Raw genomic sequence first — 130,151 nt, forward strand, 5'->3', positions numbered from 1 at the left:
TTTGGATTGAAGTACTTGGATTTTATTTATGTGGGTTGAAGCACACTGAACCCAGACAGGGACAGCGTATAGTAATAGAGGACGAATGATTTGTTATCGTATAGTAGTAATGAACACTTCTAGCTCAATAATGTTTGTCGATTTATTAATGGGTATAAGCTTTTTAATCGTTGGTATCCTTGTTGTATTTTGAAGGCTATATGTGGGTTCAAGGCAAGTTTTTTGTCCAAAATAACTTCAATATATTTTATGTTATGAGACCATGGTATATTTTGTCCGTTGATTTTTAAGGAATTAAAATTTATGGGTTTACGAAGTGTGAAAATAACCACTGTGCTTTTAGTCGGATTGAGAAATGATTTTCCATTTTTGCGCCCATTTTTTACTTCATTTATAATTTTAATAAATTATTTGTGTTGTTTTTTATTTCGAATAATAGATATTCCAACTATAATATAATATTATTATAGACGTAAGATCGTAGATACCTATTGGATATTTCCTAATTCTTTCAATACAGTAAATTATATTTTACGTTACTTTTTCAATAGTTTTTAATTTGAACTCATATTATGTTGACGAATGTCCATATTTTTGTAATTTATTAAGTTTTCAATGTACTGACTACTTATTGTATACATTACAAACGTTTATGAAATATAATGAATAATATTATGTTAAGTCATTATGCTTTAGTTTATGTAATATATTTTGTAAATAGAGTTCAATATAAAATTAATTTAATACTTTATCATTAAACGCAGTTCAGCTCAGTTAATTTATTCTTTTATAAAATGTATATAGTTTTAAGTTTTAACCAAACATTTTTTTTGACTCGATAGCTATATGAATTATTAATAATAGTTAATTATTTTGATAATATTTCAACGGACATTAATCATTTAAGTTTTTTTTTTGTTAATTTTATCTCCGAATATTCTGAAGAAAAAAACGTTTCATTAACATATTAATGCAACAATAACTGAACAACAAAACATAAAATAAAAACTATAAATCGTCATTACGCAATATTTTTTCTCAGAAAATTTCCTTTAAAAACTTTGTTTATTATTATATAAAAGTCGATGTGTTTTGTTGTTACGACTAACAAAATTGAATTTTTCTTTGCTTTTTCGTGGCACATCAAAACCTACTATTTCATAGTATTGTGTGGAACGGACAATGTTTAGTATATTTAAACAGATTTAAAAACAAATGTGATGGCAGTCGGCAGTTAAAGAAAACAACACCCATTATACCAAGTAGCAAGCACGGAAAAGCATTCGACGGTGTTATATATCCATTATTTTATTCGTGTAACGCGGGAGCGATGTCGTTTCTGGCGCTGTTGTGTCCGAAATTCGCAGACGCACTATGATCTATGATTTGTGAAACGAGGCGAGAAAAAATACGCGCTTGCTGCTAACGAATATTAAAAATTATTATATTTCGCGTCTTAATTAGATTTTAGAGCCATTCCGCCACCGGGTGTCCGTAATTCCGGCAAAAAAGTGCAACAAACAACACCGGGACATAATAAATCCGAGTTGTGAAACGGCATAACTTTTTATTTAGAGCCAACACAAATTCACGGGGGTCTTGAAAACTTAAAGCATGATATATTGAACCAGGTTTTGTATATTTTCGCCGGTTTTTTATGTTACGGGGTGATGGCAGAAAAAAATTAAATATATATTTATATATACATAGCTATATATGCATACCAAGCGTTCAGTGGACGCCTCCCAGGCTCTAATTATTATTAACTTATTAACGCCCTTAATTAATATAAACTACCTTTCTTAATTACTTGAAATTACCCGGGGCCCACATACTTTCCGAATGTCTCCTCGAAATGTTTTCCCGCCCCCAACAAACCCTTCCACCATCCAGACTACCGGTGTTGTATAGTAATAATATATGTATGAGTATCATCTTTTCGTGCCCATTATACCCCCTCGACTGCACGGTGCAGTATATCGTGACACCGCCGTCGACGCGACCACCGCCTGGAAAACTTTTCGGGGGTTTTGATACATGTGCTCGGGAATTTCCAGCCATTTCTCTCCAAAGGTCTTCTGGATCCCGTGGGGCTACGAAATTATCTCCCGTTTAATATATCCCAGGTATCCTTTTGACCGCCACATCGGAATGTCACACAGAGACTTTTTCGACAAGGTTTTTATATTTTACTCTTCATTCTCGTTTTGTTTATTTTTTTCTAAACGGGTTTTTTTTTTTTTTGACTTACCGACCCGCTGGTAAACCTCAAGTTACATTTCATTTCAAATCTCTGTTTCACGTACTAGATTTGCGATGATATACTACGAACGACTTTTTACTACTTTTTTTGTTTGTTTGTTGAACGTCTAAAATGAACAATAATTCTCATTTAACGAGTTTAATGAAAATTAAAACTAAAATAAAACATAAGCTTAAAACTTAGATAATTTATTAGACCAAAATAATACGTAGAAACATCTAGTTGGGTTCGCACATTATCTGTGGGTATAATTTTAGCATAGGTAGTTACTATAATACATATAGGTAATACCATTATTCAATTCCAAAGAAAATGATGTCACTCTTCACGAATAAAGAACTTAGAAAAAAAATATCTAATTTATACTGTTATAGCGTTTACCCAAAATTGATAGCTAACAACTGTCCAATTCTATACAAAACAACTAAAAACAGTTATTTATGTTATTCAAACGTTTAGAAATCGTGCTAACTGTATAAAACAATAATTTATACCATTTTATTCGATTAATATTGCATGATAAAAATTGATAGGTGGATATTAGATGCTATAGTTGACAAATCATCGATACTATGTGTGTATGCTGTACTTGTGTGTTTACTATCGAACATATAGGTGAGAGAGAAAGAGAGAAAGTTTTGCGGATTGAGAGCAGTCAGAAGCGCATGGCGATATGTAATTATACACACTGACCCCGGAAACGGCCGAAGCATACCAATGAGATGGAGAAACAGGAAGGCACGGAACGGGAGGATGAGAAAAAAAATTCATAAATAATATCCGGATGACCCGTCCGGTATTTATAGACGGATGAAATATCATCCCTTTATAAATGCGTGTGTATGCGTGTATATTTCTCTTTTTTTAATATGAAAAGTTGAAACAAAAAAAAAAAAATTTAAAAAAGGCACAGATGAAAGAAACGCGTATGTGGGCAAAAAAAAAACGACGATATACGGGCGAAGGGGTGAGAAATAAGTATAATTACCCCTCTTTTGTCCCGATGGCTAAAAATGTTTTGATATATTCAGCACCGAAAAATATCTCTACCCCGTCTTTACAGTCGGCCGATTCCGACCTTTTTTTACCCTACCACCCACCACCCACACCCTTCTAAGGGATCGGCTTCATAAAAAGGGTTACACAATGAAACAAAGATAACGGATATGACGTATGGATTAGTCCCTTTTATTTTTAACCCACTACTCTGCGTGTCCAGCGACCACCGCCGCCTCCGCCGACTACAAATATAATATTATATAATATGTATATATATATATATACGTGCATATAACTCCCTTCGCCGCTTTCTATATGCGAACCGCGCACACTCGCACACCCGAACTACACGTTATATCGCATATATAATAATATGTATAGTATACGCACACACGTACACGGCCGCCGCCGACGAAGGGATTCAGTTTACCATAAGGGACGCGCGCTGTCCGAGCCAGGATTAAACGTCCCCCTAAGACAAAAGGTGTTATTATAGGGAATATTTTATAATATTTTCCGTACGCATATAAATATACATTATAATATATGATATGATATAACGTACATGACGGTCCGGTGGACTCGCGCCGCAACGCAATTACAGCTCCCCGGTGATGCAATCATTTATAACGATCTGTAAACCGAAAAAGTCGACCGAAAGTAGTGCGGCGGCGTCCGGTCCCATTACAAGGGTAGCGGTATATACCTATAGTGCGGTACCGAAAATATATATTATTTTTTCACCGATTTAAGATACCGCGCGCATAATGTTTGATATTATTATGATGCGCAGTGCAGCCAAATAATATAATAATATCGTACGATAATGTTTAATCCCTAGTGGACGACTTCGCCGTGTTCACTGGTACGCACAATCGCAATGGGCGCAGACATTTTAGTTGACGTATTGAATTTATGTGTTTCATTTTATTTTACATATTATTATACTTATTGCACAGTCGTATATGACACGCAAAATCATTCGTTTGGCCGTTTGGCGTACTATATTGGCTGGTAAGTCATAATAATTAAAATACAAATAATATATTACTATATTTTCGTACACGGACATCGTTCAATGATTAAAAAATATACGTCATCGTTTTTAATTAACGGTAAATTACGTTTGAAATGATTCCCTTCTGGTTAGGAGGCCATTGCGCGTATGGGCTATTTCGGTTTGACATTATTTGAATTTATTTGAAATTCAAGATGGCTGGATCTGCTCCAAAGACTCTGAAAAAATAAAATAAAACTAATACTCTCGTGATGTCCATTAACACGGCTGCGTGCAATGTATAGGTACACTTGGCCTACAATGTTATGCCAGGAGATGTATTATATAATTTTAGTAGTTAGGTACGTTGAATGTTTATTGCGTATCATTTCTAGTTACAAGACACATTATTACGGCGAAGATATAATATTATGCTCATCATAACTAAAATAGTAATCGTCTGTATGACCTATGTTTTACCAGAATAAAGGTACATTATAGGAAACGGTGGTTATCTAAAGTATTAATCTGCGTTCATAAACATATTTCAAATATGTAAAGGGGTAAAGATGTAATGTATCACACAAAGACCTTCGCCATTATAGGAATATTTAGTATGTTGTCTATAAGCACCCATCGTACACAACTACATTTAAAAAGAAATTGTTTTATTCATTTATCTTGCCAAACCAAAATTCTGCAATGTCGTGAATTTGAAAGTCACGTACCTATTATGTTAGATATATTAATATTTTCCAAAGACTTATCAATCACTATGAAATTGAGCTATTTAGGCCGTGCCATATGGCATGCATGAGTGACACGGTCCAACGGATTATGATATTTTCTTCATATCAGTTGAAATAATCCAAATTTGATCAATTAATAATCATAGTTGTATTCTAATGATTTACAACTAATTTACAGTAAATATTACGAGTATTAGATATGTTTTTAACACTTTATAATATTTAATAACTGTATTGTTTATTTCTGGCTAAATGATTTTAAGCGAAGGTTTTGACATGATAATGAGAGCTGTGTAGGACGTGTGTCACTTCGTTTACCTCGGTGAAATTTCTTTATTATATTATTAATTTGAATTAAAAAGCGCAATGATAAATCATCACATACGTGTAACAATAAAAGTCTTAGCGATCATTGGTGCTTATAAAATTGATTTTAATAAGATATTGTTTATTACAATTGTAGAGCTATCATAGTTTCTAGAGGGTAATAATAATAATAATAATAAAAAGATATGTATTGTTTAAAACCGAAATGTGAATTTTCAAATAATCAAATGTTTTCAAATTACTTTTAGAATAAATGTATCTGTACAACTGTTACATCTGTATATTTATTATATCCATGTTTTTTTTTTTTTTTTGATATAACTACCTTTAATTAACACCGTTACTTCATAATTTGTATTCAAGTAATAAAACAAGTTAAAAATTTAAGATTTTAGTCCGTTTGATAATAATAATTTTTTTATTATTTCAGAAGGCGGAAGTGAACAAATTAAAAGACAATATCACTATATTGTATAATAATTACATACTTATTTGTTGAAGATAATAAACGCTAGATAAAACTTTAAAAAGGTAATATTTGTTTACATAAGTAGAACTTTAAAAATGTTAATCACTGATGAGTACCTTTTTTAGAAATCTTAAAAAATGTGATATTCTAATTTCTAATATTAAACCATAAAACATTTCTTATATTACACTTATTTTTAAACCATATATTAACTGTTTCAAAACCACCATTTTATAATTTAATTTCTCAATCTGAAGCCAAATAATTGTATAAGTAGATATATTGATCATTAAACGAATATTATAATTTTAATTTTATAATTATAAGTATTTCAAATTTAGATTTGCAAAGTAATGCGTCATGTGTTTCATGGGTTTCTGTTTCTCATAAATCGTGTAAATTGTGAATACTTATACATTTACGTATCGAATCAGATTCTCGTGTATATTATTATTATTTGCACATTGTAGATTATACCTCCTTCTAATGCAAAATATTGAATAAAAAGCTGCAATTATTCAATTTGACCTAACTTACGGGTTTGAAATTTTAAATAATTACTAAATAATATCAATAATAATAAGTTCTGTGACATACAGTATTGCGTATTATCATCACTATACGAGATTACCCATAATTATATAATTTAAAATTTTAGTGAATCAGAAGAAAAATGTTTTTAATAACATATAAAATTATAACATTGTATTATGCATTTTAAATAGTTAAATATTAGTGGATAATAATATATTCGTATTTGGACCTTTTATTGTTGTCGGAAGTCGCCTTTATATACTCGTACTATCGCTTTTGATCTCTTGAAGTTTGTCAACAATTTAACGTCCGGTGTGGCATGTACTAAACTATGCAATTTTGTCTTGCGTTTATCGTGTATTATACAAAATAATAATTCCTCCATGACTCATGTGTAGGTACGTCTTAAAATATTACTATATTATGATGTTGTTATACGTCGTAATAATATTACATACCTACACGAAAACATATACTTTTAAATGTTTAGGTATATAACAATATATATATATAATAACAAGTATTTATTTTTGTTCATATTATGATATTATATTATCCACCATATATAACGTGTTTATTTATCTCTACTCGAATCGAATAATGGTTGGAATAAATAAAATCTTGAGCAACTCGGTGAATTTAAACGTATTAACGAAAATACTGTTCTATAATTCCTTCGAAATTTTTATAATTTTATTTTTAATATTATACGGGTGTAATATTAAAATAGTATAATATGCATACACACAATTTGCATATACCTATATAAGCAGCATAAAGTATATCAAATAATTATTTAAAACCATTGTATTGTAACTTACATTTCTGTAGGTTAAAAAACATTTTTCCTCGAATGACTGAGTGTACACATAAATAAAACAAAACCATTATTTCGATTTAAAAATTTAATTTTGAGTTTTTTGTTCTGCAGTGAATAATTTGTCCAGACTAATGTATACACTTTTTTCTTCACGTTTTAGCTTTTCGTAGAAATATTATTTTCCTGAAAACTCAAATTGCAAATTATACATAATTTTGCTTGTATTGCACCAAACATTTATACTTTTGATTTATCTGTTGGTTAACAATAAATGTTAGGGAAATATTTTTATTATTTTGATAAAAATAAATTTCACAAAAATAAAATGTATATAAAAAATGCTTTAGATCTTTCGTGATCAACTATAAAATCATTAGTAATTAAACACCTTCTATGGTTGTTAAAAACGATTTTGAAGGGAATGATTTATTAATTCTTTCAATATATTTATTATTTATTTTCTGTTGTTTCTGACACTCGGAATAATTATTTGACAATTGCACTTAGATAAATCTGTATAGAGTTTCCTTTTTAAACACATAATTTGTAGTAACACACACAGCGTGACATTAAAAAGTGATACCAAGGAAAACGACGCTTCCCATTTCTCGTATATACCCACTATACTAATATTATTATTATAATAATGTTTGTTGTATTTTTGCCTATCGAGGTTATATTTTATGGACGCCAGCGCCAGATCGGTTTAAGATGAAAAGCAAACATTAAATCTTCTGTGACCGCGGAATGATTTTTTTTAAATATATATACATCATTTTTTTTTCTTGTGGTTTCACGAGCGATAAAGCTCGTGAGTAAATTAAATTTTAGGAAAAGGCAAAATAAAAATAAATAAATAAAAATATAAGAAGTAAAACCCATAAATAAAACGGAATCGAGGGAGAACGCCGAACATCAGTATTAAATTATATTTTGAGATGAGAAAGAGAAAAAAAAATACAACGAAAATGTAGTTTCGTTCTCATATTTGCTCTTCTGGCAATAATTAAAAAATATACATTGCAAAAACGACCGTTGAGATCATCAGCCCGGAAACTAATAAATCTTTCTTTTTTAATTACGCTTGTTCTTATCAAATAAACCACCGGTTTCCCGGTCATTGCAATCTGCATCTTATAATAAGTTCATTTTGTTGTTTTTTCCCCCCTTGAGTTTAAAACTACCAAAACACGTGAGTTATTGCTCTGGTCCGGATGTTAACGATTTTGCATAATATTCAGCCTGAACGGTCATATGTTAGCGGCTATTTATTTTGAAAATTGCAGTTCATTTCAATCGTATAATAATATATAGCGTATTGTAATAACGATTTAGAGTTCAAATAATAATATTTTAATAGGTACTTATAATTTTCGTATTAAATGATGTCCCATTATTTTTACCTTAAATGTTGGTAATTCAGTTAATCGTGGGAATGCAGAAAACGATTTTATACGGTACTCATCGGTGGCCTCATTAAGTTCAAAGTTGTATATACTTACATCATGGTGTTGTGTTGTTAAAAAAATTAATGTTTGCCATAGTCGCCAATACTACGAGCGAATAGCTGATAAATTCATTATTGGTTACTTTAACTGGTATTTACTAGTAGGTAGTTTAAGTACTTAACTATAGTAACTATACAATATTCTGTGTACGATAATATCTCACTTTACTTATTTTTGATCACTTATAATATATTATCATAGATTGATATGTCTTATCTAACTATACCTATACACGACATTTAACACTTTCTAATGTAATGTATACTATGTAGCCCAGCTACAAAGCGGCTCCTTAACTATAAATATTATTGAAAATTAATTATTCGTGTTACATATTTTTATTATTATGATACCGAAAAAATTAACCTACAAAAGTGATATAGGTATTAAACTAATTGGCTATCTTATATGTCGTGTCATCACGATTTCACGGGCTCAATGATTGCAATATTGAGTATAGGTCATAGGTGGGTTTTTATACTTAGTTTAATTAATCATTGTATAGGTACAACAGTTTAATATGATAATATAGGTACATATAGTACCTAGAAGCTTTCCATCAGCTTAGAATGGTATTTTTTATATCTTATACAAAATAGCTATTATTCAATGGAAATGAAAAACAATACATTCATGAAATTGAAAGATTTAATTTGTTTTATTTAATTACTTAATTTAGTGATTAAATTATTTTCTATCACTACTATATTATAAGTTATGAGTAATGATTAGCTATACATTATGTATGACTGATTACTATAAATGTATACTTGAAAAAGTAATCATCGCAATCGATATCATTGCTATCATATTGGTCTATATTCTATAAACAATTTTTTTTCTACAGCCTTAAAATTACTAGGGTTTTTTTCTTAGAAACTGTTCCATAATTGAGTATGGATCTGTAATTTGGTGCTCAATCACTATTAGAAACAGTTACCAACTCAACATGACTATAGAATGAGTTTCTGAAGTGTTCATCTTCTAACTTAACCTTGTGATTATAATCCAGTATTTTTCACCTTGGCTACGCTGGTTGATCGGTGAGCTTAAATTCACCGTTTTTGTCAAAATCCATTGAGATCAAATCGACTCCCTGTGTCCAATTAAGCAAACTTTGTTTCAGAATTAGAGCTTTTAATTGTTGAAGTAGTATCACTGGGCACCCTCTTCACTCACGGGTTCAAGCCTTGTAAAAAAAAAAAAAAACCATAAAAATTACTTATTGTATATATATTTACAGATTGTATATTTTTTTTTCTAATAAAAAGAAAAAAAGCTTTTAATTAGCGTAGTATCTTACCCTTCCATATTCATTTTTGGTTTGTGAATTATTTACAAAATACTACGGAACATTCCAATTTTACAGACGATGAGAATAGCAGTTGAGCATCCGTCGTTACTGTCGGGTGACTAAACCATTCACAATTTATGAAATGTACCTTCGATCTTCATAGTTTCTACATTGATGTTTTTATAATTTATATTATTTCATACTTAAGCTATAAGATGACTATCTAAAATTTGTATTGGATTTGTAAGATCTCATGTTAATAATAGATAAATGATACGCTTATATTATTGTATTATATTCGAAACGTGTTGTACTAGCACCACTCCATAAATCCGAAAAACCGTTTAAATCCCCGCTGATTCTCTCTCCCACATCAGACTCATAATTTCTGGTAAAGAACTTACTATATCAGGTATCATTATACAGCGTACTCTTATCGTATATAATATTATATAAATATATATATATATATATAACGAGAGTATCCGGCCGACGGGTAAGCGACGACATGAGAGTAGTTACAGTTGTATTATAACAGTAGTGGTATAGTAGATATTGTATCCAATTAGAAGTAGCACGCGCATTGTGTTAACACGACTTCGGCGGCAGTGAGATCGTTGTTCTCGATTTTTCCGCAGCTTCACCCCCACGCAGCTCTCACTCCTTTTATAACGATGGCGGACCAAACATCAACGCCACGTATACGGGCACACTACACGTAGGTACTGACGAAGTGCTCTCGTATATATATCCATATAATATATATTTATACATGTAATGTATATATATTGCACCTGCGGACTGCCGATGAAGAGCGTAGGACATAAACACGAGAATCGGAGCTAAAAATTTCCAAGCCACACCGCCGTCAAGATGATATTTAATTAAAACACACGCACACAACGGGCGAAGAGCCACTGCAGGAAGAATTACACGCAGAAAAGAGGTATCTCTCTCTCTCGTGTATCACTCCCATGACAATAATATGATAACCCCTTCACCACCACTGCCATCAACACCGCGGCCAACGAGTCTGGGGCACGTTGTATTTCGAGAACTTTTCAACGGCAGAGGGGCAACACTACACTGTACACACGGATAAATACTACGACTATAGTGTTGTGTACGCACACGTACACATAAATATATATATATATATGCGTGTATTTACTGCGTGTTATAGGCAACGATGCCACCATCACCCTCACCCTGTGCACTCCGACACTGCGTATACGCGTGTACAACACACAGATACACGCCAGTAACATTTTACCCCTTTCCTATATATACATGTATATACATAATATGGGGCGAAATGAAGAAATGTGACGTAACGCTAACGATTCTTTAGAAGGTGTTAAGAATACACCGGGCAAAGTTTTCGGAAAGGTAATAAAACGTTATTAGACTCTTATAACAAAAGACAGAAGGCCCCACACCACCCTTACGTCCACCCACAACAGCCATCTCTTCGCCGTCTACGATCTTTGTTGCAGCGCGCTCGATCCCCTTTAATTTTAATGTTACTATAAGAGCTCTCGTCGTGTTATTAACGGCAACGACGGCGTCGCAATACCGCGGATGATACCAAATACACACATACATACACCGACACACACATACACACTTACACATTTATAATATATACGCGCGTATATAACACACTGCAACGAAGAACAACTACGCATATCATATAGCTATTCTCTCGACTTCTATATTATACTAATGATAATAACTGTACCTCGTGTACATGAGTATATGTTTATGCCAAGGGTAATATACCTTATACAATATATTATAGGCTCGCTGTTTTGAATATAGCGTCTGTTTATCCTATCGACGGTAAGTAATATTAATTGAATTAACTAAATGATTTTATTTTTTTACTGAAATCATGATAAAAATAAGGGTGTTTAATATTATAAACATTTGCAAAAATTTCCATAATATTAGCAGTCACGTAAAATATCTCTATTTGTATCAAAGTTGATCCCTCATAAACGATACAACCATATTATAGCCATACAGGACCTATGTTATATAAGTGGGTAGGTAATGAAAGTAGAGATATAATGCGTGTGTACCTATTAATAATACTTCAACACAGTATAAAACCATAAGTAACACGTGTTCAAAAACAAAAAAAAAACACAGTTACGCGACATTATAATATGGATAATTAAACTATACTTTGGTCGGATGGCAAATATGTATAGGTATGGAGTATTATAGTAACTGGTATATTTTATGCATTAGCCCATAGAGCCTTATAAATAGTTTATAATGAATAATAACTTATAATAAATTATGTTTACGGGCTTTCAAGCTTCGTATTTATATATAATTTATAACTATATGGTTTTTAGATTAAGTTTATAATATCAGCAAGTATACTAATTCGAATATACAACCCAACAATGAGTAATTTTTAACATATTGTTATAATATGAGAACGAACATGTTTTTAGGTAACTAAGTACCTTCAGACTTAGTTATATTCTACCCTAGTTTATTACAAAACCAGAGGCAGGTCTGTTGTTATGCCATGGTACAAACAGCAGTGCTGTAGATACGTAGAGTACAAAGTGCATTTTTCACAAATGTACTCAGCCATTCTTCATACAACTTGATAATAGCACAATAGGTAGTCTATAATGAGTGTAAAAATAGCGTTCATAACTTTAACTATAATATTATTGTTAATCAAAGTATACACAACGAAAGACATTTTTTTATGGCCACCTTTGTATATTGAGATAATTTTATATTTTCATTTCAAAATATATGGCGATTTCAATAATTCTCAAGGTAATATACAGTTAGAGACGTATTATTCATTTATCACGATCAATGGATTATCAATGATTTGTCTTATGTGCCTGCAAGGCTGCAACCCATAATGTCAACAATAATATTTGAAAACTGCTAAACACATCTGATCTTAACAGTCTACCGTTTATGTAAAAGGCACATGAGATATGTCTAAGCAGTACAGTGCGTATAATAGTAAAATAAATTAATAATCATTTTAATTCTTTCGTACTTTATGTATATTTTAGAATAAAATATTTGATATTATGCTCTGTCATTTGACGTTATGATATCAGTAGTTAATTCTCAATTTATAATGTATTTTGATATTATTACAAAAGGTAAACATTTTAATGATAAGCATAAAATTACATAAATAAAAGTATTTTATATCAATATTATTATTGTTTTCATTTATTTATTTTTTATTTTTCAGATGTAGTATCCTATTATAGCAAGAATAATTGCTTGATATTTCTGTATATATTGCTGTAATTTTAAAGACGGAACACATATACGTAAAATTAGAGGTAAGAAACCAGCATCACTTAATTCAATATGGTAGTGACCATAACACACCCTCTATTGCAATCGGAACTTTGAAAGAGTTGTTTTACCACTCTACTAACCTTATGAATTATCAAACAATGAGTTTAGTTACTCTCCCCTCTATATACTAGGTTGTGAATGGGTAACATTTTGATCTAAACATTAAAGGGAAAAATACAAACACAAACAATCAACATTTAAGCTCATGATTCCATGACGGAATTTTTTTTGAACGATTATTTAATACGAAATAATAGTGAATTTGCAGTATCACGGCAATAGGGGGTAATCGATAGTGGGCAAGTGCAGATAAGAAATAATTAAGTACTTACTTATCTGACCAGTATTTTTGAAATTTAATTTGTCAAGAAGTTAAAAATATGATAGTAAATAGGTATCATTATCAATACACTACTCTGAAAAATATCAAGTTCACCACGCCACCAATAGTGAGCAAGTGTGCCTAATATAAAAATAATAAAACCAAAATTTTTATTGAAAAAATGTTTCTTATTTCCACCATATTCAATGACATATATAATGTGAAGGAGTTATTACTGTTAAAAAAAAACATATTCTTTTATTTAAGATCGAGATAGAGGTAAAATATAAAAAAGATATTATATTTGTTTAGGGATCATACCAATGTATTTACAATCATTGACATATTCTTTGAGGTTATTCAGGTTAGTATCAAATAAATAGTGGCTCTGGGTAGGTTATCTTCTTTTGGTTTATTACTCTGTTGAAAATGCATTTAATATGCACATTATTTCAAGTGTAACAGCTAGCAGTCGTATACCACGCGATGTAAATATATATTTCGTCTATTCGATAAATATACATATAGTATATACATTATTGAAACGTAGGTATAAAGTTATCGGGTAGAACACGATTGAGAACGGTCCTTATCGGCAGTACCTTTTTTAATAACACGATTGAGAACGTTTTTACCTGATAACTTTTATGCAACGTTGCCACATTTCCTAGTTAAAAATACAAAATAGAAATAAAATATACAATATATGTATATAAAAGATATCAATTACTATATTACTTTGAGTTTTTGGTTACAGAATAAATTAAATTAATTTGATAAATAAAAGTAAACAAACGGATCATTGTAAAATCAATACATTTATCACTTATTTTTCAGCTTAAGGCATTTTTTCAAGATTAAAATTTTAACGGTCTTGTCGATGTGTTTTCTTCAGCTTTTCGTTTACAATTTTCCCTCAAAATCTGTCTTTCAATTTTTTGATTGTTATTACTTGCATGATTTACATGTTCGCCATTTGACGAATGAAAAGTTTTATCTATTTCCGTTAATAAACGGCACTACAACTGTTATTGGAACATTTCCATTTCATTAATCCGTCTTTGCGTGTTCTTGCGAATAAATATTTATCATTATTTAATAATATAAGATCTTTTCCGCGTTCAGACGTTATGATTTTAAAGTTTTCCATTATACGACACTATACCATACCTACACTATAACACTACCTATAATGCGTTGTTACCGCGCTCACTGTCCACCAAACAACTGAATTTGGCAATATTTTGGTTTTACGCAGATACGTAAACCGCGTTATCGTATTTACTATCTTTATTACTAAATAAGTATATTAAGTTTTATATTTTATAGTATTGTTACTTGTTTAGTTCTGGACGTACTAATTGGTTACTAATTCAGTAATACTTGTCGAGGCCTAGCTGTTGTTATCGACGATAACTTGTACCTATGTATGTATGTATGGTTTATATGTTTATAACGGTTGTAATTTGAGCGTAAAGGCCTGGCTATGATAAAATGGTTATCGATGATACCTTGTCGTGCTATATAATAATTTATTATTAACCGTTGACAGTTTTCTGAAAGTGTTTTGTTAATCACAAGAATTTTCGTTCATTTTATAAACAAATTGTGAAAAATGCATTTAAGGTGAATTTTGTCAAAGAAATGCAAAAAATGAAACGCATCAAAATCACAGTTAAGATAAATGGCAACGTTGCTCAAAAAATCGTTCTCAATCGTTTGATTTTAAGGTACGAAATACTGTTTCTTTGATCTGCCGACAATCGTTCTCAATCGCGTTGCTAAAAAGGTAAAACGTTCTCAATCGTATACTACCGAAGTTATCTATAATAATATATAATATTGTATTGCCACGCTCAAATATCGGTCATATTGCCCCGTGGGCTAAAAATTATTATACCTATTATTATAGCTACCCTTATAATATTATATGCTATTATATCGACGTCTTTATTGAAATTTCTGCAGTGTACCGCGTAAGTTATAGCGTCCCATTAAAGGTTTGCCGGCAAGTTATTATTAATCAACGAGGGTTTTCTTATCATCGCGGTCCCCCGGGGTAGTGAGCTGCAAAGTCTTGTTAATACCGGGTGTTGATTACGTTCAATAAACCCGCTCCCTCTCTGTCAAACTTATCACTTTCCGATCGCATCTTAAAACTACTCATAACCATAAATTACACCGTGAAATATTTAGCAAGGTGGTGCAATACCGGAGTGGTCTGTTTGTGTTAGGCTGAATGGGGGTGGAGGGAGGTAGTGCAGAATAACGTTATCTTTTATGGCCTAATATGATATCAAACGCGCAACGGTTGTTATTCGCGTGCAGTACACGGATGCTGATCAGCCTTTCAACCCACGGTCGTATAAATCCGATTACGGTATCGATACAATTATTACATTTTCATCGTCAGCGGTAATACAATAAAATTATTAACGCGCAGCTATAGTCGACGTTTTCGTTTCGAGATTACGTACGGGCCCGGACGAGAAAACGTTTTCAATAATATTATTATTATTACTTCACTACCGATCATATTTGTAGATACGAGTATCTTGATAATATAAAGTATAGACAGATCGTTCGAGATGATGTAATTGTTATAATATACGCATTACTGTACTCTGCCGTTGCAAATGGACGAATGATTAGATTAAATGAGAACTATTAAAGTATTAACTCACTGAATGTGCAGCGAAAATCGTATCGAATGTCATTTTTTCGTCTTAAGTCTTGTAATTCCCTGATCATACACAACATATATCACATATATATGACTGTAAAAATATGTCTATGTATACATACATATTACATACACGTGTTTGAAAATATTATAATATCTAATGTTTTTAGTGTTTTTACAACGTTTTTAAAATGTTTTGTTGTATTGCTGGGTCATGTATATAAAAATGGTTTTTTTTAGTATTCAATTCGTAGATTGGTCTACGATAAATGTTCTCTCCATGCTTTTCTGTCTTAAGCTTTATTTTTGAGTTGTTTTTACGAATCGAACCTTGCATTTTTGATTTATTTTTATATATTATATTACTTATTTATATGTTACTTGACTTATACAACACGTCTTGTGGCCTACCTCTTGGCTCTTCCGCCCGCGTTTCCCTTCAATCATACCTTCTAGTATGATGCTATGGAGTTCTTCGTTATGTCTTAGTGTATGACCTATCATAAAAATATTAATATTTACCAATAATTGCTGTGTGGAATATAGTATGTCTACTGAGTACTAGGACTATATAGGTGTATTGATATATACAGCTAGCATACATTATTACGACTACTGCAACTGGTGATAAACGACATTGGAACCAATAGCGTTCTGTCATAAAAAAAATATGTACAATGTAATGTAATATCATTATCCCGATCACGGGTAGTTTATTATGTATTAAACGACGAATAATATGTGTACATACCTAATTGATTCGTGATTATTGAAAGCGATTATTTTCGAATTTTAATTGGCCGTAAAAAGTGTCCCCTTAACATGTTGTTTCGGTCGTGTCTTCGGGTATAAAATAGTAGGTGTATATAAATATATATATCGGAAAAGCTCGTTTTCACGTAAATAAACATTGGCGAGGGTTGGATGCTGTCCCGTCAACAGGTGGGTTCGCCGATCAGCAATTGAACGGCCGCCCGACCGTTTTACGTCCCTTCGAAAAGTATAAAAAAAAAAATCGAAAATAAAATAAATGCACCGAAAGAGGGAAAAAAAGGCCATCGAGCTTGTTTATAGGCTTAACCCTCCTCGATTCACTATATTTATATATATACGTTGTTAACCTCTGTTATTTTTTTCCTCTTTTTTTTTCATTTTTTATCGCACCCGATTTTACACGGTCGAATTATTTCAATCGGCAATCGGGTGGCGGCGTGCCACGCGTATTATACAACGTAATCGTTTTATTTTGTTTCATGACGGTGGTGTCAGCGGGTCCGACGCGTGGGTTATGCAAACACTTCTACTTTTGCGCCACATTGTGTGCGTACCACAGTCGATTACAAGGTGTGATCCGCTCCTCCGGTTATTTTGTTAGGTTTGTTATTTTATTTTTTTCTATATGTTTGTACGTTTTACGAAATCCTTTTCGGTCGTCATAACCACATGATTGGCTGAGATTTCAGGGGATAATATAATCATGAAATACATCACTTTGAATTGTTATCACCTATATAATTTATTATTGTAGATAGGTATTGTAATATAACATGAATTCTTTATGCATCAGATTGTACTTATCACTTAATAAAATCGTGTTTAAAATGCAAAACATGCTATACTGAAACTCCTATATATTGGGCTATAGGAAAGTTTTTCAATCCAAAACAGATTTCTATTTGCAGTTTAATAATTTTTTTTTTACAAAACCTAAACGTAATTTAATTAATATTACATATGATAAAATTCGTCACCAACACACAACAGTCATCTAAATCACTGCTTTATCTAAATTATAGATATTATCACATTTTTAATTACTTAACTAATTCAATATTATTACTCGTGCAAATGTTCACAAATACGTAGTATTTATATTTATACGTTTTCCGAGTTAAATTAAGCAATTACGCAAACGTCTACAGAGGAATAGTGTATATATTTTTATAATGTACTTTTCTATATTAGCAATTTGGAATTCTGTTATAAAAGTTTTTAAACAACTTTTAATGTGATACGTGTAAGCGTGTTTTCTCACTTCAATGCTATATTATTAACTTATATACGTTTTAAAGAATTCTATAGTCAGTCAAACGATAATAATAATACTTATTTTTCTTTATCCTATGAAAATAATTTTGTTGTTGAGATGAGGAAGTTCAAAATTTAAAACTGTGAATCAAACAAATTTTTGTTTATATTAAAATATATTTGTTTACTTACTTTTTATTATCATTTTTTATTTTATTTTTTGTGATAAAAACGCCTTTGTGAACATGTCGAAGATATATAGTTGTCGGGGTGTGTGTTTGACGGCCTATATGAATTTCCGTCTATATAATATATTTCATCTGTCTCCTCAGTTAAATATAAAATTCGAATCTGTTAAATTTCGTCTCGTTGTCGTAAATCTTTTTTTTAAAATTAATTTATATTTAATATTTAAATTTATTAGAATCAGATTTAATATAAACAACATTAAGATTAGTTACAGCGTGTATCTTTCAAAAAATATATGTTTTAACATTTGTTCAACAATTACTTCAAAATGATATTCAGTTGATTCACTTATACTAAAAATGGTGATTCATTTTTATTACGTCAACGTAAGAAAATTATATTATTTTTTGCGTACGAAAATATTTTAGATTGTGCTGTATTTTTAACTATAACAATAATAATAATAGGTACTATAATAATCTAATAATACCGTCGATATCACAGACTTTGGAAAATTCCAATACTACGGTTATTTTTACCTTTGAACTAAGGTAAAAAAAGAAAAAGAAATGTTTCTTTGTAGTTCGGTGTATGTGAGCAATAATTGCAGTGTTCAATTTGAAATCAGTCGTACATAAACCGTCGTACACTAACAACTGTAGCCGTAGGTCGGTCGTCATTCCAATGATGAGTCTATAGTCTAGTCAATCTAGTTGGTCCATACAAATAAAAGTAATAAAATGGTAGTATTATGATAATGTGTTCATAATATAATACATTAGGTAGATATAGTTACCAAAACGTCTAGATTGGGCTGAAAAAGCAGATACCGTATTATATATTTATATAAAAAATATTATACTACAACAAAAAAAGGTTTCCAATATTCGGATGCAGACAATGCGTTACCATCGTAATGGATTTTACTTTTTATGCATATATCATTATTTTTAATTATTTTTACAGGCGCAGGCGTATAATAATAACGTACAGTGTGAATAAAAGTGTTATGTTATTTCGCATCGGTGGTGGTGGTAGATGAAGGAAACATTTTAGACGTCTATCTATCTCGTACGCAACTACGATATTATTATTATATAATATCGAAATAAAGCCACGCGGCGTATAATATAATAATATAAATCGCCGGTCGTTGATAAGTCTGATAGGGTTTACCCCTCCACACGCTGCCGCCGATACCTGAAGTCGTTTAGACTCAGGAAAGAGGAATCGGCAAGGGGTTTGTCGGGGGATGGGAGTGGGCAAGGCGGTACGTGAGGGGTGCGATATAATATAATAATAATATTATATATGTGTATTGCGATTTCTCGGTGGCGGTGGTGGAGAAAATAGGGATGTGAGGAAGAGACGCGCCCTCATGCGCGTGACGGGGTAGCGCTCATATTTCGTTCGGTACTTTGTGTCGGCCGGGCCATCAATTTTACTTTTGCCACGAGTATATATCATACGATTGTTATTCAGGGGATATATGGCCGACGAATCTATTATGTACAAGCGTACCTCATGTGCGTTGCGGTTTATTTTATATTTTTTTCTTCCTTCCCTGGGCGCACCAATTTGAAAAAAATGTATATACCTACCAATTGTACGGCGGAAAACGCACACGACCACCACCGCCGCCGCAATGTCAGTGTGAGGGGTGGTAAAGTGGAAGTGCGTAATAAAAAAAAAAAATCCTTAGAGTAATATCCACAGACATTTGTCTCGGTCAGAGAACCGATTTTTTTTCTTCTCACTCAAATTCTATACCTACTCACAATTGAATTGCCTGAACTCCCGTAGTACAGTGTGCCTGTAGACTTTTCCAAAATTTCCCCCTTTTCCCATATTTTATTCGTTACGATGTATTGTTTTTTTCCCGTATACTTTTATTGTGTACCCGTGACTTGTAAGTAGGTAAGAATATTTTTTTATATTTTGAAGTGAATCACATGAAACTCATCTGTACGGACGAAGATATCACGTTTTGCTAGGCGCACGGGCACGGGCACATAATAATATTATAATACAGCTACGCACGACTTCGATGTTTTACTGATATTATAATATTCGTGACTCCAGCCTATGCTATAATACTACATAATAATATTGTACACAATATTATAACACTCCTCTGACCGCCTACCGACGCGCGACGCCGCATGGTCAGACTGGTCAGAGCCCTCAGAGGCATATTTATTATAGGTGATAAGTCATTATTACGATTACAAATAATAATAAAAATAACAGTTTCACAGGAATATGAATGTTGCCGTCCAGCCATATGTAGTGCTAAATTTTATAACACAATCAGTAACCACCATTTCTTTGATCTAAAATTAGGATGTTATATTTTGTATGGAGTTTAAATATTTTATTATTTTATATGCAATAAAATAAATGTATCATATTGACATCCACTTCTTAGTCCATATTATGTTTCATCTTGGAAATTATATTACACCAGTTGGTATACTATAAACAAAATTACGACTAGACCTATTATATAGGTTTTTGTTTCAATAATTGACAAAATTATTTAATTTCATTAATCGTATTTTTGGTTGAACTTTATTTTTTTTTTTAAATAAATAGATTGGCAATATTATAAAATAAGAAAATTCGATTTTTCTCGTCAGTTGTTGTTGCATATTATTTATTATATTAAACTATATTGTAAATTTTTTATGAGAATAATTGATAACTTGTGAAATATATTATATATCTATCAAGAAATCATAATTTATTTCTAATAAGATCAATCTTTGAGTTGTAACCAAAACTGTACCTAAGTCGTATTTTATTAGAGTATTAAACTGAATCAGGAGTATAAATTGAAGAAAAATATTAACTTATTATTTCCATTGTCTAAAAAAATTGATCTTAGTTTAAAAAAAACATTATAGTATTTTTATATTTTTTTTTATTGAATTTAAAGTTTATGTTGTATATCAGATGTTTAATTTTAAAACTTAAATGTTATTTAAGTTTAAAACCAAAATTATTTTTAATCATTGTGAAAAATAATGAAATAAAATGAAAATATTTATTATAAAATACTATTTTTTTATCCACATTATACAGTAATTAAATAATATGCATTTAAATAATAAGTAATAAATTAAACGTTTGTTTTCTGATATATTTGAAATAAAATTATATAATATAATGCATTATATTATACTTATATAAATAAATGTAGTTAAGTCAAAATAGAACTATGAAATTATTAATCAACTACGATAAATATAATTATATTTGTTCAACATTTAATTTCACTTATACAATTTAATAAAAATAGCATCGATTTTTTTCGAATTAAAATCATTTTTTTTTACCAGCTTGACTATTTTAGATTCTGGGTTAAGCGAATAATTTTAATTGTTTTAGAATAATGAGTGTGTTCTCTTTGTCTAGACATTATTTTCACTGTAGAAAAAACTTAAATTTAAAACTGTGATGTCAAATTAAATTTAATCAGCTTTTTAGGAGGTTTTTTTATAATCAATCAATGTTCATACATAAAAATCAAGACAATTAAAAACAAAACATATATTTAAAAATGCGTAAAATGTTCAATTGTATTAGATCAGACTAGAATATTTAATACAAAATTTTTCATGAGTTTTCTTACAGAAATTTAAAATGATTGAAAATGCAATATATTATTTTTTTATTAACATTTTAAGCATAAATGTATACAAACTTGGATAGATATTTAAATGAAAAATTTGCAAAAATCACTAAATTGAGTTATTCTATAAATAAACACGTTTTCGATTGGCAAAGGAAAAAACAAAATGTTCATATTAATGATTGCACGTCAATAAGGATTTTGATGGATAATCAAAGCAAGACTGTTGACTTTTGTAACTATTACGATTTACCATCATACTAAGTTCATAGTTTACATTTGTTTCTCCAGAGCTCAAAAATATAACCGATGAATATATATATATCAACTTTTCCATATCCACGTTTGAGTAATAACAGAGAGATACTTGAAACAAAATAAAAAAATACATAAAATATGTATAATACTGTTATGAAAAAATACTATTACCCCCTTCACCCCCCTCCTCCCCACCACATAAGACACTATAAAAATTATTTATTATATTAAAATAACATGCCGAATCGCTATAAGAATATTATAGCCATCATATTGCCGTTGTGGGTGCGTGCGCCGAGCCGACGACGGACCAACGACTACTGCATCAATGTTGTGAAACTTTTGGCGCTTCTTGCGCCGGTCTACATATGTTCTTGATACGATATCCACCGGGGTCCCCAGACGGTTTATATTATTATATACTGCAATTCAATAATATTTCACCCTATTTGTCTCCGCAGAAGGGGTCCGAGATATCCCGCGGTTATACTGGTCGCACGTATGTGTTTTTTCCTACGTCGGCATCGGCGGCGACTTGTTAAAAAATATTTATGTTTTTTTCCGACCAACTTGGCGCGGCCAAGCTGCGGGAAAAATATACACGTTATCCGTTCGTTCTGCAGCACTCCCCTCTAGCCATGCATCGAAAAAACCTATATAATATATATATATATATGTGAAAATATGAAAAAAGGCCGTTTATAATATATTATACTTTTTTTTTTTGGTTTTCGTTCGGTTTTTATTTTTTATACATTTTATTGTTATATTTTTCCGATTATAATATTCCCGGTCTCTGCCAAATCTCTTGGAAATTATCGACCGGCCGCGCCACTGCTGCAGCTCTTTTGCATAAGCAATAAATTGACGTCCTGGGGATTAGGCTATCGGGAAGCGTCCATAAATATCGTACACTCGAGATGAGGCCGCAGCGCAATGGTTTTTCTGCGCTTCGCCGTTCGGGAAACCTTATGAGAATTTTTTCAACAAAGCTATGCGAATAGTGCTGTATCATATAATGATAATAATAATAATAATCATATTATGTATCGCTGCTCGCAATCACTATATAGGTACATGTAACGGCTGTACTGGTAAACCGAATTTGAATTTGCAACGGACAAGGATGATACAAGACATTTTGGCGGGGGTTAGAGGTAATAGGCCAAAACAAAATCTTATAAAAAATTCTCCTCCCAGCATTTATCTGTCCTCTTTGTTATTGACATAACGTTTTTAATTGTTCTTACGCATTACTTACTTATATTGCATTACATAATAGACAATAGTGATATAATATGTAATCAAAAAAAAATAAACAAACTAATGATGAATAACATTATATACATACAGTTGATGTATCGGTAGCGTATTATTATTTGGTTTGTAATATTATATCAGGTACTTAAGTTTATTATAGCTAAATATTATTGTGTAATAATAATGCCGGTATTTGTGAATTATTATCGTTATTAACGAGATAAAAAATTTGCAAAATCGGTTTCCTCTCCGTTAAATCTGCAATTTGGTTTCTATAATAAAAAAAAAAAAATACGGGACAATAATATTATTATATCATTGCAGAGATTATATCGTTTTGATATTGTTGTGAGCAAGTTTTGAAGTATATTTACGTTTCAGACATTATATTATAATATGAATCTCAGTCAATATAAATAACACAGCATTAAGTAAAGTTTTATTCGTTTCAGCCGTTTCGGGACGTATCCAATTATTTTTTTATGCGTTTAATCGCGCCAATAAAGTTTGATTTTTTCCATAAAAACTCGGACGACTGATTTTTTTCACTAAGTGCAAACGAATCATTATATTTGAATTTTTTTCATAAAATTATACAAGGATATTATGTGTATAGATTTAAATAAGTATAAATTTAGGATAAATTACTATAGGTAACTAGTAACTACATATCATATGAACAAAGACAACAGTACTATTTACTTGTTTATTTTTATCAAAATATCTATTTGGTTTACTGGTTAGACACCGGAAATTAATGAAATCAATTTTGCACCAAGACTTTTAGAGAAATTAAAACTTTTATTTTAAATAAGCAACTGTTTCGTTATGAGTGTTATTTTATGGGAATTTCGTAATAGCACATTAACAAATTATTTATAATGACTTTTATAGAAGATCAAATAATCTATAAAAAAAGGATCGATATAATACTTTATATGATATTTAAAATGTTTATGCTATTGATTAAAATTACATCAATTCAGTGATTTAAAAACTTTCAATTAAATTTCTTTAAAAATATTGTTGATGTTACTTTAAGTTTTCATGAAAGAAAAATACTAAATTAAATTATTTATGACATAAATTATTGTTACTCGAGAAATGGATAATTAACTATAATGACCCCGAAAACAAATAAACAGAACAGTAATATATAATATTAAAAATAGTTTACTTACGACTTGAAACTATAATAATTATTAACGAGCTAAATATAAATACTTTTGAAATGGTTAATATATTTTATAATCAATGTCTTAGTTGTAATTGTAAATACTGTTTTTTTTTTCATCACGACTTTCGTGTGATGCATTTCTGATTTAATTGCGGTGCCAAATTTAGTTACGAGTATTAACGGCATTTACAGCCCGAATTCCTTCAATAAACCTACGCACAATCTTAAAGGTTCAATTATCGTTAAATATAGACAATTACGTAGTACGAGATCAGTGAAAAGATTTATCATATACTTTGTCAACCTTTGATAGAACCATTCTCATTACATCTACTGATTTTTGACATCACGTAAAAATCCATTCGTTGGTTTTGTTTATTTTTTTTTATAAATTCAATTCTTTATGAATACAAGACACGCTTCTTGTGAGATTTCGATATGTTTTTGGTCAGAACTGCATATGTCTTGCTCATCTATATCCTCGCCGTTGGGTGCACGCGCGTTGTGTTGTCGTCATCGTTACGATTTTACGAGATGTACGCGAGTACACGTTTATTATTATTTTTTCCCCTCCCGTTTTTAATAGGACGTACACGGGAAATAAATCAGTTATGGGCAATGAGTTTCGGGAATAGTTCCAGAAACCATCGAAACCGTGACCGGACAAACGGGCTGGTCTTAAAATAAAGGACGGCGGAATATACGTATAGAGCCGTGGTATGGTGTTGTTAAAAAAATATCCGCAGTTATATTTATATAATATTTGATATTTATGTATATCACGAAATACAACGTTTACCTATGTACATTGTATATTATTGTATATATATTTTACACACAAGTGTATCGCACAGACTATAACATATACAATACAAGTACACATATGTGTTTGTGTGGACTTAATAGAGAGGACTGGGAACGATTTTATTTATTTTTTATTTTTTCCTCGTCTGTTATTTCTAAACAAATATCAACCGTGACAATAACCGATCGTTTCTCATTAACAACATACGTCGTCGCGACTCCTTTATGGCGGTGCCAAAAATCAAGACACTCTCTTTACAGACGATTTTAATATTTCTTTACGTCCGATTCCGTCACCACTCGTCCGCCCTCTTTCCACTCCTTTGCGGACGGTGTATCCGCCTTATACGTCATTGTATGTGATGATGACGATAATAATGATACTACTACTACTACTACTAATAATAATAATAGATGTTAAGATTATTTCACGCATTCACTCTATCTATGTCTCATAGATTTGTTTCATCGGGATTGTTTTTCTCTCATCTCCTCTGGCGGGCGTCGCGATCACGCATAACTTATTACCATGCTTTATTTTTTAGTTTTCGATTTAATATATTATTATTATGATCAGTCTGCGATGGTCTTCTGGGACGTAAAATGCAAACAGTGACACTGCAGCGACCGATTTGTACGCGTCAGTTGACGATACACTGCGCAGCGTGGGTGGCTGCTCAATCCAAATCCACTGTCGCTTCGGTCAGATAAAAATACATGCCACCGATGGTGACGGATAATTGCAAGTCCAGACGCTTTTCATTTAAACATAATTGGTTCCCAACGGGTGTCGGGTAATCGTACAAATAACAATTTTAATGTCGCTTCAAACGAGCTCATGTATTTGTAAAAAAAACGAATTCGTTAAAAAAATAAAACGCGATCAGATCGATTTTTAGGTTATCAGAATCTATTTTCTTCATCATTCAAATTTCTTTTTAGTTTTGTTTTAAATAAATTTCATGTTGTCAATATAAAAATATTTTTAAAAAAAACTTGGAAACAAAATCACTGTCGTCGACATTGAAAAAAAACTTGCATGTGTAACTATTACAATTATTACAATTTGTAGTGACGACTAAACCCACGTGACTTATCATCTATGTATTATGTAATATAAAATCGTGTATTATAATATATTTTTTATTGTTCAATACTACAATTGTCACTACACGACTAAACCGCTTCTTATTATCGGTATGCAAACGTGTGCAGTCAAAAAAATTATAATGTTATCCGACTTGACCGAATGTACGACTTTATGCATATAGAGGCGTATTTCATAAAACTAAAATAGTGTACGTTCATCTATTTGGTTGGGTTTACTATTTATTTAAATTACATGTTCTGGTCAGGTATTAAAAAAAACAAAGTGCAATTCTCTTATTTTTCACCGAAACGTGGGATAGTCATTAAATACATATTATACGTGTTTCATATTCTTTTAAATGTATATATATATTTACGCCCAGGCCCAGCCTATTATATTATATAATAAAAGGTGTTTAAATATCAATAAAATAACAACTATAATATTATGTTTCCAAATATTTATTAGGTACAACTTGAATTAAATTACCCGTCATGAAACTATTTACGTTGCAATGTTAAAACTTCATAAAATATTCAAATGCAATAACGAAACTGTATACGTTACATATATTATAATAAACGTCTATAAAACCATAAATCGTACAGAAAATTTTAGTTTACGCATGGGTAATATAATATTATAAAATAATGTAGCATAAAATGTGTATTTGTAAGTATAAATCTATATCGTCATTACCGTACACATACAGTTGAAATATATTATTGCATTTATAACATGAAATAATATATAAATATATTGCATTTTATAATAATATGAACTTAAGTATTTCAAGTGTATTGTCTGTATCATTTTGAAACAATATTATACGTTAAAATAGATGGATAAATATTAATATTTATCATTGTGCTCTCGTATACCTAATATTGTTAAACGAATGATATCTTGAAAAATATTATTTGAACATAAAATGTATACTTCATAAGTATTATGATCTGTGTTGTTTGATTATAATTTTTAATTCAAGTCATAAACATTGACTAATTTTTTCGTATGTTTATTATAATGTGGCACACGATTTTAACCAGATGGCTCTATATAGTATAAACACATATCCAGTTGAAATATATTACTATTAAACAGAAATATTGTAGACAACAATTTTGTTTGAAAATTAAAATACAGTATCTTACAAATCTCTGACGACATAAATTGAACGCATGTCCGACAAAAACGTGATTGTTTTATTATTTATTATACGAACGTAGATTCTTCGGTTTCGGTCTTAATAAGTTTTCTTGAATTTCTTAGCGCCGGCCAAAGGTCCTTCAATCATACGTTTAATCATATATAATTTATTTCAAGACATAATTGGCACATATTTTAACGTATAATATATTGTATTACCGGTCTTGGCAACACCGGTGAAGTACCGCTAATGACAAGAAAAATTGTGGGTCTCCTTTGATCTTCCTTAAATCCGTCGTCTTCTGGTTTTTTGTATTTGTTTTTTGTTTTTGTTTTTTTTTTTTATCTTCTAGATGTTAATATTTAGATTAAAAAACACACACGAACCGTTGGATTCTGCCATGAATAATCGTTTGTCTAGGGAAATAATATATAATTACGAAAATCGCCGATGTCTATTTCGGTATCGGTACACGGTCTAGTGGTCGTGCACAAAGACCTCTGTGACGATATATTATATAGATGCGTATAAAATACATCACTCGTGTAGAATATTATGTTATAATAATAATAATAATAATAATGTGTGCATGTGTTGTTGTAGTTCACAGTGGAGCGCTCACGTGTGGTTTACGTTCGATTCCTATAGGACTAAAAAGAGCGTGTACTTGCAGTCGTATGGAGTAATAATAATAATAATATAAATATTATAATAAAATAAAACGGAGCATTTTAAATATAACAATAAATCTGGTTGGAATATTACTATAATATTATGCGTTATATTGTTACCATCATCATAAACAATGATGTGCGTGTTTGTATTTGATCGTCCGTTCCGCACGTCTAATGTCAATACGAAATATATACCTAATACCATTATAATAATATTATATTGTTTAAAGTGGCGCATTGCGAAACGGTCATAGAATATAATATTAATATAGGTGTCATAATATTATTATTATATCGTGCAAAGAAGACGTCGTCGTCAGTGATCTATATATATTACGAAATTCTCCTCTTCGTGGCAGAGGGTATAGACATGAAATAATCGGCGCGTATCAACGGTAAAATAAGTCGACTGAGAACAATATCCAAGTACGTCATTTTATTTGTTTTACCCGTCCATTGAGTTTATACGTTGAACCGTGTTAAGAAAAAAAAAAAAAAACAAATGGAGAAAAAATGCATGCAACACGCGAACGGTATTACCATTACAAAAAACATTTTACAGATAACGTGATTTCGATGAAAACAATATATAATAAAATAATAGGCGTAACTCATATTTAGGTAATATAATAATATCATATACAATATAATAAGATAATATATTATAATATATATGATATTACAATTTTGTTTTCTATTATTATTATTTTTATTGAACTCACAATGGTACATGCACAGTATACCTACGTCGTAATTGCAGTTTTTCCGACTCCAATAAAATCGTATATTAGAGCTCCTACACACATCCGTAATATGGTACACCTAATATATATACATTGTATAATATACCTGGCTTACTATATACGTGTATATACATTTTTATAATATGCAATATTCGCTGCAACGGCCGGAATAGCAATAAAATAAATTATGTTTTTTTTTTAACTTATTCAATTTATTATTGTTTTGTTAATTGTATTCGGTTTATTTTATTCGGAAAAAAATTTATTGTCTTAGTATTTAAACTTGATCTTGTAATATATTGTGTTTTCACTAAGGTAAATTAAAAAATGTATATGTAGGAATATATTATAATAATAGTATAAACTGAATAATATACAAATCAGAAATACTTTTTAACTAAATATGATTCTTAAAGTTTAAAACTTTAATGCAAATATCATGTCAATTTTTACTATACATTTTTAATTGCTTAAATAGATTAAATAAAACATTTCAAAACTGTTACAAAAAGAAGCATCTAGTTTTGTAGCACAAATGATATTATATACAATAATATTATTGTATAGAATTGAAATATAATTTCATTTATATTCTGTTGTGTATAAAATATTCTTTAAGAATACCCCGCCACCCATTGCTTTGTATGGGACGCCTTAAGTAATAATTTGTTAATAAAATATTTTATCTAAATAAGTTTTAATTCAGCGTCCTCTGGAGTTCAAAGGAATTAAAAGTTTGTTCGGGTATTTCCATTTGGTATAGGTATGATCGCTAATTTATGTGTGCGAAAAAGTCCATGTAATATTATGATATTATATATAGGAACGTAAAGACAAGTGTTCACGTCATATACAGCATTGTGTGCGTAGAATTTCAAAACGGCTACAATGTTGAGTGCTGGTAAAATGAGAGTGTTCCGGACGAAAATCTGAAAAACTATCACTCGGGAGACGCTAAACAAAGGGTGTCTTAACGGCGGAGAAATGTGAAACTGATGAGATCAGATTTAAAAATATCGGTTTACAAGCAAGCGACTGGAACGACGAATCATTACCACCGAGGATAACGTACAAATTAAAAGAACACAAATATATATATATTATTTTATTCATTCAATACGGTGTTTTTATACGCAGTGAGATTCATTTGGATTCGATAAAGTGTGAAGAAAAGACAAAGAAAAGATTATCCTGCAGTTTATTTTCGAGAAAACAGTCGTTTTGTTATCTTGTTATTATTATTATTTTTTTTTTTTTTTAATTTCGACGTAATACGAGTATTTTTGCCAATAAAACTGTTGTGTGGAATAAACAACATAACAAATCTAAAATTAAATCATGTTCGTGAATAATTCGTTTGATTTGTGAATAACCGCAGTGACAACACATTAAACGTGCGTAATTTATTTATTTTATACGAATGTAAGAAATAAAAATATAGACATAATTTTGAAATATTGTTTTGTACTCGTTATTTATCGTTTACGACATTGCAGAGAATGTGGTTATTAACTCAATATTATAATTAACTTGATTTAAGATTTATACTCAATATTGGCATCCATATTCTATTGTATTTATAAAATATATTAGCGTAGCTATAAGATTGATAAAATTCAAATTTATTATTTGCTTTTAACGTGTATAATATAGTATTTTAGACGAAATAATATTAACTAGACTAAGAATAGGCCATACTCACTACACACACGGCTACCTAATGAACCGAGAAGAACAAACAGAATGCGCATCATGTGGAGTCCCGGCCCTAACAATCAACACACATTTTTGTCGAATGCAGACAAACTGAAGCCGTCAGAAATAGGCATAACATCCCAGAACATCTATACGGATCACTAGGCCCGAACATAGAAACCATCACAAATACTCTAAGTTTCATCAAAGATATACAAATCGAAAATTTATTGTAAAAAATTAACCTTAATATGTAATGTAGGTACTAACAAAATCACTGTAATGACTAATCTTATATCATTGTTAAATGTTAATAATTGTCAAACGTCAGCCAGTGGCCTTCGCTGCCGAGGCTTATTCTAATAAAAAAAATAATATATATATAGTATTTTAGTTGTGCGTTAAGAAAAAATCAGTTATGATAATATTTAAATTAGGTCGCCGACAAAAATCTAACCAATAATTTTGTGTTGTGAATGAATTCAACAAATTCAACGAATTTATTGTTCAGATTATAATTTATTATATTGTATTTGGTACTTAAATTGTTTAATTCTAATATTTTGATCCTGTAAAATCAACAAAAGGTAACTTCATTACTTTAAAATTGATTTTATTTAATTAATGTTTGTGATCAACCACGGTATTTTTTTCTGCAAACAAATTTACACACAGATTTTTGACGGCGATGATTAATTGATGATACATTTTCCAATGAATTTTCTAATCCACGATCGAGCTGTAATATATTATTATTATTATTTTTTTTTTTTATTAAAGAAATAACCCTCGGCAACTTGGCCATTGGGATAAGATACATTTTTTATAATATATTATTATTTCACTTTATAGAGAGGTCGGACATAAATCTTGATATGGAACGTGGTATGAAACTATATAAGACACAGGTATACAACGCGCCTTTTCAACTCCATATAATTAATCAAGAATTTCCGTACTAATTCCAAATATGTTTTTACTTTACAATTGCAGGGCACGTAAAATGAATTTTTACAAAGACGCTGAAAAATGTGTACAATATAATAAAATTATACATTTACGTGGTAAGTATAATAATTATAGGCTATATAGTAAATTTATTATAATATACATACACACACATATAATACTAATTGAAAATTAATTGAGATTCGCTAATTCGCACAACAATTGTTTTGCTGTGGAATATTAATAGTTCAATTAATCTATTTAATATATTATATAGTATTTTTGAGTAAACGTCACTGAAAATCACACAAATTGGAACTCAATTACAGTTTTATAGTTTCCTGTTACGGCTTAGTGATGCAAATTTTTTTAAGACTTAAAATAGTATACAGCATGACTGGCATACAATTGAGTAAAGACCAATAAGATTATATATTATCCTCTAAGTTTAAATCTTATCGCTTATCATTCCATACGTCTTAAATGTATTTTTTTTTTATATTTGTTCTTACAAATACGATTTGATAGCGAATTCTCTAACCAATTATATTATTATCGCCTTCGTTAGTCATACTTGTCTTATGCTTTTATTGTGTAAAACTATTTACAATATATTATATCTGTATAGTGTTACAATTGAAAACCAATTTGAAAAAAAAGTGGAATTAAATTGTTTTGTTTTGTATTCTGAACATCAGATATTTGAATTGAAACCGTGTAGATTGTCGTTGAACATTAATTCCATAACAAGAAGCGGCTGAAAAAAAATGCAATTATGGTGTTTATCAAAAAACATGTAAGAACCGGTTCTACTACTATAATATGTTTTTAGTTGGTTTGAAGATGACTAATAACCAAATTGCAAAGGTGGTTGCGTACGGCTGTCAAATATTATTACTTATTATTATCATTATTATTATTAATAGAATGTGATGATAAATTAAGAATAACGAATCCAAGACAGTGGTGTACCTGAATTGCCTATCCTGAACGCCGGCTGATCAAACATTTGATATTGTAGTGTATTATATAGAGAAGACAATCATCACACTACTAATTTGACAACGTACATTACTTCTCCCCCCCCCCTTCCTAAGGAAAAATAGATTTTCCGAGAAATCTATCAGAGCAGGAATTATAAATAACTGCTCAGAAATTCACAGGAATTGAATAATTTATTGTTGGCAAAAATTTAAAAATTAATAATTTGTGAGGGAGTTGAGGGGAGGGATAATGTTAGTAATTTTAAATACTTTACGTTGATGTAATTGCATATCCCAATAAAATAGAAATATAATAATAATAGTATTATTATATAATTATAATAGAAAATATTCTATCAACTTATTTTTTTTTTCTTTATTTATATATACACAATCTGCTCCTAAAAGGTACAATAAGAGTATTTCTATAAGTTAAATTAGTAACATGAGAATTTGATAAAAGAAATCAACTTATTTAAAAAATAAATTATCGCAATGGTTACTACTCGAATTTAGGATTATTATATATAACGATAAAATTAACATGTATGTTTTATGATACCATTTTTCGAAACCGGGTAAAAGTGTTTACTTGGCATCGTATAAAAATAAAAATAATATACCAATGAAAACGTCGTTTACACAATATTGTATTAATAATATCGGAGCGCTTTGTATTTATATATTGTTGTAGTAATAAGTAATATAGTATATAATTAGGTATAGGTAACATAATATATCAGGAATAGTATTATGTAGATATTTATAATTCCGTTAGTGAAAATAAACGTTTAATAACCGATTGTGCTTTACTAGATAATAATATTTTAAAATAACATGGAATTTTCTCCTTTTTGTTTTTGTTTGTTTACATTTCCACGCATTCCTTTTTTATATGTATAAATAGCGTATGTCTATTATACGCGTGTAGCTCCGCAAGTGACTCGTGTTTATTCATAGTTTTGCAAACGCAATAGACATGACGCGCCGCCGTCTCGTTCTTAAAATGTAAATATATTTATATATAAATTATATATATCCACCCAACTACAGAGCTTCTGTACTTCTCGGCAAACGGTAAAACCAACAAAAAACTTTGTGCGTACCACAGTATTTATGTTGATTTACCATAAAATACATACGATGTTTGCAACACGAAGTTCTTTCTCCGAATCTCGCCAATTTATGTGCCCGCGTTTATGGGTTTAACGATTTATCGTCTTCATACACATTTAATGATGTAATCATTGCACGCAAAACATAAATACATAACATTAACCTATTATGTACTATATTTTATACATTTGTGTATTACTTTCTACGGTCCAGTTTACCAGTAGCTAGTGCGATTATAATAACCATTGAAATTCGTCCTGAGATATTATCTTTCTATTACTTATAATATCTATAAGACTTTTCAATATATTATTGTATTAAGAAGTTATAAGATGATTAGATGAACTTATATAATATTGTCTAGTTTGCTTATTTTGGATTTGTCCCATAAAAAAAAACAAATAATAATCAGGTTTTTTCACATAAATATAATCAAACAATGCTTTACATTACTAAGCTTTTCAAATTAATGATTTAAGCATAAAAATGACCTAGATGGATATTATTTCAGACAGACAATTTTATTGTAAAATTTAAAAATTAATTTCATTCTTTGGTTTTATAAATGCATGTCATAATTATTTGTATAATAGTATGTATAACAGTAATAAAATTTCCTTAAACGGAAAGTTAATGATGAAAACTTCGAAAGCTACTTATTGTATTGATAAATTGTTTTAAATTTATAGTTATTTGAGACATGCGAAAGAGGTATAGCAGCCAGTATTGCCTGATTGCCAATCGTTAGAAACTGTAATTCCATTTAATTGGTTAGGACCCTATTCTTTCTTTCTAATTAAATAACGTTTATTTAGATACGAATTTATAAAAAATTAGGTTATTATATTATTATTATTATTCAAAAAATATTATTGAGAGATAATCATATCCTATCACAGTTTTGTTCTTCTGTTATTTTAGGAACATTAAAAAATGTATTGTAACGGACACTCGCTAATTATTAGTGACTCTATTAGTGACTAATAGGTAGTGGAAGAAAGAATAACTCAAACTCTCGATCAGAGACTTAATCAAGTGAACAGACATTATCATTAGCCTTTACCTGACAACACGTCTAGACTACCAATATCTAATAAAGAGAAAAAATACTCCTATAATATGCATACCTACTTCAGTGGTATTCCTCGGTGGTCAAAAATATCTTATATGAATGTAGAACGCACCAGAATTATTATTGGAGATGAACGAATCGGTAATCTCCAACCAACACCTTTCTGAAACTCAAAAGTGTCTTCAGACAGAACCAAGCGACATCATCAAACTACTTGCATTCTTATCGGTAAATAATATAAATATAATAAGATTATTTAATATACCCGCTTAATATAATTGAATATTTTTGTCCTATCTAATATCTTACATAATACAACAAATATGACTTGATCTTAATCGTATCAAAAACCCATAATATGACGACGTCCAATGGGCCTAAACGACGCCGCGGATTTAATTTCTAATAAATAGTAATAATATTTCGATAACGCGTTGTAGTGGTGCCTACAACGGCGCCCTAAGTCAGGTATCTTATAATATATATACGACGCTTATGTATCATATTATCATACCAGTATTGTGTATATGAGTGAACAAACACGCAGCAGACACACGCGGCTACGCACGAGTGAGGTTCGCGCGGTGCCATAAATCGTCCAATTTGTCGGTTACACCGCGCCGCAGTGCGGATAACGTGTTTCGTTCACATATATTATACGTATTATATAGGTAGGTATATACATTATTTTGTCGCGGTCGCCGTATATAATGGTATTATAATAACGCGTTTTTAATAAACGCCCGCGACAAAACTGTGAGACAGGGTGAGGAGGAGCGAGCGAGTGAGAGTGAGAGAGAGGTATCGCCCGGCTGTGTTTTTTTTTTCCATTTGCAGCCCGGGTCTTCGACGAGAGCGAGCGGGGAAACCGGTGGAAAGACGCCGGGCGCGTGCTCGAACCTCACACGAAGACTTACAATACGCACACGTTTCGTGTTCGTATTATTATTATTATTATATAATATTCACTTTGGCCACATAGCAACCAGCTTAACCTATGCGCACTATCGGATTCCGAGTGTATAATTTATCGGCTAATTTGCCCGTCACAACGACCGCATAAACCGTAAATCGTCCTCGCGTCCTCCGGTTTTTATTTGCTGAACGCGAAATCGATGGATTTATGGCCCGTGTTCTCGTTTCACATTCAACGTTCGGTTTCTCGTATATTATAATAATAATAATATATAATGTGCGCTTTAAAAATATGTCCTCTCTGTTGCCCTCGGACGTCTCCGGACCTCCGACGCGCATAATATTATTATATATTTTACGCCATAGTTGATATTATGTAGCACTTTTTTTCAAATATAATATATTACATTATTGCGGCTGTTCGTCCGTACGTCTTCTCGCCTGCCTGCACCACAGTCGGTCGACGTCTTATATTACGTCCGTTTTTTTTTTTTACCACAACATCTTACAATCGAAAAATATTCGGTATAGACACACGACTGTCATGTGAATATGGATCGATCAGCGTCAGTATTAGCGTTGTATAATATGATGTGAAGATTAGTTATAAGGACTTTAATAGATATTAAAGGAATGTAGGTAGGGATATATATATATATATATATACGTTGCAAGAGTGTAATGTTCCATCGAACACTTCGACTTTTTAGAACATATGCACTGATGTACTGCAGTCGCAATCCTATTACAACAATGATTGTTTTAAAATCGAATCGTATTGAAGTGTCTGGACTAATATTTCTTTTTGCAATATTTGATTTCACAAATGATAGGTTATCATTTTTTGACAAAGTTATATTTATTATCGTTAAACGCTTCGAAGTCTTACTTTATTTACGACAACATTTATAATTTCATATTATTCTCAAGTAGAATATATTTTTTTTAAATGTTTATGTACACACATTTTCAACAGTTAATTTATTTGCTGAAACTATAATAATAACCTAGGTATTTATAGTTTTGAAGGAGTGATTACCCTATACGTTTTCCGAGTTTTCTCTGTGCCACTTCACTATTTCCATATGAAATTTAAATACCTTAACTCAATTACCAACTCGTTTGAATTCAATTTTTATTCATAAAATTTCTCAGGAAACTACTTAGATTTAAATTTAGAATACACGCCGTCGTTCAAAATAGTTAAAAAATTATTAATGGTAACAAATATAATCCTTTTTTAAAACAATTATGTGTTTTAGTGAACTTAAATAATGCGAATAAAAATATTTTTGTAAACGTTAATTCTAATATCGATAATCATTGTTTATTGTAAAAAGAACCACCTATTTTAACAAAGTGTCAAGTGATGTTAGAAAAAATCTCAAAACCGTTTTGAACATTATCAAATAGAGTCGTCCGTTCTGTTCAAATATATTATAATAAACATTATATTATATCGACTCAAAATAAATAACTAGTATTTTCAGATCGATTAAAATTTAAATCAATTGATTGCTGTTATTATATTAATGTATCACGAATCATGAATATGTATTCCAGTTTTTAATATTTCCAAGGTTTTGATTTCAATTTTCGGTCGTGTATAAGTACATGTACATAGAATTTAAAAATATTGCACCTATCATTGGAATTTGGTAGCAAAAGGCGTCAGCAGTTTTATTATTGCGCACTTTTATCTTGAATTCGGATGACTGTTATTTTCGAAGCTTGCAAAAATTGCAAAAAAAAAAAAAATCCCTATAGTAAAATCTTCAATGAAATTTGAACTTTAAATGTATATTTTATTCAGATGTTATTTAACCATGAAATCGATTCGCAGATAAACGTAATGATGAATCAAATTGACAATAGTCACAATGGTTTATTATAAAAATTGTGTAGAATACTATGTCGTACCTGTAGTCGACCGGGAATAATTTTAAAAAAACATGTCTTTGACAAATAATTTAACTGAGAATTGATTTTAGACAGTCAAATAGTTCACTCATTTGCAAACGTATCGTTTTAAGTAGAATTAGGAACACTCTTCGTGTCTGAAGGTTGTTCTTATCGACGGCGACGAGTACGTCTATGTTGCGTATTATTCTAATAATAATAATATGATAATACGAGTATCACGATAATACGAATAATGTTTATAAATGAATTATACGTATACATATAATACGGCCAACCCGAATAAAAGTCATCGATGTGCACGTTTTATTGTCGGTGTTTTCGTCGTGCTGCGCCATTTGAGGGGGTCGTGTATATAATATTATATTCATATATACAATGTTATAAAAATCGTTCGGCATTTATGACGTCATTAAAATAAGGTTAAAAGCTTGTAACGAGTAAACCATAAACGACGTTTAGTTTATCGTTTGCATGACTGACGGGGCCACCAGCATATTTTTACTATTATTTTTACAACCTTAAACGAAAAATCGCGGTTCGTATTAAAAAATAATAACAATAAATTTCTCGGTATCGGGAGGACTGTAGGTACAGCAATATAATACCCAAACATGTATAATAATAATAACATTAACAACCCGAACACTGCTCGCACAATACATAACAATACGATGACCGTAGGCCGTCGTGCATATAATATAGGTAGATTCCTACGCTAAATATGCATCGAAAGCAATAATAATAATAATAATAATAATAATAATATAGAAACGACAAAAAAAAAAAAAATTAAAAATAACTCTGTTTTTCAATAATAACAGTTCACCCTCCATATATATTTGAATATCATACGCACCGCATTAAACTCGCATACCATAATATATACCATCGTGTATTCGTATACGCCGCGCGTGTCATCGTGTATTATACGTATTGATGACATATTCCAACTAACGGTCCTTTAATTTACATACATGAACGGTGTACGTGAATTCGTGCGTGCGTGTGCATGTATGTTTTTGTTGGTACCTGATATGTTGGAGTTTTTTTTTTGTTTTTGTTGAGCAGAGGTATCCGTCACGAATATTTGCGCAATGGCCGAACGAAACAAAACGGTGTTTGTGGCTGTAGCGGCTGCAGTGTGATGGAGGTGGTGGTGGTGGTGGCGGTGAAGAACGATTGCCCAGGGTTTGCGGATAGCGGCGATAGATAGGAGGGAAGTGCACCGGGGCGGTGAACGGCAGGAAAATTGAAAAAATCCCTTTCCGCAGAGGACATTTGACTCCTGAACGTAGAGTCGAGCAAAGTTCAACCACAATATATACCGGTAAACATAAATCATTCGGGCTTAACGTCAGATTTCGGATTACCGAAATGAAACGATTTATAAATGTGATGTATATAATATATAATATTATATATATATACGCGGAGGTTATGCATTATATTTCCTTTTTTCGTCCTCCTCCAGCGGGTCTCTTTAAATAATAATAATAACAACACACATACATTCATACACACACTGTACGATACAGCTTGGTAACTGGATAAAAAATAACCAAAAACACACACACACATTATACATACCTATATATATATATATATATAATGAAATGTTTGCGCATTGATTCGGTCGGGTTTGACCCCAAACTGTGTATGGTGATTTGACTATATAGAAACACTTTTTTATCGTGTATATAAAAAACACATAAATAACAAGTGCGGTCGTACACCGATACGCGACTTGGTGAACGACAAGACAACAAATTATTTTGGATACTTTGGTTGTGAATATCACAGTTCACCAATATTTAGTCAATTTTTTACCATCGGTTAACACTCATTAAATCGAAATTCAATACAATTTTGATGATCATGTTGGTGTCAATTTTGGCAAAAAAAAAATGTCTGCTATGAACTGTTTTTCAAAATCGTTCTAGTGGTCAAGATTAAGTCGTATAGTACTCGTATGTGTATAACATTTTTCTATCATAATATTATTGTTTCGTACATTTTCGATCAGATTCAAGCGTTAAAAAATCCCTATAAATTTTGTTTGATTACATTTTTAGAATATATGTTGTGTACGAAAAATGTAATAGTCTATATCCCGCTTATATAAATTTAACATCTCACACCTATGATTTCTAGGTAACTGAGAATTGATGTAAATATTAGAAACGTAATGTTTATACGATTATGAACATATATTAGGCATTAAATTATTCATTTAATCGGCATATATCGTATGTTCGTATTTTATGTTTTAATAATATCTATCGACCATTGCACATATTTTCACCTGAGCTTTTTCAGTTTTCAAATTCAAAAAATTACGTTTAAAAAAGATTTAAAAATAATACTTTCACTATAAAAAATCAATTCATCAATCATTAATGATTTTCAATTATTTTTTGATTATTATATTATTCTATTATAGTTAGTCACCGGTTGATAAATATTTAGTTATAGTTATATTATGCCATGCCGCATAAAATGTGTTGTAATAATTTAGAACATTTTCAAAAGTGAAACATTTTTAATTGTATTTCTTTATTTATCACATTATTTGTGTAATGACACAATTTGTATTCGACACCAGTATATACATATTATAATACCGAAATAGTGAATTATTTACTAGATACATATTAAGGTCACTCCATATGATTTCATTTAAATATTCAAAAGTTTGTGTTTTCGCCAAACATAAAGTACTACAGTTTTATGCTGTATTTTAGGTGATTCAGGACCCTAATTACTAAATAAAACCTATTGGATTAAAATGTCCAAAAACACTGAATATACATCCAACGTAGTACCAAGGCATCTGAAATCCCTAGGTATCAAGTTTTGAGTTAATCAAATTGTTTCACTTAAACACATTCTTCATCTCCTTAAATTCCAAAAAGTTTAATTTAACGTGGAATAAAATGGTATACCTAATTTGAAATGTCCTTATTTGATAGTCATTCATATCATATTATACGTGTATTAAAATTTGTTGAATACAAAATGAAGGTTTGACGTGATATATGTACCTATTGCATTTGATTCTGATTTTATTTCTGTGGAACAAATTTAATTTAAATAAAAAATGTACCTACTCAATCGTTTCATAGTAATAATAAATCGAAGAGAAAGTTATAATTTTTTAGCATTGAAATTACATATAATTTAAGTACTAATACATGAGTTATAATTTTTCGATCAGAAATATTTTCTTTTATAGCTGCGGGCTGCGCTAATATTTTCAGTTTTATATTCAGATGATCTGCGAGAGGAAAATCATATCGGTTTTGCAATATTTCTGTGTGTTTTTTTTTTCTATTCGTAAAATACATTATGGGGGCTGTTAAGTGGTATTAAAAACGATCAAGATTGGAAATTATAATTGCTATTACCTACTTCTCTGAAAGAGTATGATTTTGTTCAGTGACTTAAAAAATGAATATTATTGCTTTTGCAAAGATGTTGAAATGTACGTGATATACGGTCGCTTAACGTTTTTTTTAATAAAACTATTACACATCGGGGTTTTTCGCGGGAAAAAATCGATTGGCTCACAAAATCCATGAATTGCGTAATTAGTGTAAAATAAAGTGTTATAAATAAATATAGTTTTATCGTGGAAATTATGAATAAATACATTACCCATTTATAGTTATATATCACGTTTAATATATGAAGTGGATGCTGGCCTTATTATTCATTGTTGTCAACTCAAAGCACCTGCCAGTCGGTATTTACTTATTTTTTCCTTTAAGTATATTATAAACACCTTTCGTCAAACTTTGAAATTGTTGTTTTCTTCCACCATACGCTGGAGTATACACACGAACATTATGCGTAAAATAGACATATGGAGCGATAGGGTGTGTAGAGCGATCTGATGTTCGCTGGACCTACTCACTCGATTAATTTTGTCGTTAAATTCTTAACGAGGTTTGCCCGCCGATTTCAGAGAATATTTTAACCGTTTTAGTACTTATAGTGTTATGTTATACAATATTATTATGACGTATTCCCTTGGCGGGATTGAAACGATATAATCATAATAATAATATAGGTAGTTTATATTAGTATGTATAATATATGACCATATCGGTAGGTGCCTACATTTATAATATATTATACGCGTATGCGGAAACTTTAATAGTTCCGCACGCAATATTGCTTTTTTTACCACCCACACACCGATTTTTTTCCCCTACTATATACAGCGTATATGGTGAGTGAGCGCATAAAAAGACACTGTACGGATGCAATTCTGTTTTTTACAATCTTATTCTGTGGTTCATTATAATGTCGATAAATATTATGATACGCGCGTGTTGCTGCAGTGCCACCGCTGCGATATCGATTTTTTTTTCTGTTTATGTCTGTCCGTGCCTGTCCTCTGTCCCACTCGTTTTCCTCGTGTGCACATCCTTTTCGACGACCGTCTATCGTCGATAGTTTACGACGACAATAAAATAATGAAGTGCGGACGTTAGATCGTAGCACGTAAATCATAATGCCTAATATTATAACACGATAACCCGCGAGGGCGACTTCCATGGTATGCTGCGTATACGCGAAGACACGCAGCAGTCGACGTTTTTATGCGTTCGGTCGTGGTAGAACATTAATATGAATATTATAATCTTCCTACCTACTCACTACCTGATATTGTAAATACCGACTTGGCCATGTATCGATTGTGGTAATAGAAAAATTCCTTAGCAGCTGTAGTCAATAATCACTTTATAAATAATTTAATTTGTAACATATTGTATAATGTATATAAATATATAACATATTTGTACCTGTTTAGTTGTCTTTTTTTTTCGAGAAACAAACTTTTTAAGATAATATTATAAAGATACTAAAACCACAGACTGTACTTAAATTCGTATGTATAGTGACTTTTTTAAATGCCAAGTATATGAGTAATATTATCAACGTTTTGTATTTGTATTTCGTTTGCTAAAATGCATGTGATTTATAATTATTTCAAGACATGAATCGAATAAAGATTATTAGTGCGTAATTATCCAATCATAGTTTTTAATTTTGTTTTTGTTAATAATTATTCGAGCTTGAATTTGTTCACCTCTTACTTTTAAACGATTACAACTGTAGCTATATATTAATTACAGTTAATGACTACTTTTGACATTACGCATTTATAATATATATTATGTTGTTTCCTTGCAAATAAACAATTGGTTCTAAATGTTCCGTATACTCATTAATCGTAAATTGTACATAGGTTCGAGTAATCGAGTTTAATAAAATTATGCACGTGTGCATTATAATATTATATAGGTACCTACCTATCTACTGTAAAAAAAAAAAATATATCAAAGTGATACGTACGCAACAAACGTAAATGTTTCCTATAGTGCGAACTTATAGGGAACTCAAACATATAATCCGACCGTAATTTATACACATATAGGTATATACCGTACTACACGACATACAGTGTAAACAACTTAGCATTCTCGTAAATTATAAGACATAAAATATAATATTAAATATACTCGTGGAATGATTTTTATTTTATTTTTTGTGCACAGGCCCTGTAAATGTCGTCGTAAATAAATATGTATTTACTTTGCATACTTGCAACTTACATAGTTACAGCGATACTGCACACATTATGTATGTATTATTGTTGTACAAGTACGACACTGTACACATATTATTATATTATATTTTTTCCACGCGCAAACTGTATTGAAAATTTACACCATATTATTACGGGAACCAATGTGTAAAATAATAACAATTATGGTTCCTGTAATTAGTTACGTCACGAATATCTGAGCGGTTAATAACTGTGAATTAAATGTCTGATAGTCAATGGCAATGGAAAAAAGAAACTAGTTTTACCACACCAATTCATTACATATTTTGTATAATAGGTACATGATACATACATACACTCTGCTGCTGCTGTTAATGATAATGATGATTTGATGGTGGTGATGACGAATGACGATGATGATGTGGTCGATGATTATGTACAAGTCTATAATCCTTGAAAATCTGAATGACATGTCGTCCATAACCGTTTCAAATAATGGCCACTACAGAGTTGATTTGATAAACGTTTGTGGAGAGTTTAACACCGCTTTATGACGATCGTTTAAGATTCCAACCCGTCCGCAGGTACATAATATAGAACATGCATGGTACATAGTAGTATAATATATATAATGAATATCGTTCGCACGATGAGTCTGGGCTGAGAACTGTTCTAACTTTTGTATCCCATGTACCTATAATCTCGATCTCACGTGGTGCCGAACAACATTATATTTGCAAGCTATTTTTTTATTCGTCCTGAAAACACTTAAATTATGACATAGCATCACACACCGGCCGTAGCGTATACGAGTAAAATATATTAAAATTCTAAAAAAATAATCATTTGAAACATTGTCAATGGATAACCCTTACACTCCTGAACTTATCGTATCTTTATTTTATATTATATATTACTGTCTTATATTTTCTTTTTTTCGTGTTGGTCTTCAACGTCCCTTCTCGATAAGCAGCGATTTCTATCACGTTGTTTGTGCAGATTTCAGTTGTCACCATAAAGTCTTCATTTCTACACTTCGTCGATAAAAGTGGACATACAAACACAAATTATCTGCTGCTCAGTTCTCACCACATTTGAGTTCCTTCCGTTCTTTGATATCGTATGTATTTTATAAAAACTGTAAGTAGGTATTTAAAAAAAAGTTGAAGTAAAGTTCAATATCTTTATATAATATAATTATGTTTATACTCTCAACCAGAAATCAAGATACAAGAGACCCCGTCATCGAAATTTAGATCGAGTGAATATGGATTTGTAAAATTTGGTGATATGATGACAGAATTAAAATATGCTGATCGATTTACAAAGAAAATTATTGATAGATGTGGCAAAAGGACTTCGTGCCTGTAATGAAAAAAAAAACTTTAGACGTAATGTATGTTTGTACGATAATTTTATGTTCATAGAACATTTTTAAATACTTACACAGTTTTCAGTAAATAATAAGTTTATATAATATATATATAAGTAAATAAATCAACGATTAGGAAACAGGAATAGGTATTCATATAATTTTATACATAAACGTATTCATGAATTCAAAGTTCGTAGGAAATCATAAAAATATTATAATTCAGTCGGTACCGAATCATAGACTCTTATGGAATTCGGCCATCCTGTTATAGCATTAGACGATTATATTATTATAATTATTATTTCACACATTATATAATACTTTATACATACATACGTAACGTTTATATTCTGCTATTAATTTAATACAAAGTTTCTTCGTAAATTCAAATCGAATAGTCTCCGGTGCTGTTTATTCAGATAGTATATTATTATTTATTATTATAATATACGCATTATAGAGTCCGTTTTGAACATTTGTACTATTTCACATCGTATATCTATAATAATACATTATTATTCAGCGTTTTTGCGTTCAAATCATTTGTTCGTTAAGTGTTTTGGATCATAATTGTATAATGATACACGTTCGCGGGTAATACGTTTTTTTCACCTGATAAACGATCGCAATTGACGATTGATTATAATTTTTATTTTATTTTTTCGCAAAATGTTGTATACAGTCTCATATTATCGAGAAAAATAATATTATCGTCGATAGAGCGATACCCTGCAGTGTCGTTCAGACTGGGCTGAAGAGAAATTTTTTGTTCTCTTAGAATTTTTGAACGCTTATACCTATTTCCCAGCAGATTTTTAATATTTATTGACGAAGAATTTAAAACTTAATAATAAAAAATATATCATAAGCTTAGTAGGTAGGTAAATTTTTCTTAGTGAAGCTCGAGTCGACTTTTCTCATATTATACAATAATTATGAATGCCAACTATAACAATTTAGAAAGTTAACTTTTTAAAATTTTTTTTTATTGTTTCTAATATTAAAAATTAAAATAGAATAAATCGATACAGACTGTACAAAAACCGTTCATAATAATGCGCTTGTATTAAATCTACGTTACGATTTTCTTCTACGATAAATTACATAGTACATACATAATATTCATGCAATGTTCATATCCGACACTCTCATAACATATAATACATAATCACCTACCACCGCTATGGGTCTCGGTAGTCACAGTAATAAACAGATACCCAGTATCTATACATACACAATACACATACAATATTATTACATACATGATACATAAGTGTTATTATGTAGCGACATTTACATTATAGGCCCCATTGTCTAAACGCCGCACTATAAAAACACATATTATTACTATTATTGTTGTTAGGTCTCTCTTCCTTATCTTCACTTCTCAATTTGTCCGCCGCCGACAAAGTTATCGTCCGAATCGGAAGGTAATTTCAAATACACACATTATGCACGTGTGACTCGCGTTCTCCCGCAGTCACATCATATATAGTATCACAATAATAATAATAATAATAATAATAATAACAATAATATATTATATGCGTTTACACGTAATATAATGTGTACACATAAATACGGTATGCACATAAATATAATAATTATATGGTGGTTGGCATAGTATTTTTTTTTTTTTAATTTTTTTTGTTTCACGTTTTGATGCTCTATTCCCGCTTATATATTATATTATTCTAGGTATACACGGTGTGGTGGCAGCGCGGAGAGTCTACCTCCCCCCACGGCTATTCATCCAGTGCCCCCGTCAAACACGTCAAAAATTTATGTGACCGACCTTATTAGTAAATCCGTGTTTCACAACATAATTATTATACGGTGTACATGATATACACACATGCCGGCGTTTCGTTATTATTTTTTAATAATAAATTATTATTATTACGTGTGGCTACGGATGAAAACATCTCACGTCCGAATCTCTGGGGACGACGGCGGCGGCGGAGGAGTCGCCTTTTAAATTATGTCCACCGTCCTTTTCGTGCATTATTTATACACGTTCGATTTTTATCTCAGCAACCGGTGCGCCTCCGCCGCCGCACCACGCCAGGCCACGCCATCGTATTGGATTTCAGTAAAAACATTTAAAAAATATATTATAATAAAATAAACAAATAAATACAAAGGTGGAAAATTATTGCTATGACGTTATTATTATTTCCATCCACCAGACTATTATTATTATTGCCTACATGATATTATTATATTATGTGCAGCTCCTCGACATCATCTCGAAAACGCCGAGGCGACCGATCGCCTCTCCTCCTCGTCTCGACACAATACTAAATAAGGTGTCGCCGCCGAAATCCTCGTTCGGGCCACATATAGGTATATACATGTAATGCACAATAAAATATTCTAGCATAATATATTATATAGGCGTATAATATAATGGTCATGTACATGTGCAACAGTATAGTATTATATTATATTTTCCATTTTTCACGTCCATAAATCGTTTTTGCACTTACACTTTCTGTCAATTTATTATTATTACTATAATTATTATTACGAAACTACGAATTGCTACGATATGATAGATGTTATAATAATAAAGTACACCTAAATGTATATTGTTATACGTTCGGCATCAGAAAAGTAACAACATTAACGCCAAAAATTAGGTTATTTTATAGACGGTTAGGGGTTTATAATTTAGTATATTACCTATATAGCCACTTATATACCTACGCAATCATACGGTTTGCATGGGTAAACTATAAAACTTAATAGTTTCAGTGGTTAAAGTCCTAGGCCTTTCGTCGTTAAAAAATCACTATCAAAAATCAAATCTAAACAATAAAATAAGAACCTGGATATTTTTTATTTTTTAGCACATTTTATAATAATCCTATAAACCTACATTTCGAAACGAATACCTACTTATAATATACATTCCAATTAAGTATTAAATATTGAACCTATTTTTTTACTAAATTATGTTTAGTGAATATTATAATATTTTGTGATATCTTCTTTTATTATGTAACTATGTTTTAATTATACTTATAAGATATATATAATATAGGATCATTTCATATTGTATATTGTCATAAATTGCTACAATTGTTTCAGCTAAAGCTAGAATAACCAATCAATATACTCATATTATATCATATTAGTATAAACAATAAAAATAATACAAATGTAATAAAAGTATAAAATGTCATGTTACACAAATATTATGGTTTACATAATTCATACAATTAATAATTATACCTAAGAACGGATAGTAAAATTATTTCTTTGCGAGGACTACATTTAAATGACGAAAGAGGAAAGCTCAAACGTCTATTGCTGGTTTAACTTAAATTACACATTATTAGGTACGACGATGGTCGTTAATCTGATAGTCTGAAGCCCAAAGTTTATATATTATTATCATCCCTATTTACAATACTATTATAAATTATATTATGCTTTAATATTGTATCTATGCGTTTTATAATATAAGATGTATCAATCAACAATTGATTAGATGAATATTATATAACTATAAATTTAATCTCCCAATATTACACAGCTTTACTTTATCTAAAATTCAAACTTCTTTTAAATTTCCATTCACCTCTCGTGGTCTCGTTGCATAATTGTTTATCGTTCCATTTAAAAATTTTTCTACTTTAAATTTCCTCATTATGCATATAGTAAATTTTCAGTGAATAAAATAAATTTTTATCACTCTGTGATAATTATATCCATCATATTATAAAAACATACTACTTTTAGAATAAACCTATGAAATCGTGAATTTTTATAGTAATCTTGCATAATTGTAATTTATATAAATAGTTCTGATTTAAATTTAATTTAGCAACACTTTTAAAAAATTGCTCAGGTGTTATGTGATGTAATATAATATTATTAATCTATGAATTTTGTTCAGAAATTTCCAGGATTCAAAACCAATAATTACTTTTATGATAAATTTAACATAACATATAAAACACATAACGCATGGAAATTAAAAGACATATTTTCAGGTTGGAAATATAATTCAGCTGAGTACGTCTATACTATAAACAATGTATGTATTCAATACACTTAAATTTATAAACATTTTTTGAAATCTCATTGGTTGTTACAGATGTAGCCGTTAAAGTCAATGAGGCAAGCCAATTTACTGTTCGATTATACGTGCGAATCCCCTATGAATACTTTGAATAAGAACCAATGCTTTTGATGTTTAAAAATGTATAACCGAAAAGGAACGAAACCCATTATATCCATCGCTAACTATTACGGTTGAGCTGTTCGGTAAGTACGAATGATGTACATTACCATCAGCTTTCACATAAAAACTACGGATCTGATGAAAAATAAATTTTCTGATGAAAAAAAGCCATTCGTTATTATATTATTATAATTATATTATATTATATTCGTTAAAATATTGTGGATAAATCCACGTGTTATTACTTAATTTTATATTACACCATTAAGATTAAAGTAATATACAATTTTATATGTATTCGTTGCTATGTAGGTACTTATAGCATAGAACTGTTTTGTCTGTGATTGAGTGCTAAGATACACAATTCCAGAGCCTTTTACTAAAACAGTAATATTTTAAAATTACATATTTTTTGGCCGATAAAAGAAATATGCTTCAAAAGTGACACGCAATTTTAGGTATCGTTATTAGCATAATATTTAGATGTAAGATATCGAAAAAATCATAATTCTGTATTTATATTCTTTTGAATAATGTTATTTTTGAAAAGCTGAATTCATCGTTTTAGACTTGATATAATTTATATTTTGATACAACAATATTTTTCATATCATTAAATTATTTTTAATATAAACTATAAAAAATATAACTTAACTAGGTATTTAAGTATAATTTTTTTTATTAATTCAGTGGTGATTGGGTTTAGTACATTTGGCCACATAACGGATCCTCTACAGTCTATGCAAACCTAAGCCGCCACTTGACTGTAAAGTATAATATTAAATTTATAGAAACTACTAGAAAGTAATTGTTCTACCGTCCGAATCGTTCTCGAACTCGTTCGACATAACGTATTATTATTGCACTTCTGCAGATATTCCAATATATTTATTTATACGGTCGTAATAATAATAGCCTTGGGTATAATATCGAAGAATGCCATCCACCGGGACATAAAAATATTTACCGTTTCGGAAATTTTTTATTATTATTATTATTAAATTATAGAGAACAATAGGGTCGTCGTCGGGCGATATAATATAGTCGTAGTAGTAGTCGTATCGAATGGAGACGCTCGCGCGATATGCAAATACGGTCGAGGGTTTTTACGATGTCAATAAAACGGGACCCGAAAACCGTACGCCTACGCTCACACACACACACACACACACACACACACACACACACACACACACGCACACACACACACACACACACACTCACATATAATATTATATACATTATACATCTGATATTACTGATACGCGTTGTATTAAAATATCTGATATATATGTTCTCCGGTATTTATTATTGTCATCATTATTATCGCTGTTTTATATTATAAAATAATAATATATTAAAACCGTTTACAAGCAGCGAGGCGCCCCTGAGTCGTCGGCAGCCCTTTTCGGTCGCGCGTGTAGTAATATTGGTTCGCCGCCACCGAACGCGTTTTACATTCCGTCAAATACCATTGACGACTACTGATATTATTATTATTATTATTATTATTATTATATTATTATTATTATCCGTTGTACAATGTCATGTCATACAGGGTTCGATTCCAAAAGCTGCGTAGTGTGAGTCCGACATTCTTCGTTGTCGTATTTTTACGCTTTACATATTAATATTTCCATAGAATGTAATGTATTACTTATATATAATGTTGTCGTTCTGCAAACCTGTCTTGCACGCGTCCCTCGAATTGTATTCTACATATATATATAACGCACTCTAAATCGCATTTATATAGTCAATACGAATTACGTTTATGTGTAGGTAAAATCTCAAAGGAATCGAAAATGGAATCACAAAAAAAAATGTTTAATTTACAATATTCCAATCATCGATGTCATTCATTCTATAGCAAATATTAGGTATATTCTATTCATCGTAGGTATACTTAAACAACTGATTATCGAATAATATTGTGAAAATTTCGGTAGTTAAAACAATAATTGGAGTTATAATTTATCGATTTATACCTCATAGTTCAAATATTTATAATTTATAGAAAAATATATTGATTTCATGATACGTAATTCATCATTTTTCATCGATTTTTTTATGATGCCACATAATCGTAAACTTACTTATAAATAGGTATTATAAACAGTAGAAAAATCCTTAAATAATTTTACAATAGTAAGTAATGGATAAAAAATCTATGTCCATAACTCTGGCACAAAGGAAGCGCGTGTAGAGCTTATAACTAATCATATGTAGTAGAATTAAGAAAGAACCGTTGTCATCCAAATCGACAAATAAATAAGTGCAACATCTTTGTGATCGAATAATAACACAACAAATTTAAATTCTATGATTGGTTAACAACGAGCTTCAGACAGAGAGAAAAATTAATTATTGTCAATAACAATTGGTAAATTATTTTATCCATACACATTCTAACATTTATAAACCGAATAAATGTTTATTTTGATTTATCCCTCTGATAGTAACATAAATGTTGAATCGACATATAAAATTTTAATTCTATAATAGTATAAATATTTTAATTATTAATAGAAATAGCATAAGATAAACGGGGTGAGGGAGAGTCATGAACATTATGATCATACATATTTTAGCGTCACTGCAGCAGAATGAAAATACAGTTGGATATGCACTTATATACATCCTACAAATACCCATTTACGGGCTGCTGGTATAATAAACAACGATATATTTTTAAACAATTTTTATAATGCGATACCTATATGTTGTTAATACCTACGTATAACATTCGATTTTTTTATTCCAATACCGATTAAATCAGAAATGTTCGTCCGACAATCGTTGTAGGAACCTACCTACAGCAACTTTACTCGTGCAATAAAAAAATATATACACATATCTGGTACACGCGTGTAATAGTCACTAAATTACCTATATCGATTACGCGGTGGGTTCGGCGTCTACGTATAAGCCCATTAATCCATTGTCGCGTTGACGTTTTTATTTCGTTTTAAGTATAATTTACGTCAATGATTTGACTCTATGGTCTATAATAAAATATTATTTAAAACGCATTTAAAATCTTTAAAAAAAACACGAAAAATAATTTACATACATATATAAATACAAAATAAAGATGATACTATATTATACGCATAGGTACTGGGAATTGTGCTTAAAAACCCGAAACGATTAATTCAGTTGTTCAATAATTACCTATAATATGGCTATATACCTATATTATACAGCTGGTAGTATAATATGATTTGTACGATTCCGTAACGATTAACAATATGATTAATATGTTTTAATTTAAATCAGCGTTCATCGTAAAGCGTATTGCAGGTGGGTTATGATGAAAAACGAAAATAAAAATGTTTATGTTTATACGGATATGTTGGTAAAATTGTATTGCGTTGAAGTTATAAAAAAAGAATACAAAATGAATACAAAAATGCGATTCGGTTTGTCTTTTTTGAGGACAAAAGAATATAAATTTATAGCAGATATTATCATTTTTCATATATTTATTTTATTTATCGTATATACAGTGTAGATACATATAGCAATAAAATGGTGTTAAAATATCAATGTGCACTACTAATTTTATAAAAAACAGTTCAAATATGTGGTAATAGTCTATAGTTAAGATAATACATTTAGTCTGAATATTTTTGGAAAAAATCACTGCATAAATAATCATATTCTAGTAATTTGCAATTTTTTTTTATTCAAAAGTTTCTATTTTCGGCATCAATTTATTCTCAAACAGTTTTTTTTTTTTAATGAACGCCATATATAATCATTGCTGTTACTAGGTATTATTATTATTGAATATCAACCTTCTAAATCCTATAAATTACTTTTAAAAATTTAAAATACCAGTTTTAATCGCATTGACGTTCGTAAATCGAGAAATGTTGTTTTATTCAAATTAAATTAATACACCGACCCGGAGTTTACGATCGAATATAGAAAACTATACATTAATTTGGCGTGCGTGTGCGTGTGTTCGTTACACGCACATATAACTGAACTTATTTTCGAAACTAAAAGCCAAGACGCACTTAACCCGTCATTGTGAAAAACTCGACACATTAGACAACTTTTTCATCCTGTAACAACACTGTATATATATATATATATATATATATATATATATATTATATATAGGGTGGTTGTGTTTGAAGCCCTTTTAAACAACGATAATAAATCAAAAAAGTATCAAATCCATCGCCGCCATTGCTGCGGCGGATAGCTATATACGTACAGAAACGGCTTCTGATCTATATAGCAATAACGATACGACGACTGACTGCAAAAGTGTAGCTTCGCGCAACTCGCGGTTTTTGTATATTATATTAATATTATCATGACATAATATTATATATTATACGCTCAATAGTAGTAAGCGACTTTCAGCGCGTCGTCTATACACACACGCATACATTATTGTTATATATTTGGCCATAATCGTTTAGGTTGCCGAGCTGAATTAGTAAAATATAACTTATAAACCGCTATTATATTATATACCTATACGTATGCAGCGGTGCAGTTAAAATCGAAACGACGTACCGCGTTTTTGGACCCTTTACAGTGCGCCGCATACTATCTATATGTATTATATAACCGAATCGTTCTCGCAAACTTTCATTTGAACTATGCAAACACACTCAGACACACATACATTTACTAGCACAATTCGCTAATATAAACCATATACCTACGTATATTATTATATTAAAGTGTCGTCGTCGATTAATTTACATAAATATACGTTACGCACCACCACAATATAGGTGTACCTACCTCTACGCATAGCGTAGTAACTTTGGCTTGTACCAAAATATACGCACTCGTGTGTATGTGCAGCATAATAATAGTAATATTCGCCCTAATTGTTTTTTTTCTCCCGTCCGTAAACGTGCAGGCGGCGACAAACGCCCAATTAGATACAATTTGCATGTGTACACACAAGCGTGTTCAAAAACTGCTCCACGCATATGATGCATATATATATATAATATGTAAGTACATATTTATTTATACTACACGTGGTTTCAATCACGCACGCTCGTGTGTGTGTGTGTGTGTGTGTGTGTGTGCGCGCGCGCGAAGTTTAATCATTGCAAGTCAATCGTGCGAGTATATACTGCAAATAAGACGCGACCGTTTTGTCGTCGACACACTATGTACATACTACTACTTATATATGTATATACAAATATACATATATATATGTGTGTGTGTATACAATACACGTTCGACTGATTTACGAGCAAGGTATATGTAACATATTATATAGGTACCTACACGACGGTGATGATTTAGGAAATACTTATATACACACACACGCGTGCAGCACGAGCGGAAACGCTCTCAGATCTCGAGCTCGCTCACCCTCCAACTGTCTCCCTCACTCTCAATAATATCTCACCTTGTGCGATGTGACTGCAGCTCGTGTGCGTCTCGCTTGTATTCGCGCGTATATACAAGTAGTAGAAGAAACGCATTTAAATACCACCCTAGGGAATCGAATATCATATATATATATATATATATTATATGTGCGCGCGAGTGTACTTACAGGGTGTGTATCGAACGTTAGATAGAGGGTGCATGTGGCTTGGGGGTGGTGTATGTGTGTGTGACATTTGTTTTTTCGAAACATGGGTGTATACTGTATAGGTATGTGCTTTATATCGGTGCACTGGCAGTATCTGCCATGCACGCACTTATTTCCGTACGGAAATACAATATCATCAATTATTAATCAAAAACGCGACAGTGATGGAAACGAAACGAACACCTACATGCGTGAATATAACTGAAATATGTATTATTATTATTATTATAAGATTGCATATTTAATAATGTAATGAGGTCATTGCTGCTGGTTGTTTATTGTTATATATTATGTAGATTAATGTAACGAAAGTTCGAACGTATAGACTCGGATTCATATCATTATGAATAATTAAACTTGTGATTTTCAAGAAATTCAATATAATTGTGTATGCTCAACCGATTAAATAATAATGTTTTGTTTTTTTTGTCACTGCTGTGTGTCAATATGATTATTTTTGTTTCGTTTATGATTTTTTTTTCTTTTTTTTTAATCTTGCAACCAACTTTTATTTTACGTTTTCAAATAAATCTTACATTCAAAATGTACTTTTTCAATTTGTTTTAATGAATTATTTATTGAGTTATACGGGCTTAAATTTTTCATTAGACTAATCATTTCCGCTATGAAATATTAAAAGTCTTTCGAGATCCGTACTTCCTATAATAAATATCAGTTTTCATATTTTATTTTATTCGATTTTATCGTTTTCTTAAAAATACAACCAATGTAAATAATATAACAAGTAATTTATTGACTTAAAATGTACATTTAAATCCTTAGATAATATTAAATATTTGAATACGGCTTGTACCGGAAAATTGGCTTAGCGTTGAACACAAACAATAAACGGTGTTTCAGTAACAATAATTATTCCGTTCCACGCGCGTATAATTATAAGTCGGTAGAAACAAATTTAAACTTCGCAGTCACCTAAGTAACACTTGTGCATGCTTATAGGTAATATACTAATATTATATATATATAATATATAATATATATATATTAATTACAGTGACTACTGACTTAATTATTAATAGTTAATGTTTTTGGATTTAAATAATTTTTTTCGATTTCATTCGATTTATAATTTTATAATTTTAATCTTATACTTTGTAGTTTGTACCGTAGGTAGGTATCTATAATGTTATAAGTATTGTGCGTGCAGTCAACTATTTTTTAAATAAAATTATCCACGAACCCTTCCACGAGAATCCAAAGAATGCTTTACAGCGACGGATGCTAACTAGGTTCTAAGAGGGTGTGATTTCCCTTCGAGGAGTGATTCCCCTATATTATATACACTAAGATGTCTATACATAACAAATTAGGAACAAGTCAATCTCCGTCCATCGGGATTAAATGTTTAGTAATCTCCAAAACACTGTTGGGGTAGTTTCACTTGACAACTAATTTATAATGATGTATAACCAAGAAAGAAAACCTCAGACTAATGTATTCAAACTTTGTCTATTAAAACATTTACAAAAAATTAAACTACATTATAGCAATAAATAACGATAAATTACAATTCAATAAAACTTGGATGGATAGGCAAAATTTAATGATTAGAAATTAAATCAGTCATACTCGACACATCGATACAATCAATGGAATAAAGTTGTAAATTAATAAAAATTATATCTATAATACCTATAAATATTGGATATAATAATATTTGGATATAAAAAAATAATATTCTTTATATTAATATTTATATAATCAAACGTTTAAGATATGAAAAACGTAAATGCTTTTCGAGCTCCTATCTTTTAAATGATGAATGATATGAGTAATATGATGAAATACATTTAACAATTTTAAGTTTGCACTAACTTTTTGATGGATACCATTTTCTTGCTTCTTACAGAATATTTAAATATTTTTAAGATGGTTATGAATTATAGATAACCATTTGATAAAGCTATGCATTCATGATTTAGATTGAAATGATTAATCAATCTATTTATGAATTTAAAACGAATTAAAAATGTATATCTTAAAAACATTATTTAACACTTTTCAATTTAAATTGAATATAATGCAATATAAGTATTTTAGTGATTTTAAATCAAAACCTAATGTTTTTAACGACATTATATTTACATTAAGTTTCATGAATATAATATTATAGGTATAGGCACCATAGTTTTGTAAACGGTTGAATTTAACAACAAAATCGTAGAATTTATAGTTCGTTGTAAATTAATAATCTTGACATAGGTATTTTGGATAACATTTACACTAACATTTTAATATTAACCTTCGAATGATGAACAATGGTTTTCAAATTCCATTATTAATCAGAGGTCAAATCCATTGAATAGGTACCTAAAGTTTGTAATCTATTAAATATTTATTTTATTACGCTGATGATATTCTCGTAGGTTATGGCTTAATTTGCGAGTGAATTGTATTATTCATCCGAAGCTCGACCCCTCTTCTTAATTTACAAATGTCTGAAACATATTATGTATACGATATATTAGGAGGTTACACACAACAATATATATATATATATTATAGCCTATAATTCATAGGTATATAGCGTTAGCGTTTATGACAATATAAGATGTGTTCAATAATTTGTAAATTTTTAGTCGTTATTTGGTTATAATAATATTCACAAGTTATATTACAGTGTCTATAGACTATAACAGTCTAGAGCAGTATAGTAGGTATTATCACGCGCGTATAAACTAGCAGTCTTTAATATAATATGATATTATGTATTATAGTAGAAAATAGAATTAAAATAGATTCGTCGTGAAGACGAAGGACCGTACCAAAGAAAACACGACCCAGAACACCACCGGATTGAAACCGGAATAACCTATGACCGGAACCGATATTCGAATAACTTTAGAAGTATTAGGTCGTGCTTATGAATCTATATGAATCTATACGTGTAGAATGTAGATCGTTGTATTTATTATAGGTATATATTATATTATATTATATTATATTATATTTTATTATATTTATTATATATATATATATATATTACTTTATGTACACGAATTTGATTTATTGAGATTTCATGTTAAAATTGATATAGATACTAATCGAACAACTACAGCCTCGTTCAAAATGTCACCGAAGTACCGGAAGAATAATTAGTAATTTTCGTCATTTGCCTCATGTCAACATTCTTCCGTACCATTAAGAACCATGGAGGTGAAACCGAAAAAAATGATTCAAGTTCGGAATGCAGTGCCCACCGTGTGCGTCACCGGCTTTTCGGCCCAAATACCAGAAGGTTACCGCGGTATACTCCATTAAATAAATATCTATACGTACATCATCGTATACAGCGTGCACATAAGTACGGTCGTATTGTATGATATACTTTATAATAGTAATAATAATTATAATAATAATATCATATTATGGCGCATTGTATACACAACTGCAGTGTTTGAGTGTGGATACCGTTGAAACGCACACACAAACAAACGGGTTTCGCCACAGCGGCAGTACCATCACCACCATCACTACCTCCACCAACAACTAGAAATGTCCGCATAGGCAGAGGCGTCGCGCTTTCTTGATTTATTGTTATTATTATTTTAGGCAGCTCCGACAGCCCGTGTTAAAAGTGTACACGCTTGTTTTGCGAACTTACACCCCTGAATGGGTGCGTGTGTGTGCGTGTGTGAGCGTGCGTGTACATCCGTGTTGAAAACTTTTCGTCATTAGACCTCCGCCAGGTCCACTTTTGTGTGCAGCGTGTATATATTATGATCACAGTAATAATAATAATAATAATAATAATAATGATGATGATAATAAAAGCCCGGACAAATAAACATTGTTATGGCGCACAGCAGTGCTACTTATATAATATAACACGCGTACCTACACACACACACACACATACACATACGCACATATATGCATGTAGGCGTAAATAAACGGTCTAAAGAGTGGTCGGTGGATAGGATGGGTGTGTACCTCTCTACGTATAGGTACATATACATATTATGTGTGGTGATGTACATGTTGTATACCTTGTGACTTGTCAGGGATTAAACGGGCTCGCGATATTTTCGAGTAAAATCTACCCGAAATAAATTATTCTCGTCGGCTACAAAACTCACGCGCACCAACAACAGACACTCGGCCCGCGCGAACTCGCGCCTGTAGTATATGTATAATGTATATAGAGAGGTTAGGTACCTATAATAATAATAATAATAATAATAATAGTATTATGTACATGCGACGGTCGTATAACCTGCTGCAGTTACACATCATACACGATATACATGCACCATGATGATGTGTGTGTAGCGCCGCGAAACGAGTGTGTATAATATTAACACCGTGTAAAACCAGAAATTACGACAAAACGCCACCAACACGCATATTCTATATATATAATAGTAATATAATTAATGATATTATTATGCGTGAGTATAATATATTATACAATATGACATATATCTTGATATTTACGTGGCAAGAGGCGCGTGCAGGGATGAGGGTGAGGCGCTGTGCGTTTACGCGATGTAGCTGGTGCAATATGTCGCAACAAACATTGTAGTGTCCTATGAAATAAGGTTTTTTGGGGAGGGTGCAATTTGATTTTATATCGTAACTCGCCAAATTCGAAACTCCAAACTCGATTTACCACGACAATCGTATGTATTCGCAGAGTGTCGTGGTAATAAGTAGAATTAACAGCGGTGAAGAGATGTCGAACAAACATACTGACTAGGACTCAACTACATCACCGACCGACTCGCGAGCTGTTTAAAAAGAAGCAAAAATATATACTTAACAATATATTGACAATAATTAGACAATATAGTCTATAGTAAGTTACGAAATGGTATTGACTTAACCATAATATATATAGTGTAGAACGTGTTATTTTTTTTTTTTTGAAACACATTATACCTACTTTATCGACCAGAACTCAATTTCAGTCGGGCTGTACAGGGTTTTGTATTTTAAAAACAATTCTCGCCAAGCAATTGTGATTGAGGTTCTCGAGTAAAAATCAAAATAGAATGTACGTCTTTCCAATATATTGTTATGAGCACATTATAGTGTGCTCAGTCATAAATAAATTTAATCACAACACAAATCTTAAGAAAGTTAGTCTAACTTTAATGAATGTCTAAAACGTGGCAAATGCTCATCAGTTAATATAATTAATATAAAAGGTTCGGTGATGTTCTGACAATCATAATTCATAAGTGTTGTATACTCTCGATGGTACACAAAATAATCGATGAACAATTAATACTATTTTGAAATCACTTTATTATACATAAAACAAACACACAAAAATACGGGTCTCTATGAATCGCTTACAAACATATATCGTCTCTCACTCGAAACCCGCACTGTCCCTCTACTGTGGTGCTTACGTCCTTAAATATTATTTTACAAAGTGCTGCCTCAGCTCATTTGCTTCGTTGGCCTAAAATTACGCAATTTAAACATTTAGCTAAAAGAAGTAATATTTATCTATTATCATTAATTGGCACATGCCACATACAACATAAGGCTCTGACTATCAACCAAGACTGACTCGCATGTGCTATTACACAGCGAGTCCTTGCACCGTTCGAGCCAAAAGGGGTTTGCTCGCACATTCCGTTTAGGCAAATTAGTGGTATAAAATGAATACTGCTTATAATAATACACATGAAACACGTATAGCGTATAATAAGTAATCAGTGGTTCTTAACATTCATTTAACAATATTCAATGTCTGAAATTTCATTAAAAAAATGATGCCACCCTGTCGTTTTACCTAAACGTATATTTTAGTTTTTTTTTTTAATTATCGAATTGTATGTGGTGGTGTGACCTCACCCCCCCCCTCCCCCTAAAGCTGTATCCTATATAATTGCGATAACTTTTTGAGGCACTGGTGCAGCTAACTGCATAATATTATAACGCGTGATAGTTTAGTCTTATGCCGTTACCTGTGTACGCGATTATACGACGGTATAGAATTATTAATACCAAAGTAGTTTGTCATTTTCCGCTTATTTTTTTTACACCCGGCACCTTACCGCAGCGATTCGAACCATATCCGGCATCCGTGTCGAGTTTATAAACACTAATTACCTGTAACATCATTATGATGACGTTTCACGCCACCGGCGCGGTGAATTATATAATATAATATCAGAACGCCGCGAGAAATCGATCAAATTGTTTGACAGGTTATTTATAAACAAATGTCACCGAACGTTTCACGTTCGCATAATCGATCATTTAATGGCTTGATTCGAGACCTTGGACGTAAAACCATCAAATCTCGACGTCGCGTCGTCGTTTTATGTTTATAGCCGTCTAGTTATAACAATAGGCCAGTGTCTATCGCAGTTAACAAACAATGTTAATCGATTTTCACCAACATATTTTCGACAGTACCTAAAGTTATAGTCGTTTTAAAAGAGTTCTTTGGCCTTGAAACATTTACTTTTGTTTCCGAGTGATGGATATACATTTTTGTTTAATCGGTTTGTCCGATACAACATGGCGGACGCGTGCGCAGTTAAAATCGTGTCTTTTTATCGGATAGGTACTCAGCAGTCAGGTTTTATAGCAAAGCACGTCACATATTGCAAAACTGTTTGAGCATAAACAACATCTCACGAAAAGTCATTAATTATATCCAACAAGTGTGTGTTAAAATGTATACAGGTATTGTAGATTAAAAAAGGAAAACGCGTTGGCGCGGCATAATGGCAATATATAAGCTCGTGTTACATACATTATTTCGTTTGAAATACAATAATAAAACACACTTGAAGTTAGACTTGACTTTTTATCATAAATAAAGTTCAAAATGCATAGTAATAAATAATAACATTAATTATTATTTTAACGATGGGTTACGTCGCATCAAATATATTATTTTTTAATGTCTAGCATTATTGGTGCTAATAATTATTTATTCAATATTAATTGTGATAATAATCACAATATTCACTCAAAGTGACTCATTAATTGTGTAATGAGATATTATTATAATAATTATTCTTTGCTTATAGTAAAATTATTTTAATAGAATTAAATAATAATTTAATCTCTTATTATTATTAATGATACACGTTGCTAATAGAGTACACGTAAATCGCATTATTTTATCATATTCATTGCGTTTAAATAATAACTCATATATAAAGCCCGGAACTTGATGCATTTGCATTTTGTTCTTATTTTATCTAATAGGTACGTGGATGTTATCTACAGAAATTAGGTTTATGGAACATAATATAGAATTTAATGGACAACTTGTTATTTAAAATTATCAGGAAACGTTTTGAAATTTTATTGATATTATTATATGGTCGTTTAATGTATTTTTATACTTTCCAATGAAATATTGTTATATTAAATTTTCGTTGTTTTCTTAGAAAATACGTAAATTGTATTTACTAAATGTATAATTTAAATTAATACGGACCAGTCGCGTGCAGCACGATCTTTATAAAATCAAAATGACGAAATTGCTTACCCTGGAATAATCGTTGAATATGCCCTTATCTCGAATATTGGTCGTAAAAACACTAAAAACGTAGACAGACACACACGCATAGGTAGGTACCTACTAAATTATTTTACCTGTTCCATTGCAAAAGATAAATTCATTATCTAGATTTTATTTTTTAGTTAGATAATCGATCATTTCATATTAATATATAGTCAGTTTTATTATCATTTTTCTAGTACTGCAGTGATGAGTAATTGATGTGAATAATAATACATCATGTTCAAATCTTAAAATTTCAAATCAACTTCAAAATTTCTGAAATTAAATATTCAGTCAACTTAATGGTTGACCAAGTTTAAGAGTAGATACTTGGATTAAGATTTTAACCTTAAAAATTTATTTCAATAATTTTTACAATAAATAACAATTCTTAACGTATATTTTTTTTTACATTTGTAAGTAATTTTTTTGACGTTCGTATCATTTTTTAATTATTTTTAGATCACCAAGTTCTGAGTTAAATGGTTCAATAATTAATATTTGTATAAAATAATAACGGTCTTCAACTATGTTGATTTTAAGTAGGTACATTATAGAAAATTCCATAGACTATAAACAGATGGTAGGCAGATAATAATATTACAATTTACAACCACCGATCATCTGAAATCGTTTCGTGTCGATTTTCTTTTCATCATTAATACAGATATATAAATATTATTATGAACAAATTATGGTAATAATGTTGTTTAGTTATTTTAATACGTAACTCTTTGTTTAGCCAAAAATAAATTAGATAAGAGTATATGACTTTACTGTTTTACATAAATATAATATTTAGTTAAATAATAATTGATTAAACTTGTTTGAACATTTTCGATTTTCTCGATATTTATTAAATGTGTTCACATGATTACTATATTGCAAAATAATAGATAATAACTATTAATAATTCAATTAAATTATAAATTATTTTTGTTCCAAATGAAAACTTTGGAATATATTTTACAAAATTAATTTATTTGAAACATTTCACTGGGTCTCTTTCGAAATATATTCATTATCTTGTCTATAATAATAATTTATTCGAAATATATCATGTTAAATAATATAATGTCTATTATACAGAGACATATATGTGATTATTGTGTTTTATTTTCGTTTACAAGATGAGTTGACACTATATTGAAAAATTAAAAAAAAAAAATCACCTACCTATGTATATATATTTAGGCTACCTACATGTAAATACTTACTTTTGTGGATACTCAGTTTCAGTCAAATTTCTCTTCTGTCGATATTTTCTAGTTCTTTAAAGTGTAATAAATTATATTGAATTGTATAACATGCATCTGATTATTTATATGAACATATTTTAATATTAAAGAAAGATATGACTGGTTAGGTTAGATTATTTTCACATGTAACGTTGTACGACATGTTTTCTGGTTTCGCTGAGTTGTCTCTGAAGTTATTGGACCTACTTTAATTTTGAGTTAACAAGTAGGTACATGACATTTTTCGATGGGAAAATGAAAACTACTATAAAACGTCATCATAAAAAAAAACTAAAAAACCGCTAATAATTGCAGTACGGTTCAACCAGTTTGTTATCAAATTGTATCTACTTCTAGCAGTTCACGAATTCGTCTTGCACTAAATAGGCTAAACTACCTATATGAGTACATAAAATCCTATCGTCTTACCGATGCCACTGCACTGTATTCTGATAACAGACGTGAAAAATGAGTTTAATGTAATGAGAAATCGTGCACGGCTGGTTTTAAATAAAATAAAAACTTGTCTATTCGTGTGTAAATCTAATTGGATTTTAATCGAAGAACATTTTTGTCCGAGAAATGTATAAATGAAGTTTTTAAATTTTGATTTTTACAAAGTTCAAATTTCTTAGTTGGCGACGGTCAAATAACATTGTTTCATTCATAAACTGAAGGTCTCGTTGGTTTATAACTCTGCATCGAATAAATACATTTTTAATGTCGGAAGAGTTCATTTACAATTTTTTTTTTTTTTATTAGGAAAAACAATTTACAATCTGTACATAATAATTACAATAAGATTTACAAATACTATAAGCACAATAATAACGCATATTTTATAAAAAATAAAAACATTTTTTCATTTTTATACATTATTATGAAAAAAAGATGTTGCACACCCAAATCTTATCCACTCTTTTGTGTATGCACCACTTTTACAATTATGTATTTACTATTTACTATCCAAATTGTTTTAATTCATTACAACATCTTTTTTTATTTATAATCGCAAAATAATAGGTACTCGCTATATACTTACCTACCTTCTTATTTTTTAATTTAAATTTTGATTGAATTACCTATGAGCGTTATTATACAACTAGTAGATATTAATAATAGAGATTTTTCCAATTACTCGGTTCCTATTTTCGTCAATACGTTTACACGAATAATTTTAAGTAAGTAATTATGCATACAATATTACAATAACACAATTTAAGCTCTATTACATCGCCTTTTGTGACATTTTCAATCAAAGTTACTTTTGTTAACATAATATTACAATCCCGAATGTTGTTTTATCATTATTTAATAAACATAATATCGTGCATATAATGCAGGCGTGTATAATAGTATATAATATGTGTGTGTGTTTTTTTCTATTCTACTTATTTGACACATAAAATCTAATAATTTCATTATCTACGACCCGCGGGGTCCTATGTCCTATATGCTTGTCCGTCCGTATATATCATAATATATCAAACCTCATTATTTTCGCAAGACCATTCCAAACATATATTACCTACGCGTAGGTACAAATGCTGAAAATGGATTCAATGCTGAGCTAATATTTATTTTACTCTCGTTCCTATCGATCGGTTTATTCGGCCATACGCGTATAATAATATCATAATATGCTCAACCCACGCGTTGTGTATATTTTGTATACAAACGACGAGGCAGATGTCTATATAATACTGTTATATTATTATGTGCCGACATTAAACTGTATAATATTATATTGTATAATTTACAAGATACTCGCGTATCGCCGCGAAACGCTGTAGAAGATATCGGTTAACAACAAATCGTGTTATGCTATTAATTCGCATTATTACCAATATTTGAACAATATTGCGGCGATGTCATAGATCAACGTTTTCCGACCGTTTTCCCTCGCGGCACACTAGCCCTAACCGATATTTCGCCGCAGCACATTGATTAACACTGGCTTCATAATATGTTTAATAAACATATTATCTTTTAAACACTATAAGGACATTAGCCTTTCATCATGTTAACGCAACAAAAGTTACACATCAATAAATTACTAACAAATAACTCAAAATCGTGTTCGTTTCGGTCAGAAAAACGCGTCTACGAAATTATATCATTTTAGTCTATTAAAAATATTAAATTTATTGGTGTGGAAAAATAAAGACATGGCATTACGATTGTGTTTTGTTTACGTTAGATATAAAAATCTAGTTTCAGATTCACAAACAGTGGACGGTCTCCGCCTCTTGACCTCCTATATAATATTGTCATGTCGCAGTCATTTGGTTCTGTCATACGGATTCCATATCGAATGCGTTTGTGTATATTAATATGGTTTTAAATTGTACGAAAAGAAAGACTGCGGCTAGCAGCGGAGACCAGGTCCAACGCTCTAAAAAATTGCACCACGACCATGATGGGACAATAGCATCATGCTCATAGTGATATTCTATTATCACACTGCCGCGGCTAAGACGACAGCTAGCAAGATCCATAATAATAATATTATCGTTATTATACGATGATGATAAAATTATTTACAGGTAGGTAATGGGACCGTCACCAGCAAAGGTAGTCAAATATATATATATATATATATTATATTATAACAGGCTAATAAACATAATGACAATAATATTTTGAGCCCGCGTAAAACATCGTCGCCAACAGAACACACTATTCAAACGCCGAAACGCCCGCGCTATTAAGATCGAGCGGTGGTGATATAATAATAATAATAATAATATATACATCAGAGAGTTTATCGAACATAACATTTACATAACGCGCGGAGATTTTTTGACATCGTTTTTGTTTATCTGACGTAGTGAATCTCGGTGTAGACGAGAGAAAAAACGGTGTAATCGATTTTTTTTTTTTATGTAAGTACGGAATACCGGACTGCGGCTGGTAACACGCTCTCATAATATATATTACAATATGATTATCTTTGTATTGTGTAGACCTATAATAATACCGCACAACCGTGTAGTGGCGCTGCAGGTAATAATAATATTATTATATTTTATGGTCCTCGGCGATCGAGTTCGGTACCTACACATATATGATATATACCCAGATATACGTATATATGTACCCACGTGATACCGGTGGGTGGAGGTAGTCTGCGTGGCGCGCGCTAAGAGTGTACCTATGGAATTTTCAAACGGATTCACGTGCGAGGTTGCAGCCGACTCGTATTGTTTCCCAGCTGCACTGCAAATGCGACCGCGACATATATATCGTTCAGGATCCCGCTGCAGTTAATCAACTGCAATTTTATTTTTCGTATGCTATATTATCATCAGTCTTGGTTGAATTGGTAAGAAAAATAAAGGTGAACTCTAAATGAATCTGAACAATTTATTAGCGTTCCAGAGCAAATTAATCTGATATAGTAACTCTATTCCTAGATGAATATAATAAAGAGGTTTGCCATACAATATGGAGACAAATGAAGAGTAGCTCAATCCTACCGTGCCCTCTCTTAATTCATCCACTGATTATTATTATTATTATTATTATTATTATTATTATGCTATGCGTGTCATACTCTGACTACATTTTTATACCGTCGTGCGTTTTATACAAACGATGACAATCGAGAGTTCATCACTAAATCAAGTCAAACCGCTGCTGATTCCATTTCGTAATTACAATAATAATAATAATAATATCTAATAACTAAGGCTCGAGACATAATAATATCATGTACCTAGTATAGGTACATCGTATGTTCTATATAGTATAATAATGTATCTTGACAGATATATATGATGGCTGAAAAAAATAAAATATGTTATATATGTTTAGTTTTCGCTTTCGTTTTATTTTTTTCACTTTGATATTTTTCCATGCAAATTCTCTGCTTGCAGCTGCACTCCTTTAGCCACTGTGCTGCTCGAAGTGATGGTGGCTGAGATATTGATGTGCCGAGATTATGAACTATACGAAACCGTCCCGGCTGCCCTCCGCCGCCGCGCCGTTCGCCACTCTTTATACATGCATATTGATGAGATGCCATCCATATTTTTCTTTATATATACGCGAGTCCCATACCGAGAATTATTCATGACGCCCCGCACTTTCCATCACATAACAGTATATAATATGGTCTACCCAACCCCCAACCCCCGCGTCCACGTATACTTATGATATACGTATATTATGTAGCTGCAGTCGTCGTCACGATCACCCCCATCCCTTCCATCACCGCACCCCCGCGAACATCACGGGACACCGACGCCGAACGGAAATTCATTTCGGGTCTCGTATACCGTCGACGGGTCTTCGTATAACGACTACATAACATGTCATTATAATTTTATACGAATACAATGTCTGCTACAGCCGCAAGATATACATATATATTATATAGGTACGTTGACCATTGATGCTCTTATAATGTCCATAGTATATTGATAATCATACGGTAATAAGATAGGTAAATACCTACTATACCAGTGGAATAATATTTTGCTCGTAGAAGAAAATTCAAAGAAACAAATTATAAACATTTTAGAATATGTAATATTTCTATATTTTAAATCGATTATGTTTCTATAGGTTATTTATTATGCATTCAATTTAGTATTTACAAAACTTTGGACACGTAAAAAAACGTCAAACCTTTGACTGCAAAAATTTGTCACTAGACCCAAAATAGATTCGCCACCCCTGTCCTATACGGGCTATATTACGGATGGACTCGGCCCGGAGCCATTACACAATATTATTTTGCCCGCAAAACGCGTCTATTATATCCATACAATTGTACGGATAGATACCTAATAATAATATTAATGGATGTCTACGAGGGCGACGAGTCGCACCGGTAAGTCATTGATTGCTCGAACCTGATAGCGATGATATTATCAAATTATTTTTCGTGTTGAAATATTAATGACGCATGCGCAGCTGCGGAACAATAATAGTTGGTATCACAACATTGTGTTGTGCCGCTGCATGATGGTCTCACGCAAGCACGCCATGTCGGACGCACGATTTGTAACGGACGTGGACCACTGGAAAACGATGTGCGCGCACAACCAATATATTGTACGATGTTATCATCGATTCCGGAGAGAACGAGGTGAAGTAAATAAAAAAAAATAAGTAAAAAAAAAAAATAAACAAAAGACGCGTGCGTAGGAGGAGCGGAAGGAAGTCGGGCGACCAACCGGATCGGACGGCAACGCCTATCGCCGTGTAATTACGTGAACCGATCGAATCCACGTCCAAACCTATAACAATAATAATAATATATAGGTAGGTATTATAATAATATTGTTGCCATGAAGTATCGATGGTTCGAAAACGATTCGTCCGATAGCCCGTTGCCATAGTCGAGACCCGCGCCGTCGCCACCGGTGTGGAAGACGAGTATTATAGCCGTACAACGGGTTTATAACTATATGCAAGTCCTAGTAAATCATTGTTACAATTCATAACGGATAGCTCAGTATCAATAACCAAATTTGTCCGCCATAAAAGAGTTTACGTCACGCAGAGTGAGTAAAATTAACGGGCTATATATAGATTATTCGGGTCTCGGGATTGTTGTTATTTTATTCAGTTTAATCAAAATCAATATTCTAATGAGTAGTTTTTGAGTTATTTAACTTTCCATAGTTTCATGCTATTATATCGGAATGTTTAATAACAATAATTTGATATCAATAATTTTTTTCGTGATATCAATTAAAATATTTTTGAAAGTTGTTCTTTTTTTCCATGTTTTTTTTTTGGTTGTACTTATTTTCCTTGGTCTTTTTTACCAATTATCATTTAGAAAGTATGACGTTTCATAAAAATTCTAAAATAATTCTGATTTTTTATTTTTTTGAACACAATAGAATTAGAAAATTTAAATTTAAAATGTTGATATATATAAGATGTTTTAGAGTAAAGCATGAATCACTTTGTGCCCACAACATGTTACGACCAGCTGGTGGTTTAAAATTGCGTTATAAAATCTTTGAGAAATTAACAACATCTCGTAAACAAATTTTCAAATATACTAAAGTGATCATTGGTCACAAAATTAAATGTTACGAATTGAAAAATATTGGTATGAAAAACATAATATACCTCACCGAGCCGTGCATTATTGTGTATTCATATAAATTATATTATGATAATATGAAATAAATTTTAAGGTTTATATTTTTATAATATTCTGAAATCGCGTAATAATAATGTATACATTTATAATGAACTGAGTCAAAGAAGAAATTGTATTTTATGTATGTCGCGCAACGTTATCATGCAAATTTAGGAGAAAGTTCATCATGATGATCATTATTGTGATCTTATACATTTATAACCATATACCACGACAGTAATAATATCAGCCAAAAATAATTTTATAAAACTGTTCAATCGACTTTGTTAGTGTACACATTCGGGCATTCATCTGCTGCGAACATCAACAATTATTTTTTTGAATAGTATTAAAAACACATCAGTGATAATATTTATATCGGGAATCGTCGTGTAGCTGCACGTGGACATTTCATCCATCGATGATTTCGTCGTTCTACACCGGTGACCGTTGTACCGAGTGACGATTTACAGCGCCGCGGATAATCGACCGATGAAAGGTTCACCTATAATAAACACAATATTTCATAACAACATTATATCACGCGATCGTAAAACAATATAGGCGATTTTTCCGTTTCGAATGCACAACATATATCGTTTTACGCACGATAAACCCATTCGCAGTGGGCACGTGTGCCGTTTGTGTTAACGCGCAGTCGACGACACAATCGGACACGTCGCGACTTGTCGGTATCATATATTATCATCACACATATAATATGATATAATTTATTACAGCGGCGATGGCAATTTGTTTCGTTCGCCGGTTCGGGACACTGATTTGTGTATGCGCCTTTGCGATACTAAGTAATCGCAATCGATTTGTCCGCAGCCCACACGATATAAATCCGCGCAATACCTCCGAGACCCGATCCGATGTGTGCACTGTCACTATACCCACCCACGGTGGTGAGGGTCGATCGAAAAGGTAGGGGGGAGGGGGTGTAAACGATAATTAGACACAGCCCTGATGCGATATGTATATGTATATTATACACGTACAACGATCGGAGGATAGTGGATGGGGCATGACAGTTTGCAGGCAGCGGCAATCCGAAGGTTAGGTTTGGTTAAGTTAGGTTGTCACTATATATATATAATATATATATATAGCGAGATCACTAATTACACTTTGTATGCAACGAATTATTGTTGTTTCGGTTTAATTATACGTCGCGGACTGCAGTCGATTTCTTGACGTTTTTTATTCTTCTGGTGACTGTATATATATATACCTGAATGTATATATATATATCGTATGGTAGGTATAGATATGAACCGTCTACGTAATTCATCAGATATAGGTATCGTTTTTTATTCCTCCAGTTTTAATAAGAAGGAAATAATAATAATAAAAAATAATCCGAGAAAATAAACGCTATTATGTTCACCGACGATCGGAATCGTATATGATCGCTGACAGTTAATTACGGCGTGCGTCAAGTCCGTGTCTCGAAGCTCCTGTAGGCAGAGACGGCCGGCGGCGGGGTGGATATTATTATTATTATTATTGTTGTTGTTGTTGTTGTTGTTGTTGTTGTTGTTGATGTTGTTGTTGTTATTAAATACCGCGGCTAACCGTATAGTGCGCGATAGACGACTGGCAGATCGATTCGGTTCATCGGGACGATGGAAGTTCTAATAATAAGGCACGAAATTATACATTCAAATCCATTGGCCGATCGTAATTATTGTCCACCGCCCTCCAGCCACCCGACCTCACACCCATCACCCCACCGCCCACCCACATGACGCGTATATACCGACCTCGGCGTTTCACTGACACGCGTTCGGCGGTCTCCGGGACGGACCGATACACCGTCGGACGGACAGACGGACAGATATGTGCACGAGAGCGGCGATCTCTTACCCAATCAACCTGCAACCATTATGTAGGTATATAAATATAATATAAGATACGTCTCGTCGTGTTTTCTTCTTTTTTTTTTTGTTATTATTATTATTTTCTCAGACCTCATGTGGACGACGTGTCAGTCGCTCGCGAGACGTGCGCAGGGTGGTGTAAAAGAGTATTCATAATGTGTATGTGTGTGTGTGTGTGTGGGTAAGGACGACGATCGACAGCCGCATACGCCCACGGCCGGTCCTTGGCTTGCCGCGGCGCGCGTTTTCCGAACGAGTTGATTCGCGCCCGTCGAAATCGTTGTTGTTCGGCGGCGCCGCCCGTCTCGACCGATTAATCGACGACCACGACGAATAAAAAAAAAAAAATAATTACAATAATAATTGATAATTGTTTTTTTTTTTATATATCATCAGTTTCCAGTAAAACTGGTTCGCGTCAAAGACGTCCAAACAGATATCGTATAATAGGCAATACGAAAACGTATTACATTATAGAAAAAAAAATACAATTATTCCTTCTAGCTTAGCATATTGCATAGTATATTGTGGGAATTCTGATCGTCGAGAATAAAATTAATTCCATTATAGAGTCGTCGATACGACGCAGCACGAATTCCAAATATCGTTACAAAGAACTAAAAAACTATTTTTATTTATTAAATATTCCATTAGATGTTCGCATGCAATAGCTGTTGTACATCATTGATTAAACCGAACCAAATATAGAGAACAATTTATGCAATTAAGTACAAAATATAACACATTCCTATACGTATCTAATATTACAGTTAGTTATATATAATAATATTTAAAACTATGAATTTTGTACTACGATTGATTATAAGATATAAACTATAAAGAACATAAATATCATCTTTGTTCGAGGAAACTTGAATTTTTATTGTTTGGGAATATATTATACAATATGTAATTCGTTGGCAAATATCGGGTACATTAGAGTTGTAGGCACAAAATGGATAATTTTCTATTTAATTATTATTATTTTCTATTCGCTTCGATTTAACTGAGTTAATTATTATCTGTTACAACTTGTGTAGTTATATTTAAAAAATTAAATAGGTATAAGGCAATCGTAGGTGTATAAAAAATACTAACATAAATATTTAATAAAGTAGTTAGGTTAATTGGTAAGAAAGTTAAGTCTTGAGAATCAACGTGATTATATTAATATAAAAGAGGATCATCATGTGAACAATAATTATTAGAGTATTGTGTGATCAAAAATAATCGTGTCAATTTTCGATACCAGCTAATGAGCTAAGTTGACCTCCTTAATCAGGACTTTGGCGCGGTGTTTACGAATTAGGCCAACACGCAGAACGATTGATTTACTGTAAATCTTTTCCAAGGATCGGTAAATCATTTTTTTCGTGTATTTTCTTATAGTTTTTCTTTATTGTCAAAGTTCAACTCGTTCGTCGATCAACTAACACATTGCTCATAGAAAATATATTACACTCTGAATCACCAGTTTTTAAAATATAACTTCTTGTTTGGAAAAACGGTCTCACTTTCGATTCTTTAGATTCAGTTTTTAATCAATTTTCCTAAAATAAATCCCGATAAATTGTCCTCTTTATAAACTGTCCACAAACCGTCATAAAATGTCAAATTAAACCCATGGGAAGGGGCTTAATGTCCATCGCCAATATCGACTCCCAACCTTTACCTTTATTAAACTATTTACACCTATATTTAATGTTTATATCACACGCGTTTTAGCATATACCGCTGCAGTATTAGAACCATTTAATTATTTTTTTATCTTTTCATTGTTTTTTGTAAATTTTTATGCACATTGCCCAAACAATAATATCAAAATAAATATAGGAATCGATCTAAAACGAAACACTATGATAACTCTCAATAATAATAATAATAATAATAATCGTGAGAATTCGGGTTGGCAACATTCGGTTGCAGGATAATCGCCGTCATCGCCTATTTACGGATCTACGAATGCCCATGTCATATATATATATATATATATATATATATATATATATATATATATACGATCCATACAGTCTAATATTATTGTGTATACATCATAATAATATATTCTTAACATATTTCAGGCGGTTCTTGTTCAATAATATAACAACCGTCGACATCACGTCGTCTCGACATCGCGAAAACATCTTCGTGCAATCTCGCGGGCCATATCATATATAAGTCGGTCGTGTAATAAGTATAAAATAACAATAATGATATCTGGACGACGACGTTCCGGATGAATTTTTTTCAAATCACGTGCAGTACACGTCGTGTTGTTATAATGACATAGGTACAGTATATCATACTAGAACGATACGACAGTGTACGGCGGCGTACGTATATTATATACAATAATATATTATTATTATTATTATATATATTATGTAGGTACGCGATATGCAAAGTTGGCGGTGGCGGCAGATCTCTTTGGTCAACGCGTCACGTCGTTACGATATTGTTGTGTAAATACGTCGTCGTACGCTCACACACGCACACACATGTCCATATAATATACAACAAAATACGATATACGCGTTCAGACATTATTATTATATACCTATACAGAATATTGTTATATTATTTTATTCGCCGACGTTTCACTGGGTTTTTGTGAGAGAAAAAAAAAATAATAATATTAAAATAATAATAATAAAAACGCGGCGATCGCGGTCCTTTGCAGATAACGATCGTCATCGTTGTTATTATACCACTGCAGCGTAGGTATATGTATAGGTACCGTAGTTAAGTATTATAGGAAGTCGCGAGAGGTTCAAGTCGATCCGCTTCTCGACTCATAACTCATAAACCTATTGCAACTCGCGAGAGAGGTAAATGAATCATAAACGCGCATAATAATATACATTACACGTATTATACGATAATAATAATATTTACTACTCATCGTAATAATGTGTACCTACCTATATATATATATATAATAATATCATAATACAGCCAGTTTTCGTGTATAAATCAGAGACGTGCACTTTTAATTGGATAACAACGGCGGCGGCGGCGGCGGCAGCGTATTATAATATTATTAAAATAATATACGTACACTCGCATTACATACACGCATGATAATATTATATATCTACATTTTAATAATACGGCATAGATGATGATGCGATAATAATATAATATGAAGCCTTAACGAATGTTATTTGTGTTCTAGGCATGATGTAAGGTCATCGCGTGCGCCTCCGTCGCAGACGATCCGATCGGTCGCGCCGACTTGCAGGACGCGTGAAAACTTCAAAGTGACGACGAATGTTCGAGCGGCGACAGAGATAAGTGGTTCAAGTCTACAACGATCTATCGTTACGTATACGCATCATCTGAGCATGCGCATTTAGTCGCACGGCGATCACGAATCCGCCGACCCGTTCTCAGGGGTTGTCGCGAAAGGAGGCGGTTCGATATGCTGCAGAAACCGATGGTAAAATTATGTTATTGCAGCTCGTGGACAAAAACCGTTAACAGATTCGGTTGACCCGTGAAAACAATCACCACCGACTGCAGGGAAACGACGTACATTACCCACCCCTGCACCGTTTCCCCCGCCCAATCCAGCGTTTTTTTTTATAATTCCTGTGGAGGCGTTGCGGTTGAGCAGGAATTCCGGGAATGGTGGCTGCAGGAATGGAGCACTATAAATATTGACGTTGCAAAAGTTGAAAATCGAAATGAGTGAGGGGTGGGGAAACGCGAACCAATGCCGCGAGCAATACTGTTGTCGACGAATCGAAAATCATGATTTGAGTTATTGTATTGAGAGAAGTTATTACCATGTGTCTGTTTTTTTTTTCCATAAACTTCTGTAAGCGATAGGTTAGTATATGTACCTATAGCGATCGTTATTATAGTATGGTATAATGTTCTATAAGAAATATTGTAGTGCTGATTTTTTTTTTTTTTTATGCACTTGCACGTTTTATGCTCGTCAGTTGATTGCTAATAAGAAAAATAAAAATAATCTTATTTTTCTCAAAACTATTAGATGTTGAGTTGTAGTTGCCTTGTTCTAAGAAGCGTGACTAAAAAAAATACGTTGTTTAAATGGTAAAAAGCGTTGTTAAGCTTAGAAATTTGCAGTGTGAAATATCAATAAAATACTTGACGGAATATTAAAAAAATAGCGAACGATTGAAAAAAAAAAAACGAGTTTGTTTATACTCAAAATAACGGAGGAAAATCGCCCGAATATTACTATAATAATATTGTTTCGATATATATACGCGTGTTCAATGTCCGTCCGTCCGTTTTTCAGCATATGGCCAGCGCGAACTAACGTCAAAAATTGAAAATGCTACAACACAATTATTATATTATATATAATAGCTGCAGTACTATAATACACAGTTGTACACTTAAGTCGTATAATCGTTTACTAATACGTCAATGTCGTGCACGATTGTTCCGTCCCGTTAACCCTCAGCATATGGTTGCAGGTGGTCGACAAGGTGGTGGCGGTGTCGGACCTTGCGTGTTTCCTTTCGTTTCCGAAATAATACGTTGAGATCGCATTCGCTGCACGGACACGCCGAACACGTATCGTATAGATTACGGTAGTCGACATTGTTTACCAAAGCCGACGTAATAATAATTTATATTCGCATTTTCGATAAAAAAAAAAAAAAAATTAAAATTAATAAATAATCGAATCTGGGTCAAAACACTCGGTATGCGACTATGATGTATTTTATATACTTTGATTATAATATTGTGTTATTATTATTTATTTTTATCGCTTTGCGCAAAGTCGAGTAACGCAATGTAGGTACACCTAATAAACTGACACGAAAAAGCATATAATATTACGTGTATATACAGCTTGATTTTTCAAGAATGCTACCCCACATTTATTCAAATTCTTATTTTTAGAATTTTTAAGTAGACCATATTTTCAAACTTCCAATACAGTACTAATTAAGGAGTATCCTGTGGCGATACCAAATTTTATTTTTCAAATGAGAACCCCACTCCCTTTTTTTGCTGAAAATTATTTAGCGGATATTTTCTTTGAAAATGTTGATATATATCTAAATTAAAATTATATTATAATGAGAAGTTTTTGAGTTAGTAAAATGTTTATACTATAGATAATAATCATTAAGAGAATGTCACACCCACATGACGTGTTGTCTCCGTCGTTCAAGTGCGTAGCGCATCAAATTTTACGTTCAGCAGATCACGTTTAGCTCCGTTAGTTTAACATTTTGAATACATTTAGTTAATGATTAATAAATATAAGGCGTCCTCTTAAAAATGGTTTTTTAAAACTAAAAACTTTATCTAATAATAGATGTAGTGTTTATTATAATATTTGGATCATTTTTACAAATTTATATTGATAAATCAGTAGACTATTAGCTCGATTTTTGATATAGATACATCAAAATTCTCAACAAAAAATCTGCTTATTAATAAAAAATAAAAAAGGGAGGTTCCTGTTTGAAAAACAATGTTTGTATTGTTACAGGAACATTTCTTAAGTCGTCAAAAAATGTCAATGATTCGAAAAACGGTTTTCAAGTGTATTTAAAAAATCACCCTGCATAAAGGTGCTTAATGCTTATGTTATTATATTATATACACACGAATTTGGGTACAATAATAATTATACGTGTGTATAGGTTATTTATTTATTCTACGGGCTTAGTTTTTTGACAAAAGTAAACATATAAACAAATTTTTATAATGATAACAACGATGCTAATACGCTAATATGTATATATATATATGTACAAAATAAAAATAAAAGGGAAGAATAATGATTAACATAATATCAGATATCTAAGGTAAGTTGGGAATCATCGACATTGGCAAATATCAGTTTTGTAATAGGTTCGTTACTTACTTACTTAAATAATTAGAGGTGTAGGCAGGAACATAAAAAGGAAGGGAGTAGTTCCGGTAAACACGTTGAGGGAATTTAAAGTCAATAGGTTTAAAGGTCATATACGTACATGAAAAAATAGCAACTATATACGATAATGTAATATGGTTAATATCAAGTAATACACGCGGATATATTATCATTATATACTCAAGCCTGATTTGGTGAAGTGTACCGTGTTGTATATAATATATATATAGATACGAATAAATGAATAATATGTGCATAGCTATTCGTTTTTGTGTTCGTTGTACAAGCTGATTGCTCTGATAATATAATACATAATCGTATACTAAAAAAATAATAATAGTGATCTAATAATAGTATACTGTGTTCTTCGGAACGTACAATTATCGTTGTGCATATATTACAGGCACAACGATTATGTTAATACAATATTATTATTATAGCGATTTTTATTATTTTTATTAAACTTTTAACATATAAAACAATATTACATAAAGTGAACAAAATATACTATTATGTAGTAATACTACGCAATGGTACCTATATTATGCCAACACGACACGATAGTGTCATATCATTATAATACATATTTTTTTATAATGTTATCATAAAGAGTTACGATTGCAATAATGATTTCGACTGCAGTCAAACCGTGACAATAGTATTTAAATTATTAATATTATTAGTTAATTGTATTGTGCTCTTATTAGCCCATAAATGAACAAACAAAATATTATGTTTTTGATAGGTACGTGTAGGTTTTCATTGAAAAAATTAATTTTAGTTCGTAGACAATGTTCTACACTGTATGTGTCGTGTATAATAATACATTTAATTGTGTTAAGAAATTTTGCTAAATAATCGCTTAAGGACGTGCAATGATATATACTGCACCGATAGTCGACGATAATAGCAAATAACAGTTTATGTTATACATTTTATTTTATGCGACATTTAAAAAAAACTATTACTTAATTGACTGTACTTATTATTTTATATAACTTAGATGTATATCGTTGTTAAATTATATTCTAAAATATTTGTGCATGTGATTTTTTTAAAACAGTAGTTTACTCGAATTACATTTATATAACCGTTACAAAACCAAACTATATAGGTCAGATACCTAGTGAAATAATGAATATTTACACTGTAAAATACTACTCTAACGTATTAATCGGAGTAGTCGGAGACTTTACTGTGACATAACTCATTATTTTAAAAATCATGCAATTATTATTTATTAATAAAATACATTTCTGTTGATTATGATACGAATTTGTGTAATGATTATAACGTTTTTTCATTGCTTTTTACACACAAGCGATGCTTACATGTTTGCTTTATTACATCATTGTTCATAAGCAATGTTTTAAACCAACGCTTCATATAAATGTATATACATATAGAATATTATGTATATGTTTGTGGAAACGGGAATCGAACTTTTTTCGTTTTTGGGAGTGAAAAAAATATTATATGATATTTTGAATGCATGTTAATTCACCCCTCCCCCCCTCGCGCCCTGCCACAGCCTAAACGCCATCACACTTCCTTAGGTAATATCATAATGCATGCATTTAATATTATTGATATGCCTACACGTTTCCTGGTGGTGTAATTAACGTTTATCATCGCGGACGCTGTGCGGTTGTTATCAACGAATAGACATAATCAATTATTTCCGGACGATCGTCTCGCTCGTTTATTTGATCACCGTTAATATATATACGACTGGACGATGACGATCGACCGAAAATTCCGGTTTTATTGGTCTTCAAGGTTTAACTAGATAATAATAATAATAATAATATGCATATTACGTTTATAATATTTTTCCGTGTCATATTTTTACGAGTTGCGTTCGTTTTATTGATATATACAAGTCTCGAGGCTGCTATATATATATATATAGTGCTCCTAGACGTGTATAGGTTATATTATATGGTTATGATTATGATTATTATTATTATTTTTTTTTTTTTTGTATAGAGAAATCATCTGTGAGGTGATTTGACGTTTAACAATTAAGGTTTTTGTTTCGAAAAAAATAACACATTAAAATAATAATAATAATAATAATAATAATAATAATGGTAATAATAATATCGAACCGTCGGACGGCAATGCACACCGCGGGACTCCCTACTGATATCACTATACGGTCATGAAAAATGTAATCGCCTAAATGCACATGAATAATGACGAAATACGCCTGATCTGATAACGTATTATTAAAGCTGGTTTCCCGGGCGTACATTGAAGCGACAATATTTTATAAATTTCCACTGATAATACGTGCCTGATAGTTTTATTATTCGAATGATACGGCTCGGGGGTCGTGACGGTAGTCCACACTGTAAGCACACAATAAAAATATTATAATATTCTGTGCATAGGTACGTAGGTACAGCCAGTGCGCGCGGGTAAAAAAAAAATAATAGAAAAAAAATAATAATTTATTGAAACGATTTTTTCCCTCACCTCGGAGGTACCTTCGCCTTATTTATGTGCAAGTATAATTATTATCACTAGAATTCCTCACTTTTTTTCATTTATATGCGTACATATAATGTCTTCGCGGCTGCAGCGACCGAGCACAAAACTATATGTGCACAGATCCGATCGGAATAATAATATGATGTTTTGTTGTACAGAACACACGTGTCACGTACGATATCATATTACAAGTACCCGGCGGTCAAGTTAGGTTTGTGTGAGTACATATTTAGCTGTAGATTATTGGTGCGAACTATTATACGCGATTTCAAAATCTAATTGGTTTTTTTGAAATTTTAGATAGCACTCATCCGGATGGGTTCCCGATAAAGGCGTTCGAAAAGGCGAAAAGCAATCTAAATATGTTATTTTATATTAATAGGTACAACATATTTTCCGTTTTTGAACGTGGGAATATAAATATAAAATACAAATAAATAGATAAATATATTATAATAATAATTATTAGGTATGAAATAAAATACATTATGACTTATTTTTAAACAAAAAACATTGTTTTTAACCGTATTCGCAGGATAATATCTATATAGCGTCCATGGTCTGTGTAAAAATGGAAGGAAAATCGAAAAATCTTTAAAAAATAAACTGCGATGCACTACGAACGATTCGGTAATCAATTCGGACTTTCCGGAACTAAATCGGATTTACGATAACGGATAACATCATTGCGGAATCTAATATATCAACAACACTGATACTCGTGACTGATTCCATGTTAGATTAGGTAACATAATGTTATGTATTTTGGGAGTTCAATTTTGTATTATTGAGATGAAAAATTTAAGCGGACATCGTCCAACGATCACCACGGCGTGTACACATTTTAATTAAAATAATTTTTCACATTTATATATATATTATTATTTTTTGTATATATAAAACAACTATCAATGACAACGTTTTTAAACACGAATTTATTGTTTATACGCTTAAACTATTTTTCAATGTATTAAACTAAAATTTAGCAAAGTGAAAAAAAAAATATGTAAACGATGAATTTTCTCACCTCTGTAATATAAGTGTTTCTCCATAGTACGAACAAGAATTTAAAACAATATAATATTGTGTATATAGTTTTGAGAACAAAAAAAAAACATTTTCATACCAATGTGTGTACTGCAACAGTGTAGGCAATACACATATAATAACACTAAAATCGTTTGACATTTTTTATGGAAATAATATTTGCCTAATTTTTTTTCATCCCTCTGTAAAAGCTGGTGGACTATGCAGAACTCCCATAAATACACGCACAAGCACAACACACGTATTCCATCACAAATTCACTGGTCATATTCAAATAATCAATGACATTTTTTCAGACTATAGAAAAGTTTGGTACTCTTCAGCAATTATATCGTCGGCTATGTTCGTCCTAAACCCACGGCTGCAGCTTATATGTAATTACTTGAACAGTTCGATGTAAGTCACAAGAACGTTCGTTAGCGTTCATACGCGGTATAAATATACGAAAATATATAGTTACACATAGTTTAAATATTAATTTCAAAGATAATTTCGAACGCTCCGAGTGAGCTATATATACACACACACATGGCATATTGTGTAGAGCAATACTTGTTGTTTGGTATTAAAAATGTACCCTTCAATAGCCATATTTTACATTCGCCGTTGAAGGGATGTAATGTATAGGTTCTATAGGTACTATAATAACACGTGCATGTACGCACTAAGTAAACTACGATAATATGTATATATATTATATACTTAGGAGACTGCACACGCAATTTTTGCAAACTCAAGTGTCAAATATCGTTGAATTTTTGAGTGCGGAAAGTAATGAACAATTTAATAATTTAGATATACCTCGAGTCCAATCACTGGCCATAACACATATTTTCTGAACCCACGTCAGTTGTTCGTCTTGGCAACCTATATAAAATAATATATTCTTACACAGAATGCATTGACGACTTGTATTATCATGTTATAAGCGTAAAAAAAATTATAAATAATAGTTATAAAATTACGAAAAATAAATATGCATTTACTGCAGTTGTGATTTGTAGTTGTAGAATGTTCAATTGCCATGTGAATTGAGTACAGGTGATATAATTTTTTTTTTCAAAAGTAGGTAGTATCTAAAAATAAAGTTTTAGATAAATAAATAGTAAATTTTGTGTTTTTTTTACAATCGATTAAATGTGTTTATTTCAAGTATATAGGAAGTGTGAGAAAACAAACGTTTACAACAAACGGTATCTATATGAATTTATTGGATTCCATGTAAAAATATTTTAACATTTGATTATTATTGTTCATTTTGATTTATAAAAAAAAACATTTACGAACACTATAATCAAACGATTACTAGCAGAATAATTACAATTATCACGGTAAGACATACCGGGTTTCGTCCACCCTTCAATTATAGTTGTTCGCGTCCTCGTTTATTCTCGACGGCCAAAAGGTTTTGTCATTCATCCTTGTAAATTGTTATGCCTATTATCTAATTAGTATATCGAGTTAATTGCATATGCACCTTTCCTGCAACATACTACATGTAGTGAAAATCATTATTCATCAATGTATAGTTTTGTATTAGTCTCGTAAAGAAAGTTAAACTCATATGATATTATATTATGTTCAATATTTCAACAATAATAGTAATAATAATAATACAGTACCGTTATTGAACAGCATTTGAATTAAAACAAATAATAATTGACCTAAATATTATTGTTGATAACATGATTACAATTTACAACAATATTGACTATATAATGATGATGACGCTGTTATAATATTAGTGACCATTTATTCGCATGTGAATAAAACACTTCCACGCATAAATTTCTCTAAATCCTTTCGGTGGCTTATGTACACCTATTATATTATTTTGTATAGGATTATAGCGATTTGCGTATTTTTCATAGATTATCAGTATAGTTCATCGTGACATAATATATATTGCTTATATAAACATATAATACAAGTTTTCCCATGATGATTTTTTTTTTTTTTAATGATATTTCTGTTTTTATATTTCAAATGCAATCTCAAATGTGAATCACTTGTTTCGATGTTCACTAAATGTTGCGTCTACATTAGGTAACCAAGACCGTGGATACAATATTATTATTATATACATATTGTATTTTGTTTAGTACGACCGCGCGCGCGTTTCCGTTCCCACAGAGGTCAAACTTGCGAATGGTTCATATTGTAAAAAACAAAAACCCATGGTTGGCCGGCTGTTATCTATCTCCCTATTATACGTTTAATATACACATAATATTTAAGTGGTTTTGGCTATAAGATAAATCACATCACGTGTTTGCGATTTTCTTCGTATGGTATACCGGTGAATTTGTTACTCTCCAGCGTCATGTGCTCATTCGGTCAATGTGCATTATTGTTGGCATGCACAAGAAAGACACGCACAAATAAATACTATATGTGCAATAATAATGCCGGGAATGAGTCATTTCGCACATTGTATAATATTATCGTTACACGTATTTCTATGTAGGTATATTTTTGAATGGATCACGAACCGTACAGATACAAGTCGTCGATAACGTCACCGAACATATCAAAAACGGTGTTTGCGAAAAAAAAAAAAAATCTACCGGCAAACGAAACCGCTCCCATTAATGATATACGTAAACAGTTTTTATTTTTTTTTATTACCAGCCGACATTTGTTCAATGGAAATTTTGTCCCGACTGTTAATGCAACCAGCTCACGTACTGCGGTGACAGATTTTTATGTATTTATATATACCTAATATAATATATACGTATACGAAATGAGTATAAAAATATAATATATATTATACACACACACACACACACTCAAATATAAAGCCACTCTTCCTTGTTGGTTTTTTGTTCTATGAGTTTAGTCATGTCAGATATATTTATATTTTATTGCCTCAGACGAATAAACAAATTATTATTCTTTTATTATTAAAAAAAAAAAATAAATAAATAAAAAATAAGAAACGTGAGCTCGTGGAGCAATAAATATCAGAACAGGCGTATATCGGCAGATCTTCTTTTTTCACTCACAAAGATTATAATATTATTTAATAATCAAAAACCCGCACGTCCTTATCGCGTTGTAACATCTCGATAATATTTTGGAAACGAGCTGAAGTTCTTTTTGTCTCCGTCTCTCAATTTGTTTTTTATCGTTTGTTTCTACAATGAACAGATGCTGATCATAAAAGACCCTGTTCAATAAATCGTCTTGACAATAATATTCGATCTACGAAATATTCGACGGAAAAGGGGTAAGAAACACGTTATTAAAATATTAAAAAATGAATTGAAATTATGTAAATAATAAATATTGTGCCGAATGTGTATTGTTATTATTATTATTATTATTATTATCACTTTTTTCTTTTATAGACTATAGGGTGATTATTTTGAATGCACTTTTCAAACCGTCATATATTAAGAGGTATTCAACTTGTTTTCAAAAAATATTCTCAAGCTGTTTTATGTAATATTACTTCATAATAATTGATTATTTTAATATTTTCATCCACCCTTTTTTTGTTAAAAAGTATCAAATATAACATACCTATTATTTAAATTGTGAATTCTCTGAAATATCAAATTTTTTTGTTGACATTTTTTATTTATTTTATAATATCTTATACATATTGAGTTGACGGTTTATTGATTACGTCTATTGTAATATTGTAAATTATGATATTTCTCTATTCTAAGAAACCCAACTTAAATAATAACATTATTATATTTACCATATGGATATATAGTTATACCTTTAGTCATCAGCTCGTTATTATACATTCGAATATATTACAATACATTTCAATATTGCCAGAAAATTATTCTCTTTGAAAATGTAAAAATCGAAATAATGAAGTGTTGTCTTTGTAAAATCAAAATCTATAATACCATTTTTTTTTATGTATATAAATATATTTTTTATATAAAAACCAATTTATAATTTTATCAATGCTGTTATATGAATCTTGTAACATAATTAATATATTTACCAAGCGAGGCATGTTTAGTTGAATTCGTATTTAATATTTATTAAATTTCGATATGATATTATATTTCCGGTTTTTACTAAAATCTTTAAAATATTTTCGTTTAAATCTTCGTACACATTTTTTGAAATCTATAAATTATATGACGTTTTGTAATTAAGTTAATCAAATAATATAGACGTAATTGTGTTGAATTGTTGACTTCACATGCATGTGTAAGAAAAAATACTTTCCTAAGATATATTATTATCAACTGACAAGTTCTTTTAATCAAATATAAAAATATGAAAAATATTAATTAATATAGGTACTTATAGAAAATAATAATTATTGGGTCACTATGACATTATGGGGTATCTAATATTTATTATGATGATATTATGTGTAGCAAAAAACTAAATTCATATTATGTACCTATTTTTTATTTTGTTTTTTTTTTTTTTTTTAGTACAGCGAATGAGTTGTTCGGCGGGTATGTCGGTCTGTTAGCCTGTCGGTGTACGAGTATACCTACGTATAAGAAAAAGATAAAATAAAACGAAGAGGCGAAAATTGGAAATTACAAATTCCATTTGATTATACCCGAGGCGTCCCCTGTATGCGCGAGAGGAGCGGTTTCAATCAAGAATATAAAGAATAAAAAAAAACTTTTCGACGGCTAATTTCCAATTCTGATGTCGATTATTATATTACTATTTTTTAGTATTTTTTTTTTACGATTATTATTATTTTTTTAATCATTTCAATTTTTACCCGCCGTCGTCTAGAATTAAACTCCAATCACACTACCACCACCACCACGACTGCGACGACGACGGCGGCGGCGGTGGAGGTGGTGGTGGGCGGGCAAGAAGGCGACAGGACAGTGTCTCTCGCGCGCGCACTAATCGGCCGCGGGTGGAACATTTTTCGCCATCAAAAACTCGTTAAAGAACGACAGATTCGATTTTAATGGCCAAGGTAATAATAATATCTTCGGCGATATTATAATAACGATAACAATAACGATATTAAACGTTACCCCCCCGGGTGATTAATACGGTTTACATTTTTTTTCCACCATTCCTTCTTCCTTTCCGTCTCCGGCCGGAGTTCCTATATATACACATTACGTACGTCTCCTTCCCCCCCCCAGCACCTCCGATCGTCGGTCGGGTCTTCGAGATTAAAAAATGGGAACACAATTTTTTCCCCTCCCCACACGCGCCGCGTTTCGTACCATGTTTTGCAGACTAAACGACGCGCGCACTCGAGTTCGATCCAATTCCACCGTAAAATGACTCGTGATGATGATAATAATAATATCGCTACGATTTCCTCGTCGTGCGTGGTGGACGGGGTAGGTGCGGGGGCCGCGGTACTAATATATCATTGATAATATGTACCTAATAACGCGTGTTGCCCGTGTTGCGGTTTTCGACGGCGGCGCGAGCGACAAAAACTCCATCGCTCGTGCGGATTAAATGGGCGACGATTTTTCACGACCGGAATCGAAAAAAAAAAAAAAACGAAAACGAATAGAAAAGAAAGGAAAAGCGGAGAAGAGGAAGAAGAAGAAGAAAGAGAAGAGAAAACAATAAGGAAAAAAAGGGGACTCGGTTATTACTTTTTTGTTGTTTCGGTTTGCGTTATTTTTTTTACTTTTTTTTTTTTTTTATTTAAAACGCCTTCGAAACTGCAGCACACACACACACACACGACGGGGGTGGTGTGCGATACGATATTATAATATTATAGAGACGTCGAACGCGATTTCGCCTGCCCGCTCCAGCGACGCATTATCGTGCGCTCTCGGCAAATGACTGGCAATAAACGGAAACGACGCGACGACGACTTTCCCGCAACCGATTTGGAGAATCGTTTTTTCTCGTTCCGTATACACCACCGCGCTCGATGTCATAATATATTGTGTATTATTATACGTATATACATATATGCGGTTCGGTCGATTATTACTATTATTATTATTATTATGTTCGAAAGACGTTTGCGACGTGTATACATTATAATATATATAAAACGTACATGTGTGCGTGTGTGTGTCTGTGAATATTTATTATATTTTTTCATATTGAAATTTCAATGGCAGTCGATATCCTGACACCATTATATATGTCTTGTGTGTGCTGGGGAGAGGGTCCTCGGGAAGTATATATATATATATACATACAAATATAATATAAATTGTGTCTGAGCCGAAGGAATAAACCGCACAATATAAATTGTGCATACGTGTTGTGTGTGTACGCTCGCCGACCGAAATATTATAAATTTCTGTATGACGTTTTCACGTGATTCGTCGAGCTATAACCATACGATATAGGCACATAATAATAATAATAATTATATATATATATATATATATTTAATAATATAAGTAACAAATAAATATTATGTTACATATAAATAATTCGGTGTTTTTGACACTCGAGTCGATTTTCGTCCAAACTGTCGTACACGCCTTATTAGATGCACAAGGTTAGAAACCTAATTATAATATATATATTATTATTACATTATAATTGGTACAGGTTGATAAACGACTGATAAGAGTCGATAGCAGTTCGTCGTGATTCGTTCGTTTCGTCTGTTTTGCAATCCCCGACATGATTATAATATACAGGCACAAAGAAAATCCAATTAAAGCGAAGTGTAATTATATAATAAATTACAATCACTTAACACCACAAAAGTTTATGATATTTATAATACAGTGCAGTTAGGTCCTGTTGAGTTATGAGTATTATTTTTTTTTAGTTTTATTTTTTAGAATTCGTGAATATTATGTGATTGCAACTCGTATATTATTGGTTAAATTTCGAATTTACATAATATTTTACTTAAGAAAATCGAACGCCAAGCCAATAGTGTTTTAATTTAATATAAAAGTTGAAAAATGTAGATGACGCACCGAAAAAAAGATGTATACTTGTAAGTCGTGTGGAATGTCCTTCGATTTTTGATAAAGTTTTCTTACTGTGAATTTAATTTATACATACTTACGCATATAAATGTTAACCCATAAGTTATAACTCAACATGATTGAAATTGTATAACGCAACGATGTGTATAATTAATTATGTTGGCTTATAATATAATTTACATTGTGTCATTGTTGGTATATATATTCATATATCATATAAATCACTAATTGAATATACATCGAAAAATATAATTATATTTTGAAAAAGTACAATTTTAATTTAATTCATATAAAATGTATTATTATTTTGTTATAATAGGTTAAATCCAACACAAATTTGTTTACTTAAACATTTAATTTATTGATCAGCTGATGCACCGCTCATAATTATTGGGTATAAGATATAAATTTAAATATTTTGTGCTTTGATTGCAAAATTGATGTACAAAAATAAATAAGTTTAAACTTCTATTATGATCAGAACTTTTTGTATTTTTGGGCGAAAAAAGCTGTAATTTGCTAGAATGTCATATTTTTTTCGATTTTTCAAATCGATTTATAAAAAAAAAAAATAGCAATAATCACTGCCTATACATTGATAAAATCAATTACATGTGATAAATATAATATTTAAACAATTAACAGCTCAGCGTGGACTGTTACGTTAACCATTGAATTTAAATACAATAATAACTAAAACAATAATGAAATAGTGCAGTACGTTTATACCATAATATTACTATAGATATTAATTCATTAAATCAATAGTCAGTGTGGTTTTATTCCCGTTTAATCAACAAAACATAATTAATATAATATTTATGTATATTTATTCCGTATTACCTATTTTTAACCCAAAATTAATTGATTGTCATGTATAAATGATGTGCCTTATATTAATTTTAGTTAATTCTGTAGTAATACATAACGATGACGAATGTGCTAAAAGATTCATATAGTCTAATTGCGTTTACCATGAAAATAACAAGCTGCAATACATGTTTTATACATTTTTTTTAAAAGCACATACTATTAGCGGTCAACCATAAATTGTAATTATTACAATATGTCATTTTGTCAAAAAATAATGAATAAATAACACTTTATTAAAATTTATAATTAAAAAAAAATCATAAATGTGAATTACAATTTAAAAATTCCTTTTGCACAATATCGTATATTATTATAAAAATATTGAATTTGATTGCGTTTTATGCGAATTTGTATCATACGAGTAAGTATATGTACATAAAATATATGACTATTAGTATATTTTTGACTTTATTATTTTAAATTACGGTCGCATAAAACGTACGAACTTAGAACAAAATTTGCATCCAAGTATAGGACCGATGAATATTAAAACAGTATGAACTGAAAAAAATATCAGTTTCTCGCTAATAGCTATATTTAATATAATATAATAAATAATTATTATTATACCATGTATGTATGATGACGTCATAATAATATTATTTTCGTTACAAATAGGTCGTCGCGTTGTTCTGAAAAATTCCATTGTTGCGATCACGAGATGCATAGGTTAGGTTAGGTTACACACAAATCGGCCGTTTTTATATTATGTTTAATTTAATAATAATTCGAAGACGTTGATCGTTTTGATCGTACACCGAACCTTAAACGCACACTAAATTAAGAGTGCCTCGGCCGTCAAATCATGCACCTGGCACCAATGGATTGCCCGGAGGCTCGACGTTCCTAAACGGATTAGCCATCGTCAAACATTCGACACGACGAATTAATTTTCTTACGCATCGCGTCGTTGCAGTGTATTAGTCCTTGTAATTATTGTTCATTTTTTATACACATCAGCAATTATTATTATTGTTGTTGTTATATCGTAGCCGAGACGTGTGGCTACAAATAGTAATTATTTACTCTGTTTTATCTCGACGAGGAGGGTAAAATAATTTACCTCGGCATCATCTCAACCCTATAGCGATCCTCTCGCATACACCTATTAATATTATAATACTGCTGCTGCAGGTATAGTATTATGTTATTATTATTTTACGATATTGCCTTTGTTTGCGTCGAAAAGTCGATTCACGTTGTTGATTAGTTTTGTACGCGGTCGCAAATTTATACGATTCGTTTAAAAATGATTTGGCTGTTAAGAAATATTATCGGGATGCGCCTAAAATGAATATTCAATTATTTGAAACACAAACCGATATTGATATTTTTTCTCGTACCCATAGCCTGCACATGCCTACGATGGGACGCGACAAGATTGTGAGGAATTAAAATTGAAAATTACTTTTCTAGAACCGCAGGCAATTCGAAGACAGAAAAAAAAACAAATCGACTCACTCTTTCTCTCTACAGTATCTTTATATTTAAACATTATACATACAAATGTATGAATAAACGTGACGGTTTTACCGAGACGCTCGTCTGCACATCGTTAATATACGTACCTATAACGGCACGTCAAATGACTCTACGCGCATACAAACTCACGGGGCTTGCACCAGTTCTATGGTCTATTACGGCCGAGCCGAGACCAAAGCCGTCTGAGGACCATGATATAGTATGATGCGCCAAGTATTTTTCCGGGTAATCGCCTACCCACTTTTTCGGGGCTTTACCGGTCCTATAGCGGTAGATATTATAGTGTGTTTGTTTATAATAGGTATATTTTTATGCTCGTGCGAAGGTCCAGGACCTCCGTCTTCGGCTTATAGGATAGCCCTCAAAAGCCAAAAGTCTCGAAAACGTTTCAACACGGGCCCCAAACTGCAAGATCACAATTTAATATAACATTATAATAATGGGAGCGATACGCACACACACACAAACTATAATATTATTTTTATTTAGCTGCAGCCGAAACGAAAACAAAATGGTCACGGCGTGGCGATGATATTTTATTATGGTTGCGTCTCGTCGTCGAGGGTCCGAGTTTCAAAAATAAATCGAGTTGTTTGTTCACCGTTCGGTAAACGAGCTCAAAATACGTGTATACACCCCGACCGGTCGGTAATCGGTATAATGTACTATACACGACCATCATACGTATTATTGTATAATAGTTTATCGTTTTTCCGCTCTCGCCCGTTTACATAATATATAATATAGGCACGTATACGTATACGTAGAGTAATAAAATATATATTATTCGCGGGCTGGCCAACAATATTGTATTATATCGCAATGTGTGAGTAGCGACGTAATAGCTACAATAGTAGTTGATCGATTCGTATACGTTTTCGACATCCTCCGAATATTGTGATATTATTTATAGGGCATATATTTCCGTATATTTCCGACCACCGGCTCTTTCCGGGTGTACCGATGTGACGGACATTGGACTTATGATATTACACAAAATATATCATATTCTGTACAACAAAGGACGCGTGTTCGTAGGTATAGCACAAAAGCTATAAAACATTATAATACCTACGCAATAATATAGGTAAATCCATCAACTGAATATCCAGCAGTACCTCGCCGGTCTGAAACGGCCTGACTAAACTCTAAAGCGTTGAAGAAAATTTCTGGTCACGCCCATACGGCGTCTCGTCGGGTTGACGGCACTTATTGTATATTATATTATATATATAAGCGCGGATAATTTACAGCCATCCGACTAAAAGCTCGACCGTTTCCGGTACATGCACGACGCACGTATACACTCCGAACACGGATACCCTCTTAAGAGCTAAACGCTCGCCCGCGCACTTGATATCCGACCACTTTGGTTTTCGTTGCTCCGCTAAGATATATAATAAATACACACACAGACACGTTGTGTACCGATATATATATATATATAGAGGTTAGAACTTGCGAAGTATATAAGTGTTCCGGATTTTCGGGGACGGCTCGCGCCGGATACGTACGTATAATATATTGTATTATATACGTGCGCGATGCTGCTGCTGCTGCAGGAGGAGTCGTCGTCCCGCGAAAGTGTGAACGCCGCCCGCACGCTGTTGATCGATTCGCCGGAGACATGCGTTGAGACTCGCGAAATCACATAAATCTCGTCGGCATACCTCTCGCCCAGTATATACAAGCACACGCACCCACCCACACCCACCCGCACACATGCACACACACACACACTCATATAATCTTTATATCCCCGTATACAGCGGTGGTTTTTTCGCCTATATGTACATGTATAATTATTCTCATTTCTACCCACACTGTTACGACCACTTACTCATCTTGTACCGCGGTATATATACCAGTCGTGCGGTATAGATGACCTACAGTCGTCCGGACCGTTCCGCGTACTCGGAGAACGGCCGTGACAGTTTTCCGCGAACGTTTTGCTGCAGTCGATGCTTGTGAGTATAGGGAGAGAGTTGACGCGTACAGGTCACCTTTTCGCTCCTTCAAAACCAACACAAGTACAATATTATCATACACGCACTGTTATTACTGCAACATATATACCTAAGGTGCATAGAGGTTGTACTGGACGATTTGTGGGAATAAAAAACAGTCGGACAGATATATACTGTATATAGTATATGTATAGGTTAGGTACGTACACGAGTAAAACATAATATAAAACCGGAAGAACGTCGCACGTCCACGTGTAGCGTTATCTAATACTTATGCACGAAAAATGGGACGCACATTTTTTTTCTAACATTCTCTTAAAGTTTTTGGGTTTTTTTTCTGGAATTTAAATTTTTACCTGGCGAATTGGCAAGAGTTAAATGAAAACTTTGTTTATATAAACTCATCGAAAACTTTAATTTTATGGACAACGACGGAAGGTTCAGATCCAGTGTAGAACTTTGGAACTATTTGAATAAATATTTCAATTTTATAAAATATTTGAATATTTAGCCCTCGAAACATTGCAAGTGAACAATAAATACACAGGTCTTTATGATGCACATGACAACGGAATATTTTAAGAAACATAAATAAAGCTTGTGACTCGTTTTAACTGACGTAGTGTGATTTGTCTACACGGTAGAATGAGAAAATATTGGTTTTTATATTTTTAGGTAGGTACTGACTACAGCTAGGTGACGAGATTTCATCACCTATATAACCGATTACGAATTCTGGAGTTCCTTATACCGGAATCTATACGATTTATTTTTGCATGGGTTGTTAGAATTTAGAATAAAAAATAGTAATTATGTCTGTTCAGAGTTCAGTACGGCGTGTTTATATATAAACGAAACAAAAATCGATTCTAATTATTAAAAATGTATATATTTTAATTCAAATATAATATTTATTGGTGAGATGACAAAAAAAAATAAAAACAATTTTCCACGTAACTGTCGAATAAACATGGAAATATGACTTGAGTATGCTATCAAAATATCGGTTCCGGTTGCTAAAATATTTAAATATTTAAATATTTATAAGGGTTCCGGTGAGATTTTTTCTCTGACACGGTTCCTGCAGCAGTCCCCGCATAACGACTTTGACGTAATATAAATATATTATACAATACTGCAGCAGCATACTCGTGGAGATCGTCAAAACGGATAAGGTCGATGTCAATTTTTCGATAATAAGTTATATATTACGTTATATCGCTTAATACTACTGCGGTGGTCTTGGTAACAATAGCTGCAGATGATTTACCCGACGGCCGAGTGACGAAAAGAAGAAAAAGGCGTGGCCGATGATAATATATTATAAACAGGTAGGTGATATTGTTTCAGTTGGATTGATTCCCATCGATAGTTCGGTTCTCAGAGCAAATTTCAAGGGAATAAAAAACTAAAAAATAAAAAAACGTGTCGTCGAGGTTCTCACGAAATCGAGTGATCGAGCGTTGACATTATATACATTTCAATGATGTGCTCGTCCAACAAGTATAATATGTCATCGAACCTATAGACCGCGAACTGCGCGGATTTGACGTTTGCCAACTTATTCCGATGAGATCCATCGTCAAAATTCCGCTCGTCCATTGGTGGCCGTACGATATAATTATATGATTCACACTTCGCGTGGTGTCCGCTGCAATGATTATTTCTTTGTCGCCGCGGAGACGCATTACAAATATATCATTCCGACGTTGCCTACACGCTAAACACGCCGACACGTCGTAATAATTTCGTTTGAATCTCGTTTTCGGCGCGTCGTCATCGAATATCGTACACAGTATTACACACACACACACATATGATTTTTATAAATAATACGGGAACGACAATGACGATATTATATTACGCAAATATCGTGTCACTTCGCGTGTAATGTCACATATATAATATATTATTATTATTATTATTATGTGGTTCGAGCGCGACAACAAGACGATAAATCCGTTGGCCGGTGGATTAGGAGCGAATCGCGTGCGAGTAAAAATCACCATTGCCAGGGAACGTGTGAGAAAAAAAAAGACACGAACAAAAAAAACCGGGAAAAAAATTGTTCGTCCAAACATACCGAAATCGAGTTAATCCCTAGCGCGCGACGATTTCACGTGCTCGAGCTATTTTTGTTAGAGCTCGGCGAAACAGCGGTCGACGACGCTGTGATGGCCGATCGCGGCTGAAACGTTCGACGAACGTGTTATTATCATTATTTTTTTAATAGTATAATATTATATATTAATTATCAACTATGCCTACTCACTCGGCGGCGGCGTTATCGAAATTAAAATAATATTATATTCTAGACACACGAGTGCCTATAATATGGATACTATATTATTATGATAGGTATACCTACGTATAAAAATCGTTAAATGATCGTTATTGTAACCATACATATATAACACACATACACATATATATATATAAAGGAACAGGTGTGAGTCGTACCTACGTCTTGACGAGCACGAAATTAAAAGTCAAATACCTAAAATTATATTATTATATTACAACGCGTTCATCGAGTCGAAAAACCTGCACGACGCGTTCAAATATTATCAACATCATCGCTATATACTTCGCGAGTGCAGCTTGCATCGTGTGGTAACCTAATCTAACCGGTCGAAAAAAATAAATTATAAATTTGCACGCACCGAATTCGTTCTATTATTTTCGGTGCAAAAATTACTATACCTATAGCAAATAATAATAATAACAAAAAAAAACGTTTCGTCGTCTGATTTCGTCAAACGTCATCTTCTCTTCTCGCCACGTCAAAAACACTCTAATCGCGAATGTTGACGTTGACGACAACCCTCCTCCACACACACACTCACTTTTCCGAGAGAAAATCCATCCGAATTGACGTCATGTCCGTCTACCTGTTTTTCCATATATACCGATATATATTGTCTATACGCCTCCTAGACGTCCGAGCGAATTACTTTTTTTTTCCTGGTGACAACAATCATCGTGTAGTATGTTTTATGAAAATGTTTATGTCAAATTCTGCAATGTCTGTCGACAGTTAGTAATTAACCTAATCTTACGAAATACGTTACATTGCAATGGTATACTATCATCACTTATTTGTACGAACTGTTTTGGAATTAATATGGAATAAAATTTCACAAAATTATAATAATTTATCATATTATGCGAATCTATAAAAAATCATCGGCGTTCCTGTAATCAACCAAACTTACAAACCATCCGGTTTCAAGACCTCAAACACTGCTAAAGTTCAGGTTGTAACGACATTTTTGCTCATTTTCACAATATATTATTATGCATTTACTAATTCTGAAAACATTTTATTTTTTAATCGTATAACAGTGCATAGAACATAGTAATTAAAACATTAATGCAATTTATCGCTATATATACTATACTTGCCGTACTGAGAATAAAAAACTTAATCCGCGCATATAGCATATTTTGCATTATTATTTTGAGTACCAATATATACCAATATATATATATATATATAGGTTTTCTTATAATTAATATTTCTATTTTTTCTGTTCAATAAATTACAATTTCTCATTAAGAAATATAATACACAATATTTTAATATGTGAATAAAAAAAAAAAAAAATGAAAAAATCTCATTAAATTCAATTACTTTTTTTCCTGTTAATTTCAAAATGCAGCACGTTATGAGCATAAAAAAAAAAGGAACTCGGGACGCCACGCCAGTTTCCAATTGCTGTTTTAAGAGGACATTTCAAAAATAATTTGATTATATACGCTAATGTTTGTGCAAAATCATACAATATTATATGCTCATATTATAATATTGAACAGCTATACTACAAACACAGTGTGAACACACTCGGTGAGCAAATATTAACACTTCGCATTCTATACAGAGGGCCCGTGTCATTTTTTCCAACTTTTATAAGTCGCTCCTCTGATTTCCGCCCGTTGTATATATAGTTATACGGTGTCGCGAGTACTTGAGTACACCACATCTCACACCCTCATCGTTATATTATTCGCTCCCGAAACAGTGGATTATTGTTTTGGCACGAATTTCGTGACAAAATCGATCACAATATTATGCCATTTCTATTTTTAAGTACGTCTCATTAATGTACCACCTACCAAAGGATGAAATGACTAAATTATTTCTGGCGAAACGATATGGAAAATTAAATATCTTTTTTACGTGATATTATTATGTAATACCCATCACTAAATGTTTCGACGTCAATGAAGACGTATAGGCATAATAATAATTTATCGTATCGACACGATGACGTCTTCTATCATAGGGTTCACAAACGTATTCCACTAGATTTTACTGTTCTACATCCGGTTTTGATCGTTAGTCGAACCGGAAACGGTCGCGCACGTGATGCGGAGCGATGCCGCTAGATGGCTCTGTGTGTATACGGTTAGTCATTATTTTGAAACGAAATTCGTTCTCTAACAAATATTCTGAACGTTTACATTAGTAGCTACAGCAATAGGAATAACATAAAATAATATCAGTGGCCATGGCCCGATATAGCCACCAAATTTTGGTGCGCAAATTATTAGATAGGTCGTCGTTTTTTAAGAGCCGCTCTTTACATGTAATTTTTTTTGCTTTTTTTTATCATTCATTATTGTTATTCGAGTGTGACATTATGTTCGGTATTTATTTTTTTTTCTCGATTGAATTTTGTCAATCGAAAAACAGCTGTGCCACGACTGAGAAAACCGTTCAACCCTTCATAATCCGAGAAAAATACTCCTCCGCAGTGTGCTCCCACGTCGATTGTGTCACTACAAAATTCGGTCAACCATTAAAATCCCCGAACAGTCAAAACAACGTCTGGTGATTTCAAGATCGGTATAGTTAGACCTCGTCGTTGTATGAAAAAAATCGTTATAGAAAATTCAATGATAATAATAATAATAAAAAAAATGGTCATACACAAAAGCGATTTACCACCGTAAAAGCAATCCCACAAGTGTTAATGTACGACAAAAAGAAATCGAAATAATAAAAGGATAACAATTTGATAGATTTTGTTGAGTAAGCATATTATTATCGTTACGGTTGTTGGGGGAGTCTTCATTTTCAGGATTTTTTGTATTCGCGATTTAGCCCTTCGAGTGACATGGAACAGCTACACAGCGATTTTGGAATATAATATGTTGTCGTTGAAACAACCAGTCTGTGAAGATATTTGCAGGGTATTAATTTCCAAGAAATTGAAATTTGTTTTTCGAATTTCAGTTGTCATGTTAAATTCGCATAAAAAACTAATTTTTAAACGGACAGATAAACTGCGCCAAGATAAAAAAAAAAAAGTATCGTATTTAGAATATCAAATAGTTGCTAAATTTAATAAGTCTTAAAATTAAAATGTTTATGATCAGAGGAGCATTCGTTGGAAGTGGATATGTACTGTTATATATTCGGTTTTAATAAAAGTGAAAATCAACAGACGATTTTAATTTGTACCTGCATTTTAAAAATAAAATATACAGTTTTTTTCTGTTCTTAACACTGTTTGAAGTGAAAATATGCATTCAAAAAAAAAAAAATATATATATACACAAAAAAGATAACAAAAATAAATTCAATTAAGATGTATAATATTAATCTGAATTGGGTTAAGGGCGATGACATATTTTTACGAATTGTTTATAGTTATTATTTTATTTTTTTTTTAAATGAATGACACTTGTCATTAATTCAGTGATGGAGTTAAACAAAACATAATTATATGAAATATTTGGCAATTATTGTCTCGTGATACATTTAAAACTTCTCATGAATATTTTTACATTTAATTTTACATAGGCACTGTAAGTTTGAGAAAAAAATTAAAATTGTCTTTTGCTCTTTTGGCTGTTTGCCAAAACGTATGGTTTTGTTTTGTTATTGAATAAGTTAGGTGTATAACTTATTGATGTTAATTACAGAGATTTTCAAACTTAATTTTTAGTAATAAGTTGTATGTTTGAAATCTCTTTCATTTCAGTAGCTGATATACGGTAATGGGTAAAAAAGTAACAACCAAAAATAATGTTCACTTTCTAATAATAATAATATATTGCTATACTATTTAATTTTTGATGAATGCATTTCAAGTTACACTTGTTGTTTAGCAAAAAATATCATTAATAAATATATAATGTATGTTTAGTATATATATATATATATAGAGAGAGAGAGAATGAGTAAAAGAGAGATATATAATTACATTTAATTTTTAAATTTCAGTATGTGACATTTTAAAATGTTTAACTCTCAGAGGTATTAAAAATTTAAATAGTTATTTAGACCATAAATCAATAAACCTCAAAAAAATGTTTTGGTGTAAACCTGCAACGAATTCATACATATACAAATGTTTTGTGCAATAATTAATTTTGTTAAAACAACAATCGACTTTTAAAATATTATGACCTCTGATTTATCAATTATTTACATTTTTAATCTGTTTCATATGTAAATAAGATAAATCTTTGTATATATATCTACCAATGAACATCGTACTGCCAAAAGGTTAAAATTAAAATTAAAAATAAAAAGTCTATAATTAGGTATTTCTTTTATTGAAGTCAATGTGCATATGAATTATTATGATATATATTTTAACTCGTTAGCTTTAAATTAAATAAATCAACACGATATTATGTAACCTGGATATTTCATATAAATTACGAATTTCAGTAGATAGTTATCTTCTAAACTCTTGTAAGAAAATGTACCGATACTATTAAATTTTTTTAATGCTAACACTTCATACCTCATAACTTGTTTTACAGATAATTTTTATTTTATTTCTATTTAAGTATGGCGGGAATAATATTTTATTAATTAAAGAAAAAAAATATTCATATAAATATAATATATTAAATATATATTTTTTTATTTAAAACATTATATTTATTTTCGACCTATACAGACAAGGTTATTAAATATTAAAACAAATAAGTACCTAAATATGAACAGATGGAATTATTAATTATATTTTAATGTTCTAGGCATTACCAAGTATACTTATATTATAGTTAAATATAAATTTATTTATTTTTGAACGTTTATACATAATTTAAAGGAATATAAATGTTTAATTAAAAATATAAACATATAAATCATTAGAAAAATCCGCTTTGATTATTAGGTAGCATTTAATTCGAAACATCTTGAAGATTAAATTACTTATAGCACACTCCTCCTCCCCAGCTGACTGCAATAAGTCTTTTCGGTGTGCGGACACACACGCAACCCTAATTGTTTTTTTTTTTTACACACACCCGCATTGAACGCATTTAAGATTTTATTTTGGTAAACCATATAATATCCGAGAATAACTGGTGATAGAAACACTAAAACGACGCGTATTGCACGGAAAAAGGACACAGTCTTATAAGTCTTAGGTACATGCGCGCGCACACACACACACATACATATTATATTTATACGATGCACAGTGTTGTTTGTGTACGCACTCGTTTTCGACCCAAACGGGATTAGAGTTTTATGAGTGTGTCAGACTACAACCGAGTTCAATGGAATGGCGTGTCGAAATGCTCGAAAGACTGCGTAGGTATTATAAGAAAGCTGTGGAACGTAAAATGTTTGAAAAAATGTATCGCCCCTTGCGCGGTATACCGCAATATATTGGTGGACGACAGTGATTCTCAACTTGCGGACGGTCGCAGCAGCATGTCGCCAACAAAATAGTTGATATTTTAATAATAACACGACTTAGTACGCATGTAGATAATAAGAATAGTCCTATAAGTCACGGAAAAATAAAAATTTTAATTTATATAGATCTTCGAAGTTTTGAAAAGGCATAGAACTACTGGATTATATAATAATAACATAATACACTGGGTGCTTCACAGAGCCTATACTAACCATCGTTTACAAAGAATTTGTTCAAATATTGGTTTTTTGACTTTTAAATATATACCTACTTAAAAGTCATATTTTAAATTTTTTGCCAGATTTTGTACTACTTAATGAGTGTATAGTGATAATGCAGTAATAGAAATTTCTGTTAAAAAAAAAAAAAAACAATAATAATAATGATAATGATAATTTGAGAACCCCATTTATTTACTGCAAATAATATTACGGTGCGGATAATTTTATCAAAATTCCAACTTGTAGTTTTTGAGCTTATTGACTTTGTGTTCTAAGTATAATAGTTCTATGACAATGGTTATGGAAGATGTAAGTGTTATATTACATATTATCAAATACATAAAAGTGATGTAATTATAACAAAACTAGATTTTAAACTTGATAGATCAAAGTTAAAAAAAAAATATCAATTAAATAGTTATTAGAGTTAAAATGAGAGTTCTCATCTGAAAAATAGAACTTTATATTGCCACAGGATCATCCTTTAGTGGAACGAAAACCTCAAATAGATATTTGAAAATATAGTCTTTAAGTGTATTAAAATTTCAAAAATAATAATTTGAATTAATAATCTTATAATTAAACGAAAAAATGAGGATGAGAATGTTTGGTGAATCAACCCCGAGTAGTATTATAAACAAATAAATAATAGTGTCATATTGGACAAAAATGTAATGTATATTATTTGTGACGTTGTTTATTGTACTTCGAAAAGCCAACCGATCGCGTCTTCAAGCATATTATAATAGTCTATAGTGTTATTGCGATGATGTATATATATAATACGTCACGGAGACTAAATGTCATCACTGTATGGTATAATAATGGCACCTATTATAATATATTATTATTATTATTATTATTTGACCTAACGCGCGGATATTGTCGTCTAGCTATTGTCTAACCGCACATGCCATAATACGTACAATAATATATTATGGACGTGTGCAGTGTGTATCGTCTGATAACCAGAATTCTATGGGCCCGAAAACATTTTCACCGCAGACTGAATCATATATAGTGGCACCATCCGAGACGGCTTTCTCGATACAAATTTACAATGCAACACGCGCGTGAAATCCGTCATAACCGTAGGCCTTATATTGTACACTATATTACCTATGAAATAGGCGTTGGGGTTGGTTTTCATCACTCACTTATTACAAGTGGAAAGAGAGAGGGACTAGAAATTGAGGTTTAAACATTTTCCCAGTCGTACATCGTATACATATAATAAGTCCAACGTCAAAGGTTTTTATTTGTTCAAAAATTGTTTTTCAAATTTTAACATTAATATTTAAAAAAAATATCTATAGGTACCTGTATAATTTGTAATTTTTATTAATTATATTACTAAATTATTTTCTTCAAGCAGTCATCATGACCTATATAGTATCTGCTTGTTCGCGTGCTAGAATTTTATCAGTTGTTCAAATTTGATTTCATTATTTTATGATAATCCTATATTATGTGACACTGTTAGTCTATTTTAATATATATATTTTTATTAGAATATTATGGCTGTGTATATAGGTAACAGAGATATTGATATAATATTAAAATTAATTTTAGTTTAAGATCTAGCTTAAGATAAGGTGACTTTTAATTTTAATTTTAATTATTAAATAAAGTTTTATAGACGTAAGTCATCTTAACTTATTGTTGATTATTGATTAAGATACTTTTTTTTAAACATTTGGTCAATAGATAACAATAATTAGAACAATATGAGTAATAAGATATCGGCTGTGTTTTAGTATTTGCAACTCAGAGACAGAAAAAAAAATACATAAAAAGTAAATAAATAAATAATAATACTAACTTCATCACTCCATCTACATACACCCTTGCTAGACGTAGGTATACTTTTATACAGTAATATATTTATACGATACGTTTCAGCTACAATATTATCGTGTAGCTACACATGACAAAAACAGTGGTACATCATTGTCTAGTAGACTTTTCGCTCAAAGTTTATATTCATCTCAAATTTTGGCCATGTCGTAATAACATTATTACTGTTATTAAAATCGTTAAAACATTGTGTCATTGTTGTGGAACGACGCGTTATTCTCACCTCGTACATCATTCATCTCGAGCTGCTGCTGCTGCTGAAGCTCACACTCACACACTCACACGCTCACGTATGACGACGATAACTCACCAGAATTGAATGATAGGGTCCGATCAATCTTTGGACGATCACTAGCGTGCGCGCTCACACACGCTCGCCACCCACACCGAAACCCTTTCACCAGCGTTAAGCAGACGATTCTGGCAAAAACAACAGAGGCCGCGGCGACACGACCGCGCGACTTTAAATTGTCACGGTCGATCCATTCACGTCAGCGGCAAACGGAATTGCGTCTGATTTTTCTTGTCTCCCTCCCACCGCCACCTCCCCCGCTTGGTTATTAACCATTAATCCTGTGTACGATATATACAATATACAATACGTACACTTCCACCCCGCAGCAGTTGTACAGAGCTCGGCGGCCAACGACGATCGGCCCATAAGTCACGTGAAATTAAATTAAACTCTACTCCCCCGCCACCGCAGCGTAGGAAACACACCGTTATTATTATTACGCACACCTATACTGTTAAACGGAGAACCCCTTCGAGAAAGTCGGGAAAATTGTAGCTCTCTACACAACTACAACAACAAAAATCATATAATATGCACAACCATAAGATCAGCTGCACTGTGTGCGATAATATACATAATATGCATATAATATAATATATTACGTGCATCAGACTATTACATCGTCTGTAAGTATATATATAGGTATATATATATATATATATATATATATGGGTGGTGACCTGTTACCGATCGAGACGCGAAAACGTTGCATCCAACGCTTCATATATTTTAATAATAAAATTATTACGAGTATAGCGAATAACGGACTCGAAGCTATATGACTATGTGTTTGCGGGGGGGTGCGAAAGACTGCAGCTACGACGTCGGTGATGGTGGCGACGACGGCGAGGGCTTTTCTTGAATTATTATTATTCTCGTGTCCCCCCCACCGTCCTTGCTGACGCCGTTAACACGAATACTTATCAATTATTCTAAACCACGTTTTATATAATGTATACATGCGGTAACGGGCCTCGCACAAATGGTTTAATGCATGTTTTACGATATGTGAATATTATATTCGTGTGTTTACGACTTACGCGCGTCGTCAATATTGTTTTAATTAAAAACTTCGCGAGACTATATCGATGTAATAACTAACCCACGTTTGGAAATAACGATATATACATATTATATTTTTATCGGCGTATATCTGCGACGATTTTCGCATCCGTAGCAACAACTGCTACAACAGCGACCGATGCGAATCGAAATATTATCATAATAATATAATATAATAGAACAGACGATAGAACAAGGTCACATCTCTACGACGGTGTTGTTTTTTTTCTTTAACAGAGTCGTATACAACCTATTGATTTTCGTACGTTTCGGCCGTGCAGATTTTTGCAAGAACGTTTCCGTTAAAACGCCCGCTGCGGTGTAACCGATATTATTTCCGACAAAATTTTTTTAATAGATTTGGAAAAAGAACATTCTACGTATAAGAATATTATATTAATATCGCATTAGGCATATTATTCTTCAGACGCCGTCGTCGTCGCTATTACTGTACCGGTAGGACGACTTCCATAAACGACCTCATAGATTAGCGTCGGAATTCGGACCGAATAATATATTGTACTGTCTGCATCGTGTCTCAAACGTACAATATATGAACAATATATTAAATATATTATATAAACATGCGAGTATCATATAGTACCTATATTATTGTTTATAATATGGACAATATAGTCGTCGCGTATACGAAAGTACTTAATATGATTATTGTTGTTTTTTTACTCTTCTATACATACAGCGACGCAATAATGCTGTAATCTCATTATAATACGTACACCGATTTAGAAAACATTACGACCGCGAGCTGATGATGAGGACCATAAGTCGTCGGCGTGTCTCAGCAATACGCGTATTATAGGCAACTCGTGTCTGTATATATATATATATTATAATATAGTGCAGGCGGTCTGAATAAATCTAAATATTTCGAATTCCCGCGGATGAGTTCGCACTGCTGCTGCAGCATACACTTACATAATATGTATAGTGTGCCAGTGTGCAGGAGGGGTGCGTGTGCGCTCGAGGTGGTGTTTCTGGAGAAGAACTGTATACGAGTGGGTAAAACGTCGCACGACCGGGGTGGGTGTACGCGTAGTGTAGTATAGGTACCGCTGCAGCGAACGGGTATGGTACACAGTGCAAGTTATATATATATATAATATACGCGCGTGTGGTGCATTGCGGAGGGCGGCGGGACACAATATTATTATTGCTGGGAGGTATCGGCGAGCGGGAGAGGGGGAGTAGCCTGTGGAGGGGCGGGTTTCGCGAGTGAATGGAAAATCGGCAGTCTTCTGGGTCCGGACAACTTTTAAAGCAAACATTTCCCTTTAAATCTTATGAATATTCAATATCGCGCATCGGTCTCCTCGCCGTCGACGTCCCCGACGAAAATACGGCTCCCGACGTTGATTAGCAATACCACCCCTGCCCCCGGTGCAGTATATATCTACCCCTCCCCCCCTCGTTCCCAATCCACCGCAGCCGCCCCCCAACGCACACCGCGCCGACCGTCGTCGCCGAGTGAGTAAGCTTATTTGTCTTCGTCTACATGAATATATATGCGTAAAAAGTACCTTCGCGAATTATAACCTCCAACAGAATATATACATTATACGCACAAACATTAAACACGTATAAATGTATAGACGTAAACCGTGCCAGAGGGGAAGGTATACGCGAGTGGACCGCGGTGTGTGAAGGGCGCAGTGCGGTTTTCGTTCCTTTTTTTTTTTGTTTTCGTCGTATTTATTTATTATTATTCATTTATTTCGCTTGTCAAACGACGCGAGTTTTCATAATTCAATCATTTTCGGTACCGCTCCACTGCAGGGTGAAAATCATAAGAAAATACACCCCTCCGTCCATGGTAAACGAATTAGTATCGTTTTTAATTTATGTTTTACATGCGCCAATAATAATATCGTTAATCAGGTTAAAGCCGGAAATAATTTTTTAAACTTTTACTCTCGGCGGTATACTCTACCATCGATAGTGATAATATTTTGCATTGAGAACGCTTGCACTAGCATAGAAGTCCTAAAAAACTTATCGTATAATGGTAAAATATCTGACATATTTTCTATCGTTATTGTTATGATATTTTCACCTATATGTATACAAAATATACGTTCATAAGCACCGCCGTTTAAAATAACAATACTACAATAATAAAATACTAAAAAATTTAATTAATTATTTTAAGTTATTCATACTTCAGAGACTTAAGCTTGAAAGTTCTACGAATTTAACTTGTATGACAATAGCGCATATATATTTAAATAACAGAAAAAAATATTTTTATACATTTTTTTATTAAGATAACCCTCGGCATCGAGAGAAATATTTATTCATTTATTATAATTATTATTTTTTTTTTTTTTAGGAGTACATACAAATATAAAATAAAATTTCGTATATATATTATAACAACAAATGTAAAAGGTAATAATATTTCGATCTTAAACTTTAGACAGTATTATTGAATCAAATATTATAATATACATTATAGTCGTGATATTGCAGTGCGGCTATTATATTAAATTGTATAAATATCGCTTCTATTAGTCTATATAATACGAATTAATATATACACCCTGAAGTTTATCGAAATCATAAAATAACGTTACAACACATAATAATATTATACGACACTTGAACGTAGTTACCTATACTCGAAGGTGTGGGACGTGTGGATATAACATAGGTATACTCGAAATAATATTTATTATACATATTATATTTATGTGTATCTCCAGATATTATGAAAACACGAGAGAACAGATGGCGAACGCGCTTATTATACCCTGCAACGAGACCGAGCGGGGATAAAAATATGACAGTTTTGCACGCAGTTTCTCGAGCGTTTTGAGTGCGTTTAGCATCATTGTCGAGGGTTTTTTTTGTGAGTTGTCAGTTTTTTCGTAGAATAAAAAAAACACCACAGTTATAACTCACGGGTTTGCGACGGTTCAAACGGTTTAATCTCTTTTTTAAAAACTAAAAAGGATAAATAATAATATATGTTATATATATAAGAAGCCGCGCGCGCGATATCTACGTGACGCGTACTTATATGATATAATATGTATACATATATATATATATATGTACGATGCATTATATCATTGAAAAAGAGCAGCCGGCGAAGGAGTAGCAAATCGGATGAAAGAAAGAAAAATAAAGGGAAAAACGGGTTCACTTGGATTTTCATGTATATTAAAAAACATAAATAACCACTGGGTGTATATATATATATATATAGGTATACGACGACGCGGTGGTACTGCATGTACTTATACTATAGTATAGGCTATAGCGGTGGCGGCGGTGGCGGCAGTGGCGATGGAGGAGATATGAGGGTGGAAATCACCGAGGTCCAGGTGTTCTCGACTAGGTGAACTCTCCGCGTGCGACGATATGTGTAATATTATAGAGGCATCGTACAATGTGGAGCGAATTTTTTTTCGGTTTTTTTTTCATTCTTTTTTTATTTCGCCCTCTCGTACCACACTGCGTTTTTTTTTCTGTCTTAACTCTCCGGCCCATTGTCAACGGTTCATATCTATACACACGCGCGAGTCCATATTATATACGTATATATATATATATATAGGTATAGGTAGGTACGCATAAGGTATGTACCAGCTATACTTACAATATATAATATATAGGTTTTATTTTAGTATCATTTCTTTTTTTCTTTTTTTTATCCGCCACCGCTTTCCCTGCAACGGCATATATAATATATAATATCACCGACAATGTTTCTTTCTTACCGTCGATGACACTCGAACGACTTTTATAGAGGAACCTTTCTGTTTCCATACATATATACGTGCGTGTGTGTGAACATTCGACGATCATATATATTACGGGGCCGACGTATATAATAATATATATATGTGTCATATATTATGGGATTTCGGGTGACAATAGAGCACACGCACGCACACACGTGATGAATATCTGTTTCCCCTCCATATAATATACATATACTTATCAGACGTATATTATATGCAGTGTGTATAGGATATAATATTTTACGCGACTGCGTTATATATAGTATATATTATTATTATTATTATAAAAATATTATTATATTATTGTGTTAGGTATTATATATTATGTACGATTTTTTTTTTTATTATTATTATTTTATTCTCTTTCCCCCGATTGTGTCTTTCGCGTGGGAGAAAAATATACATATACATCGAGCACACACGACGTCACCGCGGTGATATATACCTGACTAATATGTGTGCAGTACTATCCGCGCGAAATGTACGTATAAATTACGGACATCGGTGGATCTTTCGGCGAGGTTAAGCACCGTTTATGTATATATATATATATATTATATATATACATAACCCTCCACTGAACTAGAACAGTAATCGACATAAAGTGCGCCATAATCCAATCACGTTTATTGCGTCCGGACGTTAAGGTCGCCGCCGCCACCGCGGCTGTCTGTTTAGACTCTCGAAGGCGACGCTTTTTTTTCCCAAATAATAAGAATCGCGTCCATTTGTCCGAAACCCACTGCTCACCTCTCGTCCGTCTGCGAGAGGACGACCGATATATAAAGCACATACTCACACACGTATAGTTAGCGGATAAGTATTATACCTATCTTACGACCATAATAACGCACTGCCACAGTAAAAGTATATTATTATACTTGTGTGGAATATATATATATATATATAGGTTGGTATACGGACGGCTCGTTCAATGGTCCGTGATGAAACCAGCAGCAGAGGCGGCGGCGGGGATGCTTATAAAATATATTAAATGTTATATATTAACGGAGGAGGATACGAACATTTTTCGTGAACCTCCCCTCGTAGCCTGTATAGGTAGGTAGGTAGGTAGGTAGATACGAGTACGCGTCGCGGATAAGAGTTTTTCCAAATCCAATTTGAATTTTTGATATAAATATATTTTCATTTTTTTTTTTGATTAACGTATGCGTCATTATAATAATATCGTGCATCACGAGTATCATTGCCGTCGTCGTCCGACAAATGACCAAGTGCGAGAACGTGCGCAAGACGTGTGCCTGTGAATAATCGAGTCGTCAAGAGCCGAGTCGTATACATTATATTATATTATTATTATTATTATATGCTAAAAACAATGATATAATGTGTGTACGACATAATATATAATATACGATGAGTTTTGTAGCCTATATACCTACAACAACGTATAATAGTATACCTATACGTCGCATCCGTTTTTTCGTTCGTATAAATTATGTACAGCAATATATCCTACACACGTTTTGTTGTGGAGGACTGACTTCGACTTAGTGAGAGAAAAAAAATTTAATCTTCGGATCGAGTGTAAAGGATATTATTATATTTTTAAATTATTTTAATGTTTGTGTTTTGATATCTTCACTTTTTCGCAACGATTAATCGTTACAGTGCCTATAGTAGGTATACGACTTCTTATAAGATCTATATTAGACTTATTAGACTATATTAAAAATAATAATTATTATTTACCAGCCCAATATTGTGGTCAGCTCAGTCGCTCTGCAGACGATGTCCGAGATAACAATAATATAACACATTTACATTCTTTTGTTTTTAAAAGTAATTTTATTTTTTTTAAGTATTGTAGGAGAATACGCTTATTTCTTTATTTTTATTGATCATTCCATATATATAGGTACTATCATTGATATTTCAGTAAAATTTCAAACCTACAATAAAATAATGATATATCGATTAAAAATAGCAAAATCCCCAAAGACAAAATAATTCAATTCAATATCAACATTATTATACATATATGCACTATACTCTGTAACTAGCAACTATATTACTTAAAAATTAAAATCGATCTGATACGAAGTTCTACGACTTGTCGTCAATCGTGTACAACATATTATTGTATGTGGATAAATATTCTACCTATAAAATGGACTTGAGACTATATATTTTGACACATTTTCAAACTCCAATAAAAGTGATACATCGTGTCATCGACGTGAACTCTATATCGAAGTCAAAGTCGGTATAGTCGATAAGACGAACATGCGATGGTTATTCGTTTGAACGTATAGTCGGTTAATATTTTGTGCTCCGTCTGCAACACAATCATACGGCAGTATTAATAATAGCTATAGAGCCATTCGTGTTTATGTAAAATCTGCGCGTCTCGAAAACGAAAAATAATTACCTACGTTGTTTTTATAATATATTCGTTTTGTTTTGTTTTAATATCTATTCTATTTATAAAGAAACCAATTAAACAGCGCGCTCGATACGTCCAAAGCTATATCCACATCGGTTGTGTCTCCTCGTGCACACGGTATCAAAAACAATATAATTTGAACGAAATTACTTTGTTGGACCATTTATTTCGAATGGAGAGTTATTAAAGCCGTCTGCATCGCGTACAGTGAAAATAGCGCGTTGGCGTTCATTAGCGCCGACTGGCCGGACGGACGGTGGAAAGGAGAATAAACTGAACGGTCGCCAAGCCGATATTATATTGTATTATTATTGTCGCCACTGCCAATAACATCATCATAATACTATATCCGCGAAACGTTAGTATAGCTGCGACTAGTAATGGGCAGAAACGACTATTTGATACTACCGACTATTAGTCGGTTTTCATCACGTACTACCGACTATTATTCGACTAATAATTTGCACGACCAGCTGTATACAAATCATAGAAATTAGTCGAATAATTAGTCGACTACTTTTTTTCAACCAACTAATATGAATAAATGAAATTAGTCGACTAATTATTCGACTACTTTTTACCAACCAACTAATATGAATAAATGAAATTAGTCGACTAATTATTCGATTAAAATAACTGATAAATCGGTAATTCTAAGAAATTTAAATTTTAGTCGTAATTCTATTTAAAACTAGTCAAAACAAAAATACCGATAATGACACGCACGGCGCACGTCGCACACACTACAAAGGTTTACATAGGAGACCATAATATTGTGTTAGCCGCTAGGTTTTTACAAATGGGTAATTCTAAGAAATTGTAAGGTCTATTGTTCTGCATTGATTTTATTTAGATAAATATTTTTAATACCCAAAGTACCTTAGTAGTTAGTTATCATTCGACAGTCATACGCGGTATAGACTATAGAGATAGACTATAGGCTGTAACGTCTTCTCTTCAGCTATTAAGTTTAAACTGTTATACATAAACTCCTATAAAATGTTGAGTAAAAAAAATTCATCAAACGTGTGGTGCTATTTCACTAAAAATATTCAACTTAGCATTGAAGTATTTAGTGATCCCTGCTACCTCAGTACCTTCAGAGAGAATTTTTTCAAAAGCAGGTGAAATCATGTCAGCAAAAAGAAATAGAACACATCCAAAAAATTTAGATATGTTAATATTTTTAAACAAAAATTTAAAACAGTTGTAAATTTGTATTTATTTTTCCTGTAAGGTTTATGTTTTTTGTTATATTATTATTATTTTTGTTATATTGTTGAATTAAAGTAATTCATATTTCATGCTAGTTTGCAATCAGTCCAATAAAAATCAGTTGAATAATAAAAATAAGTCGAATTAAATAATGATAATAAGTTAAATAATAAAAATTAATCAAATAATAATAATTAGTCGAGTAATAAAAATAAGTCGAATAATAATAATTAGTCGAATAATAAAAATAAGTCGAATAATAATAATTAGTCGAATAATAAAAATAAGTCGAATTAAATAATGATAATAAGTTAAATAATAAAAATTAATCAAATAATAATAATTAGTCGAATAATAAAAATAAGTCGAATAATAATAATTAGTCGAATATTAAAAATGTTCGAGTAACTAAATTAGTCATATGGTACTACCGACTAAGTCGGTAGTAATTAGTCACTTTTGCCCATCACTAGCTGCGACACAAGTCCGTTAGTCAGAGATGTGCACCTACGACGTAAAGATGTGGTGATTTTTCTTATTTTGTGTTTCAAATATGAAGAAAATATTCCAACGAATTGTACACTTATTATACCAATGCATATTAACATAATAATTATTATAGTGTATTATGCTGAAACGTCATAATGACAAAGATCAACATGTCTTTTATTTTAAGTTTCCGCGCAATAGTGATAACCAAACTTTGTCAAGTAGTTATGGTGGTGTTATATTTTGGTAATTATCAATGTTTTACTAGAGTTACGTGTATTTCATTATTCGGACACGTATTTTTAAATAAACTTGTCCGTTTCGCTAAATATTAGATTCTCATAACATCATATAGTATACGATTGTCGTTCGACCAACATAATATGATTTTGGTGTTTAATGGAAATGGAAGAAAAACAACAAACCATGTACGAATATTTCAAACGAAATAATTTGCTCGATTCATCCGATCGAGAACATGAAATCGATCAGAATTTTCGGCCCGCATACGTCTAAATACCCCTTTACGTGTTTAAAATACCTTTAACATAATATATTGATACTATTATAGTGGTCCGAGCACCGCTAAGACAGAGCAGTGACTCGCTGGCAAATCGGCTGATGGCATATAACTGTGTGTGTGAAAACGAGGACGGGAAAAAAAAAACTGTACCGATTACGATAACGATTTGTACGTGTCCCCTGGAGCCGATGGATAAATAGCCGGTGGTCTGACCAGGTGAACAGTGCAGTACTTTTAGAGATAAATGGCCCCAAAGCGTATTGTTAGTGTGCGTGCCTTTAAATGCGATTTGTTTTGCTTTCGAGATGTCAACGCGCCCGTTTTCCGACACTGCAGCGTTGTATCGAGAAGAGGAAAAAAAAGATATATGTGTCAGGTACACCGTTGTACTATATATCTATTATGATGATTATAAAGGTGTATTCTGTGCATATTATACGCAATACTATTGTAAAAGCAGAAACCGGTTAAAAAAAATATCGTCTCGAGAAAAGAAGAAGAAACGACACTGCAGCAGTTTGTTTCGCGTGATGATGTTTCCCTAAACACGACGAGGGACCATTCATGAAAACGGCGATTAAAATATTATATCATTATTATTATTATTATTATTATTATTATTATTCGAATCCCGAGCGTTGTACACGAGACGCTTGTTGTGTAGTATTCGTAGTTCTTGTGTTATAGAAACCGCCAAAGTACATAATAACAATATATTATTATGATATATGTATGTATCGCTGCTCTGAGGAGTCTCGGCAGCGCACATTATTTTGGGAAATCGGGTCACGTTTTTGTTGAAAATGTTGAAAACTTATTATTTGCACCGTATTTGTTTGCGTAATATCATGTCGCAAGCATACAATATTGTGTTGTACAAACCACGCGGGATATGTGGAGCAGCATTTGTAATAGAAATTATATAATACATTGTACATTGAATAATGAGCGTATAGGGCACAACTTATACGAACCTACGTAAAATGTGTACTAAAAATGAATAATTTATCGTCTCGCGTTTTTCTGAAACTTTATATAATATTATTAATATAATGTATTATATCTAAACAGATTATTTTACGTTTTTTTCGACATCATTATACCCACGATACGTTTCCCTTGTGCGTATTTTCGTCTGACGAATGGATCTGACCATACTGCAGTCCAGTTATATTTCATTCGTTTTTCTTCATAAATTCTTGTACTATACAATATTATAAAATAACTTTCATTTCTTCTTAAAATTTAATAAATATTCTATAATACTCGTATGTTCTATGTAGGGACTAATATTATGTTTAATTGTAATTTAATATTGCTAGTATTGTACTATTTTTTTTCTATCAATTTGCAAACACTCAGTACTACCTAAACTTAAGCTCAAGTCTTTTAGGTAATTCTCGCCTTTTAAACGAGTTAAATTATTATCTTCTTTTAAAACTGTCAACTATATTACAAGATTGCATCCTATTATAGAAACAGTATTCTACACTTTATTATGACAGACAACGTTGCAATAATTTTAATATTTTGCAATATATACCTATATTTTTTATTTGACTAGAGCTTAGTAGAAATGTGATTAAATAGATATTATAAAAGTATAATAATTCTTATTACGTATGGTCAAAAAAAAATTTTTTTAATAATTCGACGTAGATACAAGTATTACACTATATTTATGATCTTATATAAAGATGGACCTAGCTAGATATTATCTGCATTTTTTTTTTTTTGTACAGAGTGTATCTAGTATAGTTTTAAGAACAAAGAGTGTTTAACTATTGTATCGTATCGATAACATAATATAACAATGCGCAGAACAAAGGTACATATAATAATGTTATATTATTGGACCTATAATAGTCGTGTGGTTCGGTGGTTGGCAGCAGGCACTAACGTGTGCTGTGGTCAAGCATCAGCCGGCGTCGTAGAAACCCAGATGGGTGACCATCCGGGTCTTTGGAACCAACCCTTGCCCGCATTTAAACACGCATCGTACCAACCGTAACTTTCACACAAACCCAAATGGCCCAATGCGGCTGAAGACAGATTGACATCGCCGCGTACTATGTACACAAATACAATAAGCTCATTGCTGAAATTGTTGTTATTAAGACGTTATTTTCGTTGCCGGGATTCGACATTATGTTCAAGTACATATTATTATTGTATATAATATACGCACCATTGAACTATATACACAAGGCATTATCATTTAATACAACGTAAATAGGTACGTGATCATTATTGTCCGCGAACCGAGAAGGACTTCAGCGATTACCGAATGATAATAATTGAAAAACTAAATCGATTAACGTGTACGATAAATAATAATATTATGTAATCCGGTAATCGTATATATACCTACCTATTATGATATTGTCGTTGAACAAACTGTTGTCGTTCGGGTCCACTTGTGCACACAAATACATGTAGGTATATACATGAGTCGATGTTTACTCTTCCACCCGATGCAGCTGTGTCGCCGGCAAAATCTATATGCAACAATTGCACATGTGTGCGAAAAACGGTCTCTCCCTTTTTCGTTGCACATGAAAGAGACCGACGACGCCGCCGCCACGGGTACTTTGCACGACGTCTTCGATATGGCTGTGCTACAGTCTGCGGCTGCATCAGACGAAGATATCGTACGCGTATAATATAATAATTAATATTTTGTGATGGAAACGTAATTATTATGATATTATGATAAAAAAAATCTTCGTAATCTATATAATATAATATAATTACGATTTACAGTATAAGTAACACGTATTATTACATGGATACGAGACAATTGTTTCATCGAAGAACGCATTCAACTATTAAAAAACTATTAAAGTTTTTGTAAACGTTTGTCTTACAGTAATTATTCAACAAAAAAACGTTTTTGAAAAAAATAAATATCTTTAAGTTTTTATATTTTTCTAGGATGGCGTTCGTTTTCGATTTCATGTTTCGAAGCACGATATTACTTGGAGTATTTCTATACATAAAAATCAAGTTTTGAACGTTTAGTTATAACAACTATGACTTACAAGTATATTTTTACTTAAAGTTTAAGCAGCGGGATGGTGGACAGACATAATATCATTATAGAATACATTTTACTACTCATAAAATACTGAAGTTTCATAAAAATAAGTATTCTAAAAATATTTTGCTTTGGAATAAATATTTAAAAAATATAAGTAAATTATTGAAATTAAAAAAAAAGTAAAAACAACTAAAAAAGTATATTTTTCACAAAATATCTAAAATTGAACGATCTGTAGATCGTTTATAATACGGATTACTGTAAAAAAATATATTTTCAAAAACTATCATGTATTAAAATAATGAGTGCAGCTTTTCAGTAAAATAATTATTGGCACATATATTTGTGCAATGTGCAGAATATATTGCAGCAGAATATGCGTTAGTGGCCGTCAAAACAGATGTGGCTAATTTGTACGAACGCGTAATGATGGGACTGTATATGATATAATTATTTTGCGATATTCATTTTTATGTGACGTCGTTATATTGTTTTGTATATACAACGCTACATGGCCTATTATACTGTAGTTTATATTATTAGTCAGACTTGTTAAAAATACGGAGCAAACTGCAAAATCGATTTACACGCGCGTCATATATGTGACTATATAATACAATAATATGCTTACTGTCACAGACAACAAGGCAGAAAAAAAAAAACTGCTTGACCATATTATATAGTCGAAACAGTTGATTCAAATTTTCTACAGACAAGTTGGTTGATTTAAAAGTCATAATAAATTAAGAAGAAAAAAAATTATTTTTACCAAGTAAGGTCAGTGAATATAATATTCATTTTGATATACCTATAATACCTATTATATGTATATTGTGTTATTGATTAGTAAAACCATAGAAAATAATACAAACATTATGTTTGAGGAATTTATATTACATGAATATGATCATACGAGCAAAAAATATTATAGTTGTATGTAATTAGCAATAAATTATTAATGCGTATTATCTTTATTAAGTCTGATCAGGATGATTGAATAATATGATTACACAAATTCAAGTTTAAAAATTTGAACTTGATATATTGGTTTGCCGTTAGTGACAAGCATCACATTTAATATGTGCACTTAACTATAGAAACCATGTAGCTTGTTTTTTACCATTTCGAGTGTCGACGTTTAATTGTTATACTAATATAGTTGTTATTAGTTTATTTTTAGTAAATCATTAACCAGCGGCAAGAGTTTTGCTAGTATATAGCTATTCGAGGTATCCTATACATGATATTAGGTATTTAAGCTAAGTGCAAAAATGTCTAACTGTTTACAATTAAAAATTTTTTCCTTGCATTTCCCCTTTTCAAAACAAAAAGCCCTCAACCATTTTGTTATCATTGTACACGCGTGTATTATGCTTATAAGTGGCACAGCAGTGTATTTTATTTCGTGCCTAGTTCTCATATAATTATGTACACACACTTGTATATAATAATAATACTCGTATGTGTGATTTTAAAATTAAAATCAACAAAATAAATAATCATTAAAAAAAAAAAAAAAAAACATAATTATGTAAAAAAATATATCCAAGTCTTCTAAATTGAATACGAATTATAAAAGCGATAGGTATAACGTCTGTAAAATGTATAACTAATATTAAATAATAATATCTATAGAGCATCCTCAACGATAATAATATTAATTAATTCCGACGAACAGTTTAACGTATTATAGTAATAATACGGATGACAAAAACACATCACAATATTATCATTTTTTATGATTACGTAAATACAATGTACAATATTTTATACGACGTTATAATACTACTATGTATATAATATATAATTTTACGATTTATGATTTTAACGCCGTCTCGCCTATACGCGCACACACTCGACAGTCGTTTTTAATGTTCGGACACCGTCGATATTTGCATAGCGTGAATTAAATGCGCATTAAAGGAAATTCCGAGCATAAAAAAAAAAAAAAAAAAAAAAAAATACCGCGATGTAGACGGACGTAATATTATAATATATTATACGTCTTGCGGCAAATCAACGATGGTGATCGAGGTATGCGGACGAACACAATCGATTGAACAATAAATATGCCATTTTTCGTTGATCGTATGTAACGCGCGTGTGCCGACCGAGGAAAAAGAAACAATAAATTAAGTGCGAATAAGGTAAATTAATGTAAAACATCAACTTAAATCCGTTTTCATTAGTTTATAATAATATATCGTTATATGATGATTTTTTTTTTAAACAGTAAACTCACATCTCGAATATGGTGTTTTAGATACCTATATTTGATTGAGACTAATATTTAAAATCGTGAGAAAACTAAATTTTTAAGAGTTTTATTTTTGAAGTGTCTTACATTAGATCAGCAATTATTTAATTAATTAATTGGTAGGTACAATATGAGTGTTTAAAGTTTGGAAGGTAGGAGTGCGGAGATGAGTGGCAAAGGGATTGCTCGCCTTAACCTTCGCCTGAAACTGCAGTTGGTCCGGCACTCTGCTAACGTGACCTTTAATTAATACATTTATTGTGAATATGACTTAATCGTTTGAAATTCGATTTTTTAATTCTCGGTAAAACGTTGTTTATCGATGTATGAAATTAAAAGTATACAGAACAGAAAAACGATTTATAAAAAGGACTCTCCGTGATAATCGAGAAATTAAAAAAAAAGAAAAACCCCCAACCCCAATCACTGTGTACAACGAACATAACATAAATGCACAACAGCTAGTTTGTAATGTGATATACATGTATATATTTATATAGTTGCCGTCTCTGTGTCGGCGGCGTCGGCGGCAAATCGACACGTCAATCACCGCGGGTTCAATCGGATTCCAAAACGCATAACTGCATATTATATAGGTACTCGAGAATGCGGTAAACACAGCATAATAATAATAATAATAATATGACGACACGAAAATATTTCGACGAAACAACCACGCTGCACACTGTATACCATCGTTGTATATATATATATAGGTACGTACACGTACGTATATTATATTGCAGCAGCGCACTATTATATACTGAATAGCAGACAGTGACACGGCGGCGAGCGGAGAAACATTACATTTTTGATATTATTCGGTCTCCGAAAAAAAAAAAAAGGAATGAAAAAAAAATTAATGTTATTGGACATAATAAACGACGTCGATGCTATCCGGGCTATAAAATATTATCAAGTTTTCTTTTCATTTCAAAAAAAAAAAAAAAAATTTTTTTCGTATTTTTATTATTGCCGCCCGCGTTATTATATATACCTTGTTGTGCTCGCGCGCGCGCACACTCGCCGACGAATAAAATAATAATAATAATATTAATCTATAGCGCATATCCCGCCGCCGCAGCAGAAGCAGCAACATCCACGTCAATTGGCTGTCACCCCGACACGGAGTCCCCGGGGCATGTATTTTTTTGTTTTTGTTTTTTTTTTAATTTATCTCCGTGTATATTATTATATTACGACGATCTTATGTGTTTGTAAGGTAACACACACACATATATATATATATATACATATCATCATAATATGATATGCATGTGTAAGTACCTACACATACTCGCGGCATGGGCGTATATGATATTATGTTATATAATAAAGTGATATTATTTATAAGCGACGGCGCGGGGCGAGAGGGTGCAGCCCGATGCGAGAGAATTCCGTACTTATAATAATAACATTATTATTATTATTTTTATTATCATTGGTCGGCAGCGCACAAGGCGGTAAATGACGGTATATGTATTGTACGATGTAATATAAAAATAAAAACAGTCGCGATATTCACGAACGGTCGTCGACGATCGGATTGCCCGTAAATTGCCGTGCCGCGAGAACAAGACGTTGCCGTGAAAACATGTGTCGTCCGAGATCGGTTCGACCGATTGTCGTCGGAGTGCGACCACGAGAGTCTTACACCCGAAAAATTAGGCCCTCTCGCCCATTGTTCGAACGGGCAAACGACACTAACGAATCGCGATAATACCTATATTGTAATATATTATATTATATTATTATAACAGCAGTGTATTATATATTATTAGGTATATCTGTAAAGGTATTTTGTTTTATTTTTTTGTATACGCACATAACGCGCCGCCCGCGGGCCACGAGATCTGCGACGATATAATAATAATAATAATAATATAATCATTCCAAATACGTCGATTGTTTTCGAAAACACGCAGGACGGGTGGAAGACGGCTCCAGCGAGGGGGGTTGAGGTGGCGGTGGTGGTATCCGAACAATAATATAACAATACAAATATAATAATAATAATAATATAATATTGTGATTTGCATTTGCATTTTTTTTTTTTTTTGTCATTTTCACCTATCATGGGGGAAAAGACAGAGAGAAAGAAACACCAAATAAACCGACGGGGGTCGTCGCACAGATATCAAGTCGATACGGCGGCGGAGGCGGCGGTGTGGCGAAGACACGTTTGCCGATCGGCTGTACAATATATTATAAATACCTATAATGTATTGAATTTGTAGACACTATTATTGCACTCTCTCTTCATATAGGTACGTATACGAGTTTTCATTTATTACTTTTTTTTTCACGATTTATGGTTTTCGGGTCTCCGGCGGCGTACCTTAGCGCGTAATACCTATACGCACACATCGTGATTGTATTATATAGGTACATTATATGAATATAGTTAGTTTTTATGCATATATTATAGGCTCCACGACAAAATCAAACTAGCGTGGGTGGACGACGAGCACCCATCATATTATACGCCTAGTCCTTTTGTCGATATTTCACGGGAGATTTCGTACATACAATTGTATACCTATAGGTACTCATAATGCGCAGTGGTCGAAATGGCTCAAGATAAGTGGAGGGATGCCTTACAATTCAGATTTCCTGATATCATCGTAACATTCTTCATACCTTGTATAGTATTTTTTTTTTTATAGTTCACATTTCGTTTATGCATGACATAAACTAAAGTGAGTACTGACACGCATTAACCATAATCATAAAGCTTAAAACCTTATCAAAAGTATACATGTTTAATTGTGGTCATTACACTCATAACCAATATTCTATCCATGGGCTAAATTTAGAAATTGATCGTCTCACGTTCACGCATACACATCTACTTATCAGTTATCATTTTATCAACAAAATATTGTCAGAAATGACGTTTAGATATTTTAGCATACTGCTAGTTGCTACGTCCCTACTTATTATCATCAATATTGTTATTGTTTTGTGATATTAAAATATTATGTTATTAGCTCTAAACACGACTAAGGTATATGGTTATTCTTAATCCGTGGCTCTAAAAACGGGTATAGATAATATGATTGCGAAACGGCCTATACGAAAAATAAAAAGTTTTATAAAAATCATAATAATTATTTCATTTTAAAACACAAGTCTTAGGAGGAATGCTTTATTCTAGACAAAATAAGTAGAAGGATGAAAAATGTAAGTACAAAAAAGTAGAGGGATGCCATCCCTCCGTTCCCCCCCCCCACTTCGACCACTGATAATACGGTATTATAATAGTCGTCACCGATCATCATATTGCAGTGGTCGGGAACTATTGCGGCTCTTTGGATAATTATCAATATATCGATATCCGTAAAATATAAATTATATTACTTATATACTAAATAATATTATATTTGTACAAACAATAATAATAATAATATAAATATAAATAATAATGAATTAATGAAATAAAGTTTTTCTATATTTCCTAAATTTAAGACGTATTATAATGTTTTTATTGCCTACTATAAAAAAAAGGTTGTTCAAACCTGCAGTGCGGCTCCCTGGATATCATATAGTTTTGTATTTTTTTTTTGAAAAAATGGCTGTTTCCTACGAAAAGGTTCACGACCACCTCTGTCATATTGTATCAACGTGTATAGTATTGAATTTTCCTAAACGTATTTTTGTTTTCTATACATATACTGCCAAGTGCTAAGACTGCGGTTTTCCGTTGGTCTCCGGTAAACTGGTTTACACATCAAACGTACATAATATAACATCATAATTACGATTTCAATGTCGCGTTTAAATTATTTTGAACGTGAATCCTTTAGTAATTAAGTCACAAAACGTATACGAGCGCTGACTTAATTTAATCGCTGGAGAATATTATTATAATATGGAAATCGCGGGTTATAGCAGGCATCGTGGAATTGTAGATCTATCGGATTTACAAACATTTTAAAAGCAGTACACTGCAATTATTTCTCCTTACAAATAACACCGTGTGGAACATTTGCAGAGAAAAAACATCGTTTGCTGTTTCCTTAGACAAATATAACAAAATATACTACGCCACCATTGGCGGTGTAATACAATATTACGAAAAATAACATAAAACATTACAATAAGTTTAAATTATGTAACGAGAAAATAACATTGTATACTGACATGCATAAATATAATTGTGCGTTTCAAGTAGAACGACTGATAAAATAAAACAATAATAATGAAAAATAAATAGATATAGCCAAGTGAAATGTGCAGTCAATATACAATATATACAAATCATCTCTCGGATACACTTTCGCAAAAAGTATATCATGCGTATACCTACCAAACGGAAACGGTTTAAACATTTTAACTGTATATGCAATATTCATTGTGTAGTACATCCAAGGCTGGGCGAGTAAACTTATTGTTTTAACTAGTTTATTTGAGTTTATATTGAAAAACGTTAGTGAAGTTCAAAGTTCAAAGTTACTTTTATTTTATTTTGTACAAGTTGAAAGTCGAATGTACAGAAAATTAGCCTAATTTAGGTTAAAAAATCATTTAAATTCTTTATTTTTAAACTGAGTATTCACAACCTATGCCAAACCACATAATAAGAACTCTTGATAAAAGTATATATAGATAGTATACACAAAAACACAAAGATATAAAAAATTAATACATAGGTATAAAAGTAATTGTCAGTAAAGGAGGTCATCCATAAATAGAACCATGCTAAGTGAAGTCACATAAATTATTTAGATTAATATTTTTGGATGGTTCATTTCTGAGAGATCACGTGCCTTTAAACGTCGAACTGAGTTGTCCAGTAACGTTATTGTCGTGAAATTTGAAACTAATATATTTAAACGAGAATGCAATCTTAATAAATTTATAAAAAAAAATAATAAAAGACAATAATGAATTCTTATTTTTGATTTTTTTTTCTATACGAACAAACATTTTTACAAAACAAAATCAATAGGTTTTGGATGAGAAAAAAAAATTTACTCGTTTAGTCAGAAATTACGTTTTATTTAAAGGTGACTTATTTAATTCTTTTCTCGTTAATGTCCAGGTACAACAAAAATATACAGTATGATTTTAAACATTTAATAATATTAAAAATGCATCCTATTTTTTATTTCTAATAAGCACCTATCCACAGTTCATATATTTTCAAAAGAAAATGTTTAAGGGATGTCCTACTTTCGTATGTTGTATGTTGTATAGCTGCCCACTAGAATCTAATCGTAATAGTATTATGAACTACAATATTATAATGCTCATGAAAACTTATAAGTATGACAATAATAATATTATACTGAACCAAATTATTAATATTACTATATTTGATTAGGGTATGAAAATAGTTTGAAAGATCATAGTGTAAATATACATATATATATATGATAAAATATGTACCTATAAGGCTCGCACGAAATAGAAAAAAACATTTTTAAACACTTAAAGCTAATATTTTATTTATTTTCTACATCGAAGTTTAAACATTACTATACCTATTACACGTTAGACACGTGAATTGATATAATGAAAGTTAAGTTTTAAGTTTGATTGAAATTATTTCTTGGTTGTGACGCAACATAATGATATAATATACGATTAAAAGGCCTCAACGACTTAGATTTCAATTGCAATTCAATGAACCCTATAGTAGTCTATATTAAACTATAAAATAATTAAATGTTTTGCAGTAAATTCATAATACTACATTAAGAGGACGTTTCACCCGCATGTGTTGTCTCTGTCTTAAAAGTGTGTAACATTGCAAAAACTGTTTCGCGCGGGAAAGAACCGAGAAAGATACAGTTATAACTAAGAAACGAAATTTTCATCACATAAAAACGAGAATTTTGTCTGTGCAATGTCGTTTTTATTTTTTCGATATCACTTATACGAAAAAAATTCTTATTGTTTTATAATACATTAATTTTGCGTTTTTTAAGCATGAATAACTTTTTTTGTAGTTCTGATATCGAAAAAATAAAAACGATATTGCACAGACAAAATTCTCTTTTTTATGTGGTGAAAATTTTGTTTCTTAGTTATAACTGTATCTTTCTAGGTTCTTTCCCGCGCAAAACAGTTTTTGCAATGTTACGCACTTGTAAGACGGAGACAACACATGCGGGTGAAACGTCCTCTTGACCCAACATTTTTAATATCGCCGTTTTCATTCGCTGGATATATTTGTATTAACTTAAAGATACGACATTTCTATTTAAATAGACGTCGTGGGCTAAAAATTAGTACAATTAAAATACAGCTGCAGACCATTATTAAGATACCTATACGCGCGGCTGTACGTATCTTTTAAAAATCGACGAGGAGTGAGGACTCGTATTCAATTTAAAAATAAAAAATATTGCGATGACTCACTACGATGCTATAATATGGCTTATATTATTATTTAAATCTCTTGGTTGTTTATAGGTGCTAAAATAATAATATTATTATAACTTTGATTACCTAATTAATAATTCATAAAAAATTTAAAATACAATATGCCTTTCAGTAATTTATCATTGTTTGAACACGGGTGTGAATTTTCTTAACAATCGAATCGATTGAAATTTAAAATAAAATACGTACCTAAGACATGAATTAATAAATTATTACTATTTATTTTTATGATGGCTTTTAATGGTAGGTCGTAACATTCGTGTAATTATAACAATATTAAGAAGACACTTTCATTCGTGGTTTCTATTGTTAAAACATTGAAACTGCTGTATAATATGTATATATATATAATAAAATATTATGTGTTCAATGTCCTGCAGCGGACACAATGCGTACGTATATTTATAACAATATAGGCATCATACGATATGTGTTCGATCGTCGCGGCGTACAACAAAAAATAAAAATAAAACTAGTTTTACGGGAAGTATCAAATAATAATAATAATAATATTACTCTATACGCATCACAACATAATGATATGCATTGCTATCAGTCGTAGTGTGTACGCAGAAGATGCGAAATAACTGTGTGTATATTGTATATATGTACTTGAAGGTACATATTATGTCGTTTGAGAACTATTACCTATATGCAATTTAATCTTTTATAGGGTGTAAAAACTGATAAAATATGTAATCGTTAACCGATCATAGTAACGTTAACATATTATATAATAATTGTTCTCAAACTAATAATCAGTAATTTTAATTAAAAAAAAAATCTGTTTGCACATATTATTATAGTGACGCGTATACAATCGGAGAATAATACGAGTAAGGTAATTAATCGACCGGATAACATATTTTAATAGTATCGTATCACAACACGATATCATATACTCGAGACGGTATAACTGTAAACCGCATACGACATTATTATATTACAAAAAAAAAAAACACAAAAAATAAGAACAGAGCACCGGCAGCACAGCACTATAATATGTGTGTCTATATAGTGTCTAAATGTATAATAACATATTGTAAACAATGATGAATTTATATTATTTAATAAAATAATAATAATCGCGTTTATTCGGTGTGTGTGTGTGTGTGTGTGATTGTCTGCAGTGAGTATTGTTTTTATTTTCGAAGCAACCTGCCCACACTCGAAACATACGCATTCGTGCGCTGAAATCCATTCAGAGCAGTGAACGAGTTTTAACGTGATGTGTGCACAAAACACATTAGAATATTACATTTTTTCCACGATAATATTATTATCATGATAATAATATAATATCACGTATTGGTATAATACGATAAATATACGCCAAACTGTATTTTAATGCGACGCGCATAGGTATCTACTGCAGGACTGCGACCGAAAACGATTGTATTGTATTGACGATCGTGATTTTTGCACGCGTAGGACTTTCTCATATTATTATATATATATATATATATATATATAAAAAAATAAACGTAATAATTATGATGCGATACAACAACAACGATTTAATATTATGAGCGACCCAAAGTGTGGGTGAACGCGTATTTCCATATTTTATTCTCCCCGGAATCATTATTATGTACACACACACACACATATCATACAGGTACAATAAGAACCCGTCAAATCGGTTTTTGACGCGACGGGCTTCTTCTTTTATGCTTACGAATTGTTATACACACGATGACGTTTATATCGGACATTTTGAACTTGTACCGATTTAAACGGTCTCGCGTGCAATGATTGCTGTTTAACCGCACGAAAACTTTGTAAAATACCTACCTACGTGAAACTGTATATTGTACCCGACACACTGGACGATTCGTTGAACACTGCTGCAGCTGAATATTGTACATAATATATATTATGCCATCACTTTTTGGGTATGGGGCAATTGGGATTTCGAGCTTTCGTACACGACCTAGGTAATGGTAATACGGTTTGTATTTGCGTTAATTTTTGCAGTCGTATGATATAGGTACCTAGCCACCTAGGTACATAATTTATTTACCACGATTTTCGACTTAATTATTTGATTATAATATATTCCGCATAGTAGGTATGCGTTTTGGAAAAATATCCTATTTATCTAACCAAGATTTGGATACATATTTATATAGGGTTGAATAAAAAAAAAATTGTATTTTGCACAATATTTTTACAATAATATATTATTCTCCGGGATAGGAAATGAAAAATATGGATAGAAAAAAAAAAGAGGAAAAATTCCCATTGCGGTAAACAGGATTCTATCTATTTCTCAAATACTTTAATAATATTGCATATATTATGTTATACATAGTGCCGTTTTTTTCGTCAAAGTATTCAATACATATTGTAATTAAAATTAATAGTGTGAAAATCATATAGTGCCATATTATTATATATATAATGGATCACAATGAATAAAATTACGTTTAGAATTCGTATAATAGACCTATGTATATATTATTTGCGTGTAAATAGTTTTTACTTTTTAGGTCCCTGCAGGTGCGCCCACCATATATATATATATATAGTGAATCGTTATGGCATAGACGCGCTTATATAATATTATAAGACGTGAGATTATATCATTTCATGGATTGTGCTCAAATCATTATAAATCGCAATGATGTATTTCAAATGTATATTAAATAATAATAATCATGTTCAGGTGAATATAATATTTCACTGAGTACCTGCTGATACGTTATGGTAGTTTCGAAAAGTTTCGTATAAATATGCATATGCATAATATACAACGAAAAATGTATTATTGTTATTATTAATAGACTGCACGCACACGAGAACATATTGACGAGAATCCGTAATCGAACCATAACGTCGTCGAGGGGGTTAATATAGCATACAATTAAATTCAGAAAACTTTATTGGCTTTCGTCCACAAAAGTCGTTATTCGGGTCTGTGCAGCACGAATGACAATAATTATTATTAAAATACCAATTTACGATAATAATATCACCGTCGATTCATATAAATACAAGAATGATAATAATTAATGATCGCAAAGAATCTACTAAGATGTTATATATAGGTAGGTACCAACACTATTTCCACGATTTTCAGAACATTTGAAGTTGAGAATGTTGATGTATTTGAACTCAAATTCGGGATAAATAGTATTTGATTATTTATTTTTTTAAACGTGTTTTCCGCGAAAATAATTACTTTAATATTTTTGACGAAAAAATCAATTCGTCTGATGAATTCCGTCCAATATAATTCCGATTACGCATAAAATGTATGGAATTAACTTTTTTGATCAATTAAATTACTGTTGTTAACTCTTTGTCAGTATATCCAATATAGTTATAACATACGGCGTATCGAAGAATTTAATACAATTAATTATCCACGGTGTTTATTTTTCTTACATTTATTAATTTCTGGGTAAGGGTATTATATTATATATTATTATGTCGTTTGTGACTCGATAATTTAAATTTTTAACCATTGAAAATATTAATAAAAAAAATAACATATCATCCGAACAAAGATTTGGTGCAGGCTACACGTGAATACTGTTATGAATGTTATGATAGTTATACGCATATAGTATAATGCCAACTACAGAAAATTATCGTCGACCGCGAGTACATATAATTTTCTTTTAAATAATAGCAATAATAAATTGTATAAATTCAAATAGAAATGATAAATGCGACTTCAGTCTTAAAAACTTTATGTTTTTGTTCGTGTAGGTTTACAGTTATACAATGAAATATAAATTAGGTTTAGAGAAGACATTATCTATAGACCGGAATACACAAAGGAACGACAATTATTTAAATCTCTATATGCGTATGCGTTCAGCTGTTGTGATGTCTTTTTGAAAATCGTCTTTTTTAATTTGTTTTTTGAAAAGTGTTTTAGAGGAGACATTGTTTTACAATACGATTTGTTCCAAAAACAATAACCACGCTTTATATACAATAACACGGTTATTTCTTAAAACGACGTCCGAGTGCTATATATTATTATCTAACATAATATATCGTACACACGCATAATATGACGTATAGCCACTCGTTTCCGAGTAGGCACAGAGTTTTTAATAATAATAATAATAATAATAACTGTTTCAGTAATTGATGCGTATTGAAATTGTATATATTTCGACAGAAACGTGTCGCTCGAAATGCACGTAGGTACACGTATGCATATAAAGGCAGGTAAATCTATGTATATATAAGTGTATAATATGTATCCTTTTTTTATATGGATGTGTACGCCACCATATAATATATCATTATTAAACCATACATGCCTACACACGTTATATTATTATATATTTTGTGGGTAAGCGAGCTCAGTGTGGTATGACTGCAGTATATACCATTATAATGAATGATAATTAATAACAACTAACACACCGAAGTCGCAGTCGTGATGGTGATTTGTTTAATGTAAGACACTCGTTTCCCGTGTCAATTTTTGTCAATTGTTCAACGTGATCCAATTGTTTACGATTTACATAGTAAACAGTGATTTATTTAGGTCGTTATCGGTCTGTATTAACCCCTTTATTTTCATTTTCATATTTCGGAGCAGAACAATGTTCCAAACACGTCGTCAATTTACGAAACAATATATCGAACCAACGTTTTCAGCCCATCGTTTATTTGAACAACAAATTATTATTATTTGTTTTTGTATTTTTTTTTTTTTTAAACTACTAGTATACAATTATGATGTCTTAACACAACAAATTATTATTAGTTCCGGATAAATGCTTTAGAGAGACTTCAAGAATCGTAAAAACCCTCTCAGTTTTTTAGTCGTCTATGAATTTTTAATTCATTACTCTAATATTATACGCAAACAAAATTTCCGACAAGCATTTTCTAGATTTTATGGATATTATAAGAGTGTAGGTTGTCTGCAATTGGGAAAATGTCACGTCTTTCTCCTTCGTGAGGTTCAAACGTTAACGGAAACAATCGCCGTTCACAACGATTCTCGAAAATAAATAATGTCATATTCAAGTCTCCTGCACAAACGCCGTTTTCGATATTTTTAACGCGTTCAAGTCTTCACAGCGGTTGGGATCGAGTTCCAGCCACATCGTGCAGTCGTGCACTACACACATCGTATATAATATAATATTATTATTTTTATTAAAATTATTATTATTATTGTACACACATTTCGATGGTGTGTATTAGAATTTTTGGTCTTCTTTTCCTATAATTTTTTGTTATTTCGTCGTTGCCGTGAAAGTCCCGCGACACCACCATCCGTAATTTTCATGGTATTCCGATATCGCCAGACGAACCCCGTCAAAAACAATCGGGATTTCTCTGCGGGAGACGGCCGCACATTCCGCGGTCATTAGTTTACTTAATTTATAATATACCTCGGTATACCAGCTCTGTCTCTCGAGAGCGCGCGCGCGCGTACGCATATATTATACGTTTTTCGTTTTTTTTTTTTTTTAAATAATTTTTTTTTTATTCGAATCATCATTATCGTAATCGCTATTGCAGTCGTCTACGTTTATATACTATAATAATATATAATATTATATACGGCCCCTGTATAGAATTCGATACGTCGTATAATACATCTCTCATTGTATATAGCTATATACTTGTCTATGCGTCACACGTATGTATATGTATTTTAGGCATTTATATATTATGTTATAGGTAGTACCCGGTGCGCATACACTTTGGGTCGTAAACTTAAAAAAAAACAAACACATCGGGTAGCCCGCGTTATCGTATACCTATTATAACACACACACACACACACACATATACATAAACATTAAACACATAAACATATATATATATATATATATATATTGTTTCACGTATATGCATATATGTGCATTTACGTGTCATTCGGGTTACGGCGTATATTATTATTGTTATTGTCAATGCATGGAGAAATTAATTTCGTAAATTTGTCAGTAATTTATTCGTGAGACACAAGACGTTTACCTACATATATATTTCTTTTGCTTTTGGTGCTCACACATTTTTATGATATAAAAATACCTACACATGTTATAATATGAGTTTACCCGTTCGCCACTGCCGGAGCAAACGTTTATTATAAATATGTGTATAGATTAAAATGTATAATATATTATTATTATGTACCCAAGGTGGTCAGGCGCCATGGATACCTGCATCGACGACAGTGGGCAACGACACTATATATGTATATTATTGTATAATGATGGTCGGATATATTGTAATAGCCATTCAAGTCAAGTGATAGTCATGTACATAAATAATAGTTTAATGCGTTTTCAACTCGAACATCCCAATAGACTTGATATTAATCGATGTTGGCCAACGGTTCTCAACATTTTTAGATCGCAGCACACATACATTTTAGGTGTCATTTACGAACTTCAAAAATATTCACACAACACATTAAGGTAAACTTGTATGTTAAACTATTATAAGTTTCAAAAATAGTAAAACTTATAAAACGTGCTGAGCATTTACCTATAGGTATAATCCAATATGGACCAAAATAGGAAATCAGGTCGACATCTTGGAGCTTATCCAGTTTTAAGATTTTGAAATTGTTCCGTTCGACTAAACATTTTTAGATCTACACTTGTCATAATAGATTCTGTTAACTTCAACATACGCTGTGGCCAGTGGTCACGGTTATTTAATGTGAATTAATTTAATTACCTTCTGAAAGATAAAAATTCTCTATTGCATTATAGCTATCATTATCAAACATAACTATAGCTAAACAAAAAAATAAAATGTATATAAGCTTGGTAAGGCTCTTAAGAATCTAAATTTTATACTAACTATACATTATTTTTTTATAATATGCCCGTTAACTGCGGTCATTTGTAGGGGGGAGGGGGTGGTTGGTTTGGAAAACGTGTTGCATATGTGGCAAG

At 31.6% G+C, this 130,151-nt stretch overlaps 1 long non-coding RNA gene across 1 annotated transcript; it reads left to right on the top strand.

The window, feature by feature from the left end:
• Positions 1-4,161: 4,161 nt before the first annotated feature.
• On the top strand, positions 4,162-44,937 carry LOC149056729 (uncharacterized). The gene is made up of 6 exons (XR_016191221.1): positions 4,162-4,276; positions 5,766-5,866; positions 13,208-13,301; positions 43,897-44,143; positions 44,559-44,699; positions 44,779-44,937. It is a non-coding gene; the product is annotated as an uncharacterized LOC149056729 (long non-coding RNA).
• Positions 44,938-130,151: the final 85,214 nt, after the last annotated feature.

Source organism: Diuraphis noxia, unplaced genomic scaffold, assembly GCF_037042655.1.
Source record: "Diuraphis noxia isolate RWA-SAM2 unplaced genomic scaffold, SU_Dnox_SAM2 contig0003, whole genome shotgun sequence".
NCBI lineage: Eukaryota > Metazoa > Arthropoda > Insecta > Hemiptera > Aphididae > Diuraphis > Diuraphis noxia.